This window comes from Scomber scombrus, chromosome 11, assembly GCF_963691925.1.
Source record: "Scomber scombrus chromosome 11, fScoSco1.1, whole genome shotgun sequence".
Lineage (NCBI taxonomy): Eukaryota > Metazoa > Chordata > Actinopteri > Scombriformes > Scombridae > Scomber > Scomber scombrus.
The window spans coordinates 10,410,415-10,529,737 of record NC_084980.1 but is presented as its reverse complement, the minus strand read 5'-3'; the positions used below and the strand labels follow the sequence as shown (position 1 = coordinate 10,529,737).

The window sequence follows — 119,323 nt, the reverse complement described above, 5'->3', positions numbered from 1 at the left end:
TTATAACAGAAAGTGTATAAGATGAGAGAGATAAGATAGGATGTGTCTTTATTGATTCCCCTTGGGAAAAATTCAAATTGACACAACAGTACAGTGGAGAGAAAATAATAGCAGCGTAAGGGTGAAAGTGATAAAATGAATAAAATAAAATAAAAGACTATTAAACAAATGTCTGTGTGCATATAAGCGTGCAATGTGTGCAATGTTCCTGGGATTTACACAGTAAGGACAGCACCAGTCTTTTTTGTGAGAGTGTGAGGTACTGGGTGCTGCGGTGTTGTAGCCTACAGTCTGATGACTGATGGATGTATTATAGTACAAATAAATTATTCCCTTTTTTTATTGGGGACCACCTGGAACCCCCCAAAAGACCCCTGGGGGTCCATTGAGCCACTGCTCCAGAGGTCATCAAATATCTCCAGCTCTTCATGAGCTCTGAGGAGAGGCTCTGCATGTTTTCTTTTCATAAGTATAGTTTGAGGTCCCTTTTAAAAACAGAAAAGAGGGAGCTCCATTTAGAGGCGTGGATGAGTATGAGTCTGTTAGTGTTTTTTTTATGGAGCTAGTCATGTGTGATACGGTATACCTGTGTAGGTGATGATCATCAGGCTGCCTCAGTGTGAGCAGAGGGGCCCTGCTGCTCCCTCTCTCTCTCGCCCAGTGCATTGTGGTCTGTGTGCTAAAGGAAGCCGCTGCACCGGAATCTGAAGAATTTGAGGTGTCCGCCAAGTCTGCTGTTCACCGTCAGCTTCTCTCTCTGTGCACCCCCGTCTCCATTCAACTATCTGCGGGAAGATTGTAAGGTAACAACACACATTTCACCCTCTCATCACTTATTCATCTCCCGTGTGAGTCTCGGTATCGCAGTGAAACCCGACGGCGCTAACATGAGCTACTGAAGTTAACATCCTGCTAGTTATCAGTCAAAGCTATGCTAAGGCTGCTCCTAACAGCACTGCTAGCTCGGTGAAACGCTTTCAGTGTCTACTTTCTCCTAGTTTTGCTGCTTTTTCGACATCAGCTCGTCAAGTAAAGCTTTAGGTTTCCATGTGTGATGTGAGCTTCAGCCCGTTTCACACCCACTTTCCCGTTTCACCGTTAACCGAGGAGTAGCCGTGGCTAATTAATCAGCTAATTTCCACAACAGTGTCCATTAATGTGAGAAAATCACTTCTATTCATTCTAGTTAGCGTATTATATCTACGGCTAATCTAGTTGAGTTATGCCTCTCAAACTGGATGAAATTAGCCTCTAATTTCTCTAATTAGCTGGAAAAATAAACCATGTCGAGACATACATTCAGTAGGGCTGGGCAATATATCAATATCATGAAATGAGACTAGATTTGAGTCTTAGATTTTGGATGTCTTATATCAGTATATGGTGTAGGTGTTGTCTATTCCTGGTTTTTAAAGGCTGCATTACAGTAAATTCTTCTAAAAAAAAAAAAAACACTTTACCAGACTGTTGTAGCTGTTCTATTATATGTCTTTACCCACTTAGTCATTAAATTCACATTAATGATGATTGATCAAAAATCTCATTGTGTAAATGTTTTCTGAAAGCACCAATAGTCATCCCTACAGTACCGTTAAGATATTGATATCGAGGTATTTGGTCAAAAATATTATCATATCTCATTTTGTCTATATCGGCCATCAGTCTTTGTCACTCTGACTCTCTGAGCTGTGTGGGTGTGTTTTTGACAACTTATTTCAGTTCAGTTTGAGTGTCCAGTTACACTAAAAAAAATCTGAATTGTAACAACCATCTGTCATGTAGTAAACAAATATAATACCAGCTGCTGAGACTTTGGGATTAATAGCATAAGCATAGCTTAATCATAGCTTTATCCTCAGATAATAGTGTAGTGTTGTCGGACGCAGTTGTAATGCAGCTAGCAGGAAGAGGAGATAGTCGCTTTTTTTCTTCTTTTTCTTGTGGTGAGACACAGTACTCTCACACTGAGAGCACAAACCAGACTTCCTGTCTCTCTCACAGCCGGGCCTGAAAGTATGCAGAGTTATATGAATTACTTCCATTACAGAAAAGGCCCAAATGAAGTTTCAGTGCTAGTTGTTTCCGCAAGTATCTCAGTGTGTGATACAGTCTGTCTTTCATTTCAGGTTTAAAAAGGAACCAACATGTCTCAGGCCGACAAAATGAAGGTGAGTTTTGGTGGGAAAAAACTAGATACTCCATCTAATTCAGTGACTGTCTTTCGAGATTAATAGCTTAGCAGTAATAGTGACGAGAGAGTAAGCTTGTATGTGTGATGTGCTCTTATTCTGTGAGTTCAAACATGCGCAATTCTGTTATTAATAGAAATAATAAGCCTGTTTTCTATTTTTAAACACTCCCACTTGTTTCAGTAGAACATTTTGTGCTTTTCTCACATCATTTACTGTATTTTGTTATTGTTGAGAGCATGAGTATTACTCTCTGAATGCAGGGTCACTCTGGCTTTGATGCTCAGTGTGCTGCTGACTGTACTCATGACTCACTGATTTGGCTTCAAATGTCCAAAGGCAGAGCGAGATCACGCCGCTTATCAATCATGACCTTTGTTGAAAGGACCAGGAAGGGAAGGGTGTATAAATATGACATGCCTGTGTGGCCTAAACAAAAACTAAATAAGGAACATGTGTGTTGTTGGGTTTTTTTTCCCCCTGTCAAGCATTGTCACTGTTAAATGTTGCCCTTTTGGCCTTCTGCTGGCCTTCTGAATAGTTTCTACAGTTTTCTCCTTGACTCAAGCGAAGGGCCATAAAAACTGTAACGAAGGGTGGACGGTCTTCTATAAATAGATCATAGAGAAGTCAGTTTTCCCCCCCCAACACCCCAGATTTTGCTCCTAATCCAGCACTAATAACAAGCTGTCGTGTTATTGGTATAGTGACAGCCAAAACCATGTGCAGCTGCAGATGGATTTACATAGATTTTGCAGCAAAAATTAACTTTAAGTACCATCTATGTCCTTTCATCTTAATTTATGTCACAAGGTTTTCTCGAGATAATGACTTTCTTTGTGCTTTGTTTTCTACAGCAGGGCCAGTTCACCAACCCTGAGACTCCAGGGTACGTTGGATTCGCCAACCTGCCGAATCAGGTTCATCGCAAGTCAGTAAAAAAAGGTTTTGAGTTCACCCTCATGGTGGTAGGTGAGTGTGTTATCGCTGTTTATAAGACTTTTTCTCATTTTTTCTCTTTGTCATTGTGTGACTTTGTATTTAGTTTGGAAAGTGATAGTGTATCTCAGCGTTAGCAGGGTTCAAACTGGAGATTCAATATGGACATTTAAGGAATGCGTTTTGGGGTTTTTGGCTCATGTGTTTTATGTGTTTATGGTGGGATCTGAACATGCTGTTGTTTATTTTTTATGTTATAGTTTTACAGCTTTTTAACCTCCGTAGCTCCTTGCTTTATGTGTTGAGCTTGAGCTGTTTGTCTTTGATCCTGTCTTCAGTAATGCATAGGTGCAGTGTGCACGGAGGCCAGTCGGTAGAAAATGGCAGATGTCACATCAGTGTAGTTGTTCAGCTGGAGTCAGTGGCAGTGTAAACTCTTGATGCGAGCGCTGTGACTGTGTGAACCTCCCTGCATGTTGGGAAGGGGGGGAGGGTAGAAGCCCCTCTGAACACTGCTCATCCTTTTGCTTTAAAATAAACCAGAGAGGAATGTAGCCTGTGAGCCTGCAGGGATAGATTCACACAGCGGCCGAGGCCTGCTGGTCCCTCTACTGCAAGAATACTCATTGAGTGCTTATTTAACCTTGTGCGTGACCCATGTTCTTAAATAAATCAGTGTTTTCCTGCTCACGTATATGTAGATCAGTTGCAGTTCATAGTTAGATCATAGTTATATGAATACAACAAAAAATACAATTTCTCCTCATTGTCCGTCTTTTTACTCAAAAACACTTCTCTAATGCTCTTTTCCAACATGCACCTGAACCTGTAGTCTATAGATTTCATATTTTAAGCCACTTTGGCAAATCTCCAGTTTAGGATGTATTGAAGACTTGTGTAAATCTTTTGCCACGGCTCTGGTGGGAACCACAGTAGCAGCATTCCTTGGTAAAGATCACAAGCGGTTGTTTATGTCTCTGCATTAGTAACACGACCAAGACACTGAAGAAATGTTTTCTTACATTTCTTAACACAGTATAGTATCTTAAATTGTGTTCACTGCTGATGTTTAAGCTAAGCGGCTACTGGTGTTTTCCCAGACAAAATGTGGCATAGTGGGACTCCAACAATGATCAATGGATGTGCTATATCATGAATTTAGAGACACTTTTTATACTGCTGCAACGCTAGGCTATTCATTTGTATTAAAAACATGATCACACTCTTAATCTGCGGATGTGTTATTGTCTTTGTCTAATGTTTGTGGTAGTTTAACATTTATCGTCAGTATATGAAAAACAGTTGAAATGAAATCAATATTTATTCATTTTCTAGTTTTGATGTTCACTGACGATTGTTTCATCTTCCTTTTGTTGCCAAAAGGTGAATCTGGGCTTGGAAAATCCACCCTGATCAACAGCCTGTTCCTCACTGACCTCTACCCTGAGAGAGTCATCCCTGGAGCAGCAGGTAAAACATGCACACAAACCCAAAGGCTGCGTAGAGCCGTATAGTGAAATTCAGGGACTGATTTTTGTCCTTTTCATCTTCTAACAGAAAAGATAGAAAGGACGGTTCAGATCGAGGCATCGACAGTAGAAATCGAAGAGCGAGGAGTGAAGCTGCGTCTCACTGTGGTGGACACACCCGGATACGGAGACGCCATCAACAGCCAGGATTGGTATGAAATCCCTTTGAGAGTGTGTGATGATGAAGGACATGAGGTATTTTTAGATTTGAATTACCAAGTGTCAGTCCTGTGATCTCAGAATAGTTAAAAATAAATATTTGTAGGTATGATTTACATCAAAAGGAGAATGAAGGAGAATTTCTTTCTCATCTGGGCTCTTGAATTTAGTACTTAGTGGGTGTGCCGTCAGCATGGATTACTGTTGTAAAGTGTTTTGTGATAGATACTGTATGTTTTAATGTAATTTACACCTTTTCTCACCCAGTTTCAGCACCATTATCAGCTACATCGATGACCAGTTTGAGCGCTACCTCCACGACGAGAGCGGTCTAAATCGTAGACACATTGTCGACAATAGAGTTCACTGCTGCTTTTATTTCATCTCCCCGCTTGGCCACGGGTGAGTCGTGCACACAGTTCAGTCAATAGTAACACAGTGAATCTGAGAAGCCCTCTTTCAACTCACTGCTTTTCAGAAATACTTAACTTGAATCCTTTATCTGTGCCTGTCTGTTTCCTGTCCTTCCTAGCCTGAAACCCCTGGATGTCCAGTTTATGAAGGCCATCCACAACAAGGTCAACGTGGTTCCTGTCATCGCCAAGGCGGACACGCTCACCCTCAGAGAGAGGGAGAGGCTCAAGCGCAGGGTGAGGACAACAGAGTCACCCATTGTTTCAGGCTCTTTTCCAGTTCCTGAGAGAAACTGCAGCTGTCATGCACTCGTGCTCACTGCTTTAGCCTCCCAGTGTGTCAGTATACCGGAGGTGGTGTTTAAATGAAGTGTTGAGTCAGTGCTTAATGGGTAAATACGAAAAACCAAGGGGTAAGATTCAAAAATGATCTCAATGAACAGGAATATTGAAGTCCCGACTAAACAGGAAATAAAGAGATACTTAAATACATAATAGGAAGTTACTAACCTGTGTTGTCACTGTGTTATTGTTAAGATTCTGGATGAGATTGATGAACACGGTATTAAGATCTACCACCTTCCTGATGCTGAGTCAGATGAGGATGAGGACTTCAAAGAGCAGACCAGGATCCTCAAGGTAAACCCTGTAAAGCTTTCAATCCCTGAATTACTTGTTTAGGAATTCCTACCACAGAAATGGGAATTTGTCAAAAATAAAACAAATTAACAATATATCCTTTAATCCTAAGTACAATAATTTATGTAGGGGGTTGAAACATAACATAAGACATATGAACTGCTCCTTCTCTTCAGGCTAGCATCCCATTCGCAGTGGTAGGATCCAACCAGCAGATTGAGGCCAAAGGGAAGAAGGTGAGGGGCCGCCTGTACCCCTGGGGTGTGGTCGAGGTGGAGAATCCCGAACACAATGACTTCCTCAAGCTGCGGACCATGCTGATGTGAGTGGTGGAGGAGGCTGAAACCCTCCGCTCTCCTTACTCTTTGACATTTGTGACATTTTTGTGTTACATTACAAGTGTTTATTGCCTGATGACTTTTTCCTCAACCTCCTCAGAACCCACATGCAGGATCTACAGGAAGTGACTCAGGACCTGCACTACGAGAACTTCCGTTCGGAACGCCTCAAGCGGGGCGGCAGGTTGTCCTCCCATGGTTACGTTCTACCTCTGTCTCCTGCGTACGTACCTGTCTGTCTGCTTGCCTTTCTGCACCTCCCCCACCTCAAACAGCAAACCTCTTATTCTAATAGAATCATGTTTTATGTTATTTATAGCGAATATTAGAAATACACTGAAACGCCATGTCGTTAAACTCACACACACGATAAACACACAAATTGAACTGTTACGGCTTTAAGATAAAAGGCTAGGGTTTGCATTATAAGCCGAGGACTTTATTTACATAACCTGATGATTACTAGAATGGGACCATTTTTTGTCCTTCTATTGTTGAACTAGCGTCAGTTATGTAGCTTTAACTCATCATTTTGCATGGAAACTACACCAGTTAGACCGTGGTAGTGAGGTAGACCTGGATTTCATGCTGTAGTGGGTCATGGTTTTTCATGGTTGGTTAGTAGCTAAATGGCATGTGTAGTTAAAGAGGATTACTGTGTATGTCATTTAACATAGTGTGGTCATATCATCATTAAAACCTCAATGTAGACTGAAAAGATTCTTTTAGACTTTCCTCTAAATCCAACCCCAGGAAAAAGGGACTGGTTTTACTGTCTTCACATGTCCCCGTCATCTGTCCAATGATGTGGACTGTTGGAGGTATTGTTTTTTTTTGTTTGTTTTTTTTCTTCTTCCATTCGGGGGGAGGTAACTCTGTTCCCCTGACTTTCACACTTGCTGCTTCTCTCTTGGATCTTTGCTTCTAGTTATTTGTTGTAGACGCCCACTTTTCTCATCAACTGTTTTGTCTTCCTGCAAAAGAAAAAAAAAAACTACTAACCCACTGACCCCCTTTTTTCCACTTTCTCAATGTGGCTTTTGTCATGCTTGCCTAATGTTACTTAAAATGTCACAACATGCACTCTCAGCATACAAACATACACATTTCACATTCCTGTCTGCGGACTCACAGTAAGTTTGACAAATCAGTAAACAAAGCGATTTAACTTCTCTGATCGTGCATTTGGTTAAACAGCCACACATTCTGCCCAAATGTTAAAGTTTGATTTTGTAGCTTAAAGCATCACAGTAACTAAACGTGTGTTATCGATGCAGAAAGGGACCGGAGCCGGAGGAAATGGACAAGGATATAATCCTGCAGGAGAAGGAGGCTGAGGTGGGTTATTTCAGACACTGCTTTACAGTTACATAGTCTGTGTCAAAGCTGTGAGCAATCAAACCTGTTTAAGAATGGTCTCTCTTCTTCTTCTGCATTAATCTTATTCATTGGGTATAAGCACAGTGGCTGTTAGACTATAAATCGGAATGAATACCTCCAATTTTCTGTCCAAATATCTTCATAAAGTCTGAGCTGTCTAAATGAATATCTGTCGTTTTAGTGCAGTTCTCTCCGTCTTATACATGATATTTTTTGTATCCCGCAGCTAAGACGAATGCAGGAGATGATTGCCAAGATGCAGGCCCAGATGCAGAAGCACGGAGATGGAGAGGGAGACGGCCCCCATGCGTGAAAAGCCAGTAAGAGAAAAGACACATGAATACATTTAACTCACATCCTGATTCATACTCACTGCATGTATTTGCAACTTAAATACCTAAAAAAGACTTACGTTTATACTGATGTTCTCTGATGCCTTTTCTTTTCCGCTGCAGGTATTTGAGCCACTGCTTGAGTTTGACCAGAGAGAGAAAGAGATGAACGATAGCAGCAAAGGATGTAGAAGCTACCTGGTTGTTGACTCATACTGCTAGCCACTATCTTCATTCAGTCCCCCACGGGATCTGGAGTCTTTTTTTTCTTTTCTTTTTTTTTTATACATACAGTCAAATATATTCAAACAGTGTTATGTTCATATATATATATATATACACACACGGTTCTATTTCTTACACTTTTAAAACATTTTTGTTTCATTTAAAACTTTTGCCAGTTTCGCAAATGAAGTAATGTGACCCATCTCTTTAAACGGTGGCAAATATTTTTAATACAAAACCATTGGGAGTTACTGTTACTTTTCCATTTTTTAGCTATTGACAAAACCAAATTATTGCTGCTTCAATTCACTGCTTTTAGCCCCAGAGCTGCTCTCAACACACATACTAACATTTGCTCTGTGAAAGAGCTTCAGTGGGAGAGTCAGCTGTAGCAGAAATAGCTGAAAATCTTCTTTCTGCCATCGTTATTACGCCATTGTCTCAATGTTCTTTTTGTCAAGAGAAAACTGTATTTCAGATTTCCCTCTGGTTCAGAAGTGACCATACAAACCTCCCGTTGAATAGGGTCGATCCTGCTCAGTGTTAATTTGTGTTATTCCACTCATGCATGCAGCTCTAGACCCTGTCTGGAAACATTTAAGGTGAATTTCCTCAGTGTTGTGTTGGGATTTTTGTTCAAATCTTACCCATTACTGCATCTCTAAGACCAATGTCGCCAAGTACAACGGCATTAAAGTATATTTAAGCTCCTTTTGAGTTTAATATTAGATAAACTGTGACCCTTGGCCTCTTACAGTCTTCCTGTAGACCTGACAAATGAAGGATAGTCAATGGAGGTGTGTTTGACTGACACACTTCAGTTTGGTGCTTTCAATCAACTTGACACTCCATGTTTCCTCCATAATGTAAAGTGAAGTGCCAGCGAGCATTGTTAACGTTTTTTTTTGTTTCATTGATGCTCATTCGATACGATAGAATTTTGTAAGAGGCATAGTTTTACCTGTCCCAACTGCTGAGTGCTTTGTGGTTTCCACGACCACAGAGGTTAAAGGTGACCTGACGAGGTCGGTGTAGCCAATGTTTTCCCTCACCAGCCAAGATGTGAGTTCTTGACATTCCTCTTTGTGCTGTTTTTAATCCAATATTAAAATACCAAATAATGTTCTTGATGCATATATTGTAATAAAAGTTTTATTCAACTTTAGTAACATCTTCTGTGGTCCGAGCCTTTTATACTTTTTATTTTGTGTGTTTCTTTCTATTTAGTTTCAGTAAGTATGAATCTGCCTGCGTATCATTAATTATTAACTAAACTGTCTATTCAAGCTTCATCACTGTCCTACAATACATTGTTGTTTCGTTACACCCTGCTGTTAATAAATTGTCTATCACGGGGCTGAAGTTGCTCAACAGACACATCAGCTGATGTTTTCTGCTCCCCCTGTGTGCGTTTCATTTCAGCGAGATAATTACCTCTGAGAGACAAAACCGCCATGAACCTGCCCTGACTGCAACAGTGTATCTATAATTACAGCGCAGTGTATGGATAGGTTAATTACCCAAAACCCCAAGCTTATACTTATCTAACAGCAGGAGAAACACATGATAGTTAAAGACCTACAAAGGAAATTAGCATCATTAACCATTACACATGTTGAACTTGCACAAATGGATGAACTACATAATGAATTAGATTTATGTTTAATGCACCTCAAATACTTTTTACAGGATAATGTGATCTACCTGCAGCACTAGGCTGAGGTGTAATTTAAAGGATCATTTTCACCAAATTTCACATCTGTCTTAAAGCAATGGTTAGGTGTTCATACTGGCTAAAATACTTTTTCTTAATGAGTTTTCAGTATAAATGATGGGGGACAAAGTACACATTCCTTGTCCTGTGTTATTCAGTGGCCTGGGATAGTCAAATCAAGTGAAACTTTGGAAGACATCCACTTGTTTGTCTGGTACTACTGAAGTCTTATATTAGCTTCAGATATATTTTTGCACTAAAGATTTTGGGAGGATAGTCTTTTTGATGGCCAATTTGAGTGTTTTCATGGACACCTGACTGTTTTAAAACAGCTGAAAAACCCTGTGAAAAACTGTAAACCTATCCTTTAATGTCTAAACAGTGAAATGTATGTGGACTGGACTGGTTTCAAGTCATTCACAGAGCTAACATAGATACAACCATTAACCTAACCTGTAATTAACATAATCCATGCAGGCCTATGGAGAACATTCAAACTTCACACGGAAGGGCCCCAGCTGGCCAGAAGGTTCGATGCCAGAACCCACTTACTGTGAGGAGACAGTGGTAACCACTGCAGCACCGTGCTGCCCTCATTCAGTCATGGTTGTAAATAACTCTTAACTGCTTATCCAAATAATTATTAGTTTCAACAACACTGCATTCCTGCTTGTGAGAATCTAAGTAACACCAAACAAGACACTCAAGAAAAACAGACATTTTCCATAGACTTTATTATAGTTTTTTCTTCTCAATCTAACAGGTATACACAACGCTCTAAATGTCATGGCTTTTTTTGTCTTAAATACTCTCCGCTCTTAAAGAAAAACTGTAAAAATATTTAATTATAACTAATTAAAAGATCTCTTAGGGGACAGGACTGGGGAAGGGTGTAAAGGTAGGAAGGATGAGTTGGGGGGGTGTTGGTGGTCTTCTGTGGTCCTTATCTGAGGCGTTGGGTTGGTTTGAGAGACAGAAAAGGGGGGCAGGGTTAAGTTACATCCAGCTGGGGTTTCACCGCGAAGACGGGGTGGTGTTACCATTTAAAGAAAACCTGAGAGAACGACATGAAGCAGCATGTTAGAATAAAATAGATTCAATCCTCCATTAAAATAAATATTTTCTGCTGCATCATGAACTTCCCGGCTAAAGGGTGTTACATCACCTGCACACTCTCTCCATCATGTGTGTGACGAGGCGGTCAGAGATGCCCGGACAGGACTCTTCAGCGAGGTTGAAGGCGTTCTCCAACTCCTCAATGGCTCCTACACCGCCGCCGCTCGCTCGCCGCTTCTCCTTCAACTGATGGCGGAGAAAATCAATATGATCAGAAAGAACATTTTTTTATGCTGTGCAATGGATCGTTTCAAATTTCAACCAAATAATTAGCCATATCTCAACTATACTGTTGTAGAGTACAATTTTCCTACTATTTCCTGTGTTATCCATATATATATAAGCTACATTAAAACACATAGTACACATAAAGTCACTGTATAAAATCACATTTCACATTTGCATACTCTTGTGAAAGCAGGCAAAACAATGAAGTAAGAGGTGAAGCACTAGGTCAGGTATAGTTACTGTTTTACAAAGCCATGGATTGAAATAGCTCTTGGTTTAGCCAAGTCTTGCATAACCTAAACCAATATCCTAGAGATTAGAGTTACTCTTGGACTAAATGAGGGCTTACATTAATGACAAGCACCGCCGGTCAGACAAGTACTGACAGGAGCGAGCTGCTCAATAAAATTGATAAAATTAGTGTTACTTTGTGTGAATGTTCTGAGAAAATGTGCAGATTATTGCACTGTTGCAGCTATGATCTGCATTGTGATCACAAAGAAAATCCATCGCTGCATCTTCTATTGTTGTTTTTTAACTCAGTGACTACAAAATGTTATCTTTTTGTGATTCAGTGAAGGACTAACACAGGTTTTTGGAATTAGTCCAGGGATCTTAAGTCAAGACGTAACTCATCCAAATTTAAGATGTTTCAAAAAGACAGTTTGGTGGATTAAATATTCTCTATTAAGACTCTGTGCTTGTTTCATATTTTCTTTGTCCAGAAATCATGACCTAACCTAATTCACAAAACCTGTTTAGTGAATAATGATTTTTGTTTGGGTGCATAGCAGCCCTCATTTTTATCCCTAGACTGCCCTAATGCACTGAAGTGTCAGTGAAGTGGTTTTCGGTGCTCTGATAAAATAAAGGAGAGATCATTAGAAGTACAATGAATAACATTATTTCAGATTATATAATCCCACTGCCGGACAGTTATGCCTACCTCTCTGAAGATGGGTGTTACCAAGGCCGACAAGCATTGTGACTTGGGTTGCCTTTTCACTGAATCTCCTGACTGCAAGAGAAAAAAGAAGGTATAAGGAAAAAAAAAAAATACTCAACTGTGTGTGTGTGTGTGTGTGTGTGTGTGTGCCCGTGCTCACTCTGTATATGTCTTACCTCTGAATCTGTGTGTGTGTAGCCCTTCTGTAACTTGTTCATAGAGTTGGGTCTGACTGTAGGGAAGGTCCACATGGGACACTGATCCACGTCACTATCAGCATCCCTTAAGAAAGGAAAGACAGGAGGAGGAGGAGAAGATTGAAAGAAGGAGAAACAAGACGAGAAATATGACCTGACATATAATGAATCATCGACCCAGTTTTATGGATCCAGAGGAACATTTTCTATTGAGGACTATTGCACAAGTGTATTCTCCTGTTCTTTTTAAATAGGTCCTATTAGCACAAAGAACAAAAAATGAAACACTCCATCTTGATGTTTAGCAATCCTGGAATTTGTCACAAGCTTGTATAGCTGATGGAAATTTCAAAGTAGGAAACATGAAAACGTTTATATCTAATACTAATGAATGGAAAAACAGTTTGTCTAGTAAATGTCCATAAATAATGAAATCCTGTAAAATATGTGTTTATTGGTGCCATTTTAATAAAGTGGTTGTGAAGGTTTGCGTACAAATGTGTGCTCTTGAGACTCACATATCTGAGTCGTCAGAGCTGGATTCTTCTCCGTGTCCCTCTGATTTCCAGCGGCGGTACCGGTCGATCAGCTCTGTCAGGTAGGCCGTCTTCTTGGTGTAACGCGTGATGAACTTGTGCTTCAAGAGTTCTTTGGCTGTTGGCCTCTGGGCAGATACGTTAGAAAGACAGAAGCAGCAAAAATGATTCATGTGACAATATTATAATCAGCGGCTTCTGGAGGTGGAAGAAAAAAACAGCTGGGATCAGAGTACTGCTTTCTAGTAACAACATATATACGTATCAAGAATGTGATTTAGATCCTGTTTGAATATTCGAGAAGGTACAGCACAAATTATAATAACTATTTAAGTTTGGGCATGCTAATCCAATTGCAAAAATAGCTGGTAGGATAAATGACCAATGCAGCGCCAATCTGGAATTACCTTCCAATGTTCTGACCTTAATTAGGTCAAGCAGGCATGTCTGATCCCAGTTTGGTTACACTTTGGTCCGTATGAAAGGACTTTACTCACAAAACGGGGGTCTTTATTTAGACAAGCCTCCACAAACTCTTTGAATGGCTTGCTGTAAGGGCCCTCCAGGGTGGGTGGAGTGTTTTTGGGAATGAGGAAGAGGACCCTCATGGGGTGCAAGTCAGAGTTGGGAGGTTCACCTTTGGCCAGCTCAATAGCGGTGATTCCAAGAGACCAAATATCAGCCTGAGGGGGGTGAAGAAAAGTGTAACATGTTAACTTCACATACAGGCATCAGTTCTCTGGAAACTGTTAACTCATGAAATGGAAGCAGTTATACAGGTTGTCTGCTGACCGGTCCACAGACCCTGGCCTCACCTTGAAGTCATAGGCTGACTGTTTGATAACCTCTGGAGCCATCCAGAAGGGCGTCCCGACAAAGGTGTTCCTCTTAATCTGAGTATCTGTCAGCTGTCCCGCCACCCCGAAATCTGCCAGCTTCACGTCGCCCTGCTCCGACAAGAGCACATTGGCAGCTGGGAGAAACAGACAAAAAAAAAAGGAAAGACAGTTAAAATACAAGTGCAGGCTATACAAGCAATCCATTAGAGTTTACCTCTGGGATCAGTTACTGGCAGTCTTTTTCTGTTTAACATGACATGCTAAAAGCAAGACATCAATAAAAAGGCCATTCTGCAGTTATGGGTAATGAAGTGGTTTCACTGAAGCAAAGACAAACAGCTTCAGAACAGCAGGAGACGAATAAGAGTGCCTTCAGCGGAAACAGTACAGTGTACATTGATAGCCAATTTACAAGCAATCAACCCTCTTTTCCCTTCTTATTACTGATTTTTTAATTATTCCAAAATGGTAAATGGACTGTACTTATATAGCGCCTTTCTAGTCTTTATGACCACTCAAAGCACTTTACACTACATCTCATTCACCCATTCACACACCTTCATAGACTGATGGCAGGAGCTACCACGCAGGGTAGCCAACCTGCACATCAGGAGAAGTTAGCCAAAAAGGGAGAACCATGTTTTCTTACAGAGGTAAAAAGCACATCAGCTCCTGATGTTATCTGCCTTTCTAGCAGGGCGAAACGCTATAGAATTATATATCTATGTGATGCTGAATGACAAAGAACTGTTGGCAATGCGAATGCGCCTGTTTCATCCATTTGTGGCGTTTTCTATACCGTCATCACTACATGAAGAGAGTTCTCATTACCTTTGATATCTCTGTGAATCTTCCTTTCAGAGTGCAGATACTCCAGCCCCTTTAGTATTTCCCTCAATATAGTAGCAATGTAAGTCTCTTCAAGAGGCCCTGGACGGAGCTACGACAGAGGAGGGAGATGATGAAGGTGAGGAAAATAAATCACCGAAAAGTCAAAGCCAGGAGGGAGAGCAAAAGAAAAAAGAAAAAAGAAAAAAGAAAAAAAAAAAAAAAGAAGTCAGGTTTTCCTTCTCAAGTTGCAAAAATGTCACTGTGTAAGATTTGTATAAAACTTTGTGGGCTGCATAAAAATAGAAACCTTCTTACCAGATCTAGAGCAGATCCTCCACCTAAATACTCCATGATAATCCACAGCTTGGTTCCCTGAGAGAGAGAAAAAAAGGAAAGACGTAAGATTGAAAAACCCTGCTCTTCCTTTGCCTCTATGACACTGGCTATATGTGTGTGGGTGTGTGTTTGTATCTGTACGCATCCTCATGTTGTGTGTATCGCTTCAGTATTGCTGTTATCATCTCACCTTCAGGTATGATCCATAATACTTTGTAACAAAAGGACTATCACACTGGCTCAGCACCGTGATCTCCTGCTGAATGTCTTCGATCTCATCCTCTGCCTCCTCCAGATCTATGATTTTGATCGCCACCACCTCCTTCGTGCGGTTGTTGATGCCTTTGTAGACTTCTCCAAAGGAACCCTTTCCGATCCGCTCCTGCTTTGTAAAGTACTCCTCGGGGTCCAACCGGGTATTCTAATCCAATGATAAAATAAAAAAGTACATTCAATTACTGAGTGTGTGTGCATGTGTCAACACAGTTTCACTATTCAATATTCACCACTAGTCAAATGCTGGTAAGATATCCAAGCGGCTGGTAGATTTGCTTCACTCACCACGCAGAAAACACAATGGTAATCTATTGAGTGTCGGGTAAAATTTAAATATTCGCTATCTATTTGGCCAACGGACAAAAAAGTTAATTTCACACCCTGCCATACTCTTCTATAAAGGTTTACCTCACAGTGGGAAGAACATCTATAAAGCAATAATATATAAACATATAGGTTACTATGCACTGTCCAAAGTATAAAAACATGATGGATGATTAACCCTTCTTATATGGAGGCGACACCCATCCATCCAGTCACAGCCCATACAATTGACTAGACTCTTGATTGAACTTTGTGACAGTATGTAATTTAAAAGGCGTGACACTTCTGTATCACAGCAGGAGATGGGTGATGATTTGACTGAAAAGGAGCCCCATGAAGAAACTATTAAATTCAAAATGCTAAGGATATCTCCACTACATGACAACTACACTCCTAAAATACTGCAGATTAAATATTAATAATATTGCTGTATTGTTTCTTGACATGAAGAGCTTCTATTGTCTCTGTGCTTTGAAAGCATCTTTATCCTGATGCTGACAATGGCTGTAAGATGAAAAACAAATGATTTCGTGTTATGTCATGCGTGTATATATCAGGTTTTTAGCACTCGGTGGTTGAGACCCCCCACCCACCTATTCATGAAAGCCTGACAGACAGTGGTGGGGGCTCGCCTTGTCTTGGACAAGAAGAAGGGAGGTGACAGTTGGTGAAAAGAGGATTTGTGTACCTGGTTTTGCATGTCTCGAAGGTGTGCCATCCCCTCTTGAACTGGTCAGGGACAGCCGCAGCTATCTCTTCTCGAAGTTATAAAATTGGTCCTTTTGGGGTTTTTCCTCCCCTCTTAGCTGTCTAGGAAGCTAGCTAGGTGGCTAGCCAGCAAGATAGACACCCAATCTGCTGGCTTTAACGGGGCTGTCACTCCGCGCACTGTTTTCGGCCTCCAAGTCCAACCGGGGGACCGAGCAGCCCTGCGACACAGCCAGCTACAGACCCAGAGACTCCATGTGTGTCGGCGGGGACAAACAGCAAGATGAAATGCTCCTTCCGCGTATTAATATTTAATTCATTTCAAGGAACGCTTAGCCTGTTGTTCATTTGAAGCTTCAGGAGGACAAAATAATGGCCCAAACAGACGACGCATGCGCATTGCTTTCGAAAACGGTGGACTTCTGGGATTTGTATGTCTAATCTCTGTAGTTTAGGTTTCTTGGTAGAGTTTTTTTAACATTTAGATTTCTTCATTTTAAATACTGCCACTGAAGCTTTTGACCAAAATATAGATACATAATATAGATAAACTCAGTGTGAAATGAAAAAAAAGACGTGCTTTAAAAGGTGTTCTTTATTATTAAGCGTTAAGGCTTGTAAAGGTAGAGGGTAAAATGAATACAGCAAAATATAGGGAAATCCTGGAGGACAATCTGATTCATTCTGCTTTTTTTCCCAGCAAGACACAAAGCATACAGTGAAAGCTGCACAGAAATGGTTTAAAGAAACAAGGTGAATGTTCTGGAGTGACCGAAACAAAGTCCAGACCTCAATCCAATAGAGAATTTGTGGCTGGACTTGAAAAGGGGCTGTTCATGTTTGATCCTCTTGCAATGTGACATAGCTTGAGCAGTTTTGCAAAGAAAAATGGAGTAAAATTGTAGTGACCAGATGTGCAAGCCTGATTGAGACCTATCCACACAGACTCAGTGCTGTGATTGCGGCCAAAGGTGCATCTAGATACCGAATTGAAGGTTGTGAATATTTATGCAATCACCTATTTTACATTATATATTTCTAATTAATTGACATTACTTTGTATAAATCTGTTTTCACTTTGACATTAAAGAGTTATTTTTGTAAAAAAATTTAAAAAAAAAGCCAAATATATTGACCATGATTAAATTTATTAAAGCAATGAAAGAGGAAAACACCCAAGAATACTTTTTATAGGCACTGTATGTCAGAGTTAAGTAGGCTCTTTTCAATGAACCCAGTCTGTCTTGGATGATTTTATAGGAAACTACTATCTCAGTAACTACCGACTGCAGTAAATTAGTACTTCTAAATCTCTTATTCTGTTTTACATACACATCTGCATATATACACACACAAGAGATAAAGCTTGCTGTTTGCCTCAACAAAGCCCAAACCTGGTGGTTAGAAAGGCACGTTCAGCAAAATTAACTACCAGCAGCTGCAGTCAGTCTCACTCAGGGGCGCCACCAGGGATTTTGGGCCCTATGAAAAGATATCACATTGGGCCCCACCACTACACACAGGTCACACCAACCATGCACAATTGCTGTAATCAGCTCTACCTGTGAAGGCTTGCAACTCACTTGTAGTCTAATACTAACTGTACAATATTTACTGGCATTAAGCTGTGAAAATATAACACTGTGTTGACATGCAAGTAACAGGTTTACAGTCTACTGCTGTGCAATTATACTCATTCAAATGCGCAATAATATATATTCTTTACATGTTTTTTTTGTTTAGTTTTTTAAAGTTCCCTGGTTTTATTATTAATATCAGCACTTTTAAATATTCTGTAATATTTTGAGTGATTGCTACAAAATATCGTTTGGATGTGCACTGTGTAGTGTATAATCTGAATGACAAAATCTATTTTATCTTATTTTATACAAATAAAGTGTTAGTTTAATGCTTTATTTTAATTATAAATGAAATATTCTATTATGTTTAAAAAATAATAATAATAATTATGTTCTAATATTTTTAGGGCCCCTGTCAGTCATGGGCCCTTAGAATCATCCTAGCGTTTTACCCCCTTATGGGCACCCCTGGTCTCACTGTTGCATCTTTGTCAGCTGCTGCAATGGAATTACAAAGTAAGCCAAACATGACAAAACATTAAATCTTTTATGGTAGGTTCTGCCTTTTGAATTCAAGCCCATACTCTTAGGGAAACACCACAGTATAAACAACAAAAAGGAATTAACGGTACATTAATTTGTGCCATGCCCTGACTTGATTCATTTTACTGATAGAAAAACAAACACGAATTGCGAATCATCTTTATTGCTCAAGTATGTTTAAGCACACAAGGGTTTAGTGGCTCTCAATGTATTTACACAGAACAACAACAACAACACCACAATAGTCTTCATAAATATGTTGTGTTGTGCAAGGAATGCCTAAATAAATATTTAAATGATTTAAATGACCTGCATATATTAGGAATTTATTTGGAATTGATCTGATTATTTCTGTGTTAATAGCAGAGAAAAATCCAAGTAGTAGCTTTGTATTATTTTGTAATCAGCCCAATTACATAAACATTGTATGAAAACAGATAATTTCAGAGTGTGCGCTCGTTTTTTACACCGGGTAGCGCCTCTGCTGCGGCTCGCTGGGACTGACGGTGCAGCTCATAAGCTCCGCCCCAGCGGACATACCAGGCATGTTATCAGCAGCTACACACACACACACTAGCTTCAGGCTGTGTGTCTTTCAGTTTCACTCGTTGCCTGCTCTGGTTGATGAAGTAAAAACTCCTGTAGAAGCAGCTTTTTGACACATGACACTTTAAACTCCGGTGCTGAAACCATAACGGTGAGTAGTAATTGTGAGCTGAAGCCCCGAAAAGCTTCACGTATATCTTGCGGTTATTGGAGCCAGTCATCGGCTGTAAACGCACCTCTTGCTAACATGTAGAGATAACATCAGCCAACGCGGGTCAGACATGCCATACTGGTAACATTAGCTCGATATTAGCTACGTACATGCTAGATATGGCGTCTTATGTATGGCTTTTCATTCAGTGACATTGAAACCACGTGTCAACTACAGCTATTCCTCTTGTCTGTGTTATGTAATCCAATGCAGCCCTACGTTAAATGTTATGTCTAGTACATTATTTATTAGCTTTGGCTAACAACCTCTCCGTCGAGATGGTTTGGTTCCTCAGCGGGACATGCCCGTTTTACACCGGTCAAAGTGACCGTGTTTTGGGCAGTACTCCTCGCCACTGAGCCAATTAGGATGAACTAAATCCCTACACCTAAAATGTGTGTCATTTAAAATTAGGCGTAAAGATACTGCTTTAAATTACAATCATTACATCAGGGTGGCAGTGCAGACAGGCTACTGCCAGTTATGAGGGAGATGGCAAACATCCAGTGCTCACACATATGGGCTTTGATGTAATTATTGAACATTTGACACTCATGCCTCTGTGACATTGCCATTAAACACAAACGTCTACATGTCAACCTGCATTCTAGTCTGACCTTTTATTAGCAGAGTATTTTTTAGGTGTGTTTTTTTTTCTTTTTCCATTTTCTCTCATTTAATGTGTCCACAGGCTGGATGAGTGGGCCAACCTTTGCCCCCCCCTCTGCAGAGGTGGCTCAGATCAACCGCATCCATTATGAGTTGGAGTACACAGAGGGCATCAGCCAGCGCATGCGGATCCCTGAGACCCTCAAGGTGGCCTCAGACCACCAGACAGGGTCTTTGCCATACCAGCAACACCTTCACACTCACACTCACACTCTGATGCAAGTGCCCGAGAGGATCATTGTAGCAGGTAGGCACAGACTGGTATACAGGTGTATGGCTAAAAAATGCTACAATACACAATACTAAGAAAGTAGACCCTGCAGACACATGACTGTGCTATCATCACCCATGGAAAGCTAAAATTATTTTTCTGGCCCCTCTCGTACTCACTTCCTCCACAGGGGATGATGATGACCCTCAATTCTCTCGTCCCAGAGACTTGGATCTGATTCAGTCCGTTCCGCCCATGGACCTCCTGGACATGAAGGCCCCGCCGCGTGTCCTCACCCTTACCGAACAATCACTGGACTCCCTTGAAACTGACCCAGCTGCCAATTCACAGAACAACCCCAGCCAAGTTGTAAGCAGGGTTCCTTAAAAAGTCTTTAATGCAATTTCCATAATTTAAGGCCGTGTAATATCTTAAAATGTCTTGTTTTTCGCTGTTGTCACAGTTTTTCATTGCCTCTCCTCTGCTGTGCTGTGTTTGCAGCCCACACATGGAGAACTTAGCCCTGCCCTCGCTGAAACACAGAGAGCAAATGAGAGAAACGCGAACATAAATGACGGGGTAGAGACTCTCAAACTGGGCTGAAATGAAATCAGTTCCCATAAATTAGGTAACTAACATAAACATGGTTTCAACTGCGTTTTGTCGTCATTTATGGTCGCACTACTCTTCTCTGCTCTCTGTGCGGGTGGGGATCAGCCACACAGTGTAGCAGAGGAGAGACTGTATATCAGTTGAAGTACTCGAGGTGACAACAACTACACTTGTTACGTTACTGTAAGTGGAATAAAAGCTTTGCAAGTAAAAAGCCATTAAAAGTATTTTTTTAATGTAATCCACAAAAAAGATAGACAGACTTCAAATAGCAAAATATTTTGCCATAGATGTGATTTGCATCACAGTGAAGTAAATGACAGAGCACAAAAACCATAGACATTTTCTCTAATCACACAACATATATTGTCATATCGCACAGCCTTAATATATACTAATTAAAACATACTTATGAATATTTTATTACGTTTTGGCCAACTTTGTTCCTCTAGATGCCACTAAATTCTTCACACTGCACCTTTAAATTCTGAGGCGAAGCCTAGTTGTATGAGAAATAACTCTTCACAGCAGCAGGTTTTAAATTGTAACCTGTAATGTAAGTCTGGCTTTGTTTGAAATCTGTGTATTATCCACAGGCCCATTTTCATTCACGGTCTCGAAGGGAACGCAGTATCAGTGAGAACATATCTGGTCGCCACAGCAGTCAGACCAGCAGAGTTGATCTGAGGTAAGGACACCTGTTTCGCTGCTGCTGCCTTTTCTTTCTGTCATTGTTATGTCTTATTACCTTGATCCTTGACAATTTCTTCTTTCTTTCATTTCTCCACACTTGTCTCTGCCAGTGTAACCCCTTCCCCTTCTGCCCCCCCAGTCCGGTTGTGTCCCCCTCTCTGTTCCCCTGAGGATGCAAACATCAACCTGTTCACAGCTGCAGGGTTCCTGACTTATATCCAGTCAACAACTCGCCGGGCGTACCAGCAGGTGCTTGAAGTCTTGGACGACAGCCACCGAAGGTGAGTTGTCTCTTTTGTCCCTGAATTTCTCAAAAGTCACTTTGAGCCCAGAGTTTCTCAGAATAAACAGCCGGTCCTTGTGGTAAAATAAGGAGACTTAGGACATTCTTTTAATAAGAAAAATAAGAATAAATAGGGTGAAGAATAGTTAAAAGTATAGAGGAGGATGTTTATCGAATGAAGGAGAAAGTAGCTAGTTCTTTCAAATGATGAATACCAGGAGGAAGTAAAGTGATCCACATTTGATTTTCTGTAGGGATGATGTTTGTTAACTTAATTTAAGAAGTAACCTTACAATTATATTAGTGTCGTTTCAAATCTTCAAATGATTTCAATTTTCCCCTTAGTCTGCTCCCTGTAAACCAAAAACAATGTTTCAGAGGGCCTACCTAACAGGGGTCATTTATGGGGCATGTGTTTATGTTATCAGCATTCTGCTCTGGTTCAAAAATCTTGTTTGATTTTGCAACTGTAGACTAGGGCCCAACCGATACTGGATTTTTGGGGCCGATGCCGATATTGGGGAGTAAAAAAAGTCCATATATCAATATATTGGCCGATAATCTTGTATATTCATTAGAACACATTTTTTTGCAGTGATACATAAAATGTTGTTATTTAACACTGACAAAGATATGTAATGGAGGCATGGTGATTTACAGTTTAACAATGATCTTTATTGTGTAAAATGACATCAGTGCACTGAAATGGTAAACTTGGAATTTCATCATTATAAATAACTAAAAAACACAGAATATTAAAAAAAACATGTTTATATATCTAAACAAATCTAAAAACTTTAATTAAGAAAAATACATCAAATGCTTCCTTTATAACCAAAAAATGTATATATTGGCATATACTGGACAACATAAACCTCAATACTATCATATCTGTGATAGGCTAATATCAGCTGATAATATTGGCTGACTAATATATCAATTGGGCTCTTCTGTAGACTTGCCAATACGGGGGAAAAATAATACAGCACACTTTGTCAATGGTGTTATCATTATTAAAAAATAGGAAATGTTGATCTCAACAGGGCACACCTGGACCTGGCCCTGGACATAAACCCTGATGAGTCTGGCTTAGTGGACGCCTCCTCACTTCGACGACAGGTAAACAGACCTCAAGTCCAGATAATTAAATACAAGTATGTGTCATTGATATGTGATAATAATGCTTCTCTACTACTCTGGTATGCATATTGGGACTGTGCTGTTTGTAGTTATTTTGTTCTTGTTGAATTCACTTCCCAGTTTTCTGTTTTTCTGTGAGGGCTCAGTGAAAATATGCTGAGACTTACATATCTCATAACAGGCTGCAGGCACGAGAAGCACACAGCCTCTGATCAGGGACAGCAGACTTTTTTAGATAAGCAGCTGTAAACAAAAAATTAACAAATACAGGTTCTAATCACATAGGCCAATGAGAAAGTACACAATGATTTTCTTTTTATAGTATGCATTATTATGTACTGTAAATGACAGTGGCGATTATAGTTCTGCAGACATTGTCTCACATGGTCTTGCATAGTAAAAATGTAAAAGCCACGGTGGCAGTCTTGTTGTATTCTGCAGGGCATCTTTCCCAGGCCCAGCCTGGGTGCAGTGTGATCACCTTTACAATGTTTTTTGTGTTCATGTCATCATTCAGATTGTGAAGCTGAACCGACGTCTGCAGCTGCTAGAAGAAGAAAACAAGGAACGCTCGAAGCGAGAGGTGATCCTGTATTCAGCTACTGTGGCATTCTGGCTCATCAACACCTGGATCTGGTTCCGTCGCTGAGGTGGGACAAGACGGAGTCTCCCAAAACACTGGATGCCAAAGCAATTTCTTGTTAAAGGTGCAATCACAAAAAAACATGATGCAGTTTTTACCAGCATCTAAAGGCAACCACAAAAAACTGGAATTTGTAGTGTCCTTCACCCCAACCCTCCATATTTTTATTGCAAATTCTTGAAATTTGTCAAATTTCAAGCTTACTCTTCAGAGATTAGACCTGTGGCAGGAAAACTACTGTCAACACCTACTGACTGACTCTGGTGGTGCAATACAACATCACTCAAACTGGAAGTAAAGCTAAATGGCTCTCATTCAAAGATTCATATATGTATTTAATTCCTGTATTAACTGGCAAATGACGACCAAAACAAAGCACAAAGACACTCCAGCTGTGTAACCGAAGTTTGATGCATCAGCAACAAACATTCGCCAGCTGTGGCCAATGATAACGACATCTTAGATGTCCAACAAATACATTTTGAATTCTAAACCACTGTTTAACTTTCTCAGAGGGAGATTTATATCCTCCACTTTCACATATTGCACAAATGTTCTTTTTGTGTTTGTTGAATGAAATGCTTTGTACTAAAATCCCCGGGGTTGTGAAGCATTCCCAAAAAACATTTTGTTTAGCATTGATATCAAGAGCCACTGACGGTATTAATCACACCTGCCAATAGTGCTGCGAAAATTATTCCTATCATCAATAAATCAGATGATTATTTTTTCAATTAAATTATTGATTGTTTGGTCCAAGGTAGGGCTGAAAAATGTCGGAAAAATATGTAATTGTGATTATTTTGTCTGATATTACAGTTGTGATATGATTTGCAATATTAGTGGGACTTACACATTTCACACTATTATTCTCATTTTAATTGAAAAACATTAAAATGATTATGGTGTGATCTTTGCAGGGATCAGTAACAAACAGAGGTTGTCTTAAAGGACAAGTGTATAAGATTTAGCGACATCTAGCAGTGAAGTTGCAGATTGCAACCAACTAATTAATTGTTCAGCCCTTTTTCAAGGTGACGTAGTCAAATTACATGTTTTTATATGACTTGCAGTCTGAAACCCACAGGTTCTCATTGTGCTATCACACATGACAAAGAAAAGCATCCAGTCCTCACATTTGAGGAATATTCTGGCATTCCTGCTAGAACATTTAGTTTCAGCTCTATTTGCAAACCCCCACTGATATATTATAGTTACTTTGTGAGGCAGGATTAGCCGAGACGCTGTTACTGAGTGCACCTTTAAACCTGAAGAATCCCATGCACAGTGGAAACAGATGTTACAGTAATGCTTACCATTGTATGTATTTTGAGAGTAGAGAACAAACTTTGTAAATGAGTATTTGTAGTGACAGGAGGAGAAGAATGATTAGATGGAGAAACAAGGATTTACTTTAGCACCAAATGTTTTGGGGACCTGACCCAGAGCTGGAGCTCCAGTTACAGGACCAAGCCACAGACCTGACCTGTCTCGTCTGTTTGAAGTTGAGGTTCAGCAGTTTTGTCATAAATTACCATTCTTCAAAGTGTCAAAGTATGATGACTTAATCTAGAGATGCCATAATATTTACCATAAATATCCTCTGAGTCCTGCGTTACCCCAAACATTTGTGTACAGTACTCTAATAGCCTATAGTTGAAGTGATGTAGTTTATTCCTTCATATTATTTTTTTAACCTCTTTGACAGTCATGATATGAAACTCATAAATGACACCGATTATGAGCTTGATGAAACTTGAAGTGGCAACATCTAAGGATGTTATCAAATGATGTATTCCAATGCTGTCTTTGCAGTTTGCTTTCCAGAGACTTTGACCACTCAAGTTTTTCCCCACCTTTTCCACAAGAGACGTCAGCATGGACTGTGTGGTTTTATTCATCATACAGTGTGATACACGTCTTAGAGCTATTGTGTGTATGATCATGTGTTAAAGGTGGCTATGTATATGAAATATTGATGTCATTATTTTTGGAATAATGATGTATTTCATGGAGATTTATTGATAACATATCAACAAAATGTTTATTTTTTCTCTCTGTTAAGCACTGTACCTCTCACTAAAGCTGGAGTTTTAAGTTAAGAGTTTTCCTTTCTTTGTAATACATTAATACATTTGTCGTTTGTAAATATTTTTGCTGTATTAAATGATGGTTGATGATGATGTTACTTTCTGTCAGACTCATGTCTCTGTGCAATGCTGACCCCTGCTGCTGTGTTGACTACTAAGCAACAGCAAGAGGAGTTCAGTGCCTGAACATCTCTCTGTTGTTGCAGAGAGATACTTTCTTTTTAATTAGATATCAAGGCCATTTTTAATGACACATTTTTTCCATTAACGGTAAATAATGTGGGGCCACAAGGTGCTTCCCATTTCTCTAAAATTGCATCCACGTTACCCTAACTTGTCTTCTCCTTGCATCCTAATCCCGCCCATCGTGGATGCATAGAGAGACGCAAGGAAACCACTCGAGGAGATATGATTTTAGAGAAATGAGACGTCCTTTCCTCTGAAGAGTGACGTGAAGCGACATCTGTTTGGGATGACGGCGACAGCTGATCACAGCTGGATCAGCTGTCAGTCAGTTTAAACAGCTTTAACAACTTTTGACGGAGTTTGTGTCTGCACACATGCACTGTGCCATGACTAATGGAGGTGCGCTGCTATCACAGACAGAGCAGTTTTCTCTCTGCTCTATTATATATTAGCCTTCCTATCTGACAGGCACCTGCACATGGATAAAAACCTGCATTCCTGCTCAGAGACACACGAACCACTCCTGCTGACAGAATGTGTTTATTTATTCATTATTTACGTCTGAATTTGTTGATATTCTGATTGTGAATGCATTATTTAATAACCCAAGAATATGATCAGTGTGTTTTTAAACACTGACAATTGTTTTTTAGGCTGAATGTTTCAGGAAAAATGAATATGATGTAACTCAATAAACTTAAAAGTATCAAACCCAAAGCTCAGGAATTTTCAGCCTCACATGGAAATGACGACTAATTATGTGAAATACAAATGTGTTTAAAATGTCTTGCTGACAGACAGACTCTTCATTATGTTATTTTTAATCTATAATAATATAACACCCATTATAACAGTTAATGGGGGAAATAACAGATCATGAAAACATCTTTCTAATTAATTAAGAAAGTTGTTTATGGTTCTTTTGATGATCAGATGTATAATTAACTAATTTTAGCAAGATGGTGAATCATAAAACAAAATATAGGCTAACACTTTAGAGTGACACACACCCAAAGTTTAATCGACTTTCTGCGTCGTTCGTTGTTTGGGCTTGAAGGGGCGTTCGCTTGGATTTTGCCAGTTTGGAACTAAATTTTCCGATTATTCTGACACCACATGAATGCCACAGTGCAGGCAGTACAATGGGGATCACCAAACTGGCAGATTTGATCCGTTTTGATGCTCCCGGTGCTATTTCTCACAAGGACATCAGTGACTACACAGGTAATCAATTTAGCATCTTTAAGTTTTATTAACAAGATAAACTCTTTGTGTCAAAGTGGTTGTTGCTAACCTGATGAATAACGTTAGCATACAGCTGTTAGCTACTTAGCTAACAGTGATGTCAATGCAACAATACACAAGACGTCCTTTAAAGTTACTACACTGCGATGACAATGTTTAACATAAAGTAGAAGAAGATATTCCCAGTCGCTAAAATGCATCAGTGACAGTACAAATGTTACACTATTGTACTGTATTTATACAACTTTGAGATCCTTCTACTTCACTGGAGTACTGTATTTCCATTTACTGGTACCTACCTTGTACTTTTATAGAATAGAATAGAATAGAATAGAAAGTCCTTATTATCATTGTACAAAGCACAACGAAATTGAGATTTAAAAAAAAAGCTCTGTTGAAACCGTTATTCACACTGAGTATTTTAAACTGCTGCATGGTAAATGATGGACAAGCCATTTATGACTAAATGGAAACTGTATTGTTTGATGCTGACGATGCTGGTGCTGTGTTCACTCCACAGGAAAAGTGATTGCTCTGGATACCTCGATTGTTGTGAACCAGTTCCGCGCAGCGACACCTTTACTAAGGTGAGCTTCTGTTCTGTCTGGAGAAACCGTGAGAGTTTTGTATCATATGGTTTCCTTTTTTTTTCAGATCAGCATTACTCTATGTGTTGATACATTGATCCATCCAAGTGAATCATGTGTCCGTAAAAATAGAAACACCTGTACAATGCAAGGTTGCTGAAATTCCTCTGCACAAACCTTTCTTAAGGTTTTTGTTGAGCTTTTGTTGTGACTACTGCTTTAGTTCCTGTGTTTATGCAATTTGTGTCTAATAAAATATTGATGCACCACCACAAACAACAGCCACCACAGAGTTGAGCCAAGACATCTTTGCCTCAGTGTGAGCAGTGATTCAAAATTCACACTAATTTCTCAGTATACAGAGGTTTGTATTTCTGGTCTCCCAGTGAATCTGTATGTCAGCCCTGTTCATTTAAAATGATCCTGGTTTCTTCTCTCTTGTTAGCCCCTTGTTAGGTGTCTTCTTTCGCACGCTCACCTTCCTAGAACATGACATAAAGCCGGTCTTTGTGTTTGATGGAAAGCCTCCGGGGGAGAAGACAGCTGTTGTAAGTGACACCTAGAGTCTGTATCTTTTGGCTCAACTTGAAACTAAACAAACATTCACAGGTTAGAGAGAGACTAATCTGAAATCTTCCCTCATTTGCACATAATTTTGTGAGAGCTGATCTCCTTACATGTGCTGATTGATGAAAATAGCTAAAAACAAACTACTGAAAGTAAATTTGATGGACCGGAGTGATCCTGATAGAAGCTCCTGTTTTTCCTGCAGCTTAAGAAACGAGCTGAAGCAGCAGGTTGGGGCACTCCGAGCTGCTCAGGCACAGGTACAGACACAAAGAAAACATCAATAACAACCAAGTGCACATATTTAATTAGTTTTCAAACATATTCCTGACATACAGTGTATATCCTCTCCTGTACTGCGCGCAGCATCATCCCAAACCAAAGACTGTCTCCAGCTCCTGAAGCTTCTGGGTGTACCCGTCATCCAGGTACGACCTACACATGGGATCCATACTGTATATTTGTTAATATTTCCTACATGTTCACTTATTTTTCTCTCTTTCACTCTGTCTTGTGCTCCAGGCTCCAGCGGACGCTGAGGCTCTGTGCGCCTGGCTGGTGCGAGAGGGGACTGCGGACGCTGTGGCATCAGAGGACATGGACACACTCCCATTTGGAGCCAGTATTCTTATTCGCCAGCTGAATGCCAAGAAGCAAAGGTAAGAACTGTGTAATTTATGTGTTTTGCATAAAGGATCACACTGGCTTTTTACATGTTGTAGCCCATTTATAACAAAACATCCACAATCCCCATTGTTACCAATTTTTCAAAGCATGATGTAGATTTTTAGGTTATTTTTTCCTGCTTTACAAGTAGCCACTGACTGGTGTTCCTCTCGCTCTAATGTTGATCTTCTTCATTACAGTGAAGTTGTTGAATATTCTTTATCCAAGCTTTTGGACAAACTCCAAATCACTCACAAGGAGGTGAGAATAAAACATTATTTTAAATGTCTTGTAAAGCATGCTGATGGGGGATTTGAAGGTATTCATTATACTTTGTTGCACCAGAATGATCTTTTCTTCTTTTCATTTTTCTGCCACCACTCCACCAGTTTGTTGACCTGTGTATTTTGCTGGGCTGTGACTATTGTGACAAGATAGCCGGTTTGGGTCCAAAGAGAGCTCTGACACTGATCCAGAAGCACCGTACTATTGACAATGTGGTTTTGCATATCAACAGAGAGGTACAATATTGTCAACAAGTGGTCTTTGTTTTGTTTTCAGTTAGTTTCTTTACAAAAATGTATGAGGTCCTCATAAGATACGAATATCTGCTGCCCTGTAGACCCATCCTGTGCCACATTTCTGGAAGTACAAAGAAGCACGGAAGTTATTCTTGGATGAACCACAAATCGAAGCTCCTAAACTAATCTGGACTGAGCCTGATGAAGAAGCCTTGGTTCAATTCTTCCGTTGCAACAGACGTGCCAAGTATGGACTCATGGCTGAATTTTCAGCTTTTATTTCAAGTAATTCTCTGCCTCTTTCAAAACTAGTTCTGCCTGTATTTATGTTTTATGTTGGCCTTCTTTAGGGAGGACAGGGTCCGTCGACGGATGGAGAGGTTCCGTCAGATGCGGGAATCTAAGCGAGAGGAGAGGGAAAAGGAGAAGGCAGCGGGACATAGCAGGCAGACTCGCATGGACGACTTCTTCAGAGTTACTAGAAAGAGGGAGCAGGTGAACCCACAGTATTTTTTACAAACCATTGTAGTGACGTATTGAATTGATTTTGAACCTGATTCATTTGACGGAAAGCTATAATTATTGATGTAACTTGAAATTAAAACCAACCTTGAAATATTTGGATCAATCATGTTTTGAAGTCATAAAGCAGGGAAAATTGTGTCTTTTGTATCGTGCAGAAGACCAAGAATAATACAAAATCACTTGAAATACATTAGCAGTGTTTGGTTTGTTTGAACAGTTTCTCTTGCTTTCTTTAGCCTGTGGAAGTGGCAGACTCTTCAAACAGCAACAGAAAGAGACCGAAGTCAAAATAAGCCCGCCAACATCTGCTGCTCATTGTCTCCGAGGTCAAAGTTGGATGGAAGTTGTTTTCATCTATGTCTGCCTGTACAAATATCTTGAAAAAATTATGAATCCATTTGCCAGACGGCTTTCAAATCTTAATCTAATCTTTAATCTTTAATTTTCTTTTAACCGTCATGCTTCATTCCTGTGCTGATGAGAAAGTCATTTTTTCTGTATGAACAAATTTCAACAGTTTCAGAGGCAGCAGCTTTACATGTTGGATAATAGTTTTGCATTAGCATGAAAACTGCACTCCTCTATGTGTCTTCTAGTTGCCATTTAATTTAAAAGAAGACCAAATAGGCACCATGCAAGACCCCGACTTTATGTCCTTGTCTCTGCATAGGAGCAATACCCTACTAGCAACACACTAATCTGATCTTGTCTGAACAGCAGTCTCCCCCACAATGTAAATCACAGAGCAATTCTTCAGCGCAGTTTCCTGCAAACCCACCAAGAAACGCAGAGCAGGCGGTGGACGGCTATGAATGAGAACAGTGTGATCACTGTCAGGGAGGCCTTCCCGCAAGCCAAACCGGGAGACAAGGGATGTCTCATCACAAGATATTCAATGAGCACCTGTTGTGTTAGCAGTGCCAAGGCAGGGACCAAAGACTTGAATTTTTAAACATGCAATTTAAAGTGGCATCATGTCTAAAAGAGATATTGAGATGTTTAAATCCATGTGAAGAAAGATGTGTTGTTTTATTTTTGAAAATAGTACTGTAAATATACAAGACTTTATGTCTTTTTGTTATTTGGATTTTATATGTGAAGCTGTTGGCCTTTTTAAATAAAAATAATGATTGTTTGTTTTTCCGATGTTTTTATTATATATTATAAGTGTGATTGGGTGTGGATTGGGGAAAATACTGTATATATAATAAGTGAAGTTTTTCACAGCAAAACCTTTCAAGTAACTGCACTTTATGGTGATATATTTTAAAAATACGTGCACAACTTTGCATGAAAATACGAGGCATCCCTCCAAACCAACAGATGGCGGCTGTGCGCTTGAAGTCGGTCGGTGTGCCCTTTTTTTACCTCCTCGAAGAAGAACCAGTTCGTCAGTCGCCCAGTCCCTCACCAGCCAGACCTCTCAGCAAGGTGTCTGCCTGGCTACACCGCCGTCGTACGCGGCAAGTCTGCCCTGAAGACACCCGTCCTATCCCGGGTCATTGACCAAACCCCCCCTCCCAACCCCTCAACCCGGTTATACCAGCCAGCTGTGTTTCTTTTCGGCCATGGCGACCAGTGCGAAGCGAAAGCAGGAGGAGACTCATCTGAAGATGCTCCGGGAAATGACCAGCCTGCCCGCGAATAGGAAATGCTTCGACTGCGACCAGCGCGGCCCGACATATGTCAACATGACAGTGGGATCCTTCGTTTGCACCACCTGCTCCGGGATCTTGTGAGTTTCCTTTTGGGTGAAGGTATCATCTGTATTGCTCGCATTGTCCACCAGACCATTTGTGCGGTCCTACACTGACTTTGGCGGGTCCATTAGCTCGTTAGCTAGCGTTACCGTCCGGACAGGTAACGTTATTGTACCTCATTCGGTTCCGCCCGAGGCCGCTGGGTTAGGGTTTGGTTTGTTTACGGCATTGCTTAAGTGTGATGAAATATGCGGTCATATATATATACATATTTAGTGTGAGAGGCTGTGTCAGTGGCTTATTGTCTGTGTGGTGAAGGTTAGCAGCGTTACGTTCACATACCTTACAGTCAAATATCTGGCCGACCTGTTTAAAAACAGCTCGTCACAGTCTGTTCCCCTGTTAATATGTGTTTTCTCTGACCGTAACCTCACACAACAGCATCCCTAACCATAACCAGTCATCCTCTGAGGTGCTTAACCTGACCCCAAAGTTACCTTAACCCCAGCCAGCAATCTCTGCTGCGCTTAACCATAACCTCAAATCCTAACCACAACTGGGGAGGTGTTGCCATAGGAAACACAAGTCTAGCTGGAGGGGGTCATTATGTGAGGGTGGAACAGACAACACCGGGATCTCCGTTATCTGAACTTTAAATGGACTTCTTACAAAGAATGTAGTAAAACACACACACACACACACACACACACACACACACACACACACACACACACACACACACACACACACACACACACACACCTTTAGATAAGCAGGAGCAGGGTGGGTCCCTGAACACAGCTTGAAATAGCTGAAAGATGAAGTGGGGCAGTGTGTCGCCTCTAGCTGCTGTCTGATGAAACCACTTCTTGTTCTTCAGAAACTCAAACGAAATCATTGCCAAGATTTAGGCAATGACTTAGATGTATGCAATATCCTCACTGCCTACACACATGTAGTTTCTCATATGGAGCCAGACAAACATTTTGTACTTGAATTGCTGTCAACATGTGACCCCTGTACAGGCCAGCATCTTCCTAGAGCCACTGGTGGCCTGTGGCATCCTGTGTCACTCTGTAGGCAGTTTAAAGACTGTCTGTCGACTAGGGCGGGGCTGACTTTCATAATTTGTTTTCATGACAGGTCATGAGCCATAAGTCTGTTTAAGGATAGTTGTTGAGCCACCATGTTCCACTCTTTTGCTTTTCATGCATTTTATGAAATTACTTCCCCTAAGGGGCTTATGATTTCACCTGTTTTGAAATAAAAAAAAGGAACAAAAATACACTCTTGACTAATAAGTCTTCCGCCCAGTTTTGTCAACTCATGAACTACCAGTAGCCTGAACAGTGTCCATTGATGCCTGATGCCAGAATATCAACTTAACATTACTGTAACAACTAAATATGTGAAAACAAGATGATGGATAGCAGTTAAATAAGAATACACTAAACTTGTTTACTCAATTATTTTTAAACCTGTGTTTACACAATTATGTTTACATAACCCAGTTTCGCTGTTACAATAGTTAAAGGGAGGATTTGTTTTTCATAATTGTAGCAGATTGTTATAAATTACTATAAAGTAATTATGAAAAGAGTGTATTTTTAAATTCAAAGTTAGTAAAATCATAATCTCCTTGGTGGAAGTATTTACATAAAATTAATAAAAAAACAAATATGTAGACTATGGTTGCTCAACAACCATCCTAAAACAGACCTGCTGACCTGTGGTAAAAAAAACAAGAAATTTGGCCCCGCCAACAGTGTGCCACAGGCCTCCAGTGAGGTGCCACAGGCCGCTACTGTGGTACCACAGGCCGCTACTGGGGTGTCACAGGCTGCCAGTCCCACTTGGAAGATCCCATCCGTGCAGTATTTACCTTCTACGTGTGGACAAATAGTGTGTGTATTGAGCAGGATCTAGACACATTGTATGTTGTATGCATATAACCTGTCACTATTTTTGGACAAATGGCACTAATAAGATAATGTTCTTACTAAGTTTTACTCTCTAGTTCTGTGAATCTGGGCCAGTATTAAACTATACAGGATAACCACATTGGCACATCAATTGGCTCAAAAGTTACATTTGGGTCATAACTACTTTTGAGTTTTTGAAATACAATCCATGTAAGAAGTATTCACCCTCATGAATGCTTTTCCTGTTGTGTTTGTTTTACAACATTCAGAGATAGTAGATTAGATCATTATTGATCAGCTAAATGTAGCACACTTTAATATCAAGGTTAGAAAAAAAATCTCTAACATATGATCTAAATAAAGTAAGTGCAAATATAAGGTAAGATAATTTGTTGTATAAGTGTTTGCCTTCTTGAAATCTATATTTGGTAAAGACATCTTTGGCAGCAATTACAGCCTTGAAAGTCTTTGTAGGTACATCTGTAAATCTGGACAGCGTACTTCTTCCTCATTCCTTTTGGAAGACTGCTCTGTGTCTGTGAAGTCGCAGTGAGCAGCAGTTCTCCTTCCTTGTGTACTGAAGCAGGTTTTCCTCCAGGATTTCTCTGCATTTCTTTTGTTCTCCACCTCCACAAACCCTCTGCGTGCATCAGAGAGCTATCCTCATCGCCCGGAGCTGCCACCACCAGTTTTTTCATCAGAGTATAGTGTCCCACATCCCGCTTAGCAAGCAGAGGCCTGGATGTCATATGATTTATTCTTTAAGTCGTGGTTTTGCCTTTTCCAAACTGCCATAAAAATGCAGCTGGGGAAGCAACAGTTTTTGACTGCGCTGTGTCGCCTCACTCAGCTGTAGACTCTTAACTAGGGCTGGGTGTCCAAAATGTTTGATACCGTTGCCGTCAAAGATAGAAGATTTTTCAATACCAATTTTATAAAATCCATTTTAACAAAAAGAAAATTACATTACTTTACAAAGCTTTAGTTTATTTTTCAGTTTATTGGAATTTTACACACCAAAAGCATATAAGCTATAAACCTATTAACTACAATCACATTCATACTGTTGAGCAAGCTAATTTAAACCCTTATCACCCAGCAATACTTGCTAGTTTTTTAACATTGGTTGGCTTTAAAGAGAAAGTGTATTGACTGTCTCTGTACAGCTGGCTAACATTAGCAGAAATGGTTTCATCACTTTGCTTTGACAGCTGTTTTGTGTAGTATATTGTCTGTGAATGCTAGTCAGGTTAACGGCTCAAAATGTAGAAAGTGGAGCCAGCAGCGTATACAAGGGCTTCATTGGGAACAGGAAGTTGTACCAAAACATCTAACCTGCAGTTAAGACAAGATGAAGCTTTATTCAAATGTTGAAGATAATGCTATTGACTGCTGGTGAATGGCTGCTGCTCTGTGTGACCATAACACTGAACATAACACAGCTAAAGTTAGCTGAGCCTCACAAGACGATCACCAGCCGCCAAACCTCAGCTGTTCGATATTATAATACAGCTTTGACTTGTTTTACCAGCAGGTTTCGTGTTTTGGTCCAACCTGCTGTTACTGATGAAACTGCTGTAGACACTGTTGCTGCTACAGTCTTTGATGTTTATGTTGAGAAGCTACAGCAGGATGTCCTGGACTGCTCCACTCCTGCTAGGTACTGCAATTTGGTACCAAATTACACAAATGTTTTTGTTGTACCGAAGCAATTCAGTTGGTGCCATGAAAGTATTGAAGTTTGGTATCCAGCCCTACTCCTAACCTGACGGGCTTGATGGTTTGTTAGACAGAACCAGCTGAGAAGTAGTCCGTGGAAACAGTTTGGAAAAGGGCGACCACTTTCAAAAAATACTTGGTAGGTGATCGGACGAACCATCTGTCCATCACTGTCTCATTTTGCGAGGCAGTTGGATTCGTAAGGTCACGAGATAATGCGAGAATCCTCATTGGACGCTGATTGGTTCGGGCCAATCAGCGCATAACTTGAAGTCACACAGGATGGATTCTCATCTGATCTTGTTAAGTTGTGATCTCATGAATCCAGCAGCTGAGCAAGGTAACTAGACTTAGACTTCAGAGTTGCTCCAGGTCTCTTGGTGTCCTCCACTAAGGTTATAAGGACTTTGTGGACTATGGTAAGCGAGCGCACAGCCGCCATCTGTTGGTTTGGAGGTATGCCTCGTATTTTCATGCAAAGTTGTGCATGTATTTTTAAAATATATAAAGTGCAGTTACTTGAAAAGTTTTGCTGTGAAAAACTTCACTTACAGTATTTTCCCCAATCCACACCCAATCACACTTATAATATCAGTAGTAGTTTGTAGAGTTCTCCCTCCTCTGTGTCGAGGGTCTGATGATAGGGGCTGTACAGATTGTAAGCTCCCCACCCTGCATTCTCCCTTTTGATTGGTACTCTCCAGAGACCATGTCATATATTTATTTGAAATGTTCATTTGTCTTCATGATGTAGTTTTTGCCAGCTACATCAGCTACAGATGTATTTAACCTAGAAGTAATTAAAACCTAGTATGTCACATAGGTTATCTCAGTTTAACCAATCTATGAACCCATCAGCTGTCTGTCCGATGACAATTTAGCCTCTGGGGGGGCAACAGTCAACATTTTTGGGGGTTCAGGCATAGCAAGCGGATACCCAGATAATGGATATCTGGGCCAAGACTTCCTCTTCTGTGTGCTGGTTTTTGTTTATGGTCTGATTAGCAGCTTGAGACAGTCTCTACAATCTCTGTTGATAATTTCTATAAATAGATATATGCATATGAATGAAGATAAATATAAAAAGCGAAATCATCATCAGACGATAGCTGATGATGATTCGGCTAATATTGTTCCGCCTCTTTTGCTCTCCTCATGCCCTGTTTACCTGCATGCCACAAAAGCAGGCTTAAATGTGATGGGTCCATACCACTCGGACGACAAACGGAAACCACAGTGCCTGCGTTATCAGAATCTTGATTCAGCATTCATATGCAGATATCTGTTTATAGAGATTATATAGCTATAAGTCAGCTATTAGTAAGTTGGTTCAGGTCACATTGACGCTCAAATATTTCTGAATTAACTTTTGTCTTTAGTTTGAGTTTTAAGGAATTCAATGGCAGTAAATACTGTTTCTGATGGTTTGTTTTTCATGTCATTTTACGTCACTTGAATAGCATTAGGTTGCATCCGGCTTCTCTTGTTCTTCTGCTAACAAATACCTCCTCCACCCACAGGCGAGGGCTGAATCCCCCACACAGAGTGAAGTCCATCTCTATGACCACGTTCACACAGCAGGAAATTGAGTTCCTACAGAAACACAGCAATGAGGTATCACGTTCACTTTCACAACATTTCACATGGTTAACCATATTATACTCATCTTGGCGATCTGTCTTTGATTCAAAAGTGGGATTTTGGCATTTTTCAGAGCCCTGATTAGTCAACTTTATTGGCATTCCTCTTTCCCTACTCAACACCCCCCCCCCCCCCCCCCCCATTTCTCATCATCCCCTCCCCCTCCCCTATACTTTCTCTCACCTCTCTCCCGGCTTTGCCACCACCCCCACCCCCTCCTTACCTCCCACTCTCCTCATTCCTCTGCCTCTCCCCCTTCCCTCCCCCCGTAGGTCTGTAAACACATCTGGTTGGGCCTCTATGATGACAGGACATCAGTTGTTCCAGATTTCCGAGAACCGCAGAAAGTAAAAGAGTTCCTTCAGGAAAAATACGAAAAGAAAAGATGGTAAACTTTTCTTCTTTTTTTTTTTGTTTGGATAAGAAGTGGCAAGTGTAAACCCTGTTGTTGAAAGATTGCATCCAAAGCAAAGCTCAAGGTAGTTTAGTTTTAGATCTCAAGAGTTTTGCATTATCTAACTAACATTTAAAATCTAACTTGGTGCATAACTCAATAAATCATGTAGTTGGAAAACATAGTTCAATTCTCTAGCGTGCGGAAACCTCACTGTCAAAAGTCAACTGGTAATGTTTGGCTTGTTGCTACCCATTGTGATGCAAAAGAAAAGAGTGTTGACAATCTCAATTGTTGCCTCTGCCAAACACCATTTTATAGTTGTTGACTTTGTTAACTGTGTGTTTCAATTTGATAGCAGGCTCTTCCCTGTCTGGGACTCTCATTCTTTTATTCCCATTTCACTGCAGTGGTGGTGGCAAAAGAGCACATCTTTTAAACACTTTGGTTTATGAATGAAGGTCCCATTTAATCAGGTTAAAATACTTCAGTTATAGAAATTGTCTCAATCAAATGAATGATTAACCTAAACACCATCCTTGCTTAATATAAACACTATGTTGATATTGTGCCTTTTAATAGGATCGAATGACAAAAGTTGCATCTGTTTGGACTTTTCATTATTTCTTTATAAGTTTGTGATGCCGTTTTTTTCCTGAATGTCTAGGTATGTCCCTCCAGACCAGGCAAGGGCAGTAGCAAGCGTCCAGGCCTCTGTGTCCGGCTCCTCAGCCAGCAGCACTGGCAGCACCCCAGAAGTCCAACCCCTCAAGACCCTGCAGCTCAATAGGACCCCATTGCGCCAGGTAAAAGAAATACACATTGGGCCTTTTTTTTTGCCCAGCAGATATTCAGATGTCTGAAAGAATTTGCTCTCTTTTTACCGCCCAGTCTCCGGGAATGGGTCGTTCCCATGCTCATAGCGCTTCTTCTCAGGAGAAGAAATTTGACTTGCTCTCAGACCTGGGAGGAGACATCTTTGCTGCTCCAGCCTCTCAGACTGCCAGCTCTACCAACTTTGCCAACTTTGCACATTTTCAAAGCCAGTCAGGTAAGATAGCTTCCTCCAGGAGGTCCCTAAAGCTGATACATTACAGACTAATGCAGATATATAGAAGTATGTACTCTTTGGTTTATCATCATCCCATACATTACCCTACCATTGATTTTATTTTCCACATTCATTGTTTGTGTTAATTATTCATTGTTTATGGCTGCAGCACCTCAGGGTAATACAAACACCAACTTTGCCAACTTTGATGCATTTGGAAACACTGCAATTCCATCCCATCTGAGCACGTCACCCCCCTCAAAGTCCTTTTCATCAGGTACCACCCCTCCCCACCACTGTCTTCCTTCCTTCCACCCTGTCAACATACACTCACCCTCACCTCAGTATTTTTCTCACTCATTTCCTACCCACTGTGTCCACTGGGAGTCCCTTTCCACCGTGAAAATTTTCCCACAGATTATTAAACTCGATATACAGTGATGCTCAATATCTATAGAGTGCTTACTTTGATCGTTAATGCTAGATTTTTAGTTCAGATCTTCCTTTTACTTAAGAGTCAGTGACAGCAGGCTTCAGGCTGCTGCCACCACGTTGTCCTTCGTGTATAGTGGGGCTGTGGTGCTCACAGATGTGGGGGCGAGAAAGAGGATAACTGCCCTTAAAATCAGAACTGGAGCAACATGTCTGCCATCCAGAGAGAGAAAGGCAGGCAGAGAACAGAATATTGTCTGCCAAAAACCAGCACAGAGACCCAGGAAGACATGAGAGTGGCCACTTGCTAACAGCAGAGAGCAGGAGGGAGGGCAGACGTCTCACTCCGCTACTCTGTGCTGTGACTCTGCTGCTGCTGCTGGAGACGGTCACGGAGTAAACACTTCATGTATAATCGTAGCGTCCATCGTCTGACCAAGTATTGATAACGCAAAGGAGAGCTTTTTTATTTGATGAACATGCGCGCTGATATGTGAAAATGAACTAAATGGGTTTTATTTTTATAAAAGTAAAATTACGGTATGGCGGCAGGAAAGTAATGTAATTGATGTATGCCCAAATACTGCTAACAGACTACTGCTGCAAATCTGTTCTACAAATGCTAATATATTGTTACTTAAAAAATGCGGTTCGAAATAATTAGGGGTTCTCAGTGGACATTTGGCTCTAAACCTTACATAGAGCAGATGGTTGAAAATACAGAGCTTCTCCCTTCAATCATTCTAATTTTTCTTTTGTCTTTTTTTTATCATTAAGAATGTATGTGTATGCATCTTTGAGTCTATTTAAAAATCAAAACTGTCGATAGGTGGAGGTGTGCCAATCCCATCGATGTCAAGTGCCGTCCCTGCTCAGACCCACACAGGGAGCTCGGAGGATCGCTACGCTGCTCTAGCTGAGTTGGACAATGAGCTCAGCTTCTCTGCCTCCACAGGGAGCAATGTGCAAGGGTGAGAGACTGGCAGACAGAAATATTGTAATAACACTGCCAATAAATGTTCACCAGAAATGAACAGCTCATTTCCGACATGCGTTTCCTCTGCACGCCTGTAAAAGACTGGAAAAACACTTTATGACTACTACATGAGTTTGATTTATTCAGTGTTATACTGTTTGTACTGTGCAGTGTGTTGTTTATAAGTCTATAAGAACTTCCACACCTGAACTGCTAGTTTCAAAGAAAGGCAGTGAAATGTTCACAGTACCACTGAATACATTTTAAAGACAACTAATGGTTGTCCTGCATACTGCTTGTTTTTAGCGGATGTAAAAACACTTTCTTTATGCTTATCCTTTTTCTCTACAGGAACTTATTTGGACCAGTGCTTGGTTCATCGCCAGCCCAGAATCCACCTGTTTTACCCAGCATGCCGCCTAGCTTTGGAGGTGGCCATGATAATTTCTACAACAGTGATGCATACAGAAAGAAAATACAGTGTCACATGTAGCTTGAAGTCTCATTTTCTAACATACTCCTGTGTTTCATCCAGCCGTCCCATCCACAAATCCCTTCGTTGCTGCAGCTGTTGCCCCTGAAATGGCCACCAACCCCTTCCAGACCAATGGTAGAGCTCCATCTGCAGGTGTGTGTGTGTTTTGAGTTTAGTGTCACGCATTTCCTAATTTTGATGTAACCCAGTTGCCTTGTCGAGTAAGCTTAGTGATTTGCTACCATATTTAGAACTTACTCATCCTTTTGTGTGTGTGTGTGTGTGTGTGTTTGTGTCTGTGACTATATGTATATGGTGTGTGTGTATGCGTATTCATTGTACACACACTCTGTGTGTGTCTCATAGCCTCGTTTGGTACTGGCTCCATGAGCATGCCTGCTGGCTTTGGGAATGCGTCTTCCTACTGCCTCCCGACCAGTTTCAGCGGAAACTTCCAGCAGCAATTCCCTGGCCAGGCCCCCATCCCTTACTCTCAACCTGGGGCCTACCACCCTCAGTCTAATGGTTAGTGGCCTCCCACATCCTTCTTTCCTCTTATCCTGTTCTACCTGTGCAGCACCTGTCAGTGATTTCGATCATATACTTGAATTTTTCCTGGCATGAATTGCATGTATTATTTATCTGATGGACCTCTGCATTGCAAGCTCACTTTAATTCTGGCTGCAGTAAATCAAAAGTCAGTGGCAGCTACTGCACAGTGATAAATGATTGCATTTAGGGTGCTCAGCTTTAGGCTTCTGCTGTGGACCAGAAACACAATGAACACATTTGGCATCACTCAAAAGGCTCTGTTCACACCTGAATGCAATCTGACATGCTGGGGCTTGGCTCTGTTTTAGTTCCTCCTCTGTAAGTCTTAGTACCATCGGATTTTAAGATAAATTCTCATAATTTAGCTCATTGTAAATGACTGTTTATGTTTGACTCTTTATGAGCTGGTGATATAACAGTTGCAATGAAACAATTAGTTATAATGTGATGTATCTCTATCACCTGCAGGCCCCGCCTTCCCAGTGTATGGTCAGAACAAGCCCTCCATGACGCCGTTTGGCCAGCCCATGGCTGCTCCTGGCATGTCCAATAACCCATTCATGGTGAGCACACACTCTCTTCCAACTTGTTAAAGATGGTCAAAAAAGTAAATGAATATAGGATGTGCTGTAAAAAAGTTAAGTAAAAGAAAAGGAACTGACCCTCTCTTTTATTTCAGGCGGGAGCTCCAGCGGGGTCGTTCCCTTCAGGGGGTTCCACCAACCCTTTCCTGTAGCACAGCTCCTAGTCCTCGCCACCAGAGGGCAGCATGCAGCACATATTCAACGCACCCGTTCCGTCACGCTATTAGTGACAGTACATTTCTAAAGAAAAAAGACAAAAGTTTTTGTTTGTTTGTTTTTTTTGTTTTGTTTTTTTTTCATAAAAAAAGTTTACAACACTATGAAGGAGTACAAAGGACTATACTGAAGACTAAGGGACTGTTATGGGGGGGAAATGTACCATTTGGACTATATACAATACATTATATGCTTTTTATTTTTTGTTTATGACTGTAAGCTCTGTGCATATCATCATTTGTAATCACAATTAAGTACATGAGTTGAGACTGAGTTAACAAAGGTGAGTATATACACACACCTTTATTGGGAAAAAAAACAACCACTGCAAACTATCTACTTAAGTAAGGGTATGCGATTTAAGATTATTAACAGGGTTCCATTCAAATCTATGATCTGTGGTTTGAAACACCCACAGAGATGCAGGTATTTCATTTTCAAAAGGGATTTCTTTTTGTTATTTTAGCAAAATTGGTACTATATTGGCACTAAAGCCCAAAATGTGTTTGACAACTTTCAGATTCAGAGTCAACAGTTGCCTGTATGCGAAAGCAGCCAAACCCACATCTTTTTAAATCAGTGTAACATCCTAAGAAGTTGGATAGGACACTGTAAAATGAATTATTAATTATTCTTTTAAATATTTCCAATACCTGTAAAATTGGTAAAAAATATAGTAGATTTTAGTTTGAAACCAAGGAAAGCTCATTGAATATGAGGCCAGCAGAGACTTCAGATGTTTTTAGATTTAGGTAAAGGGGACAGGTATGTCTGCTAGAGCACAAATGGAGGAAAGTCACAAGGAGTGCAAGCATCAAGATGAGTAATTTTTTTGTGCCCTAACCCAACCTAGTCTATGAAACACTGTGAAACTGTTGAAATACTTTCAGTAACCTCCAGCTGGTTGAACATGTCACAGGAGCAAACCTCAGATATTCACTATATTTTAAACGTATGGTAAAGATGTAGGCATCAGGGTTGTGGGTGTACCTCAAAGTAGCAGGTGAGGTAATCCTCTTGACAGGGAATGACAAGTTTACCAGACCCTGTCTGGACAAAAAATACAAACATACATTCGAACAAAATATCTTTGAAATGTTATATTGTATTCACCAAACTCCCTTGAAATCTGTCTTCTTGTTTGCCTTCTTATTAAAAAGCTTAAGGGGGGGGGAGAACAGGGTGAAGAGAAATGATCTCAATCCAGTTTGCTTTAAAATGGCACAGAGAAAAAGAACAGATGAGGGTTTATCTCATTACTGGATCAGACTGTGACTCGAGAACAGGGGTGCCAGTTGTGCCACCAATGACTAACAATGAATTTGACAATGTGTTTCTTTACAAGAATAGGTAAGTGAATGTGTACATATATAAATATATGTATAAATAAATTAAAAGATTTTTAACTACAGTTTTGAGTGTTATAACTCTCGTTTATTCCAATACAAAGATGACTGCTCAACTAAAACTAAAGTTTAATACAACTATGTGATATCATACCTTCATAAAACACCAAAAATAAGCGCTATAATTTTCATTAAGGTGCAATTTGTTAGAGGGTAATTGTATTAGTCTTTTTTTTAGCTTTATTTATTACTAACGAAATGGCAACTGAGTTATATGCCAATTTTAATGTTTACACTGTAGATGTATGTTTACAACTGTTTTATATGCAGTAAAAAAAAAAAAAAAAAAAGTTTAACTTATTTGCACATCAAGACCCCCTTCAGCCAAGAAAGTGTTGTTGCCATGACAACCGGCAAACTTTAACATGGCGTCGCTTTTAACAGACCCGTTGTTTGAAATCTCTGGAGGAGGTCCTTCACCAAATAAGAACTTTTATCATTTTTCTGTGACCAAGTCAGACGTAAGTATTGGTCCTTTAACTGCAATTTTCTGGTTAAAAGCACCTGTTTTTGCTATTTAATCTAAGCAGACTGCTGCTACTACCCTTAGCGTCGCTAGCTTAAATGATCTAACGATAACGGCATCACTTTAACGCATCTCATACTTTAACCATGTCTTTCTTTCTCTTCTTCTGTTTTACAAATGACAAGTGCTTTAAATATAATGAAATCAATAACCGACATACACAAAAGTACAAGAGAAAAACAACCGAAAACTGAGAACATATCAGTTCAGAACCCCAGACAGCCACAAGAAATGCATTCAAGAAGAAAGCTCTGTGTTTTCATAGCTTTCTGATGAAATGTAACACCACTAAAATCTCCAGCGGTCATTCCCAGGTGATCTGGAGATGGTGGAAGATCTCTCTGAGGACTGTAGACAGAAACTCAAAGCCAGGGGAGCTGAGAGAGTCTCACCAGGACTTCTTGGATGACAACTGGTTGCAGAGTAAGGACTTTGTATTTGTCTACAACACACCACACAGGTTCTAGCATATTACTAATAATAATGGTGATAAATAACTCCTGGTGGCAGTGAAAGCTTGGGCTCTCATGTAGTTACCATGTAGCCACTCCTAACTGGAAAGTTGAATCAACAATCTGCTGCTCTCTTATTATATATGGCTCCACAGTGAGAATTACTATTATCTCTAAATGTTGATATTTGTGTGGCCACACATTTGTATGTAGTAGGGGTACTAAAAAGCAGGGACCAGTCACCCCATTCACAACTGCTGTTGAGTATCTTCAAAAACCCTGTTGATCCTTATTGCCTCCACAGTGAGTCTGTGCCAGTAAGTACTGAGAAGTTCACAGGTGTGTTTGCTATCTAAAGTGATGTTTAAAAAAAGGACAGATGTTCTGTGAAATACAGCAAGCATGCTCTTTACACTGGGTAGGTGTTTATCACTGTATATTCAGATTACAGTATGTCTTGTGTATGTTGTTTTTAAGAGAAAAACAAATTCTTAAATCTGGATGACAGTAAAAGTAATGGGCTTCTTTCCAGGTGAGGTCAGTATGGTTTTTGGTCGTCGAATCTTGCAGTACACCAAGGGATTGTGCCAAGGCCATTATGATTATCTGGAGCATCTGTCCGACTCCTTACTTCTGCGGATAATAAATTATCTGGAGCTAGAGGATGTAGGTCAGCTTGGACGAACTTCACGCAGGTTCAGGCAGGTGAGTTCTGCAGACAAGCACACAAGATGCTGCCAAAAATAAACTGTGTCCTGCTATACAATATTTAGTGTATTATCTAACATTCAGTTTTACACATTTTGTATTTTGTTCATCTCTCATGTAAACACATTGTTAAGCATTAAGCGTAAAAATTACTTACTATATCATTAAAATCATGGGACCTAGACTACACCAGAGAGTAAAATCAGCGCTTCCGTTCATTGTAACAAAACTCTCACAAACATATATATATATGTGTTTACATACTTGTAACCTTTGCTCCTAAGCTATGTGGGTCAGAGGAGTTTTGGGAGCAGGCACTGCGGCGGCGCTGCAACACAGTTTCAGCTGAGGTTTCCTCTCTGGCACTCGAGATGGGCTGGCGCAGAATCTTCTTCACCAGCAAGCTGCAGCTGCAGAAGATGATCAGCCGCAGGAGGCTAAGGACTGAGGGGCAACAAGAAGGACAGGTCGCTGACCCAGATACAAAGGAAGAGGAATCTCCTGGTGAAAGTTCAGAGGCAGAGCAGACGTCCAGTTCTGAGGAGGAACCTCACCCTGGCATTATCCCCGATTTAAGCCTTGGCACTGACACTGGCACTGGCACTGGAATTGGCGTTGACACCAGCTCTTGCTGTGATGTTGATCCTGACCGTAACCCTGAACCAGAGGTTGGCTCTGATTCCAGCAGGCCTGAGCCTGAAAGATTGTTGGAGGAACTGAAGCATGGTGGGGTGGCAGTGCCAGCACAGAGCAGTGAATTTAGCAATGCTAGAGGAGACTGCAGTGCAGAGCCAGAAAAGACACAGAGTTAAGCTTTTTGTTGACTTGTGTCGCCCATTGTTGTTGTATCAATATGCCATTAATATGCCACACATTCCTCATCCTAAAATGAGTTGAGATTTCATTATCTGATGAATGTTATCTTTTATTTGTCAAATCTAAATATATTTTTAAATTGTTTGTTCTGTATATTGTTCAGTTCTCTACAGGATATTTTGGTAGATTTTCATTAGTTGTGCCATGACTTTTCTGAGTTAGAATATATTAATAAGACCTTAAGAAATACTACATGATTGTTGTAATATTCAAGTTTTAATTTTGTAAGTTGTGAATTTAAATATAATATACAGTTCTACTGTCTATGGATTGTTTTGGTCATTCATGAACTAATTGAGCAAAACCTCCATTGCTACTTGTCACTGGTAGGATGGGGCTCAGCTTTACCTGAGAGCACACAAAGATTGTAAGTAATGGTAATTAAGGTAATTATGAGATTGTGCATGCTTAGTAATAACCCAATGTGATGCTGCACTTTAACTTGTGGACTTTCAGTAACTGATTTATATATACTTTAACAAAGAAGTAATGATAAGTTATTGTTTTTGTTCTATTTGGCAGGCGAGTAAACCAAGAACAGGTCGTTAAAGTAGTTGGTATGCAGGTCCACAGATAAAGTATCTGGGAAATTAATCCATGAATAGTGGCTCATTAATATCTAGCAGCCTAGATATTAATGGTTTTTTGATTCCGAGTTTCTCAGGATCTGTGAGACATTAATTAGAAGTTAATTCCTGATCTGTTCTTTTCAACTTGTCAAGATTGTTTGTGCCTGATTATTAAGTTTGACTCTAACTCATCCATCTTTCCATTAACATGTCTGTTAAACAGGTCAGTGTTGTATTTTCAACAAGCAGGAGCTCCTCCAGCTCCTCCTATGAGCTGGCAAGGTGTCAGGACATGAAATCCCCCAGTTCTCCCATCAGTTAGTGCCCACATCTCTGCAGAGGAGAGGTGATGCAATCATTGTCAGGTACCCAAGCTACGTTGTCTAGCTGCTTTTAGAGTGAATGAATCTCACTTTTAGTTATACTTTTAAGTTTTTAAACATTTAAATTGAAACAGTACAATTGTAACATGGAAGGGCCATTTTGTATAAGGTGTGCTTGCACAGCTGAAAAGGAAGTTATCAATGTGAATCAGTTTGAGTATTTAGTAAAATATTAATGTAATCTGACAACTGATCACTGAAATATGGCGGATCTCTGTAATTCCTCATTGTGTTTCCAGTTTTCTAAAGTATAACTTTATATTTAAATCAGACAAGCAATTGAATGTGAGGTGTAACTGGCTTCTTTTTTCGTTAAAAATCTATTACTGTAACTTCTATTAACATGGTTATCTATTTGACCAGCTGATAATTTCCAGTTACATCATGATCTGGATTCCTAGAAGACACAGATAATGTCTGTGAGTTTTGATAGGATTATACAACTGTTGTGCACACAGGACAAAACAGTCCCCTAGGGGGCACAAGCTGCCAGTGCTTAGTGCATAGTGACATCATCGGTGCCGTTACCTTCTGCCTCCCTGTTTGTCAGGCTGTGCTCCAAGTGTCTGCAAATATGTGAAATGGAAGTAATTTTTTTTCTGTGCTTGATGTGATTTTAATTTCTGTTGGGTTGAAAATAAAATCAAAGTGGAGTATATTTATCTAAATGCTAGAAAAACTTTGATCAAAGACAAAAGAAACTGCACTCAGAGTTTCCATTTGACAGTCGACCCAGTACCATCCCAGAATCAGCCGGGGACCTGCACCTGTGTCTGAAACAAAGATGGTTTTAGACTGAACTCTAAGAGCTTGGTACAGTTTGAGCAGGGATTATCCACAAGTGAGCAGCAGCCACCTGTGCTACTGGTCTGCACTGTGTCTCCTCAGAGGGACATTTCACCACTCATCATGATTGGGTACAGAATTTCTTTGGCTCTGACTCAAAGTGCTTCTACTGCCTCAGACAAATATCCTCAACTCCGGGCAGCAGTTCCTCGTCCTATATAAAATAACTGTCACATCGTCCTGCCAAGTGGATGAATGTTTACAGAGGAAAAGAAGCAAGTTCATGATAGTAGAAATCCTTGTTAAGTCTATCCTTACTGGCTGTCTGATCCTGATCCAACTCACCGCCTGATGATAATCTTGTAGTGAACTCATTTCAGTTTATAGCATCAGATGTGATAAAACATCTATGTAATGAATCACTTATTTTTTGTATGGAGAGTAAGTAGCTGTCAGAGTCCTACAACAACCCACCATCTGTCAATCACCCTTCCAGGTGTTTCAGTCCACTTTAACTGTGGAGTCAGCAGATCAAGCTTTTCTCTGCACTTTGCTGTTATGTTTCGTGCAAACAAACAGTCAGAATTTCTTTTTTCTACGGCTGCTAACTCTCACTGTGTACTGCACCTCTTCTGAGAGGAAGAGAGGCCATCCCTAAGCTCAAATTGTTCTTAAGGCTCAAAATAGTCCCTAGGTGAGACCAAAATGTAGATGTCCTACATTGAAGTTTTTTGCTGTGCATGGTTCAGTCATGAGGGTCACTTCCAACTATTTATCTTTTCATATGGCTGTCTTGTGTTTCCATGTATGGTTATGTCCCCTCCTCCTTTACTTTATTTAAAGTGACATGGTGACCTACTTCTATTGATGCTGATTGAGAAATCTTGAAACACAGAGCCGTTTATTGTATTCTCTGTCTTTTTTTCAGTTCTCACTGCTCTACTTTGAGCGCTCTGTCCACTCCCTCTTTTTGTGGAGAGCTTGGGAGAGACCATAAGAGGATGGAGTTTGACCATGTAAATGCCATGTAGTGGACCATGTGGGAGATGATGACGAGGTCACTCTCCTCATCTTAACCTTTACTCCCTCCTCAGACCAGGCTAATCCTCCTAAGGTTAAAGTGACAGGCTGCTCAAAGTTCAAACATCTAAAACTAGCTGATTAAATGCTGGTGCCATACACATTTTTTTGATTGTTGTAATTAATAAAAACGAAACAAAAATATTTCACCCACTTCTTGACTGATTGCACCATGTGGATGTCTCACTGGCCTTTTCTAAGTCAAAGGGTCTGAGTCTGGAGCTTTTTGACGGCAAGCAAAGCCCTTGATCTTGTCCAGGGCATTGACGGCTTGAGACCATTTGAAGAAAGGATTAACTAATATTATCCGAGGTGTACTGTACTGAATTATCCTACTGTACTGTACTGAATCATCACTGTAGCTGCTATGTAGGATTACTGCCAACTGCCAACAATAGCAAACATTTATCAATTCATGACTGGTAAAAAATTCAAACCAGCTGATTGGTTTGAATAAAGTGCTGTGACAGTAAGCAGCAAATCTTGGAATAAAGTATATACACTTAAATATATACTGCATATTGTAAAATTACACTATATTAAAGATTTAGATACACTTATGTATGTTTTAGCTCAATCAGAAAAACAGTTGTGTTTCTCTTAAACGTTTTGGCTTTGGCTTGTGTTTGCAGTATCACTGTTAGGTATCAGGTGTATCAAAGGTCTTAACCTAAGCCCTGTCACATGACCGAGGTCATACTCAGGCTTTTTCTTAAATACTCAGGCAGGAGAAAGAAGCTCTGGAGTCACACTGATCTAATCCTATGAGTCTTTTTGTTGACTCTTGCTCTTACAAACTTACACCAAACAACATTGGAAGATGTGCATGAGTAGGGACTTGTGGAGTTTTTGTTTTGTTATGTTCAAATACATCACATTTTTTTGTTACATTTTGCATTGTTGCTAAATGGCCAGATCAATGCAAACAGTGTGCACTCATTGCTGCATTAGTCATTTGATCACTTGATCACTTGTGAATGTCTTGCTGCATCCCACTGACCACGCAATGTAATACAATAGGCATACCTATTTTTTTCTATTAAAAAAAAATACATGTGATTTCCACATGCCACATTTTTGTTTGGGTGGTTTTACATCATATGTCTATTAAAAAACTCAATGAAGTGTAAGATGGTATTTTAGCTTACATCAAGAACTCTCCTGACTAATTAGTAAACTAAAGCTTTCGGCTTTCAAATCAGCAATTACTCACAGCTGACACTAATAATGTTCTCTACATTGTGTGTATAGTACATAATGTATTGTTTTAACAATAAATAATAGTAATGTTAAGTAGCAATGTGTCAATGTTCCAAAAAATAGTAGAAGTCACTGATAAAAGTGGGTGAATTATGAGAATGAGAGAGCATGAGAGATAAGAAACAAGCAGAGAGATTAGAAGTAAGCTCTCTGAAGTACCTGCTGCTCTGTTGGGATGGAGAGAAGAAAAGTGAAGATGGTGTAGATACGGGGGGATAACCTGCCATCATAGTCATGTTCAAGGCTCCAAATACAATCAAAGTATCTATCCATATACTACAATTTAAGTAAATACCCAACTGAACATTACTTTGTTGTTCATTACAGTTTCTAACAACATTCACCAGAGTATCCTCCAAAAACTACAGTTTAAAAAAAAAAGATCTTTCCAGCTTTTTGTGGGAGATTTTCTGTTCTTATATAAGTCTTTTACTGTCTTTTGCCATTAAATGCATAGTCAACAGAAGCCATTGGACCACTGTTAGTGACTACTGAATACCATGAACAAATATAGAGGGCTACAAAGCCTCTTAGTACAGAGCCCGCTTACGATTCCCTTTCGGTGCACAGCATCCTTGAATAGACCACACAAAGATCCTTAAGCCCAAATCCCTCCCTGGTATTTAATTCTAAATGAGTAATTACTGGGTGTGTCAGTGTGTCTTTGGTTTGCAGGTAGGCTGGGTAAAGGAGCTCATTTGTACGCTGGCTCTGGAGCGAATTGCACTTTCACAGAGATACACATTCTGAAAGACGCTGCACCGGTTGTAAGAGGGTATCCCTGGGGAGCTGCTGAAGAACCCAGTCACTTAGGGGGGACAGACCACATACAACCGCCAAGATGTGTGACATGGGGGGATTGGATAACCTGGTGGCCAACACGGCCTACCTAAAAGCCCAGGGTGGTGATGACAAGGAAATGAAAAAGCGCCGTCGCAGCTTGTCTCTTCCCAAGCCTGAGCAATGTGCTTCAGTACGTACCTCCATTGACAAGGACTTTACATCACTTTGTGAAAGGCAGCCTGCTGGCAAAAAGTTTTTCCGAGATTTCCTGGCAAATAATGCTGAGTTTAAGCTTGCTGCCGATTTCTTGGATGAGCTTTATGATTGGGATCTTGCTGAAGGTGCACCAAAAGACAAGGCACGCACGAATATCATCAGCAAGTTTTGCAAAGCTGACTCCAAGAACTTCCTGTCCTTTCTTACTGGCGAGGCTTCTGACAAATGCAAGGCTGTGACAGATGCAACTTTTGATGAGGTGATGAAAGGCAAAGTCCAGGAAGGTGTGAGAGAATTTCTGAAAGCCAAACCCTTCTCAGATTACCAGGCCAGCCCATTCTTTGATAAATTTCTCCAGTGGAAAGAGTATGAGAAGCAGCCCATCAGTGATAAATACTTCTATGAGTTCAGAACTCTGGGAAAGGGAGGCTTCGGAGAGGTAAGCATGCAAATTCATCTACATATGATATAATAAAAGTGTTTTGATATGTGTTATGGTAAAATAATGTTTATTTTGACTCTGCTTTGAGTTGCAGAGGTCTGCTCAAACTTCCTGAATATGTTGATATCAACTTCAGAAATGTGATTACCACCATTTTGTATAATGATTTCCAAAATTGTAAGATATATTCAGCATATTTTGGAATTGTAATGGTGATATATTATAGTTCAGTGTTACAAAAGTTAGTTTGAAGCATAAGAGAGGATATTCTAGGACAGGAGATCATCGTGAGGATTTACCTTGTCTCAAGGTGACCATGAAGTTAAAAGGCATACAGGCATACCTGTGTGAGTTCAGATAATTACAAATACAAAGCCTAAATGCAGTGTTCATGCATTGACAGAAGAAAAAAAGTGCTATGATGCTTTAAATATTGATTGATAGAAACCCTTATTTAAGTCCAAATTTATTTTTCAGTACAGACCTGAGTGTGACAGTAGAATATATATTAAAATAACAAGTTAGGAACTGAATGCAACATGACTGTGAGATGACTTAGTTTTAAGGTTCTGTTTTAGAAGAAAAACTATAAATACATTTCTAGGCATTTACACATTTGAACATTACTACATTTCTTTACCAGTAATTGCAAATTGCAGGAATAGAACATGGCAAGATATTTATCTCTTGCCAGTGAAATGCTTTATTATGAGATGTGTGAAATGTCTGAAGAAAATGCACATTTTTGCCTTATCATGGTTTAGTCTGATATGATCAGATGCGTATGAAATAGTGTAATCTCAATTTAAAATTTAAAAACAACAGTACTGATATCCATTGTAAATAACACAGGACCCAGTATCGATCCTTGAGGAACACCTTTACTGATTTAAAGAGTGCTTAGCAACAAGCCTGAGCTTACAACAAAAACTACAACAACTTAATGAGGTAAATGTCAGGAGTGTAGAAATAAAAAAAATGTAAAAAAGGTATTACAGTCATGTTTTAAACAGTATAATGTCATTTTAGCGTTACTACTATGAACAGGTCTGAAGCCTGCTGTGAATTTAAAATACAATACAATACTTGACAAAATAGCTTTGTTACTGGACAGTCATGTTTTAACAGCTATGTTACTGTCATTTAGCAGTGGACAAACCTGACCCACTGTCTATAGGGCCACTAAACAATACTAACAGTTGAGATAAAGATGTGAGTGATACAGTGGACAAAGGTAAAGTTAGGTTGACTTCTTGAACCCATGTAATCAGATACTTAAAGAGTACTTAAACAGATCTCCCTCTGCTAGTTTAGAAGAAGGATTATTTGTGATAATTTCAGTAGTCAAATTATAAAGTAACTGTTGCATGCATGATATCAGTGCTCTTGGTCTACTCTATGATATTTCCATTCGAAACATGGTAGACTATGCAGTGTTTCTGTGGTAAATGTTATTTACTAGAAAAATACCTGGTGCAATATTGGTAAATAAATAAAATCCACACTGTGGTGATCTTCCTTTTTGAACAAATAATTTGTCTATTTCCAGGTGTGCGCAGTTCAGGTGAAGAACACAGGCCAGATGTATGCCTGCAAGAAGCTGTGTAAAAAGCGACTGAAGAAGAAGGGTGGTGAGAAGATGGCCCTGTTGGAGAAGAAGATCTTGGAGAAAGTTAACAGCCTGTTTCTGGTCAACTTGGCTTACGCTTATGACACCAAGACCCACCTGTGCCTTGTTATGACCCTGATGAATGGAGGAGACCTCAAGTACCACATTTACAACATTGGCTATGATGGCAAGGGTGCAGACCAGGGCATTGAGATGAAGCGCATTATCCACTACACAGCACAAATCACCACTGGCATTCTGCATCTGCATGAAATGGATATCGTATACCGTGACATGAAACCAGAGAATGTGTTGCTGGACAGCTTTGGCCAGTGCCGACTTTCAGATTTGGGTCTGGCCATAGAGGTTGTTCCAGGGAAGACTGTCACCCAGATGGTGAGTAGATCTAATCACAGCAGTGATTTACAGGTTGAATGTCTGTTATGCTGATCTGTTCACTTCTGAAACATGATAAAAACTTCTAAAAAGTATAACAAATTGCCCACTCAAAGCCATGATGGTGCTATGAATGTGATAGGATGTAGCTGGATGATTTCAGAAATGATGCTAGGAATCATAATTTTACTTTGTGATGAAAGATGTCAACCCTAAAGGGCAATTGCATCTATCATACAAAGCCTTTGATGTTCATACACCAAACAGCAGGTAAGGAATCCTCTTGTCTGGACTTATATAGTTGATCTAAGAGTGACATACTTTACGTAAAGTCTTTACATACGTAGTTGGAATAACTTCAAGTCCACAACCATGTAGATGAACACTAGTTGCAGGGTGGTGTCTCATCTCCACCTTGTCCATATTGACTTGAAAATAAGGCTGTAGCTAAAAACTGCACTCAAATTCTTGGACAGGCTGTCATTCTAGGTGGGGTTGTAACTTTTAAATCCGGACAGGGATTACTGGATTGCTTAAAGATCTGTGCAATGAGAGTCTCTGAATCCATTATATAACTCATTTAATCCTTTAGGAGTCAGATTACAGCCCAGCCATTTATAGGCCACTATTTTTTGTAGGGGCTCTCTCAGACACCTTGGAGGTCCAGCTCACGTAATACGTAATAAGTGTAAGAAGGTTTCCCTCAGCAATGATTTAGTTATTTCTGTAGTCTTTACCTTAACAGAACTGCCTTAGCTGTGGCGCACTTTGATCCCACAATGCTGTACGAAGCCTATAACTCTTCATCTTGCCTTAAGGAAGAGTAACTCAGATACCATTATTGCATCTTGTTGAGGCTCACTTGACAATATGCAAAAGAAAAGGTTAAGTGTGCGAGAACGTTATGATGGCCTGTCAGACTAAGCTCTGAGCTTTAAAAATATGTATTCTGCAGAATACTAACCCTAACCCTAACCACAAGCACAAACACATACAATTACTGATAATACTATGAGAATTTCCCAGTGAACACATTATTTTATTCAATGTTTGTCTAATAAAACCTGCAGTATGGTACATCTTACTTGTGCTAACCTATTCATGACCTAAAGAATTTTCCAACAGGGTTTCTTTAGACTTACTGGCAGAAGCAAAGAGTAAGCTTTTGGCTCTATGCAAGTTTAGTAAGCTCATTATCCAGTGCTCTGATGCTCCTCAGTCAGCCAAAGTGACTGCTAACCTCCTACAGGCAAGGCTGGCTTTGGTCTCCTAATCCTCTTAGCAGGCATTACACAAGTCTGTCCCTGATTAGATTGACAGATCCAGGTAAAAACATTTAATATGTTTAGACATGTTAGTTTGCAAACAAGGTGACTTTACCTTCAATGAAAAATGTTAAGAGTTTGATTCTTTGCATTAACTAAGATCAGTGTACACTGTCACAGTGTGTTCAAACCTTTGACTGGTACTGTAGGTGATAATTTTGTATTCTGAATGATCATGTATGGAAAAGTTGTGTTCCTTGATAAGCCACAGTGTGCAGGTTCTGTCAAGTTATACTGATGACCAACAGACACATGTCAGATGCATGGACCATAGTTACAAATAAAACACAGTGAAAAGTTCATATTAATGCAGGAATTTGTTTGGTCAGTGGGTTCCTAACATCAGTCAAACTGGTCTATCCAGGCACATCTTTAGTAGTTCTTAAAGAACGTGGATATATCAGGTGCATCTATTGATCAGAACCTGTCATACAAAAAAGTACAACTATTTTATGATTTAAATTGCAACAAAAGTTGTAAAGCACTTGCAGTGTCTGATGCCTTTACCAATGCAAAAGATTAATAGGAATTCTTTGAGCTCATATGAACTCTCTTTTTGGTTATATATATACAGATTTTACATATTAAATATAGTGTTTCTGCTGGTGAGAGAAATGGCCAGCCTTTATATAAGAGAGGAACTCCGGAGAACTCTGTCAGTGTGTAGAAACACATGACTCTTGACAGGTAGTAGGCTTACAATTAGGATTAAGCTCTTGGTCCGAGGCTGCAGGGGAGGTCATACGGGGAGAGGGAGGATGGGAGATATGGTGAGGGAGGGGACAGAGGAGCAAGAGAGAGAGGTGAAAGTTAAAGAGAGTGAAGACCAGATTAAAGCTTTGAGTAATGCATGCAATTGACCTGTTAATAACTTGTCAATGGAGATCATGAGGGTTATAAGATTGAACATTTCTCTACCAGTCCGTCACAATACCATCTTTATGTTCTCTGCTTCTTTTGAGCAGCCCTGTTTTCCCTTATCATGCCACTGTACTATCACATCAGCTTATGATTTAAACAGCAGAGGCATCGTTTTCATCCACAGCACCTGAACACAAGAGATATCTCAATGTTTGAGACAAAAACATGTCAAGCTTTCTAGAGAGTAACATTTAAAGATACCTCATATTCACCTGTTTCGCTACTCCTCTCAATCTTCCCCCCTTCCCCTCTTTCCCTCCGCCAGGCTGGTACTGGAGCGTACATGGCCCCAGAGCTCCTGACCAAAACTCCATACAGGTCATCAGTGGACTGGTGGGCCCTGGGCTGCAGTATCTATGAGATGGTAGCTGGCTATACGCCTTTCAAAGGCCCTGAGAGCAAGAAGGAGAAGGTGGAGAAGGAGGAGGTACAGCGCCGCATTCAAAATGAGGAACCCAAGTGGGAGCACAAGTGCTTTGATGCTCCCACCAAGGACATCATCCAGGGGTTCCTCAAGAAGAAAATAGAAGAGCGCCTGGGCATGAAGTAAGAGGTTCTTCTTTTATGTTCTTAATTCTTGGAAAGTTCTGCAACATGCTGTGAGATTTTATTTGAATCATTTTTCTAATTTATTTTAATTTATTTTATTAATATTTTAAATTAGTCCCTGAAATCTAACAGCAATGCAGAGTGTTATTCAGTGTTTTATATTGGTAAACAGGTAACCTGGTGCAGTGGATGTCTGGCAGCACTAACCCCTAACCTCTCTTTTGAAACTCTGATGGAGTATTTTTCTTTCCTCCACATTAGGAACGACTTGGAGGATCCAAGGAAGCATGAGTGGTTCAAGACCATCAATTTCCCCCGTCTGGAGGCTGGGTTGGTGGATCCTCCATGGGTACCCAAGCCCAACGTTGTCTATGCCAGGGACACGGGCGACATTGCAGAGTTCTCTGAGATCAAGGGCATTGAGTTTGATGCCAAGGATGATAAATTCTTCAAGGAGTTTAGCACTGGTGCTGTGTCCATTCCATGGCAACAGGAGATGATGGACACAGGACTGTTTGAAGAGCTCAATGATCCCAACAGGAAAGAGGGAGGAGGAGATCCTGATGACGACAAGAAGTCTGGCACGTGTACATTGCTGTGAGCAGCCAAATGTTAATTTCACCATTCATAACACTCAATAATTTGTTTTCTCAGTCAGATGCACACTAACATTGTTGTAAAAGATGGATCATGTTTTACAAAAGAGGTGAGCATATTTGTTGGTGACAGATTGAGAAAGATGTACCATATCTCTCTTGTAAGGATGCTCAAAGTTTAGAGATCTGCGGCTCTGGAGGCAAAGTTAAAAAAACATGGAGGATGTAATGATGTTTTTCGAGCATTATCTCTCTGTTTCGCAGCTTCTCTTGCTTTTATGTATATCTAATCATGTAGATTTGCAGCCATATTGATCAGGAATGATCTGAGTAATTTATACATCCCTCCTAAGAATACTAGTGTTAGAGGAGTAAGTCGAAGGCTTTCGTGACAGAAATATTAGTTTATGAAGAAACTATTTAAATCTGAGCTGAGAAATATTTTTCTTCTTTACAGTATAAAGTGAAATTTGAACTCAGGTTCAAGGTCTTGGAGACCTTAAATCTGTTACAGAATTGCAGAATTTTATAGCGCACTGACCCTCTCATTCCCTATATTGATGCCATCATAAGGTCACACTGTTTCTATGATGAAAAGTGCTTTTTAACCAGATGTGGCAGAGATAGTTATAGTGTTTAATATTATGTGCTGTGATCCTAAACCTCATTATTGAGGCTGTTCACTGTATTTACATCCAGGTGGTTTTCCTTTCACTCAGCATTTTAGTTTTATAAAAACTATAAAAAGCAATTGTATGTAATGTATATAATATATATATATCTATGCACAAAGAGAGAGATGTAAGTAATTTAAAATTAAGGATTAAGTTTAAGGAAAATGAAGAATACTGAAGACCTCTTTGCTGAGTCCCTCTTTTGTTGGTGCTATGAGGCTCAACTTAGTGTGATTTGGACTCAGTTTGCCCTGGGATGCTGGGAGAGAAGGAGTGCAGAATTTTGCTGTGTATGGAAGAAAGAAATTTTAGAGGAGTTGGGCAATAAATTCTTGTACCAGGAATGTGCAGGTTGCACTGTCCACAGCCCCGAAACACTGCGATAGGCCCAACAAGTCCTCCAAATTAAATGACCACATAGGTCGTTTGTACCTGCACTCCAGAGCGATCCAAGAGGGTCGATTTTTTTGGGAGAACAGGCTTGATAACTCAGGTCTCTTAGTTTGAAATGAGAGTAGAAACTTGGGTTAGTAAAAACAACAACATCTTGTTATTCTTGTCTCAGGGTAATTATATGCTTAAAGTTTTGAAATGTTCAGATCTTGAGCAACGTTGAGTTTTCACTGGTAATGCTAAAGATATAAATATATAAGATATCAATAAAGGTAATATTATATGTGCTTGTAAATATATATGAGAGGAATTGCTACACATGCTACTATAGAAATGTCAGCTGTAAAGCAGGAATTTGCTTGAATCTGTAATTATTTGAATAATGTAAAATATATGTCTTTTAAAACTTCTGTTGTCTTTCTATGATCTCTAATCCTAACCCTTTAAAGCACACTGAGAACACACCTACCATCAGCGTCTGAGAACATCCCAAACAGTGCCATGTTACGCATGTTCTCTGGGCTATATATAACCAGAGAGAAAGAACTGAGGACGCTGGAGTAAAGCCTAAAAATATCAACAGCATTAGTCCATTTTAGGATACTGAGCACATCCAAGCCGTGCTCCAGGCCACCACAAATTGGCAAGTTCAACTCTTAGCTGATAAGGCGATAACCAGTGTTATCTTTGTGCCTTCTTTGCTTAAATCAGCTTCAAATCCCCTCAGTTCTGAAGCAACTCAATGCAACTGCCAAATGACAAGCATGAGCAGAAGACAGCCGCCTCAATACTGGGCTGAGAAATTGTATTTCAGCACATTTTGTTATTTCATTTTTTTTTTTTAATCGGTGATAAATAAATTAGTATGATATATAATATCATAACAATAATAATTATAACAATAATAACGCAATTCTAAAAATCATCCAATGAGTGCTGAAGAGGGAAAACTGGACTGATGAAATTATCCATTAGATATTTTCTTTTGCCTCCAACACCACAACAACACTTGTTTCCAGTGGTCCAACTCAAGGACAGTAAGTGCTCAAGAGGCACTAAGGTAGATTCTTGCTCCGGTTAAACCCCAAGAGATTATCTCACATAGAGCAGGACTTTGGTACAGACTGCTGTTGACATTGAAGGACAGAGCTGCTGCTGCTGCTACTGCTGCTGCTGCTTCAAAGCATATTGAGAGCTGGACAGATGGAGGTGCTGTGAAATTAGAGCAGGCAGGTGTGATCTGACTCCTTTTAATATTGACTTGATATTTTTTTGACTTTTACAGTCAGTATGGGTACAGGTGCAACTATTCAAACATTGATTAGGCTATCTAGTGTTTCAAAAGACATCAAAATATTAAAAAATACAACAAGACTTACAAGCAAGTATACTGGGATCCATTCAGTTGGTTATGAAGGTAAGAGTAGCACAAGATGCAGAAATGATAAATGTAAAATGCCTGTCTAACCCTCGGTCCTTCATGCTGCACAGCTTGCTCTGCCCATCTTGTTTCTGGCTCCCTCATGTGGCAGCAGATTAGTGCTACAGTGATGGTGAGACTGAGATTGATAATGCAGTCTGTGACTGATCGAAGGTGAAAGATTACTGTACCAAAACTCAACCTCAGTAATCTCAGTCAGCCTTTCTGATTTATTTCTACTGCCATCATTATACAGCACACAAAAGTTTTCAATTTAAATTTGTGTGTATTACATAATTTCATTTCACATCTATTTATATATTTGAAGATTCTTCAGTGGGCTCAAATTAAAGCTGGTGTCTGGATGTTCATGTGACTTTCTCTAGAAACAGAGAGATAGAGCAAACTAGGCAAAACATATAACAAAGAGCAGCAGTGGAAAGTAACTAAATACATTTACTCAATTTTGAGCATTTCTTTTTCAGTTGAGTATTACCACTTTTAAACAGGTAGGTGACAAATTAAAGGAAAAACCAGTACAGATCTGAATGCTTGACCCCTACAGTGCGGGCATCTGGTGGCTCTGTTATGTCCCCTTAGAGTGAAGAGTCACTGCAAATCAATACAAATCTTTCTACCTTTATCGTATGATGAAACATTTATATCCTGATGGGAGTGGTCTCTTTCAGGATGACAAAGTCTCCATCCAAAGGGCATGTGGGGTCACTGAATGGTTTGATGAGTGGCCTTCACAGTCACCAGATCTCATCCCAGTTGAACACCTTTGGGAGATTTTGGACAACATTTTACACAGCACTCTCCAGCACCATCATTAAAGCACCAAATGAGTGAATATATTTTAGAAGAATGATGTTTATCCCTCCAGTAGAGTTCAGAGACTTTAGAATCAATGAAAAGGCGCATTGAAGCTGTTCTGGCAGCACATGATGACCCAACACCTTACTAAGACACTTTATGTTGGTTTATCCTCTAGTTTATCAACCATCTGTATTTCTATAATACCACTCAGAAGAAAACATTGTACTTTGTACTCCACAACATTTATCCGACAGCTATAGTTACCAGTTACTTAACAGATTAAGATTTTATATAAAAACTTTCTTGTACTTATATGCCAAATGTTTTGGTATTTCTACTTAAGTAAATGATTAAGAAATTAAGATAATTATTTATTTTAGGCTCTTTTGCCTTTAATAGACAGTATGTGATATAGAGGCCAATAGGAAACTGGGAACTGGGAAACAAAGGTCTCTTGCTGGAAAAAGACTTAAGTTATTTTCTTCAAAATCACTTTTATTCCACAATTTATTTCATCAGGTCTTAAGGCACCCTGAAGAGATGTTACAAGTTGTCCTTTTAAATTCGGGTTCCTTTTAAGACTGTGTAAACATAGCTTTGAATAAGATAATTTCCTGTAAATCTTTGCTTAAATTATTTCTTTACAGTGCACAGACATTGTGTTTTGTGACAAAAATACAGTGTGAATTAAGTAAATATGGTAGATAGTGTATATATATACATTGAAGAGTAATAGATTGGCAGACAATCAGATCAATAGGCTGAAGAAGAGAGAAAACTAACAAACAATCTTTGAGACCCAGATAGATATACAGTTTCACGTTAAGATATACAGTACATAGTTACAGTGAACTTTTTATTTTTGCAATGCTCTTCCAGCTCCTCTCCGCCTTCCAAGCAATATAACACTGTATCTTATGTGTGTGTGTGTGCATGTGTGCGTGTATGTATGTGTGTGTGTGTGCATGTGTGCGTGTGTGTGTGTGTGTGTGTGTGTGTGTGTGTGTGTGTGTGTGTGTGAGAGTGTGCCACCATCAATACGCAGCACCTCGCAAGGTGGAGCAACACAACTAAATCTAGTCCTGGAGGGTTCACCCACTTTGTTGGCTATTGCAGTGGAGAGGTGAGTAAACAGGAAGACAGACAGGCAGACAGACAGACATGCAGACAGACGGACAGACAGCACAAGACTTGGTTGTGGTGACACGGACCACAACACAAAGATCTATCTATAATTCCCTAAATATGGTAAGGATCACAATGTATTTATATGTAGAAAGGGACTTTGTAATTGGCATTTCATATACAGGGATACAGTGGCTATACTTGATTATCAACATACGTTCCTATGAAGTCTCTGTGATGTGACATGTGAATACTCTGGAGATGTGTTGGAAATGATTTCTACTTTTCTCAATTGTACAATACAGCAAGATAAAAATCCTCTCAGCACCGGCAATAATACAGTCGTTCATATTGTTTGGAGACATGAGAACAACACTCTCTTCCTGACAGCAGGAAGATCTAATAAAAAAGAAAACATTAAAAAGTTGTATCAGCAATAACACAACAGCTCCAAATAGCTTGCTTGCAATGGCTATAAATCACCTAATCACATCAATACTAAAACAAAACAAATCAAATGAGTGAAGAATTATCAGTGCAACAGGTGAATGGATGGATGGATGGATCAGGAGCAGAGTGCACCAGCTGAGCGTAGCCTGGGTATGACACGTCCGACTTAGAAATAATAGTTAGGACCAACTTAAGGTCATGACTTGTGCACCAGTTAGACTTGAGCCCTGTGTGTGTTGACGCCTGGTATGGAGCATATGTAAACACTGATTTATGGCAGTTCGCTCCACACACCTGGACAGTTTTGTCATCTTCTGTCGCGCAATGTGACTGGGTGATGCTAACAACGCTGTGGAGATTGTAGTTTGCGATGCACTTCCTTATTGATATCCTGCTTTGTAACTTAAGATAACTTGTAACATCCTTGAATATTTGGTCCCGGTCAGGATGACATAATGTATCTAAACAAGTCGGCTGGAGGATAGCGTCTGGAGATAATTTTCCATAGTAATAATAATGTGAAAAATAATGAGCATACAACCGTAAAATAAAAACAACGATGGCAGTGCATCTTGTTTACAGAATAAATAACAGATCTTTCCTGACCTCTTCAGCTACCATCGCATTCCTTATTGATTACACTGGTGATTGATTGCCATGCTGGCACTTTTTGTTTGTTTGTGTTGGTACTGTTACACAAGATTTAATTTCTCTACCATTAAAATGTATGCTCCCTTTCTCTTGGTTTGCATTATCCTCATCTTCCATAGCATGTTTGATGGGAGAAGTTAGGGTGCGCTTTGGATATTAAGTGTGTTATTTGGCAACAATCATCACATGGACGCGTATCATAAGAACAGGTGCAGCTTCGTGGTCAGTCAAGCTGGGTGCACACGCTGTAAATTCAAATCACAAAGTCGGACGTTCCTAAGACCAGTGTTACACTGTGTTTGGTGACTCATCAGATTCTCTGACCTGCAGTGTTGGAAGAAGTACTCAGATCCTTTACTTAAGGAAAAGTATGATACATTAAATAAAATTAACAAAGTACATCATTAATATTGATGAGTCAATGCATAAGCAGAATTTTGATATCAGTCACAGCCCAATTTTCTGCAAATGTAGTACTTTTCCTTTAAGTAAATTTAGCTGGTAATACTTCTATACTTTCACTTAAGTATGATTTATTTATTTTTTACTTGTAATGTTTTTACACTATGGCATTGATAGGCTACTTTTACTTAAGTTAAGGATCTGAGTAGCTACTCCTTCCACCCTAACTCACCCTAACCCTGCAGGTAACAAAGTCTAATGGGTCACCTAATACTGTGTAACACCAGTGTACAAGTTCAGACCTCCTTTTTCCTGCCTAGCTGGTGCACTCTGCTGCAGATCAGGAGCAGAGCCTGTGTCTCGGTCTGTTGGGATCTTTGAGGAGGTCAGCAAGGAACGTTGAAGGAAAGAAAGGTCAAAAATTATCATCAAAAGCAACATTCAACATCTATCTGGCTGTCCTACTGGAAGCCAAACTAATCTGCATTAAACTGTTTGGCCAAATCCCAAATGCTGTCTTTGTGACAGATTTGACACTTCTTTCCTCTTTTTAAATTTTTAAATATAAATCCTTAGGGAATGTGGGCAGCCGTTGCATCTTGTTCCAGCCGCTTTTTTTCCCCCATTTACTCTTTTACTCGAGCACCTTGATCCTGAAGGTGACGCGACCCAGGAACTTATCCCTTTCGTCGTTGTTGCGGAGGTCAGAGCCCTCTACCCTGCACTCCACTGGCAGCTCCTTGTTGTAGTCCTCCTTGCTGAGATGCAGCTTCACAGCCACCAGGGGCTGAACGTAATTCTCCTGCATCAGAGGGGTGACAGCGTACGTCAATAATACATCAACGCGAGGGTGTTAGCAGACACAATCCGACTGGAGATAAATACTTACATGGGCTTTTTTGCCGTAGTAGGGGAAATACATCTTATCAAAACGCCCCTCACTGGGGAAATACTGCATCTGGACTGGGTTGTCTCTCTGCGAAGAACAAGATGTTTTAATCTATGTGAATTTGAAATTAAATAAAATACATTTAATTTAGTTGAACTATAACAAAGAACCATTTTTTTTCAGATCACATGAGACAGGACGTGAAAAAAGGAAAAGCAATGACCCTCTGTTGTTAGCGAGGACATTTTAATGAAGTGGAAAACATGACGTGTTTTGCTTTAATCTGCATAAGGACATTTGTGGCCGATTAGATTAAAAAGACTTTGAAAATTGCGCTAGGATGGGTTTAGAAGCATCTGCATAATGACTTATTACATAATAAAATGTGTTAACACCCTTACTGGCCTAATCCTGATTATTTACATATCATCTTACCCTAAAGCCATCACTGACAGCATGCAGAAAGAAATCAGACACAAAACAAACAAAAAAAGGAAGGAAAAAATGAAAGCAAGATCAACAAAAAGAAAGAATTCAGACTGTTATGGTCATCAGTGCTTTTTTATGAGAGAAATAAAAAATTAAAAAATACACATACAAACAAGTAGCACATGTATAGATTAGAAATGTGTTTTTTACTTTTACTGTGCAGTTGATATAGGGATCCCCACGGGGCATCAGGCCAATAATCTGTAAGATGAGGGAAACATGAGAAGTTGAGACTATTAAGAAAAACAGATGAAGAAAGGAGGCTGCAAGTGTGGAACCAGAATTAGAACCTCAATCATTTATTTTCTGTCAGCAAATGTAGGTAGATTAGAAGCTGGCTGGGTAGGAAGAAAAGGTTGAGAGAGAGGGGGATGAGAGGATGAAATTGTGAATTTGTAAAGCTTCTTTTTGAGGTTCTACAGAAATGCACCAAGAAAAACCAAGAGAGTGAGAGTGGACTTTACCCTGTTCATTTTCAGGAGCACGCAAGGTTTTCCCTCAGAGTATCCGAAGTTGACGTCATAGAGGCCAGAGCAGAAACTCAGGAGGCTCCTCTTGAAGCGACAAGTTTTCTTCACCTGTTCCTCGCTGTTGTCCTGCATGAAATAGTCTCCTGGAGGGCAGTCCTCGTTCTTCTCCTGCTCCGTATCGTTATAACCTAGGAAAAGAAAGAGAGAAGGATGATGAGCAGAAATATATACAGGTGTAGGGCTTCACCGAATGGAGAAAAGATCTGGGTTGGAGGGGAGTGGAATTTAATTTAATGACGTCTGGCTTTCAATCCCTTTTAATACAAATTCATCAGTGCATCAGGGCAAAGTGCACTTACTTTGCAGGAAAGATTCCAGGTGTTGGACATACTGCGAGTACTTCAGCGGGTCAGATTTGTTGAATGTGATGTCCAATGAATGTGGACGGATCACCAGCCCTGCAACACAAAGCAAACATAGAGTGAAGTAGTAAAAGCAGCAGTGCAAACAATCGTAACAAAAGAAAAGTGATACACAGTCATCATCGGTGTTTGTATTGAATTACAGGGAGGCAGAAGACATCCCTGACCCAACAGACAAGCTCCACTGCTGACATCACACAGGAAAAGACTTCAAAACAGATCGATACAAAAAGCAACTAGATGGTAGCACATTATTATGACAGCATCTCATTGGTGATGTATGACTAATGCTGCCAGTTAGCTGAAAGCCTTTCAAAGCATTGGATGTTGAAAAGACACTAACCTGGAGTGGGAACACGGTCTCTGTACTTTGGCACATTGTCATCCAGAGTGAGCAGCATCACCCACATGGTCAGGGCAAACATGCCAGCCAGGAAACAGTAGAAGACAAAGTAGAACAGCAGGATGAGGGCTGAAACAGAAAAAAGAAAGGAGACATAATGAATGAAGGCGATAGAGAGGAATCATATATAATGTATGAGCTTCGACCTCGCTCGAGCTCGGACAAACGCCCTCTGTTTTCCTACATCCCTCCTCATCTCATCTGCAGCCTGAAGAAAATTGTAATTTGGGTGTACTATCCCTTTGAGAGAAACCATTTTGGATCGGGGTGGGGGGTGGTGGGGGTGGTGGTGGTGCATACTGCTAAATAAACGTGAGGCCCCCAGTTTTAAAATCACACAAGATTTAGGGATGACACTGCAGTGCTCATAGCATCTGCTGCCTCATTTATCTAATATGGGGGGAGGGGGGGGGGGGGGGGCACAGTAATGGAAACATCTGACTCAAAATGGTTCACCACCATCCAGCCTGCACAGCGCAGATGCCCTCTAAGTTGACAAAAAAACATAAGGATGGACTCCTCAGCTTCCCCCTTTTCCCCCCCACCTCACCCCCTCCTTTTCTCATTCCTCCCCAACAGTATCCCACAATGCACCTGCCTAGTGCGTGAAAGAGAGAGAAAGAGGAGAGAGGGAATCCCATTTGACCTTGACAGGCATGCTAATGTGGGCGGCCATGCAACTGCAACGGAGCATCCCACTGCACAGCAGCACAGGGGCCCAGGCAGCCCTGACAGCCAGCGCTAGCCTATAGGAGTTGGCTGCTGGAGGGAGGGTGGTGTGTTACTACCTCACTCTGGAAATAAGTGGGAAATCATTACATAAAATGTATGGCCTGATCAGCTATAGATTCAGCCCAAGAATGCTGTGGCACCCTCCTCAGATGTGATTAGGTAATGGGCTGCTTTATCAGCTGGGGTCTGCACTGTGAATGGAATTTCTTGACAATCTTATAAATGCAGATAATGAAGATTAATAATAAAATACATGTATATATATATATATATATATATATATATTTACATCTATATCTATATGCTGTTGTCATTGATCATCACTTGATTGGTTAGTTCTGCTATGCAGCAGAGAGGCTGATGCACGCCTTTTTGAAGCATCATTCATCTTGGTGAGCCCCTCTTGGTACAGGCTTCTCCTTTACACCTTCATGTAGGCCTATGATGGTTCCTCAAGCTAATCCAAAATATACATGGCTGTCATTTTGATCCACCCATACACAGAAATACACAGTAGGCTGTATTATCAGGAGGCACGCATATAGTAACGCTTTGATAATGGAAAGCAGAGGGTACCAGATTAAGCGTAAGCCCCGTGAATGTCAAATCACATCTACGAATTGACTGCTGTATAACGGGGACCCTTACCCCAGCTGCTGGCGGTGCGACCCATCACCTCCCCGGTCCTCGGGTTGTAGAACGAGTCCTTCCAGCTGGACGCGTTCTCCTTGTTGGCCGGTTTATCCTCGGTGCTCGCCATGGTGATTTCTTTTTCTTTCTCTTTTTGATCCAAAATGTGCGTGTTCTTGTTCCTTTTTTAAAAAAATGCAGAAAAGCGCAGCAGGCGATGTAATGAGGCGAAGAAGCCGGCGAGGCGGCGGTGAGTGGTCGGATCAATGGTTGGGAAGGAGTGGGCGGTGTAGAAAGAGGGAGAGAGCAGAAGGAGAGATGCTCTGGTGGAACAAAAAAAACGAGAAGGGGAAGGTGAGGAAAGGGAAGAAGAAAAAAAAAATCAGTGACGTCCACACAAGCCCCGTCGTGACAGCTGATGCAGTGCGACCAGATGGATGTACATTGGCTAATGACGGAGAGACGCACTGAGACGCACCGTTACGCGCAAAAATTATAAATTTAGCGCACACTATTTTTCTTATCACCAATTATATTATAATGGTAGACCCACCTTCATCTGCATTATATATGAAGTGTGTACAGCCTGCGGAGTCCTTCAGTAAAGGATGCCTGCGGCGCTATATAGTGAAAGCTATGGGTCTATATATGGTTCTTTTTTTTTTTTTTGTCTCACTACAGCTCCTCTGCACATAAGTCGTCTGCTTGAGTCACCAAACCAATAACCAATCCTATAGGCCGGGGTGTATTTCGACAGGAATGGACGCACTGCTTTATCAGTAGGCTCTGATGTAGTGCGCACACGCACACCTATACATAAGTAGTAGGTACATAAATGGCAGTGATCAGCATATTTGAAGCCGACGAGGATGCTATTTGTGACTGACTGGTTTTGAGCATAGATATTTGGGGCATTTGCCAATCAGTGTTGCTATGGCAATTGAGCACTATTGAAACTAGAATGTGTGTGCGTGTGTGTGTGTGTGTGAGAGAGAGAGAGAAAGAGAGAGAGAGAGAGAGAGAGAGAGCGAGAGAGAGAGAGAGAGAGAGAGAGAGAGAGAGAGAGAGAGAGAGAGAGAGAGAGAGAGAGAGAGAGAGAGAGAGAGAGAGAGAGAGAGAGGAAGAGGAAGAGGGAGGAGGGGGGCACATAGAAAGAGTGGGGGAAGTACACAGAGAGCATGATTGTAAACAGATGTGTTGAAAGTTAAGAGACAACATGTATCTGTGGAGTGGAGGCAAGGATGTCATCTAGTCCCAGCATTATCTTATATTTAACTCAACTATAAATCCAGAAAAAATACTACAATACTTACACTTGTATGTGATGCCAGTGACTGAAATTTATTGAACTGACAGAGGAGTTTGGTGCCTTCGGCAGCAGGGGGTAAGGGACTGAGGCACTGACAGCAACAAAAAAAGACGAAAGCTTAACTTCCAACCCCCTGACACACCACCAAACAATCCCAGTGTGTCACACAGAGAGAGAGAGAGAGAGAGAACAGAAGAGGGAGTTATATAATGACCCTTGATGCAGGGTTCAGCTCATATGGGGGGAGGAAGGACTGGAGTGGTGGTCACAGTGCATCCAGTTCGTGCTGTCAGATTGAATTTGTTGCAAGGCAGGGTCCACAACTCATACAATGCGGCACCAAGCACAATACTCACACACACAAATACACACACACACACAGAACCATTTTACTGATTAGTGTGAGAGCCGGCAGCACTGATTCATAGGCTAGTCCTGTCTGTCTCACTCACTCTAGCACATTTTTCTCTGTGAAGGCATCCCACTGCAAGCCAAGCCCACTGGCAAAAAAACTGCCTGCGTTTGAGGAAGCGTTTTGGGGTGGGAGGGGGCGACTCGATGCAGAAAAGCTATGATCTGCGACATACACAAAACTCACATCTCTTCTTCCTCTGAGTGAGCCAGCACACAATTCTCCCATTGTTTGGGAAAACCCCCTTTCTGTGCACTCAATTAGCACCCCCTTCACCATACCAGTGCCATGAGCAGGAATACACACCCCATTTGTTCTCAGTCATTCCATCAGCAAGATACCATAGCAACCCTCACAGCGAGGTTGGTCTCATCAATGGGAAGTAATCCCAACACTCATCTAACAGCCTGTGTTTCTGATTATTCCCCAGGCAGGAGTCCTGGTGGAGGTAAAACCCCCTTAGACAGCATCTGTTCACACATTAAGACACCTGCAATACTGTACACACCAGACACACCAAACACCACAAGCAACTGCTGGCAATTAATATTTTTAATACCTTTTACACCATAGACAGCTCTTGATATTATTATGTAATTTACTGAAAAAATGATTACACAGGTGTACGGTTATTTCCCAGCAGCTTGGGATGTCAATATTTGCCATTCAAGAACTGAATGAAGTACAAGTGTTAGAAAATTTCACATTTGATGACCAGGAATGTCATTAATGTCAGCACTATGCACAGTGTCACTTTTTACAACAAACCATCATCATATATATGAAGAACAATATTACAATATTGAAAAGGGTAGGAAAAAAGAACATTACTCAGCAAATGGATCAAGAATGAGATTCACAGGGATGGACAGGACTGACCATGTGATACATTCAAAGAAAAGAAAAACATGTAAATACTAGGATCCAGTGGGAATCCCTTAATCTGAACAAAACATGTACAATTAGTTTCTGTTCCACTCATATTATTTAAACAATATCATCACCATCAATGTGTATCATAAGTGATGATTGTATTTAGATAGACGTCACATTTAAGCATTATGTAAGACGTAGAGATGTGCCAGTATGCATTGTTGTACTGGTGTGTGAAATATTCTAGTAGTAATACCATTTCTATTACAGGCATTACTGTGATTAGAACTGTTGTCAGAGGGCACCGTGAACACAGCACAGCTCTCATGTCTTTATTAGCTGTTTTAGTTCGATACACCACAAGACATTTTTTATTTTATTTTTATCCAAGAAACACAGTGATGGAAGAAGTATTCAGAACCTATAACAACTTCATTACAAGTAAAAGTCCTGCACGAATAATTCTGCTTAAGTAAAATAACGTAAGTATTATCAGCTTGATATAGTATGCAGTATTGCAGTAAAAGTAGTGGTTTGGTCCCTCTGATTGTTATATTATTATATATGACATCATTAAATTATTTATACTGAAACATCAGTGTTTAAGTAGCATGTTACTGTTGTAGCTGCTGGAGGTGGAGCTAATTTCAACTACTCTGTATACAGTTCCAAACCTTTTCTCCAATCTTTGATTTTTGCTGAAATATTGGACAATTTGAACATTTATTGAAATGAAACCATGTTGAAAATTTTAGAGGGAAAAATCACTATTTGGTGGAGCTGCTTAAATCTCAAATCTGGTTTAATCTTTAACAATTTATTTTAAAAGCTTGTTATATTATCAATTGTGCCAAATCTTCATCTTAAAAGTATCTAAAGCTGGTAAATAATTGTAGTCAAAAGTAGAATATTTCCTTCTAAAATGTGGTGAAGTAGAAGTATAGAGTAGCACAAAATGGAAATATTCAAATAAAGTACAAGTACCTTAAAATTGTACTTAAGTACAGTACTTGAGAAAATGTACTTTCCACCACTGCACAGCACTCACAGCAGGACGAGAGAACCAGGTTCCTGCTCTGTCTACCTCTGGCCATGATTTGGTCTGTTAACATTACTTATAGTCAACCTACTGTAGTGCGGTTAGTTTATATTTGCTGAGTCGTAATGAGACATTATTCCTCCTCATAGGTCAGATTGAGCACTGCCGAAAGTCAATCCAGTTTCCATCCAATTTAAGAAAAAATGCACACTTCTAAGTTGGGGCATCAAGATGAACAGCTGGTGGTGCTAATTTTCCATTGACTGAACTGGCCATGGCCAAAAAAAACACAAAAAAACCAAAACTTAATAGCAGTAATGGTATTTCAATTGCAAGTATCGGTACACCAGCTTTTCCAAAATTTCTAGCCAAATATAAAAAACCTCCGTTAGGTATTTAGATATCTATAAAATTTTCAGCTCACCTTTTTTTTTACGCACAGAAAGTAAAATTCTAATTCCAAATTCATTAATCATACCTGATAGAAGTCTGAGGATCAATCATGTGCCGAACAATAAAACCCAACACATATTAGAGCAGACAATCCATTTAAAGCAATTTCCAGTCAACTGTCTTAATATTGACGAACCAACCTGCTTTTGTTTGTGGTTTTTTTCCATGTTCATTTGCAGGATACCGCAATATTGTTCAAATTGATTAAATCCAAGGCGATTATAATATGAAGTACGGTCATTTTATGAGTATATAGTAGCACTACACTGAGTTGTAATTTAGAAAAGTTTGAGTATTTTTGTGATAAGAATAACCGGCACATCCCACTTAGAATTCACGATTGCTAAAATGAAACCTCTCTACATTTCCAAAAGGCAACATGTATGACTTGGGTTTGTCTCTGGAGGATTCAAATATTTTAACACATGTAAAATACTACGTTAAGTCAAGCAGAAACAGACACATAAAAAAGACATTGGCAAATAAAAATATCCTGAAATTCTGTTTCCTAAATGTGGCTCGGTGAATCTCAAGGCATCATGAACAGAAGGGTCAAGTCCTGTCTATGTTCCCCCTACAGAGGATCTATCTAGTATAAATGATTTGAATCTGTGGCTCCTTATAAACATGTGACATGCGGTTGAGATGGCGAGTTCATAAATGAAAGCTTTAAAGCCAGTCATTAGCGCCCCCATGTGGGAAAAATGTACAAATATTCTTCCATCTGGATAAAATACAGTAATATGAGGAGGCACAGATGACTTGAGGTATGTACATCAATGAAATTCACCTCTGATGAGGCTGCAACACTGAGCAAGAATCAACTAAAGGTAGTAACTTCTGTTTGTGATCACCATTCACGCCTCAAGGCTGTGAACGTAGTGAAGGAAGCTGATGGCCTGGATCAGTCCCTCGCTGGACCAACTTTCAACCATAGTTATCAGTGCAGTATCATGATGTCAGTGTGTATGACCTATCAGCTGTGCTTCATTTATCAGTAGGATCAAAATGGCTATCACTTCCCCTAGAAAACCTTCATTGGCTACTGGTAAAGGTTACGCAGCATACTGAGTTACCGTCACCAAAAGCTTTGCATCTCATTTTTTTTAGCAACTGGACCAGGATTGAGTTTTGATTCACAAACATTTAAAAACAATAAAATCAGAAACACAACTGATGGTCACCATCTCTGAAAAACCGTCATTGTGTTTTAATAAATGGACCACCTGCTTTCACATGTACTCAAAAGTTATGTCCTCGTCTTTGGTGCTTGCGTCCGGTGTCAGGGCTTGTTGTACCAATTCATGGAGCGTCGCAGAGCTCTCTCCCAGCTCTGGAGGATGGGGGTGTACTCCCGAATTGGGTTACCAAAACCTTCTTTGTGTCCTACTTGAGGGCTGAACAAGTCATCAGTGATCTGCAGCTTCTTCAGCTCTTCTCTGGTTTTCCAGAAGCCTGCAGTGACGGCAGAAAACAAAGAAAGAAGAGGAATATTAACACAATTACCTTCAACCATTTTTTAACGACCTGTGTATCATACAGGATGTCCTATAAATGCAGAATATTAGGAAACTTAAGTGAGTTTAGGGAATGTAAGGAACAAATAAAGAAAATACCCCAACGAGCTAAGACACTTTATGTTGTTTAAGTCATCCGTGTACATTGCCTCATAATTTCCCCATACATTTCTGACTCAGGGACCAAAAATGAAAGTTGAGTGGCTGCAGCTGTCAGGTGTCAGTATGCTCTAGTCTATTCTAGTCTTTCACTGCTGTGGTATGACGATCTGGAAGGTCAATGATTTGAGGGACAGCCCTCCACTCACACACAAAAATACACTGCTAATCGATGGTTGAAAGGGTGACACAGTTGTAGCACGTTTTAGACTTATCACTAGGGCTGAACAATGAATCGATATTTTATCGAAATCGCAATATGGCCTACTGCTAGAGTCCTTTCTAGAACCCGTAAATATGACCACATCACCCCTATTCTTGCCTCATTGCACTGGTTACCTGTGGTGTTCAGAATTGATAACAAAATTTGTACTGCTTGTTTTTAAATCACAGTCTTACATTACTGAACTTCTCACCCCTTACGCCCTTGCTCCCACTCCCAGATCTGCGGACCAGCTATTGCTCTCGGTCCCCAGAACAAGGCTTGAGACAGAGGGTGTTAGGGCTTTAGTTGGAAATCGGACAAGCTACCTCAGTGTCCACTTTTGAAACTCTCTTAAAAACTAATTTTTATAGGTTGGTTTTCAACTAATGAGTTCTTTCAGACCTATGCTTTCATTATTGTTCATTACATTCATTTATTCATTCATTGTCTTTTATCTTTGTTTATTTCCTGTTTGCAGTCAAACTATTTTTGATGCGTAACTAAATTGTGTAATTTTGTTTTTATGTTTGTAAAGCACTTTGTAAACCTTTTTTTTTTGAAAGGTGCTACATAAATAAAGATTATTATTATTATTGTATTATTACTGTAATTTTAAATGATCTGCAATATGTTTTAAAAAGGTGAAATACATCAAAATATTTTTTTTAATAATGTATTGTGCTGCAGAAACGTCTGGGCATACAAATACATAAGAAAACATCAGATCAACATACCCCCACCTGTTTTTCAATGAGAATGAGAATAATGGTGTAAAAATGATCATTCAATTTAATATCGTAAATCATATTGCGATATCAGTCACAATTGGATATTTTTTCAAAATCGTTTAGCTCTACTTATCACCCAACATTACAAGCTCCTGTTTCATTAATAACTAACGCCTCTCAAACCAGTGATTCATATTATTATTCAGTTATCAGCAACACATGCTTCTGGCCTGTTACATGCACAATTCCATCTCCTGTGTTTGATTTGATTAAGCTAATGTATGGCAATATAATTACATTATGTGAATAATTAAATGGAAAACAGTTTACATAACAAGCAGCAGCATTTCATTTAGATTTTTTCTGCTAGTGCAGGAATAAAAATAGGTCTTTTTATCAACCTTTAATATGAAACTCAGTGCCATGACTCAGTGCAGCAATGATTTTAGAGAAAAATGAAGTGATATGAAAAGTAAAAAGTGACACTGAAACGTTTTTCTGACTGCCTGACAGATCATCATCTCATCTGCACATTACAGAGTTTGTGCTGAACAGCCTCTCTCAGTTTTACACACTTGGCTGTTTGCTGCAGCAAACCTCAAAGAACTGTCACTCTGAGGACCATCCTACCTGCCTCATTTATATTCTGTAAGTGTAGTCGGTATAAATTCATTTTCCAGTCCAACCACCAATATTTGGAAGCTGCGCTATCAATGCTTCTCTTATGTCAGATATGGATCAGGATCTAAAATGCATACAGCAGGAGCTCAGACGGGGCTTATGGGTTAAGACATCGACCATGAAACCCAACGCTCCTGATTTGCATCCGGCCATCCAACTTTGCTGCATTTCTTTCTCCATTGATTCCTGTCTTTTATTCATTATCATGATCTAAAATAATATACATTTAAAAAAAATGCAAACAGTAAATGTTCTTTAGGTTGACAAGTTTGTATGAGTGTGTGTCTCTGCTTACCCACTCCAAGTCCAGCGACAAAACCAGCCCCCAGACACGACATTTCATTGTGTTGGGGTCTGGCTACCTTCCTCCCAAACAGGTCTGCAGTCAGCTGCATGATGAAGTCATTTGAGGATACCCCACCATCCACCCTGAGAAAGAAAGTCAGAGGGAGCACTCAATTACACTGGAACTTACTTTACTGTAACAGTATCAGAGAAACATACACCCATAATTTATAGCCAATAAAAGCCGAACTACATTAGTAGAGGCACGGTGCACACAAGTCCATTTTTGTTGCACTCTGTTTGCTGGCTAAAATCCAAATCCTGCATTCAGATATTGGCCTGTAAGCTGGAATATTAAAGGGAGGTCTCTCCCAACTTGACGTGAGTTAAATGCTTACACACTGATTATTTTTGCCTGCAGAACAAACTCACAATATTATAATCAGCAACTGTTTGACCAGCATAGCACTTGAAACTAACTGTATCTTGTTAGGGAATTTTCCATAACTAATATGCACTGGGTCAAACTAGGTTTTGCGGTCATAGCAAGGCCACACCAAATATTGGGTTTAGACACTGTCTCCCCTTGAGATAGTGGTAAGCAGTGAGTCTGCTCCTTTTGGGGGAAAACAGGAGGCATTCTGATAGTGTTGCTATAGCAGCCAAGCTCAGATATGTCCTTGACTGTTTTCCCTGAATGGGGTAAAGGTAACTAGAGTCAGAGGTTTGATATAGTGATGGATGTAGGACAAAGGTCCTGAGTGAGGTCTAAGCAATGTTTTGTCTATAAACCAGTAGACTAAATTCTGTATATTGTAGATGTGTTGGATCTGCCCATATTTGGGCATGGCTCAACCTTGGGCATTATCTGTGTGGTTTAAGACTATCCCCGGAGGAGAGAAACTTCAGAATTGAAGGGAGCATCAGAACATAACATGTGCTAATCATTCATTCACTTCTCCTTGATCAAGTTAATAAACCTTTTCAATTCAAGACATCCTGGACTCCTGTCTACTCTCTCCATTGATGTATGGGCTGCATAATTAAAATCTCTATCATACCTGATCTTGGTGATAGGAATGTGAGTTTCTCTTAGCATCGTCTCATATAGCTGCTTGTTTCTGCAAAGAATAAGAAGCACAAGGAGAGAATGTCATTTAGCATGAACAAGGAGGCATATAAGAAGTTTAATGAAACTTAATAATAAATAAAATAATAATAAAATAATAAAATTACTCACCTGAAAGCGATGGACTCCAGAATGGCACGGACCAGATGACATTTGGTGGTGGAGGGTTTGAGGCCCATGAAGGAAGCACAAGCTTTAGGGTCGTTTAGAGGAGCCTTTGGATATACAGAGAATAACATGTCAACTGGCTGAAAATGAAAAACAGAGCTGTGGTTACACAGTTGAGTAATAATATCTTTGTATAAAAATAAAAAACAAACAAACATTTAAGACACACACTTACAAAGGCCAGTTCACAATGGAAGCAGAGAAAAAATAGAGACCACACAACCCATGTTACAGAAGGACAAAAATGCAAATAAAAGCATAAAAAGTCTAAAGATCAATCCATGCAATCAATATCCACCTACATGTGTTACAATTCAGTAATTTTGTTTTGCTTTCAGTGAATACACTGGGGTGCACATTGTGCCAAACTGTAAATAAAATGAAAAGAGCAGGTTTCATTCGACACAGATATGCTTACATGCATTATGTTCACATGTACCTGCAGGCCACTGAAAGAAGGGACGAAACACACTCCGTCTGAGTCACTGACACTGTAAGCCATATCCCTGGTGTCCTGCACATCAGAGAAGAGCTCTGCAAAAACACACACACACACACACATCATGTTTGAACCTGTCACTGACCGTTCAGTATAACAAAGGTTTTCAATGCATTCATTGATTTTTGGCCACCTGAAGGGCAGCTGAACAAGCTGAAAACACTGACACTGATATATAGTCAGCTTATAAAGTCGTTATGCTGAACATGTTAAAAAACAATTGATCATTTACATTTCCAGCAGCAGTGAACACTGAGCAACATTAGCATTCATTTAGGAGGTTTTTTCCTGATGTGTGGCCAACATTCAATCTCTTTCTAGTCCTATTTTTGACTCCACTAATGTCACAAAAATATCTGGCTGGTAGATGTTCCAATATATACACCAGCTAGTCACTAACTGTCTGATGTTTGTTCCACTTACGCAGGTGCCGTACAATTGGTTTGTCAGAGCTTTTTGCTGAAAACAGGTGCCTGCTGCAGCTGGAAAACCGAAACAATCAGCTAAAAGAGGCTAAAAACCTCAGTGGAGCTGAGGAGGGCTGAAGATGTGAGTGACAAGCCTTTGTAGGTTTGTCACTACGAGTGATCCCTTTCATTTTACAGTTTAAAAAAACAAAACACTTTTTAACATTAGAAATGCTGATTAATGCAGCTTTAAAGGACCAGTGTGTAGGATTTAGAGGCATCTAGTGGTGAGGTTGCAGACTGTGCAACCATCTGAATACCTTCCCCCTCCTTCCCTTTCTCCTTCCAAGTGTGAAGGAAAACATACGGTGGCCGTGAAACTGATGAAAAATGTGTAAGGCTCTCTCTGGAGTCAGTGTTTGGTTTGTCCATTCTGGGCTACTGTAGAAACATGGCAGTGCAGCATGGTGGGCTCCATGGAAGAGGACCTACTCCCTATAAAGATATATAGAACTCATTCTAAGGTAACAAAAACACAACAATTCTTATTTTCAGGTGATTATACACCAATTAAAACATACTTGAATATTATATTCCACTTCTACCACTACTTCCGCTAGATGCCACTAAATTCTACATACTGCACCTTTAAATAACTTAATGCTCGACAATGGTTAATCAGTAGATTTCAACATACATGACGTTCACTCAATCAGCAGGTTATGACACACACAGTTCATGTAACATAAATGGTGTCGTGGTCAGCAGATTATGACATAGTTACTCATTTTATCAGAGAAGATGAATAATAAGAATTCCCATTACATAACCAACCGGGATTGATTTAATGTTGTTTTAACTAACTAACCACAGAGACAACTGCTAGTCACAAAGCTTCCTGCAAAATACAAACAATGAAAAGGAAGTCATCACCAGAGATGCTGCAAACATCTCGTCACTCACCTAGCTTCTGCGCCCATTTGATAGCGGTGCCAGTATCTGCTGCATTGCCCTCAGCCAGATAAACCACCTCTGAGCCGATCTTCCAGCCCACCACAGGATACAAACCTGCAGTGAGGAAACAAAGGCATGTAATTGGCCAGTATGCAGAAGTTCAGATATAATCATCTTAATGTGCTTTTACGTTACCTTACCTGCTACAGAAGTGTGTGGTTTGCTGCCGGTGTTGATGTTCATGAAGGTACCTGTTCCCATGGTGATCTTGACATCACCTACATCAAAGCAGCACTCTCCAAACATGGCTGCCTGCTGGTCCGCCATCTACAACAGGAGGACAGAGGGAGTCATTAATATGTTCTAAAAACATCAAATCCTGTCATGTCTTCGTTTAACTGTTACCTCAACTGGTAAAACTGGTAACTGATCATTGACAGGCACAATTTCACATGTGGAGACTAATTTATTTTGTCATTTCCGAATGAACTGGAACCGAACATTAAGCAGCGACCAGTTGTTTCCTGCTGCTGATTAAATAAATAACTCTAATAAGTAACGTTCCTTTTTACAACATAATAGCTTTGACACACTGCCATGAGTCGGAGGGTCAAATAAACCTTTCTTTCATGATCACACAAATATCAGAGCGAGTGAAGCCTTGACAACTCACCACTGACATGATGGGAATGGATACTCCGAAGATAGACGAGTCTGTGGAACCAAAGTCATGACTGGTGGATCATGAAGGAGAAACGAGACATCAGAGACAATGACATAATCTCACACTCTCCATTAGTCCTCTACAGGCCAACTGCAGCCGAGGATAGTGAATCACAACAACATCCATGCTGAGGTGCATTGATATTAAAACAGTGTAGAGGTGTTGACATGATTGAAAGGTTTAATCAAAACCAATTTCTAATAATTACAAAGATGATTAATAATAGTCATGATTTGCCAAAAAAAGCAAAACATACAATAAATAAAGTTAAAGATGAACTTGACTGAAAGCATTTAAAAAAAAATCTTCTGTAGAAATCACAATAATATTATAAATATATGTAATATTGTGACAGCCCTATTGCAGATTAAAAGACTGTGACTAAGTTGGGCAATGTTGAAAGTGAAACTTTGAAGGAAAAGGATGACTCACCCTGTATTTTCTACTTTGGGGAAAATAGAGAAAGGCAGAGAAACAAGAGAGCAGAGAAACCCACTCCAACACATCTGTGAACAAAGTAACAACACAGAGACATGAAATGAAAAACACCCACAGAATAAAACTAATAGACATACAATAAACATGACCCCACCAGACCTGATAAGAGTCAAAAATCCCTGTTGCACTGGCATTGGAGTAGTCTGTTGCAAAGACGCGTCCTGAAAGAGATTAGATAACAAACAGATGTTTCAAAAATCCCTTTTACAGAGGGATACAAAATGTGTCGGAACTCCTGGTCATTTTTTCAAATCCCCTCTCACAGGAATTAGCTAAAATATTTCTGAGGAATGTCAATTTCATCTGTTGTGCAATCAGATTGGGGAAACAAAGAACATTTTGTCTGACTCTTAATATTGTGTTGTTTGAAATGCAATCCAGTGGACATATTATATATGACTGGACTGCTTTCAAAAGGGACTGTGCACATACTAGGAAGCTGGTATTCACATGAGCTTAACATAAGGAAAAAAGCAAACACACCTTTTGTGAGTTTGAACAGGAGCCAGGTGTCTATTGTTCCAAAGCAGCAGTTGCCTTCAGCTACTGCTTTACAAACCTGAGAGGAAAAAAACAAACACGATGATGTTGAAGTGAAATAGTGAGGGCTGCGCTCTTATGGGGCATGTGATAACACAGCCTCAGTTTGATATAGGAATCTGCTTTTTTTAATCCAAAAATGTAATCTATTGACACGTGTGATTCTGCTTTTCTCTGTTTTGTTTTGAAGACATTAAATAGAGCTTTATTAAATTGTGATGAGCATTTATTTTCTGACATTTTATAGAGCAGAGAAGTGATTGAGAATGAAAATAATTAATAAAGAGTTGCAGCCCTAGTAAAAAGTTAATTGTGAAGTCTTGAAATGAAACTGTGTAACTTCTGCAATCAGATTAGACAACTTTACTTGTACTTTTTTGCTTTTCAGTGCTCACTATTTCTGTTTTCATTGTTTTACTTTGTTTTATTTTTTCCTTGTAAAAATTCTTTTGGAACAGTAGTTCAGTAACAGTTTGTTTACCGAGTAGGTCAAAGTGCATCACTGCTGTTCTAGGTCACTAGTTTAAACGTCAAGCCTACGCGCACACACACACACACACACACACACACACACACACACACACACACACACACACACACACACACACACACACACACACACACACACACACACACACACACACACACACACACACACACACACACACACACACACACACACACACACACACACCTGCTTGTAGTGTGTAAGAGCCCAGACTAGGCGAAAGGTCACATGTTGGGTGGAGAAGACAATAAGGCTCGCTGCAAGGGACCGTTTCTGCCTGGTCAGGAAGTAAAGCACCTTCATCACACCATGGATTGCCTATGGTTGTCGCCAAAACAGACAAACAAACAAACAAACAAACACTTAATGTTTGAAGTAAGTCCTGTTCAGGGCTGATTTAAAGTACTTTATAAGTTCCACTATTTAGTCCCTCTTCTCTTAAGTACATTACCAATTCATTAAAGAAGATGCATTGAAAGTAGTTATTTTGGGCAGCAACAGACTCACTTTCATGGTCCATGACCTGTTCCAGGACTTCACCAGGTCTGCAGCTCTCTGGTCCTGCCAGCTGATGAAGTTATGGAAAGGCTCCCCAGTTTTCCTGTCAAAGGGAAAGAGAGGAAGCTAAATGAAGCAAGGATGGAACCAGACTAGAAAGGAAATAAAGAAAAAAAAGAAGATCATTTAGAGCTAAGTAAAGGTAATTTCATTACCTGTCCCATGTTGTGAAGGTGCCTCGCTGAGTAGAGATACCAAGAGCCTCTATTTGACGCATTTGTACTCCTGTATCTATATCACAAGTAAAGCAGAAAAAGCACACACACATTAAAATGGTGAGAAACAAGAGGAGACTGCCTTATATAAATGAATGTCCAATGTTGTGCTTCTAGTGGGGATATAATCGCCAGTCCTGCTCAAATTGTCATGCAATTAATAGTTTTTATGACAGGACTACACAAAAAGTGTTTCTAGTGTATTAAGGACAAAACATTAAAACTGTTCACCCATCAGTATATTCTAGTCTAATAAAATAACACAGCATCCAATGCCCCAAAATGAGCAAAGCGCTCAATCGCCACCTCTGAAACAAAGTCTGCGTAAAAACTGAATACGATACACTTATTAAAAAGATGTAATTTATGATAGGGGTGCTGGACTGGATATCAATGAATGTAGGAGTGTCCAAACTGACATCTCAGTGTATGATAAGTTTTTGATGAGTGACTTTGCTCTAACTGAAACAAGGAGCACAGTGGAAATGATAAAAAAAAATGCATTGACACATTGTATTCCATTAAATGAGCATTTGACACAGGGCGTGCCTACTACAACGTGTAAAGTTAATCATCTCCACTTGTTGTGGCATAGCTGGCGTGTACCTTGAACAGCTCCCTTGACCACGGTAATAAACCCTTTCCATAATGCATCTGGGTCCATTTCCACCTGTCCTACCTCTGGATACAGGGGAACAACCTAAATCAAGCATCAACAGAAACACAAACACAGACATGAAGACGGTAGTTGAAACAAAACCAATTGCAATAATTACTAAATCATTAATAATTATTGAATGGGAATTTCAGTAAATATGATTTCAATGACATTAAGATAAGATAAAATAAGATTAGATAACATAAGATAATCCTTTATTAGTCCCACGATGGGGAAATTTAAAGTATGACAGCAGCAAGTGGATAGCAAAAATAGAAATAAGAACACAATCAATCAAAACAATAGTAGTAAAACAAATAATAGTAACATTATATGCAAGAGGAATATTGGTGTTGTCAGAATGATAATATACCTGACTCTATATTGATATAACACAGATTTAAGTCGGACGTCCAATCAGACAGCAGAGCAGTGATTAATAATATTTTATTGCTTGTGACCCCTTCATGAAAAGCAATAACAATTTTCTTTGGCACAGGGTGTATGCAGAGTGGTGGACAGTTTAACAAGAGAATGATTTTTCATTCACAGAATAAGTTTTAAAGGCCTGGAGAGTTTAAGGTTTTTCCCAAAAGGGACTGTTGTAAGTGGGAATGTGTGAATAATATCAAATCAAAAGGGCAGACGAATACCTTGGTAGTGCATGATCCTCTGATTTTTGCCTCCTTGTCATAAACGTGACACTTGATAGATGTTGTACCGACGTCCACTGACAGGATGAAGCTCTCCTTTCTGAATCCGTTCCTCTGACTCCCCATTGCAGACACGTTTGTCCAAGTATGTGGGTTGGCCTACAGCATGTAGGTCTTCTCATATTGGTCTTGTTTACAGCCTGAATGGTTTGTGTGAGCGTATATTGCTTAATGTGTGTACCGGCTGGAGCTTTTACTCGACCTTCGTACCTTATTTTCGTCAAACCCAGTTCCAGTCCAACCTGTTTTGAATCCAAAACGATACACGAATAATGATAATTAAGTCCAACATACACACTAGTGGAAAAATGCAACAAGGTTCAGACATTATTTGAACCTGAATTACAGGCTAATTTGTTCAGTCAGTTTCTCTGCATTTGAGTCTTGGTGGAGACTGAAATATTGGTTCCAGATGAAGTAACATTAAGTAAGAGTTCACCAACTCAAAAGTTAAGCTAACAGGCTATTAGATTAGCACACGTTAGTTATCACAAATAAACATTTAAGCTTGGGAAAATAAAACAACACATAAATTTTCGCTCTATAAATATTTAATAGTACAATCCAATAATTTACCCAATATGTGCTCCAAACAGTGACGCTGACAGAGTGAAGGACGGACAATCCGAAAGTAGATGTTGTTGAATCGCGTTAACGTAGCTGACTGTTTCTTTCCATGTCGGCACCCGTAGTAGAGTTGACACATGCGCACTGGGTAGCAAAATAGCATGTGGATGTTTTTAGCTGGTCACACGTGTTACCAGCCGTAGCTAGACACCAAGCCTGTGGTTCTGTGCTGCTGTAATAGTAAATATGTCAAAGACAGACGTAAGACTTGTGTTACATTACATTAACATAGAGCAGGTTTCAACGTGCACCGATTAGATTGTTTAAAACTACTGTTGTGTTACTCTTGTAAGCTATCAGTTGGTTACCTCTAATACCTACAAGCACCGTTTAAAGTGCTTCATTACGACTGTACAGCCTGTTGTGTAATGATTATTTAGTCGTCATTTTGCATCTAACTTAAGCAGGACAGAAGATTCTGATAACTGATGGTAGTAGTTGAAGTCATTCAACACTGACAAATGCTAACCTTTACACTGTTAAAGCTTTTCCACCAAATGATTTGCTAATTTAAATTAAACTGAACAAGTGGAAGATACAACTCTATTCCTAATAGCATACTTTTGTACAGAGTCATAATGTTTTGAATATGTGTTTGTTTCAGGCTACAAAGCGTAGAAAAAGACAAAGCAAAGTTGTCATCAGTGAGGTTGGAGAAGAAGAGGACAACACCAGCACTAGTAAGTCATTGCCTTTTAAATACATAGAAATGTACAATCAACATGACAGTTCAGGCTGAATATGACAATAACTATACTGCTTTATTTCAATGACTGTTTCTTCAGCCAAAGAAATAGTTGGGACAGAGAGCAAAGATGTGGAGATGGAGGAAGCAGGAGAAGGTACTGCAAACACATCACATGTTATGACTGAGTGAAAGTCTGAACTGTCACTTACAAAGCTGCCTCTTTAGATTCCAAGATGGACACGGTCATTGAGGTAAAAGGAAGCACAACTACAGTAACTGTGTCATGGGATGAGAAGAATGAGGAACAACAGGGTGATGATGCTGAAAAGAGAACAAATACCAGTGAACAGATGACTGACAAAGAGGTGACTGATGGTAAGAAAGTGTACAAGTTATTATTGCATAACATGCAGGGTGTTTTCTCCCACTGAGCTGTGTTTTATGAAACCAAAAATGTGACTCAATGTTAAATAAGATAAGATATAGCAGTAAGATCTTGAAGACATACCTAGCAAATAAAATAACTGAAGTTGGCTACCGGTTTGGTTCCAGCAGCTTCTAATTCAGAGGTTAAAGGGAAAAGTTAAAGGAGAGGTTGACATTGCTCAAGTCTGTCTTAATAAAACACTCAGAGGCCTAAATTAACATTGAAACAGTTTTTTTTTGACATAATCACTCCTCCTGTTTATACTGACCATTAGAAGATCCCTTTATAAATCACGTACAGTGTAAGTGATGGGGCCAAAATCGGCGGCCCTCCTACTGTGCAAAAATGTATTTAAAAGTTTATCTGAAGGTTATATGAAGCTTCTGTTGTCCACGAGTCAAGTCAGGTAGATTTCTTTGAATGTTACAGTCTTTTTAGTGCCAAAGTCCCTCTTTTTGTTACTACACTTTCACCACAGCTCAACATAGGAAACACAAAGAGGGAAATTTGATGCTAAAAAAGACTGTAAATGTAACTGCTGAAGCCTGAACTTTTAAATGCGTTTTTGCACAAAATGACTGTGGACACACAGTGGATTTTGGCACCCATCACTTTCATTTAAAAACACATTTGAATGTGATCTTTTAATAGTTAGAATGAATGATTTAAGATATGCTTGAAAAATTGTCAATATATCCTTTAAGTGTAACATAGATTTAGCAACTGTAGGCTGTATTCATGAAGCCTCTCCGATTCACTCCGAAGATTCATGCTGAAATTTTATCATAGGACAAAAAATACTCCTACATCAGAGTCCTACACTGACAGTGTGACGTCGCTCAGTTGACAGTCTCTGTTTGTAATATTAAACCAAGAGTGTAAAATAGCACCGGTTTTATTTGTATAGATAAATAACAAAGGTACCGCCCAAGGTTATTTATGCTGAGATCGTAAAATGATTTTCACATTTAGCCGAGAATGCAGACTATTAAAAGCCACTTAATGGAAAGAGAGGCTATATAGTCATTTGACTCAACTGCAATCAGTGTCATCCAACCACTTATAATTGCACTACAGCGTTTCTTAACTTATGTTCCCTACATGAGAGGAAAATAGTAATTTCTGCCACAAGTCTTGGGGAATGAACGATAACAATATTAACACAGCTCTAAAACATTACAGCCTACACTATTATTAAAAAAAGATAAAGATATAAAAGACCATATAAAAGTGTTTCTCCTGTTGTAATAAAGTTGAGATATCCTTGATCATGCAGCTGACATCCAGCTAGGACAATATGATTGTATCCATAAATGTCAGTCTGCTCTCACTGAAGAACCTCAGCATTCACATTATTTTTTATAACAAATATAAACGCAATCAAAAGTTTGATTTATGATTGCAGATATTGTTGGTTCTGACAGAATCATTACTGTTGCATGTTCCCTCTGACAATAAAATGTTTTTCAATAAGCCATAAAGTGTTGTGAAAACATCCCTCCACTCATTGAATAATTCAGCCGTAACGCCATCTCCTGGTGACTCCCAGCAGGTTAAGACTCGTCTGGAGATTCAAGATATTGAATATAGAATAGATAAATATATAGAAGTTATTTCCTAAGTTAAGAAAGTCAATAAAATGTTTTTACTCATTTTCCTAAAAATCTGAATTATCTGAATCAATTTAGAGTTTGGTTTATTGATTTCATGTTAAGATTTTGTCATTCTTACCTTCAAACTCTGCCTTGCATTTAAATAGCCCCTGCTTGTGCTTAGAATTGATGTTTCTGCTCAAACTGTATGCTGGCACTCAGATAAATTGCTGGTTCAGCTCCTCTCCTCACACTCCGGCTGCTTCAGCTCTCAGATTTCTGCTCTGCTCTCAGATTTTTTGTGCAACAACTGTCAAAATCCTTGCTTCCTTGTGGGCCTCGCTTTTAGTCTTAGAACGTCCCATACGGTCGGTTCATAAGCACACTTCAATATATCTTTACAACACGCAGCCTCATCAATTGTGTTTTAAAAATGTAGTATCTCAATGAAGTTACTTTTCATTTCATTGGTCAACACTACACCTGTTATTTTACTGGTTAGGAGATTTTGACAAGGTTATTCATGGTTATTGCACAACAAATCTGAGAGCAGAAGCAGCCTGAGTGTGAGGAGAACAGCTGGAGTTGGACCAATAAATCTGTGCAAGCAGCAATATATTTGAGTGCAAGCAAACAATTTGAGCAGAAGCAGAGCAAATCTGTGTGCAAGGAGCTATTTTAGTGCGGCAGCAGGGTTTGAGGGAAAGAATGACAAAATCTGAACGTGAAATCAATAAATCATGCTTTCTAATGGAAAGACCACGCTTTTGAATAAAAATAGGAAAAAAGCCCCATATCCGACCGATAATGCGTCACTGTGGGAATTCTTGGCAACTTAGGAGTGAATTCTTACTCTGAGAAACTTGATAATACAGAAATTAGGGGTTTTTTTGTGGTAAAATAAAGTTTAAAAAACCCCTACTATGTTTAATTCTAAACCTCATTTATATTTCCCTCAACTTTCCCCTTTAGCCTTCAAATCTGAACACTTCATGACGTCAGCCTTACACCGAAATATCTGTTAAGGCAGAATGACAACACTGTCTTTAAATCATGACAGGGTTCCTTAATTGGTTTCTAATGTCATTGAAGTTTCAGATGTAATATTATATTTGGTGTGGGAACCAAAAAGAGCCACTCATTGTTCAGTTTTATGGTGATATTTCACACAAAAATCCCATCTTTTCAACATGAAACAGTTGCTCTTTGTAGACTTCAACAGAGACCAACAAAAAAGTTGCATTTAGGGTTACAATAGTTTCCAACAGTCACATATTTACTCTGCTTTTAAATCATGTAATATTATTTTAATTATTTTCTTCAGGAAAAGCGGCTCAGACAGTCCGTGTAAGTGACGAAGTGTGTGCTGAGACAAAGGCAGAGGACGTCCAAGATAAACTAGGTGCTGCAAATATTAACACAACACAATTTCTGAGTGAAAAACTGAGCTGTGTCAGTAATGAAGCTTCTTCTCCAGAATCTCAGATGAACACTGTCACTGAAGAAAGTGAAAGTACGACTACAGTAAACGTAACCTGGGAGAAGAAGAACAAGGAAGGAGTGAGCAGCGATATTGAGAAGAAAAATAAGCAGATGAATGACAAAGAGACGGCAGGTGAGGATGCGTCTAAAAGTCAGTTGTGTTTTACTACTTCCTGTCTTTTGTTCTCTCTCTCCTTCTTTCTTTATAAATTTGCCTTCTCCTGAATATAAACGGCTGAATTTGTACAGACCGACATGGCATACAGTATACCCACAATGTGTTTAATTCATCTGACTGCGGAACTGCAACAACACATCTGAAACTCAAAGCCTTTACATTTATTTAAATTCATTCTTGTGTACACCTCAACCGCTGGAAACTATTAAAGGTGCATTGTGTAGAATTTAGTGACATCTAGCAGAACAGACTTGACAGAAATGGATAATGGATGATAAGTTCTTCATATCTATCTTGTGATGGAGAAAGATTGATTGATGATTGTATTATTATTATTAATGATGCTTTTATTGAATGTGCCCCTGTTTGCTTACTATATATATGTGTGTGTGTATATATATAAAAAGTGAGAGAGAGGGATCAGAAAGAGACCTGTCACGTCAGTCATGTTGCTGTCTCTGTGTATCTGCTGCAGTAAAAGGGAAACGGAAAGCAGAATCCACGGCACAGACGTCCCCTTCAAAGAAAACTAAACTCATCAATGATGGTACGAATTCAAAATAAGACAGAATTCTTCTGTTAAAGTGTTTGTTTTATTTTTCCTAGAAAGGTATCCTGACACATTTGCTTTATTTTCGTTGTAGGTTTTTGTCTTTTTGTTGGCAATCTGAACCACTCCATAAAGTTTGAAGAAATCAAAATTTCATTAGCAAATTACTTCAACACACAAAGTCTCCTGTTTCAAGACATCAGATTAGACCGTTCCAAGTAAGTGTGTGCTGTTGTTGTTTTTTAACATAACTTTTTCATTCTTTTTTTCATTCATTCGTGTCTCGCAGGCAACCTGTATTAGTAGATGGTAGATTTGACATTGATTGTCTGATCTACTTAAAATGAAAACTGCTGCTACTTATGATACTAAATCAAAGTTTTGCTGTTGTAGAAAACATGCCTTTGTGGATTTGGCCTCAGAGATGGACTTGACTAAAGCCTTGACATTGGATGGACAGATGATTCTTGATAAGCCGCTGAAGATCGCCAAAGCAAAGGTTAAAAGCGAGGACCAGGTGAAGGTGAAAGCTTCACCAGAGGAGAAAAAAAGTAAAAAAAATAAATTAAATTCTTTGTTTCCTGCTATTTTAGAAACGGGTTTCAGTAAATGTGTTTCTGCATTAAAACCACAAGAGGGCTTTCATCGTTTAGTTTTAGATACAAATACGCTTTTTCATCATCGCCTGCTTTAATAATAATTTATGATGTGATGACATCAGGAGGAGATTTTTAAAGACATTTTCATTTGACCTGGAGACTGTCTTGTTTGCAGCGACCCACGATGCTAAATGTGTGTTTCTGAAGAACGTCCCGTACAGTGCAACAGAGAAAGACATCCTTAAAATTTTCCCAAAAGCGATCGCTGTCAGGTTTCCTGGTGGAACTGAGGGACCAACCAAAGGGTGAGAGTTTTAAAAAACTCAATTTCTATGTTGTCATATGTGCAGAAAAATGCATCATTGGTTATATTTAGTGTTGTGAAGATTGTATGAAAATAGATTAATAAGATGTCTTTATTCTTTGACAGTATTGCCTTTTTGGAGTTTCAAAATGAAGCCATTGCTAATAGAGTGAGACAGCGCAAACAAGGGGCCAAGATCCAAGGCCGGGTTTTGATTGTGGACCATGTAGGAAAAGCAAATACGTCTAAAGTCGGCAAAGCTGCTAAAGAAGACAACAACACAAAAGGTAAAATACTGGACATTCAGAAAGATGAGAGCAGCCTTGGTTTACTGTCTGTAGCTGATGTGGAGCTGTAGCCTGACGCTGTATCAACCAATCAGCCAATTAAATCTGCCTAAATTGAATCTGAGCTTGGAAGTTGAACATTTGAAAGATGTTCTTGTTTTTTTCTCACAGCTGCAGCTCCTCCAAACAACACACTATTTGTGAGCAACCTGTCCCCTACCGTGAATGAAAAAAACCTGAGGAAAGTCTTTCAGGCAGCTGTCACTATCACCATACCTCAAAGGAATGGCAAATCCAGAGGGTACGTACACCGGCCTACTCCGTCTTTGAAGGAAGTATTTAAATATTTTCATGAAACATGTCACGTTTTAACTCCCTGCAGATTCGCCTTTGTCGAGTTTACAACCGTGGACGACGCTGAAAAAGCCCTGCAGTCATCCCAAAACATTCAGATCAGAAAAAGGGAGGTCAAAATACAGTTCTGTGAGGTGAAAGAAAAGCTGCAGGCAGCAAAAGGTATATGGGATTGATCGTGTTGTATTATTCATGGAGGTGTCACCTGTTGTCTTGCAGGCAGCTTGATTAGGCCAAATTGTTAACTGATAGCAAATTATTAATATGAAGCATTTCTAAATGAAGAGCAATGAAAACGGGGATAATACATTGGTGTTTCTTTCTTCCTCAGTCCTGTTAAAAACACTGATTGTGATGGGCCTTGCTAAGGAGACGACGGCAGAGACTCTTAAAAGTGCCTTTGATGGAGCTCTCAGTGCAAGAGTCGCTGTAGACAAAGAGACAGGAGTTTCAAAAGGGTGCATAAAGTTTTCTTTTAATTGTCATTATTTGTTTTAGAAATGGTAATCATTGTTTTTCGCTTATTCTAAAAGTCTCATTTCCCTCAGGTTTGGTTTTGTGGACTTTGAAAGTGAAGAAAACTGTAAAGCCACCAAAGAAGCCATGGAGGACTGTGAGATAGACGGAAGCAAAGTAAAGGTGGCTTACGCCAAACAAAAGGGTGGACCAGCCCACCCAGTTGCCAGCGGAGGCTCAGCAGGGCGTCCTGGTGGACAGCCTGCAGGTGGACAGCCTGCAGGGCAGCGTGCAGGTGGAGGCAAAGGTGGAAAAGGCAAAAAAGGAGGTAATAGACTGTCGGTATATTAAAGGCTCATTGTAGTGTTTTTAAATTCAGTAACGGTGTTACATAATTAGGATACAATAAAAAGGTAATTGTATTCTGCTACAGTTACAGGTACATTTTGTAAAAATGGGGATTATTTAGTATAATAACAATTTTAAAACACATTTTACAATAAAGAACTTTATATTACCATGCACTGTAAAAGTCCCAAATGTGAGCAGAGCAAAAGCGAGAAGGAAAATTATCTCTGTGATCCACAATGGTCTGAGTAGAGGATGATACCGCATTATGCGTGCAGCGGGCACACGTACACACACTTCACACACACATTAAACTTAAAAGTTGGCAGGGATGTTTGTTACACACTCCCAAAGACTCGTAGTTAAAAGAGAGCTTGAGTTGATGACAGCTTGTAGCACACATTACTGCGCTCCACTGATATGACTGTGTGTGCGTAACATGTTGACCTGACAGTGGGTCACTGGTCAGCGAACACTTGCAATACTGAATGAGTCAAAGAAAACTCGGACTCAGACTTCATACAGCCAGTAGGCCAGGTACTGTTTCATCAGAGGTTTTACCTGAGAATGTTACAGCACTGTGAATTGTGCAGTATTTGCACCTAATCTGCTCCGTTTGATTTCTACCTAATCTGCGCTAATCTGCAGCTGAGAGCAAATTAGATGTTTTAATGGCCAATTTCGTACTGAATGTGCCCTTATTGTATATTTGGTATTGCAATAATCCTAAAGTAACGGAAAGTAATCAAGTTATATTACTTCAATATTGTGGTACTTGGATTACGTTACTGACTACGTTTTTTAACTAGTAACTGTATCGGAATACAATTTTAAAGTAACCCTCCCAACCCTGGTTATACAGTGATATGCAAATATTGTGTTTTTTTGTGCTTTCAGTTTGTTCCTCTGGCCCTTCAAGCAGGATTTGTGACATCATAACTAGTTCAGAGCAAATTCAGACTTTAGAGTGACGCACGAGACATCTTGTGTCCAGCAGTTAAACTTCTGAAATGAATTTACAATGGAGAAGGAGGAGATGTAATTTGTAATGTAACTTTTTAACATTGCAATTTGAACTTTTCAGATGCACATTTATGTTCCAAGCAAACTATTTAACATGTTGGGAAATCTTTAACATTTATTTTAAAATGACCTCACCTTTTAAATTAGAGCTTTATGGGGTAAAGTCTTGAATATTGTCATCAGAGGGCTAGTTTGATGAAGATATTCTTTTTATTTAAATTTTATATTTGGAGGGGGATTGTCTGTAGACTATACTTTCTTCCCATTGCTTTTAACTGCTTGTGTTTGACGCAGATTTTTGAGTAATTAATCAAACTTTATTCTTTCAGGAAAAGGACGTGGAGCTGGCAAGTCTAAGGATGGTGTTAAAGAAGTGAAAAATAAAGGCTAACTTGAAAAGCTGTCATATATGGAGTTTTTTTTTTTTTAAACCTGAAAACATCTAGAACTCTTCAGTTTTTACAGTTTGAGTGTACAGGTTGTGAAAATGTATTGATTATTTCTATGGATTGTTCCATCTTGTAATTCTAGCTTGTATTTTTTTTGTACTTTAACCCATTCATTTCACAAGTGTATGAAAATAATCCTTGGCTTGTATTCACATCATGAATTTTTGTAATGTGAAAGGTTGGATGAGATTGAATCAGACAATATATCTTTAATGTGAAGATAAATTTGTTTTAAAAATCAAACCGGATGCCTTGTTGTGTTTTATTATTAGTGATTCAAGATCCAAAAGTTTATTCCAGGACTTCTTGAAATTTCAGTCAAGAAACAAACTATTTCTTCTCCTGAAAGAAGTTCTTCTTTTGACCTGAAATAACACCAGAGTCTCATCTTAAACGTGACATTTTCTGCAACATCTGGACAGAGCAACACTGGAAGGGCCCCCTCCTCCTCCTCCCTCTCCTCTTCAGTCCTCGCCGTTGCCTGCACATGTCGCTTCATTTCCCCCCGATTTGTTCCAAGTTGTAGAAATTCAGCCCAGAGTCAGCCTAGTGTCCTCCAGTGACCTCACATCCTGTTTTCCCCACTTCCTTTTGAATGGACCGGTTTGGGACGGTCCTGCCGCAGCAGCAGCAGCAGCGCAGCGTGGATCTGTGTTGTGTCGGCGCGTTTCTGCAGACACATGCTGTTAGATCCTCGCTGTTCAGCAGGCTGCAGAGGGCAGCAAGCAGGCTGTGACCGCACACACACTTTTCCAACCATTTACTCAGCCAACGATGAAACGAATGACGTGTTGATCAAGAAGTGGAGAAGAGACATCGGTAAGCTAAGTTTGTGAAAGTTTACACGGTGTTTGTGCTGGTTTGACGGGCAGGTTAAGTAAAGACGCTCCACCTCAGTTCAACAGGAACTTGTGAGTCGATGATATGAGAGTATGAACAACTTTGGACTTGACTCACGTGTACTGAGCGCAAGTTTGAGGGGTTCTTAAAAGTAAGGAAATACAGGGTTATAACCAGTGGTGGAAAGTAACAGTACATTTAATCAAACACTGTACTGTACTGTACTACTACTGTATCATTTCGAGGTACCTGTTCCTCGCTTGTATTTTCTACTCCATTACATTTATTTGACAGCTTGAGTTACTTCTCAGATGAGATTTGACACAACTGATAATATAACAAGCTTTTAAAATACATTGTTAAAGATGAAACCAGTGGTTTCCAACCTTTTTGGCTTTTGACTTCTTACAAAAAGCAGTATGTAGTTGGGGTCACATTTCAGATGTCTATGAGTTGTTAACAGCTCCACCAAATAGTGTTTTTTCCCTCCAAACTTCTCACATGCTCTCATTTCAGTAAATGTTCAAATGATCCAATATTTCAGCAACTAAAACAGATGTGTGTATCAGAACTTTGTTTTTTCTTCTTTCCTCTCCCATTAATCATCTCACCACCCCTCAGATTTATCTGGTGGCCCTTTGGAGGGGCCTGACCCCTAGGTTGGAAACCACTGGACTAAACCAACTAACTGTATATGAAGAAGTAGCTCCTCCAGCAGCTACATCAGTAACATGCTACTTAGACACTGATGCTTCGCTATTAATAATCTATTGATGTCATCTATAATTGCATCAGGCTGATAATATATTGTGTACTTTTACTTAAGTAGGATTTTTCATGCAGAAGTTGTAATGGAATGTATTTTTAATTCAATTTTGAATTATTATGAAATTAATACTGACAGAAATTACTTGGATAATATCATTGCTAATAATGATATAAAAGTTTAAATGAATACACAAACATAAAATTGCAGTATTTGCATCCTTTAATTCAATATTTAGTTAGAAGCACATTTCCCAGCTTGAATAGCCTGGAGTCTGTGGATATACTGTAGGGTCTGTGTCCGCTTTGCAATTTGCTGTAAATTTGCTTTTCTTCTTCAAAACTGTCTGTGTAAACATCTGTAAGGCTGTGTGGCCACTCGGCTTAAACAACATTTCTGAAGTCCAGTCTGGACTCACATTTGGACACTCCAAGATTTAAACATTGATGTGTGGTAGTTATTCCTTTGTAGCTTTAGCTTTATGTTTGAGATCTTTGTTGGAAAAATAAATCTTATCCCAAGTTGTAATTTTCCTACAGACCGCAGCACATTTTCCTCTTTCCTCTGTATCTTGTATTCATGTTACTCTCTAACATCACCAGCCTTTATTGATTCAATGCTGCATCCACCTGGGTTCATGGTGGGAATGGTGTGTCTAGAGGTGTTGAACCTAAATTAAACATAGTATAATGGATAAAAGTTTCGTGTTTGGTCTCATCAGGCTATAAAATCATTTTATTTTAGGTGTGTCATTGTAAATTGGGGTGAGTGCTTATGTGTTGTATGATTTTAATTAGTTCTGATCCATTTGTTTTCACTTTGGTGCCGTTAAAGTTGTGTTTTCTCTTTTAACTGATTCAATTGTAATACAGAACATGAGACTCAGAGGTGGTTAAACACTTCTTAAAATGTAGAGTGCTTTACTTTCCAGATCTACTTTGTCAGATCTTGCAGCATTGTCTCATACACGACGCTACTTATTGAGAGGTGAGATCAGACTGTCAGTCAAACATTAGTGTGGGTGTGACTGTTATTGGACATGTTCCTGTGTGCATGGTGCAAAGGTTCTTACATATTACAGCCGACACTGTGCTAGGTCATTGCTTAACACCAAAACACAATGGTCACATTTATTGTGAGATGTTGCGCAACAATCAAAGTCGTCAATAAAGTTAGTAGAGTTGACACCAAGTTTGAACTGGGTTTATATGTGTGTTAGAGGTTCAGGTTGAGATTTTGCGGATCAGATGTTCAGGAGTGAAAGTAATGGTTTTAGGAGTGAATATGACTTAAGATTTGATAAGCAGCTTTTTTTTTATACAATGTAAAAAAAACCCAACTGTAATCAAGTGAAAGTGAGGCTGATTCAGTTGTATTTGTGGAGCTTTATATGAAATATGGGGCGTTTTGAACCTGTCCTGACAAAAACTGACCTAGACTGCATTAATATTTGCAGTGACCAAATGATACACTGATAACCTGGCATTTTAGTATTTCACTACTACTATGAGTCAACAATATTAAGAATGATGAGGAATAACATAAGTGAAAGTTAGTCAGCAGAGGCTTTGAACTCTGTCTGTTTATGTGGCTTCCATGAAGTAGGTAGCGGCTGCACCTCAGGCAGGTTCTTACATGCCAGAAAGATCTTTCTTCCTTATAGGCAGCTCAATATTTACAAAGTAGGTTACCCTAAGGTAAGGATTGTCACTGTGATACTCAAGTGCATCTTATTATAAAATTAACTCTGTAAAAACTTTCCTCTTCTCATGAATATTAACTTGTATGATAGAAAAGTAAATGAATCACAAACTGCCTTTTGTTGTTTGGGCAGTTTTGGTTTCAGAAGCCATAAAACTAAATCCTGTCAATCACTTGACCGAGATTGAAGTTGGGACACCAGACAGAGTTGTTCTTCTGTGATAAGAAAGATTCCACGAGTAAAACACCTGTTGGAAACATAGTGCATCATGTGTTCTGTCTTTTTTTTTCTTTGTAGTTGTTGCACGTCAGACAGTATGACGACCAGAGAGGTGAAGATGATCAACCAGGGCCTGGAGGATGAAATGGTAAATATCACTTCTCATTTCAGCGCTACCCTTCCTTCTGCTGGAGAATTTATCATCACTTTTTTTTTTCTTCTTCTCTTTAGTCAATCACCAACACAAGTTGTTTTGTATTGAGATAATTTGAGAAAAATCAGTTTGGGCTGATTTGATTTGGCTTGGAAAGAGGTCGGCCGCATGCAAGCGTAATGAAGTTGTTTGGAGGGAAATGGGAGATGAGATGTTGATTAACTATATTATTATGTATTATTATGCAATGTGAGCACAGAAGAAGAGCATAGACACTGAAAATAACACATCCTTTCAATTATATGTGATGGTTCAGTATTCAACTTACACAAGTATGATGTGGAAACTTGAATTATTTTTGCATATTGATTGAATTGTGAATTTTTCCATTCCAACAACGGCATACATATACATTTGAAGTTTCTTAATGAGGTAATTGTACTTTTTTTTAAAGGAAAATAAAATACTATTATTTCAAGCAGTTTAAAAAAAAATACATCTTACAAAATTTATGGAGTGGATCTTTAATTGTTCTTTCTGTTCTGTTTTTGGAATAGTAGATAATCAAATTTAAAAAGTAGCATTAAAGTTTAGACTTACTGGAATGGTGCTGATGTAAGAGAAAAAACATTGTCACAATGACATTCCGTTTTGTTTTTTTTACTACCTTCAGTATCGCATCACTCAGCTGTGTGTTCGTCTCATCCTCCAGTCTCTTCATGTGTGTGTATCTATGCAGGAGGTGTGGGGGTACCGGCCCTGCCTGTGGAAGATGATCCTGGTGGGTATCGGCTCTGTTTGCTCCTGTGGTCTCCTGCTACTGCTACTGTACTGGCTGCCCGAGTGGGGCGTCAAAGGCACCTGTACACACACCTCGCTGAGAGAAGCACACACACTTCTGCTCAGGACAACGGTAGAGAAACAGCTGTACACTCAATTGCTGCACACAAATCATCCTGATACTTGTTACATTCTTTGGCACGCCCACACAGTAATATTACATAATAAATGATAAATTCTGTCCAGGGGGGAAAAAAATAAAAATCTTTATGTTGTTCTCGCAGGATGAGTTCAAGCAGTGGTTTCGGGCCAAAGTACACATGATGTCTGCTCCAGGGAAGACACCCTTTGACAGTTTGGATCTGCAGTCTACGACTCAGTTACCAAATGGAGATGGAGACCACAGCGTCAGTGCTGTAGATGAAGAGCACCATGGGAAATTTGCATATACACAGCCTGTTGAGGTATGTTAGTGGCTAACTGGTTTTTTATCCTCATGTCAAGTCCAGATGAATTTTCTGATCTGAGTTAAGCCATGCAATTTAAGTTTAAAGTCTAGATCAGTGATGGGCTTATTTTGAATCACTCTGTATTCAGTCAGCACCTGACTTACTCGTCTCCTCTCCTCTTCTATAGATCAACTACTTCAACCACCACAGCACTATATACTACTGGAATGATGTTATTCACAACTTTGAACTGTATAAGTAAGAGTTCCGCTTGGAAAACGCTGTGCTTTTAACTGTCTGTTATTCAAAAATGTATTCATCATTTGTATCATTTCTGTTAATGTGACCAGAATGTGTGGTACAGTTTGCATCTGTCTGTTGCTCAGAGTAGAAATAAATGTGTGTGAACTTTCTAGAGGCTTGGAGGATGTGAAGGTGAGCTGTGCTAACATCCACTCTGACCACAGCATAGGACTTTCTAAAACACTGGAGGACTACAGGTGCGCACGTGCTATTGTTTCCTTATTTCACTCACTTATTTACGAAACTAAGCTTTTCAAATTAATGACGGAGGGAGTGCCAGGTCATGCAAGCTGCAGTAAGGTGTTGAGTCTCGTGATGCTTCAAATTCATTTCCAACAGGAGGTTGTTTTTTGGGGAGAATGAGATCGCAGTAAGGGTGCCATCTTTATTCAAGCTTCTCATAAAGGAGGTGAGTGTTGAACTCTTCTTGCGATATCAGTTTTGACACCATTTCTCTTAGCATGTCAATAATATCATCATTGCTCTCTTTTAAGCATTCAACACTATGTTTCTTTCTCTTCCTCCATCAGGTGTTGAATCCTTTCTACATCTTCCAGCTCTTCAGTGTGATCTTGTGGAGTGTGGAGGACTACTACTATTATGCTACAGCCATAGTTTTCATGTCTGTCATTTCAATAGCTACCTCACTGTATACGATTAAAAAGGTGAGTCATTTGTGATCCCAGAAAAAAAAAGTGAAGTGAAGAGAGATGTAGTTGGCATGGCAAGAGGAGATGCAAAAAACCTAATGGCAGCTTTTGGTGTAATTCTCTTCCCCTGATTGTCTTTATTCCACCTGTTGAAATGAAAATGGCCATTTTGTGCTGTCCTGTGATATTTTGGCGTGTGTTTCCAGGTGTATTTTTCTCACTTTTTGTGTTTTTACATTCCAGCAATATGTGATGCTACATGACATGGTGGCAGCACACAGCGTGGTTCGTGTTTCAGTGTGCAGAGGCGATAAAGGCATGTTTTCGCTTTTGATCATAATGCAGAAGACTGTATTCTATATTATTAAGTTATGACATGTGTGTAGAGAAAATAGTATTAGAATAGAATAGATGCTTTATTGATATTGACCTGGTTACATTTGCATATTGTTTTTGCTTAGAGCTTCAGAAGGCAGTCATATTATTAAACTGTCCCTCTATATTTCAGTCAGTATGAGATGAATTGGATTATTGATTGCTGCAGTGATGGTTTGTATGATATTGTTGTCAGCGTCCTCTTTCTTGGTCTTGAAAACAGATGTTGAACAGGCCATGTCGACCGAGCTTGTGCCTGGTGATGTCATTGTTATTCCAGGAAATGGGATGATCATGCCCTGCGACGCTGTGCTCGTCCGCGGAACCTGCATCGTCAACGAGAGCATGTTGACAGGTTGTATTTCCACCTTAAACTTTACAGCAAGCAGTTTGAGTTCTCTGACAGACACGTTTTTTGTCAAACTTCTACTGGATCAATAATGAATTTTCATGCTTAACTGTTTTTATTGTTGTTTTTTAAAATCTAAATAACAGTTTGGATTTTTATTATAGCAACATTACAGACTGAATAACATAATTTACTGAATCCCTGTCAATGAAGATATTTTATGAGAAGTGTTAATGGAGTGTTGAGTTGAGATGAATTAGTCACAGTAAAGTTAGATAGGTCAAGCTGTTCCAAATGCAGACTGATCATACTATGTCGTCCAATCCTCAGAAGTTTGTACTCCAAAGTCAAACTTACCAAATCCAAACTAGAAAGTATGCAAGTCCAAAATGTGTGTACTTGGTGTTGAGAAAGACCCTGTGCTGTGTTGGCTTCAGTCAAAGCCCTCCAGCGTTTCATACAGGGTCTAGCCATATACTAGGTTTTGACCCAGTCTCGTTTATTCTTCCTTTATGTTCAGGGGAGAGCGTGCCAGTTACTAAGACCAGTCTGCCCAGTTCAGGTGAGGAGGGGACCATGACCTACAATATGGAGGAGCATAAGAGACACACCCTGTTCTGTGGTACACACGTTATTCAGACCCGATTCTACGCTGGTGAACTGGTGAAGGCTGTCGTGGTCAGAACAGGTGAGGGAGTGGGAATGACACCTGGTTGTGTTGTTACTGAAAATAATATTGACTGTTAAGCTGTAGCGTACAGACTCGTCACCCACTGGGTTCCACATATTCAGCCACTACATAGGCTTCACAGGCTCCATGACCAGGGTCCCCGCAGATCCTTAAATAGTCTTAAAATATCTTAAATTTAGTTTTTGATATTCAAGGTCTAAAAATGTCTGGAATTGTATGATTTAAGGCATTACATTTGCAAAATAATCAGCAGTTGGAACTACAATGAATCTAACTATTAATTGCAGTCCTATATAAATGACTTCAAAATGAGCTCCATTTCAACCCACTACAATAGTAAAATCCTGCTTTTGCATTATTATATGTCTTATAATATATTATGTTTGAGTGCAACAGTCACATGTGACACTTTAATGCATTGAGTGCTTACTTGAAAAACTTGAAAAGAGGTATTAAAAAGGTCTTAAAAGTCCATGACACCATCGGATCATCAGGCTCCATTTTATACTGGTTCTCCTACTGTACCTCAGACACAGAAGCTTCTTTGTGGCCATTCACAGTTTTCAATCTCAAGAGTTCCAAATTCTCTCTGGAGTCCCACAGGGGTCAATCCCTGGCCCACTACTTTTTAATCCATACATGATCCCATTTTGTAATATCATTATGAATCGTAACCTATCCTATCATTCATACGCAGACAACACACTCTATATCTCTCTTTCTCCCAGTAACTTTAGCCCAATTGACATCCTGATCAAATGCATTTACAGACCTAGATTATTGGATGGCATTATTACTATAGGAAAAGAATGCAGTTAGAAAAGTAATTGGGTAATATTGAACTTGAAGAAATCTGTGATAAACACTGCTCACACAGCGGAACAGCAGCTGTGGGGAATAGTGGGTAGCACTGAGTGAGAAAAAAACAGAACTCAAGGCCGAGAATGATGTAATCCAAAAGGCTCCTAGAGACCAAAACACCTGCATGCATAGAGTGAATGGGGAGAATGGAGCAGGCGCAAAAAGTGGCTGGGGGCATCTTCAGGACAGGTGCCAAGAAAATGAGATCATGTTGGGTTGGAAGAAGCTGATTGGTTGAAACTCACTCCACAGTGGGAGGGGGGTTGAAACGTTTTGCAAGGGTCAGCAATATAGACAGCATAAAAGGGGACCCAGATTTTTAGTTCTTTGTGTCATTTATACATAGATTCTGTCTGTGTATGTTGGCTCCGGGTTTTGCTGTCGACAATAAAACTCTAACTGCATTCAGTTGGACGACTCCTGGTGATTTTTGATTGAATTTTTTTGGAACTTCAACATTTTTTGAACAAAGATAGCTTTTTAAATGTTAATGTTGAGTTTCTTTGCAATGAAATGTGCTCTACAAATAAAGCTGCCATGCCTTGCTTTATGTGAAACATTCAATATTTCCATGTTCCCACAGGCTTTAGTACAGAGAAAGGCCAGCTTGTGCGCTCCATCCTCTACCCCAAACCCACAGACTTCAAACTGTACCGTGATGCTTATCTGTTCCTCCTGTGTCTGGTTGGGGTGGCAGGGATTGGATTTATTTACACTATCGTCCTCAGCATCATGAACAAGGTATCATTTCTCAAAGCAAGACCATTTTAAATCTTATTTTAGAAGGATTTCTTTTGGCTGTTTCTCTCAGATATTTAGTGTCTAACTTATTCTTCTCAATCCCATCCAGGTTCCAGCTCAAACCATCATCATTGAATCTCTGGACATCATCACCATCACCGTGCCCCCAGCCTTACCAGCAGCCATGACAGCTGGTATTGTGTATGCGCAGCGGCGTCTGAAGAGAGTCGGCATCTTTTGCATCAGTCCTCAGAGGATCAACATGTGTGGTCAACTTAACATGGTTTGCTTTGACAAGGTATTGTAATTCACAGCTGTGAGTTCATAACATTTGTTTTTGCTACTTAGGAATTTAAGAAATACAATTTATAAAGTGGAATTTCAGGGTGTGTATTCTTCAAGCGTCATTTCACAGAACTATGCTTGACTTGGACTAAATAAAATCCTGACTCAGAATGTGTGAAAATTAGTTATGAAGCATCCAAACCCACTTCCAGATCAAGAACAAGTTCTTGTTTGACTTAATTTCATGGTTTTACCACAGTCAAAACCATTAAATGAAGCAGTTCTGTGAATCTCTTCCCATGTGTTAAAAATATGTAAAAGCTATAGTACTGGTTTACTTGGAAAACATCCAAATCTATAGTTCCAGCAATGATACACTTAAGTTATCCATGACTCCGAAATATCAGAGGAAGCTGCCCAAAGCATTAAATGTTCTTTTCATTATATCATGTTTTAGTGAGCAGGGAGTTAAGTTGGATTTTGTTACAGCAATAAGAGCAAAATGTTGAAATGTTTGGCTGACATAAAAACATCAAAAATTAAGTTGTAACAATTTCTATTTAGTTAATAATTTAAATAAATTTTAGCCATAATGTCGGTTGGTTGGTTGGTCCACCATTTTGGTCCAGACTGAAATATGTCAACAACTATTGGATGGATAGCCATTCATGTTCCACGGCAGATGAAGTTTACTGATCTAGGTGATTCCCTGACTTGTGCTCAGCGCCAATACTATACCTTTAAAACAATTCCCATCAGCCTCAACTGGACTTTGTGTTAAGTGCTAATTACCTAATGCTAACATGCTAACATGTTAAAACAAAGCAAACTCAAAATTCTTGAGAAATCCTGAAATTTAGATAATGTCGCAGTAAACATTTAAATGTTTTCACTCATATGAGCAGCTGACACACGTGTTTTATAATAATTGGAAAAGGAAAAAAAGTTTCTGAACTGACATGTTTGGTTGTCAGGCAATCTGAGCTTTCACAGTCCAATGCTTGGAATTATTCTGATATGACATGAACGCAACATCAACCTCATGAACTCAGTGCACTGTCAGTGTCAGTTTATTTGGATCACAGGAGGGGCTGATTTTTTGTAATAGAGACTAAGTTTCGTTGGTGGAAAACGCTCCAAATGGTACAAAAAGTAGCCAAAATGATCAGATAGATAGATGATAGATGATAGATGATAGATGTAAACTTTATTCATCCTCTTGGGGAAATTTAGGAAATGCTAGAGAAATTTCTACCCACCACGTTAAATATAAAGTAGTCCAGCCAACACTGCTGGAAACGTGTGATAGGCATTCTTCATTATTTTATGACATTTTGTAGAGCCAATGGTTAACAGAGAATGTAATCTGAAGATTAATTTGTAATGAAATGAATCATTAATCTCAGCCCTAAATCAAAGTTTAGGTGTGTAATTGTTCAGATTATTGGCTGTGTGGGATCTGAATCCAAACACATCTCCAAAGTCTTTACAGCCTGAATGTGTTGTCTTAACTTGTCTATAAATTGCTGACACAGTTGATTTATTTTATTGTCAGGCTATAAATACAGTATGTGTGCATGCTGTAGCATTAACATGTCAGAACTGAACCCTCTTTGTTTCCTGGTATAGATTAATAAAAGATGTCTAACAAGTTCATTAAATCCTTTTAGCTTTATGGTTTAAAAATAGGAGAACTTCGCTCCCTTTAATAGTTTCGGGCTATTAGAGTTGCTTTCCTGCTCTGAGGTGTAATTAATACGACCAGAGTCTTCATGTGCATTGTTAATGGTCTGTATTTTTCCTTCAGACTGGTACTCTCACAGAGGATGGTTTGGATCTATGGGGTATTCAGAGAGCAGAAAATGGCAGGTAGGCACTCCCTAAACATTTGTATTTCAGATCATTTCTATAAAAAGCTCATTTTTAGCCACATGGACCTTTTATTTTTTTCAGGACATCTAATAGTCTTTTAATAAAAGTGATGTGTCGCAGTGAAGAGACATGACAACTACAAATACACAAAAAAACTGCAACAACTGGAGAGAAAATTATAATCACCAAGGTTTAAATTTCCAAGGGGTTTGTTTCCGTAAAGGAATATAAAAGCACTGTCATGTTGTCTGGAGGTGCATTCATCATATATCCCCAGTGGATGTTTTGATTCTTGGAAAATTGATTATTTTTTGTCTGATTTCATTAGTAACCACATAGGCACTTATACAACTATATATTTAAAGCAGGATCATAATTATTGTTGGCAATTTGCTCCTCTCATACTCAGACAGTCCACTTGTTGAGTTAGTTCCTCCCTCTTCATTATAGCTTTTGTCCTCCGGAGTCTGAGGCAACTAAAGAGAGTCTGGTGAACACTGCATTTGTGGCATGCATGGCCGCCTGCCACTCACTGACCAAGATAGAGGGCGAACTCTCCGGAGATCCTTTAGACCTCAAGATGTTCAGCGCCACCGGCTGGGTAAGGAACAGTGATCACTGTCTACATCCAACATGATTAGACACAGGCACCTTAAGCCAGCATGGATACCAGTCTGTACATGAATTATGCAGCACCATGCTTGTCGCCTTGGCAGAGCAAGCTCCCCCTTGGCTAATATGGTCAAAGTGTGGTATCGTGGAGACTCTTAAAAGGCAGAAAATGCCTCTGGGACTGAAGCTCAGTTTCTGTTGCACCAGACACAGTGTACTAAAGCAAATAAACTCAATATATTTTTAAGATGTTACAATATATCTTTTTGATATTTATTCAGATCCTGGAGGAGCCCACAGAAGAAGAGACTGCACTCCACAATCCGATAATGCCAACTGTTGTGCGACCTCCGAAGCAAGTCAACCCTGAAGCCAATCAGAACAATCCTCTAACTCAGAATCTGGTACAGAGGCTCTCCATGTCACTATTTACTGATCAGTGCATTTGATTATGCTTGTGAATTTGTATATTTTCAAGAATTAAGTTATTAAGTTATTTAATCCTTCTTCTTTGTGCAGGAGCTGTCTGAATTATCTGTAAGTTGTCTCTTTTTTTTTTTCTTTTGCATTTCTCTTCCGAAAAAACATAATTCTTCAGGTCAAAATGTGAAAGAAAAACTGATTTGAAAGTTGAGTTGACTTTTGCTCCCCAGTCCTGTGAGATTGGGATTGTACGCCAGTTCCCGTTCTCCTCAGCGCTGCAGAGAATGAGTGTGGTGGTCAGGAAGCTGGGGGAAAAACACATGGATGCCTACCTGAAAGGGGCACCAGAGATTGTGGCCAGCCTCTGCAAACAGCACACAGGTCAGACGCTCTTTACCTGCATGTTAACGGGTTGGGAAGGATATTTCCTGCCTATAAAATAAAGGATGCATTCGGCTGATAAAGGCCAGACCGGCTAACCTAACAGCTGACCTCTGTTGTGTTTGATTCCCGTCAGTCCCGCAGAGTTTTACAGAAACCCTGGAGACCTACACCAGGCAGGGATTCAGGGTTATTGCCCTGGCACATCGACAACTGGAGTCCAAACTCTCTTGGCACAAAGTCCAGAGCCTTAGCAGGTACGCCTCCCTCCGCAGATAAAACTGTTGCACTGTTGCACTATTACACGTCATGTCAGTACGCGTGAGAATAAAAACATCTTGTCCTGGAATGTGGTGAATCCTTAAAAGAATGTAATTGCTCATGTAACTTGTGTTTTCCCATTTTAAAGTTTGGAGGACTTAGTTCTGCTGATAACAGGACAAACATAGATCATATGACATAAAGTTCAAATATTTGCAGTCCTGCTACAACACAGTGTGAGAGCAGAAAATGTTCCAGCTTTGTAAATCATGAGCAAATATCATGTTTTGGTGTCAGGCCCTCAGAATGAACCTGTAAGCTAGTTGCTAGACAACAACATAAAACAGGGTGAAATCCATCAACAAAAGAGACACTAAACTCATAGCCTACATTTTTCCACCCACAGTATCTTCTGTGTCATAAAGCAACGCAGCCACACTATACTTTATATAGTGCAGCACCCACAGAAGATACACTGAAAAGGTCAAAAGTTTGGGTTTGGGAGGATCTCCCCAACAAAAAAAAAAACCTTTCTCTTTCAGCTGCTCCCATTAGGGGTCGCCACAGCAGGGCTTCCTGTCCTCTGCAACTTCCTCTATCATATCAACCACCTGCATGTCTTCCCTCACCATATCCATACACCTCCTTTTTTGCCTTCCTCTTTCCCTCTTGCCTAGCAGCTCCATGTTCAGCATCCTTCTCCCAACATAACCAGAATCTCTCCTCCCCACACATCCGAACCATCTCAATCTAGCCTCTCTCACTTTGGCGCCAAACCGTCCAAACTGAGCTGTCACTCTAATATATGTATTCTTTCTTCTTTTCAACCTTTTCAGTCCCAAATAAAATCTTAGCATCTTCAATTTTGTCACCTCTAGCGCCACCTCCTATCAACAACAAAAATTCATCAACAATTATCTTATAGCATTTAGAATGCTTCAGTGAATGATCAGCTTTTTGAAATAAATAGAATAAAAAATACAAAGATCTGAAACCAGTGTAGTTGAAACACTGGGTCCAATTTGGGTTAAGAGGGGTGACTGTGATTATAGACCCACTCAACACTACTTTGGCTAGATTTACAAACCCACATGATCACTGGATTGAAATCAACAAATTCCTGTCGGCCTCTGGATGTTTGTCTGATAAATGTAGGAAATCATTTACTAAAGAGGACCAGGCAGATTAGAATGAAGGCAGGATGTCAAAAAAAGTGAAATACAACCAATGAGCATTACACATTTACGATGTCTTATAGGCAGAAATTGTGCTTGTCATTGTTTCACCCTCTGAACTCAAGTGACTTGAAACATATTTGAGTATTTGTGATGAGCGAATGGTGGTGAAACGCTGAGATGTAGGTTGTGATCTGTGTCTTTCAGGGACCTGATAGAGACCAACGTGGAGTTCCTCGGCTTGATCATCATGCAGAACAAAATAAAAGAAGAGACTGCTGGGGTTTTAAGTGACTTGCGACAAGCTAACATTCGCACTTTAATGGTTACAGGTAACCCAGTATAGTGAATTCTCTCACTTACTTCACTCGTTTTCTCTGTCCTTATAGCAATAAAGTCTTCTGTTAATGACTAAAATCATGTTTTTTTGTGTAGACGCAGCGCATTCCTCCTTCCTCTTCACTCTGTCTTGATTTATTTATGTTTTTGTTAGGTGACAACATGCTGACGGCGATATCGGTGGCTCGAGACTGCGGGATGGTCCGTCCAGATGAAAAAGTCATTATAGCAGATGCTGTCCCGCCAAAGGATTTCAACCCTGCTTGCATCACGTGGCATTATGCTGAAAACCCTGATCAGAACGTCAAAGACACTCAGGTAAGACAGAAAAATCACAGGTTGTGTCTTCATTGGACAGACCTTTTGTAACCCACCATCAATCAGGGATAGAGACTTTGTTGGCTTTGTTGTTTGTTGGAAATGTAGTCTATGCTCTTTCCCATAATCTACTCTCTTGGTACAGACACTGTGTATCTGGTACACTGTGGTTCGATTTCTTCAGTTCTGCTCTCTGAACATCTGCAGATACTCATATGATGTCATCATCCGTCTTATCGGACCTTGTATTTGGGTCTGTTTCCTGCCTGTTGCTGTTTTAGAGAGTGTTATCACTCCTTCTAAACTGCTCTGCATTTTGTTGCACAGAAGACCTGCATGTTCAGGCGTTTCGCAGTTGTTTCTGACACTCAAGTTCAGTTTGAAATGTTTTCAAATGTCTGAAGGAAGAAAAACTGCAGTGTTAAAAGAAACAGTTCACAGGAAGGTGTCTGAAACTTTAAAGTTTAGCGTTCTAGTTAAATCTGTTTAATTGTTTTACTCGTATGTCTGTCCTGTCATGTTCAGACTGTGGAGATCAGTCTGGAGGAAGGGGTGTATGTCGATCAGCTGCCTCAGCCAGACCAAGACTATCACTTTGCTGTGACTGGCCGAGCCTTTACCGTTATCACTGAGCACTTCCCTCAACTAGTCCAGAAGGTAAAAAGATAAACAGGTGAAGCTTAAGATGATTTCTGTGTGGCTTCATGTTGACTAGATGTTCCTGTAATCCTTTGTCTCTCCACATGGGGGCACTGCAGCTCGCACTTCGAGGCACCGTGTTCGCTCGCATGGCTCCTGACCAGAAGACACAGCTGGTGGAAGTCCTGCAGAGCATAGAGTGAGCATCCCATCTAGTTGTTGACTTAAGTTTTAGTTTACTTGATGAGCTGTGATTCATTTCACAATGATTTCATAACATCTGCAGCATTTGTTTCATTCGCCCAATTTGTTTGCCTTTCAGTTACATTGTTGGGATGTGTGGTGATGGTGCTAATGACTGTGGAGTAAGTATTGACAAAGATTTATTTACATGTGCAGATCACAGTAGTTTCTATGTGATCTGTGCCAGATTTTAGCGAGAGAGATCAGCTCATTCTGTGCCAAGTGGAAACAAATCATACCACAAATAAATACCTGTGTGTCTGTTCATAGTGGCAATTATGTCTGTTTGGGTGGGACATGTACTGAAATCCTTAATTCAAGTTTCTAAAGCCATCTATGTTGTGAGTAATAATACTGTTAAAGCTTTATAGTAATGAAGCTCTCTCTCTCTTTCTCTCTCTCTCTCTCTCTCTCTCTCTCTCTCTCTCTCTCTCTCTCTCTCTCTCTCTCTCTCTCTCTCTCTCTCTCTCTCTCTCTCTCTCTCTCTCTCTCTCCCTCTCTCTCTCTCTCTCTATCAGGCTCTGAAGAGAGCTCACAGTGGGATCTCTCTGTCTGAGCTGGAGGCCTCTGTAGCTTCTCCCTTCACCTCCTCCACCTCAAACATCTCCTGTGTCCCAAATCTCATCAGGTAGCCGCTCAGTGTGATACTTAAACTCTATGTAACATGATATCCGTGGTGGTTGTGGGAGTTTCGGAAGTTTTGAAAAGTGTGCTCCAGAGAGGAAAATCAAGACGTGTGCATTGATGAGTCACTGAAGAACAGATCATTTTACATGGCAGAAATAATCCATAAATACTCAACTTGTTTTTAATGATTATTTGCCTGATTCTCCAGTAGGTAGTTCCATTTGTAACCAGTAGAGGGGTAAACATACACAGTGCAGGATTCACAATTTGATGCACTAACCCTAACTCACTCGAAATTTTGACTGAAAACTAATTTTGACAGTTCAAAAAAATATTTTCTCTGGAAATAAATATGCGTTCTCAGTTCATCCTTTTCAAATTTTTGCTACCAACTGAGTGAACAAACAGATGTTTCTGAGTTGCAAATAGTGAAATATTGTTTCCATATATTTACATTGTGATCACAGAAGTTAAATTTCAGCACGCTCTGGTTTGTTTCTGATTGTTTTTGACCTTCCACAGGGAGGGTCGAGCTGCCCTCATTACTTCATTCTGCGTGTTCAAGTTCATGGCTCTCTACAGCATCATCCAGTACCTCAGTGTCACCCTGCTCTACTCAGTAAACACACTTTGCTCTTTCTTGCTTGTACACTTAATATTATTCGAGTGGCTACGGATAAATTGGGATTTGAAGTGTATATGAAAAAGATTGAGAATTAGATGTTTGCATCTTTTATGTTTGATGACAACCAGCAGCCAAAGCAACATGAGCTCATCCTGTTATTGTCGTTGCTGATACGGTTCCCACATGATGTAAGGAGGGTTCATGAGCAGCGTAGACGTGAGAAGCAAGTAGAAGCAGGGCTGATTTTAAAAAGATGTAGGAGTTTTCCATTCAGTGAAACAAAGGCAGCGACCACAAAGTGACATGTCAGATGTCCATTGTTTTTTCTTCCTGGGAAAAGTGTGAGTGTAGGCTATCAGTTAGAAATAATGATATGACATATACAGAAATGAATGAGTTATCTGTCTATTTTAGATCAAAATTGAGTCGCCTGCTGCTGTGTGACTGTCGTGAATAGGTGTTGAATTTCTCATTAATCTCTTCTGTAGATTCTCAGCAACTTGGGAGACTTCCAGTTCCTCTTTATTGACATTGTCATCATTCTTATCATTGCCTTTACAAGTGAGTATCATGGAGACAAGCACTGCAAAGCTTTGATTGAAGTAAAAGCCAGGCTCATGATTTACAGAACTGACATACTGTAGATTGTTTGGAGATCAACTCACTGCCTGGTTTGTGTGTGTTTGTATCTTTAGTGAGTCTGAACCCGGCGTGGAAGGAGCTGGTGAACCAACGTCCCCCGTCCAGTCTGATCTCTGGCCCGCTTCTCTGCTCGGTTTTGACCCAGATCCTCACCTGCATGGTCTTCCAGGTCCTGGCTTTCCTCTTAGTACGACAGCAGAGCTGGTATGAGATATGGACGCCCCTCTCAGAGTGAGTAACATCTATTATTACCACAAAAAAAAGCTAAATGATTAAAACACTGATTTATCACTAATATGTCAAGGCAAGTTGTAAATGCTGTAGTCATGTACAGTCTTTTTTCTTTCCCTGTTCTCCAGTTTTGGCTTTTGCAGACTTCTGTGTTCTATTTTTAACACTGAGAAAATTTGAGCAAAATAATGGGTCAGCCAGGTGCACATGGCACTCTTGTCAAGCTGTGTGCTGATTGGCTGTACAATATGCTTGCTGGTTAGATGAATCCAGCAAAAAATAAATAATGTTGATAAGGATAAAAAATAGTGAATTTTAAACAAAATCTCTGAATTTTCTTTTGTTTTTAATTTTCTTCTTCTTGACAAAACACAACTTTGAAATGGGGATCAACCAGCCAGCCAGTCAAATGTTATTCTCACACTTTTTATAGAACATAGAAAATTATTTTTCTCCACATTGCTCATGTATTAAAATAGAAATGTCTATTTCCTCTCTTTATCTACTCTCCTCTCTTCTCCCACAGCGCCTGTAATGTTTCCAGCTCCGGTCCCCCTCACAGGCTCAATGTAACAACACCTCACGACCACAAAAACATCAAGAACTACGAAAACACCACCCTCTTCTACGTCTCCTCCTTCCAGTACTTGGCCGTGGCCATCATCTTCTCAAAGGGAAAACCCTTCAGACAACCGAGCTACAAAAACTGTAGGATTTATTTTGTTGAGTGATTGACGTGATGTGTGTGGAAAGAGATTAATGTCTTGATTAAGAGTTTGAATTTGTTGGGCACATTTTGAACTGCTGTGTTTTTTTTAAAAGTGCTAAAAAAAAAAAAAACATTTTACATACTCAAATTTAGAAGACATATTTTTTAGTCAGCTCATAAAAAAGTGAACATTATTACATTACAACATTATTTTTTTTATTTTATTTTTACAATTTTACACTAAATTTTCCAACTTAGTGAGGCAACACTAATCCCTTACCATACTTGTGTATGTGTGTGATGTGTTTCCACTAAATTTCAGTGTTTTTGTGTCATCAGGGCCGTTCATGCTGTCCGCCATCGCTCTGTATATTTTCCTCTTCCTCATCATGCTGAACCCTATTCCTGCCATTGACAGCTTCCTGGAGGTAAAACTTGTTTTTTCTGGATGATTTTGCACAGGTTGTTCTGAGTTATTGCAGTGCTTAACATGCTGACTTTAGACGTGAACAAAAGTAACATCAGAAAAGATCAAGAAAAGATGCTGTTTGGGAGAAGCAGTCGACATGTTGCATGAAACGATGGGAACCGTGTGTGTGGTTTATTCAGTGTGCATCCTGTTGCTCTGCCTCCCCTCAGATTGTGTGTGTTCCTCATGACTGGCGCATTACACTGGTCATCATTATCATAATGAATGCGGCCGTGTCTTTCATGCTGGAGGTACGCTTTAAAGACATCACACCCTACAAGCTCTCTGCTCTCTTTTAGTACATTTTAACAGATTTTTCTGATCTTTTTCATTTTAAAAAGCTGTGATTTGCATGCAGTGATTGTTACTACTGACTCGCAATAAATAACTTCCTAATGAATGAAATCCAAAAAAATCCAATGATTATTTCTGTGTTTTTGCTGCATTTCTGTGGCTGTAACTCAATCGTCATGATCAGCTGATTCTCAAGTTACCACTGAAATCTCTCGTAGATTTTGATCCTTGACATCATCTTGTGGAAGCTAGTTTTCAGAGACAATCGGGGGGTAAATCAGCTCACCAAGTCCCCCCCGGCTGACACACTTCAGGTTGGCAAGCTTTTCACTTCACTCACTTTTTTTTATTTTTGTATGATGTCACTGTCTAGATAGTGAAGCTTTTTCATTCTCTTGCTTCCTTGCTTAGTATTTTCCTCTGATGACATTTTACATGCTGTAAATGTATAAATGAATAATAAGTGTTACTATAAGCTACTTAATCTTAAACTTTACTCAACAGATCATCTTTCATTTGACTACATTTGTCAGATTGTTAGAGTTGAAAGTGTATTAAACACTGATGAATCCATAAACAGTCTTGCAAACCTGCAAGTTGCTGCACATTTGTCTTAAAACACTTGTAATGCTTAAAAATGTAAAATCAATGTTGCAGAAATTGGACGAATATTTATGCAATAATCGGTAGAATTTTAAACAATCACTTTCAAACAACCACATCATTAGAACTTCAAATTCTGTCCTCTTCAACTAACAATAGTCAATACAAAGAAAACGGTGTGATTCAGTTTGCAATTTGACAAAAGAATCAAAATAATTCAGATGTATTCACATAATTAGACTCATGTGTTTAGCAGATAGTGTGAAAATGTCTATATTGTCATTAACTAACTCTTTCTGTGTCCTACATTCACACTGAACGTATACTTTCTCAGATGGCCAATGACCGCTGGGCCTCGGCCTGCCTGTCCCGGTTGTTCTGTAGGAAAAACAAGCCCCCAAGTGTCCTCTACAAGCTTCTGGCCCTGGAGCTGCAGGACGATGCTGACTGGCCCCCCAGACCCTCCACTGTCACCTATGCCAGCGCTCCTCAGTCCCCCATTTCTGCCCCACTTTGACACCAGCGTAACCATCAACTGAACTGCACAGACTAAACCTTAAAACCCCCAACAAACATGTGTGCTGACTTAACTTGATCGAGCTCACAGAGGTGACGGATGGCGAGGCCTCGAACTACAACAACTGACTAACACTGTGAGCTGCTCAGACATGAAGTTCTCTTACATTTCATTCATTTCATCAAAATGGACAAATACTCTACGCCTGGATTTCACCTGTACTGCCACACCAACCTGCTGATACTTGAGCGAGAGGCCTCTGATAAGATGACTGGATGTCTTAGTAAGCACACTGTTGATGGAATTGGCATAGTTGAATTGGAATAATTTTTACTATATGACTTAATATGTTGAATGATTGACTCACTGAGGTGCGGACTGAACGACTGAACAAAAGGTCAGATACATTATACAGCTACAGTATTCAGTCAATGTGTGTATCTGCTGTTTTGCTCTGTTGGGGTCTAAAAGCACTGGATGAAAGTAAAAACACAGTCTTCCACTAACATTAGCTGCTGCTAAAATTTAAAAGTTTAAAGAACAATAATGGATGGTGGATTCAAAGAGAGTCTGTTTGCAAGTTTAGGAATGTGACTGGTACTGTTGTATTTCTAAGACAGAAAATGGTTTGCTATCTGATTCTTCCTGTGGAAGAGAGACAGAAATTTCTGTGGCCTTTAAAAAAAAAAAAAAAAAACATCAGTCCCCCCTGTGTGTGTGTGTGTGTGTGTGTGTGTGTGTGTGTGTGTGTGTGTGTGTGTGTGTGTGTGTGTGTGTGTGTGTGTGTGTGTGTGTGTGTGTGTGTGTGTGTGAGTGAGACCAACACAGAGGTTAATGAATAAGAGGCTCCAATTATAATTTCAGTTTCTCTCAGATGGATTGAAAAATGTTCTTTTACTCAAATTATTGCAAGGAATTAATCAGAAACACTAATTGCATCAGTTAAAATCACTAAGGTACTGTACATAACTGATCATTTTTGAATTAATCGATTGAAGCATTTACAATAATCGAAATTACTGAGACACTTGCTGCTGTGATAATTTTATAATAGTTGATTTTAACGTATGATTTTTATATATAATATTTTATGTAACTTTGTTTACAGCTGTTGCTATGTATATTTTTCTAGATTCAAAATGAAATAAATGTGAAAATATGTAAATTAGTCACCAAAATTTCCCCTTTATTGCAATTTTAAAAAATAGCTGTTTTTAAAGGGAATGTGTTCTTGAAAGTTGTAAAACAGCGTTTCTTTTTATTTTGTTATTTCTTCAAAGTGATAAAAAATGTTTCAGTGTGTGTCAACAAATATCTCTGTTGTTTGCTCTGCAGAACTCCCATTACATTTCCTAATAAATCTGTATATCAAGCCACTCTTGCGTGCTTCGTGGGGGGCTGACCTTGGTCACACTTTTTCAGCCAAGACTTACTGATCAATTATGGGCTTTCCCAGCCTCCTCGCTGCCTGGCATATGGGTGCTTAAAGGCGCGAGAGTGGAGGAGAAAGAGGGGTATCATTTCATGTGGAGATCAGGGCCTATAGGCAGTGAATGGGTGGATTTAGGGGGGACTGTGAATGAGGGATAGGGGGTCCTCGGTTGTACCAAAAAGAAAAGAATCTCCCACAGATCAGGGAAGAGCCTTTTTGGGAATATTCATGATGAGGATGAGGAGGCATCATGAATTCATGTGTGTCTCCAACTTGCACGGATCATCTTTTCGGTAAACACTGATGTGTACAGAGCCGGGATGTCTTGCTTTCGATCCGTGTTTGCGATGTAGTTTCGTGGATAGTGTTGCCTCTCCACAAAGCAATATGGGTTTTTGTGTACACTCTGCTGTATTCCTTTTGTATCGGTGGAGCAACAGATGGAGACTGGTGGAAAGACATAAAGAAGCTAAAACACACAGCCTTTCTTCCTCACAGCTAGCTACTCGGTGAAAAAGATTTTCTCAAGCTTGCGCTCAGACGTGTGCTATTTCAAACATTTTGGACTTCATCTCCTTTCTCTTTTGCCCATACGTTTTTTGTCTGAACTGTGTACTTTCAAGATTTGGGACTATGCACACAGTCTTTGTTTACTGTTTCTTTACTGACAATGGTTCCCACAGAGCAATCAGCCCCGCTCAGAATATGTTGTGAGTGGTGGCCACTGTAGCACACTTTTCTGCACCAGAGTTGTTATTTTAGGCAGTTATTCAAGGTAACATTTACACTTTAACTATAGATAAACACACATGCTTTAGCATATCTGTAGTTTGCAGGCAGACGCCAATCTGCTGCAGCTTCTCTAAAGGTTGCTGGATGCTCATACGGCCCTCGTCTTGATTAATAGTCAGGACACAAGGCCAACCTGATGCTCACTTACGGTTCGCTTCGTTTTACAGATGACACAAAAGCACCCACGTCTGGTAAAAGGTCTGTGACCCACCAGACGGTCACAAAGACCTTCTCCTCCCTCCTGTCCTCTAAGCATGGGCTCCTTCCCTGGGCCTTCATGGCATCCCTGTCCCTTTCCTTTATCAGTGCCTCCAGGCCTGAATGGGCTCTGTGGTTGGTCAATAAATTCAGTGATTCAGGGGGTGGACAGTTGCAGCCGTGTTAACGTTTGTTCACAGGCTTGTCGGAGGGACGGGCCCCGCCCCACGGCTCTTTGTCTCCCATGGTCCCTCAACAGGTTAGAAGTCAATGGAGGGCCTTGTGCGGAGGTGGCAGGGGCATGGATGGAGCCGCCTCTCACATGGCGTTCACACAGGGGGAGGACCAGCTCGGATCACTGTGACACTTGTTAGTGTGGGGCCACACAACATTGCTGGGCTGCTTCTCTCGCTCTCCCCGAGGGCCCGTGCGATATCCAGCACTTTAAACAAACTAATGGTTGAGGCTGCGGGGTTGCATTGGGGTAAGATGATCTGCTCTCAGAGGCCTGCGGAGCCCACACTGAAAAGAAGTTCACAAGTGTATCTTACAATCTCAGTTTACAGATTAGACCCACAATAAAATGAGGTCAGGCCTTCATTTGGTCTACTATCTGCAGTGAGGGTGAATCCAGTCTTTAAATTTGGCATAAGAATAGCACTGATGTATTTTTGCGGCTCCTGAAGGTGTTGCTGAGTTATAGCCGCTTTCTCGGGCTCAGCTGGGCTAAAGCATGGGAACAGCCACACTGGGAGAAAAGAGACACAGAGAGCCATAGATAGAGCAATGCACAAACAGAGGAGGGCTTTAGGAGACAGAAAGCAGGGGACAGAAAAAGACGCACAGAGACTGAAGAGGGACTTAGAGCCATGACTGAAGTCTAACTGTCATGAGAAGATGAGAGTTGCCATGGCCACCCAGGAGCCACCCAGCAAGCATGTGAGCAGGGGAGGCTCGGGGCCAGGGGCTCGGGCCCAGGCTGGTGGATCACATGCACTAACCAGGGATTATGTGCATAAGTGATGAGCGCTAAGCCGGCAGGTGAAGAAGGGAGGCCCTGGGACAAGGAGCACGCCATCCCTCTGGACAGCTCCCCGTAAAGAGCAGGGACATTTTCCCAAGTGAGGCTGATCTCCCATGTGAAGGGGACTCAGCCAGAGGTCCTCGAGTGCTGAAAGGGCATCCCCCAGGCTGCTTTCACTGCGTAAGTGGCCAAAACGCTGGTCTTGTGAGTCATCTTGAGTGGCAAGAATGGGCCATCTTCACATTCATAAATCCCAACGTAAACACACTTGTGGATATGGACTAAGCTGAATAAGGATAAGCACCACATGGCGCTGCATCAGCAGGACTCTTTAGGCTTGACATTTATATAAAAGAACCAATTCTATGATCTTTATTCATCAGACAGTAACAGATCTAACTTCAAAACTTAACTTTATACAGTATATTTGTGGACAGCAGCCTGCATTTAAAGGCTGGATCAACAGGTTCATAGGTTGTTTTGCTGCAGGGAATCAATGCTCATAATATCCATGGCTTTACAGGAATGTGTTTGAACCTTGATGGCACAAAGAAAATCACATTCCCATGGTGCAAAGAGAGAAAATACACAGTTAACCAACCTCCCCCAACACCTTTTCAAGACGATAGTATCCCTGAACATATTAACATGTAAATACACTTAGATACTTTGACAATGCACTGAAATGCATATAATCTACATGCTAACTAGTCCTTTAAAGAGTTTCCACTGCTGAATGTGCTTTAAGAACACTTTCATGTCTGGGTTTTAAAAATTAAATGTGAGGCCTCTCTTAGAATCTTTAAAAAAAGCGTTTTTCAATTTGATGAGGGATAAGGCGATGACTGGGCTCCCTTTTCAAAGACGGAGACCCAGAGTTCAATAAGACTTCAGTCTCATTGCCTTTGCCTCCAAGTTGAAGATCTAAATGCTGGCTTTTTAAGAAAGAGCCCACGTTAGGTGACAGATGGCAGGTTTTTATGCTGCTAGGAACGGAGAAATACCAGTTGCTATGGTCCCCCTTTCCCTCCGCAGCCTCACTTGCCATAGCTAAGCATCCCCTCCGAGGCTGGTGTACTGACTTGGAATAAGCTGACTTGAAACTGCTCAGGTTGTTGTTGACAAACATGAGCCTAGATGAGTCTCCTAATCTCTTGCTTCTTTATCCACTCTTTATTGCCGTATAAACAGGGCTGAATAAACCAAAAAAACTAAACCTCTGTTTTCAGCCTTCTCTTATCTCACGCAGGGTTTAATCTAATGCCCTCTACCCTTTTTACATCTCTGCCTCCACTAAATTCGACCATATTTTTGATTCAGCGTGTCACCATGACAACCAGTTATTTCCCATCCTTGAGCCCCCCCTCCAGCTCCTCTTCTCCATTGATACGGCTACCTCCCCCTACCCCTTCTTTTTTTTGTCCAAATAAAACAAAGCGTGGAGTGAATGCACTCTGAGGTAGGTAAATGTATTCAGTGACATCAGCCAGGACGATTCTATTCTGCCGGATTCCTGTACCACTTGTTTCCAGCCTTGTCTGGGGGCCGGACACTCTGTTGGGCCCATTGTCCCACGTGTATTCCACACAGGCCCGCAATTAATGGAGGCCTTGTCTAAGGCTTCTGGAGCAGAAACTGCTGTTGGGGAGGGGGACAAAAGGCGGGCAGAGCCAGGGGCTGGGAGTTGCTATGGGAGGGCCCCCCTTCCCTCTTTAAGGGGGGAATTCAAAGGGAGAAGGGGGGTTGGGGGGGGGGGGGCGGAGAGCGAGCAGAGCGCTGGATGAGATGTTTAAGTGATCCCCTCTGTCTGTGCCCACCCTTCCTGGCCTGAGATGTTTTCATACCAGCAGTTGAAAGGGAACCTTCGCAGTATTTGATGATGAGGATGGCCATTTCACTGCCAACGTTGGTGGTGACTGGAGGAGAAAGCAGGGGCTTCAGCTTTCAGACCAGGTGAAGATGGAAAAGAGTGGCGACTGGCAAATGGCTGTTCTCACTGCAAAGAGACTGATCCTAACTTCCTTACAGTTTTTTGTCAATTCTACCTTGCAATCTGTCATGTATCTCCATAACATGAGCAGAAGTCCTTTTCATCCACAACAATTGATGTCCTCCAGCCCTCATTTCCACTCAACTTGTGGTTATCAGTCACATGTTGGACCTTGATAGCGTTGTAACCCTTCCTCAGCTGGTGCCTCCCATCCCTGGGTTCCCACACTGATACAGATCAGGATTGTGCTGTAAACCTCATGTCTACATCACCACCCGCACAATAAAGGGTCGTTTGTAAGGGAGCAGCAGGATCCCTGAAAACAGAACTGATAGGACGTAATTTATTGTTGCATGGCCCCCTTGTCTGTTGTGAGAGGGACCTCAGGTTATCTTAAAGAAGCATCTTGTTAAATCATCCAGTGAAAAGATAAACTGAGCGCTTAATGTGATCCCAGGCGAGCGGTCGCACAGTCTGAGGTGTTGTCTGTATGTGAGTTAAGTGCATTAGTGGGTTACAGCAAGGGTTTTTCATTTTAGAGCAATTAAGAGGCACATTTTAATATGTGCTTAATCCGAACAAAAAAAAAATCTAGCCCTTCTTACAGGCTAAAATCTTGACTTGATAAAACTTAAAAAGCCTCTTTTTTGTCTTGCCCTGACTCTAGACATTTATAGGAATGTCTTGATTGCCAATGAAAATAACACACTGAGTCATCATATCACAACACGAAACCCCTCTAAGATCACACTGAGAAAAATATCTCACTTGTCACTCCGACTGATGCTACAATTAGTTACATAACTGGTCCAACTCATTTTGACTTGATTTAATTTGACTTAACTTAATATAGACTTGGGTCAAGAAGCCAGTGGTGCTTGAAGTTGTCTTGATTACACAGAGAGGATACAAACACTGACCTGGCTTTTGGGGTCATTTCACCTCTGAGGGTTTAGGAGCTTTACAGAGTGTTTGAAGTCTATCGGGGAGGACAGAGGAGTCTGAAGATAAACCAGACAGAGAGGTCTGGTTTACATATATCATTGAAGCTGTGTTACAAGCTGCATAATATGCTCTAACGCTGGGATTTTAATGGTTCAATTCAATAATGTTAAGCACGGTTATTATGGGATCAGAAGAGGTTTCTTGTATTTTTGAGAACGTTTTAATATTTTCTTGTATGGCATTTAATTGTCACACTACTGTTATGACTATTAATAATCAGAATCAGAATTGCTTTAGAGCTTAAGTATGAGAAACAATTAAACTAGCCTTACAGCTAAATAACATTGTTTTTAAATTAGAGAGTCTGAAGAGAAAATACAATTTAAATTAAATGAACAAAACAAACTCATGAAGATGATTGACATAAGCTTTGTTATGTATTAAATCAGGGCCAAGAAGATTTAAAAGAATCCACAGCGTTAGAGAAAATGAATAGACTCAGAGGAGTTATTCTGTTTCATTCTATCTCAACAAATTTATTGTCATTAAAATATTTTTTTTAGTGTTGTATCCTGATTAATCCCTGACAAAACAACCACACCAACTATTCTAATGTTCTGTGCAACTGTGATCGTAGTCAAGCAAACACAAGCAGTAAGATAAGATGAATCTGCATGAAAAATTAAATAAATTCTGTGCTTTTGTTACGCTGTACTATGTTCATACAGGGTTTTCTACACTTTCTGTCATGAAACAATATTATGTTGTTCTGTAGCACCTGTGACTCACATGTGGCTGATTCTGTATTTCAATCTCATGTACATTTTGGGTAGCTATAAAAGTATCAAATTAGAGATGAAATGATGCCACAGCTTCCTGAAGACAAAACTAATTATTCGATAAATTATATTCAAGATCCATATGCTGAACTCTTGTCTGCAGAATTTGCTCTGTAAATGTGTCTTTGTTTAGAGTTTATTGCTCAATTATCTTAAATTCTTTTTATGAAAATATATATTTTTTTTTTTTACAAAAGACGATGACAGTTTAGTCATTGGTAGATAAATGACAAAAAACAAATTGATAGATAGCAGTCACCTGAAACATTTTGTAGATGTCACTAATCCCATGTTATTATAGTCGATCTTCACAGGGTTTGAAGTAACTCTTCAGCTTTGTTTGCTGTTCTCAGTTCTCTGATAACAGACAAGAGATGTCAGAGTTCACAGCAGTGAGTGGACAACTGAGTGTGTCAGAGATTTTCTTCTTCACTGGACATCAGGCCTGGAGTGTGTCAGAAGATGAGGTCTGCACCGAAACTCTGAAGCACTCATCGACCCTTTGAAAAAGTGTGTGTGCGTTTGTGTGTGCAGAAAAGGGAGAGACACACTAAGAGAAGCACTCTGTGCTAACAGATAAACACTGAAGCTATTTCTCTAAACAACTTGTAAAATATTGTATTTCAACATGATGTGGGAAAAAAATGTTGCAGACAATGGAGCACAGTTTTAAATTGAACTGAACTATGTGGGTGTAAAAATAAAAAATGATGTGAGTGTTAATTAACCTCCAAACCCATCAGTTTTAACTTTTAGACAAACAGCCCTAACTTTATCGCTGTGGAACTCAAAATCATGTCAGCTTTTGTGGAAGTGAAAACCAATAAAATAAGTTGACATCTACATCTGTTTTTTAAAAAAGAAAAAAAAAATGTTTAAACTACAAAACACCCCCCCCCCCCCCCCCCCCCCCCAAAACAAAAACAAAAACAAAAAAAACCCTATTTTTTGTGATGGTTCATTTTTGAGAAAAACAATGTTTGGTCTGTCTTGCCTCCTTTACACCGCTGTAGACTAATCTGTGAAGCATCTGCTTCAAGTGCTGTAAAATGAATGAATGAAATGTTTGCAATACTGACTACAACTTGGTTTAAAATAGTAGCTAAAGCTATTAATTATTGCACATTATTGCAACG

General features: G+C 39.8%; 11 protein-coding genes across 13 annotated transcripts; 8 read left to right on the top strand and 3 right to left on the bottom strand.

The window, feature by feature from the left end:
- Positions 1-667: 667 nt before the first annotated feature.
- On the top strand, positions 668-9,306 carry septin2 (septin 2). Of its 2 annotated transcripts, none has more exons than XM_062429745.1 (13): positions 668-803; positions 2,127-2,168; positions 3,050-3,161; positions 4,512-4,598; positions 4,686-4,809; positions 5,084-5,218; positions 5,349-5,466; positions 5,767-5,868; positions 6,045-6,190; positions 6,307-6,390; positions 7,484-7,544; positions 7,813-7,906; positions 8,042-9,306. In XM_062429745.1, exons 2-12 carry the CDS (start codon positions 2,145-2,147, stop codon positions 7,897-7,899), a joined length of 1,080 nt encoding a protein of 359 aa, XP_062285729.1. In that variant the 5' UTR covers positions 668-803; positions 2,127-2,144; the 3' UTR covers positions 7,900-7,906; positions 8,042-9,306. The 2 variants fall into 2 exon arrangements, with proteins under 2 accessions (XP_062285729.1, XP_062285727.1); XM_062429743.1 differs by having other exon boundaries at positions 3,047-3,161.
- Positions 9,307-10,572: 1,266 nt separating this feature from the next.
- stk25b (serine/threonine kinase 25b) lies at positions 10,573-16,580 on the bottom strand. The gene is made up of 11 exons (XM_062429742.1): positions 16,175-16,580; positions 15,077-15,307; positions 14,866-14,922; positions 14,551-14,659; positions 13,696-13,853; positions 13,378-13,563; positions 12,863-13,008; positions 12,324-12,429; positions 12,148-12,219; positions 11,023-11,159; positions 10,573-10,911 (listed from the first exon to the last, which is right to left on the bottom strand). The coding sequence occupies exons 1-11, from the start codon at positions 16,202-16,204 to the stop codon at positions 10,872-10,874; spliced, it is 1,272 nt and encodes a 423-aa protein (XP_062285726.1). The 5' UTR covers positions 16,205-16,580; the 3' UTR covers positions 10,573-10,871.
- A 2,299-nt stretch (positions 16,581-18,879) lies between these two features.
- On the top strand, positions 18,880-25,476 carry mffb (mitochondrial fission factor b). The gene is made up of 7 exons (XM_062428840.1): positions 18,880-19,014; positions 19,766-19,990; positions 20,145-20,323; positions 21,163-21,254; positions 21,370-21,540; positions 22,586-22,661; positions 23,200-25,476. Exons 2-7 carry the CDS (start codon positions 19,771-19,773, stop codon positions 23,329-23,331), a joined length of 870 nt encoding a protein of 289 aa, XP_062284824.1. The 5' UTR covers positions 18,880-19,014; positions 19,766-19,770; the 3' UTR covers positions 23,332-25,476.
- Positions 25,477-26,743: 1,267 nt separating this feature from the next.
- Positions 26,744-30,084, top strand: zgc:110269 (probable flap endonuclease 1 homolog). The gene is made up of 11 exons (XM_062429331.1): positions 26,744-26,825; positions 27,367-27,433; positions 27,879-27,981; positions 28,206-28,260; positions 28,367-28,428; positions 28,523-28,659; positions 28,867-28,927; positions 29,056-29,187; positions 29,289-29,434; positions 29,538-29,682; positions 29,949-30,084. Exons 1-11 carry the CDS (start codon positions 26,744-26,746, stop codon positions 30,003-30,005), a joined length of 1,047 nt encoding a protein of 348 aa, XP_062285315.1. The 3' UTR covers positions 30,006-30,084.
- Positions 30,085-31,144: 1,060 nt separating this feature from the next.
- On the top strand, positions 31,145-42,785 carry agfg1b (ArfGAP with FG repeats 1b). Its single transcript, XM_062429513.1, has 12 exons — positions 31,145-31,447; positions 36,574-36,667; positions 36,967-37,082; positions 37,756-37,894; positions 37,980-38,139; positions 38,309-38,416; positions 39,401-39,542; positions 39,899-39,978; positions 40,083-40,175; positions 40,389-40,547; positions 41,043-41,137; positions 41,254-42,785. The coding sequence occupies exons 1-12, from the start codon at positions 31,281-31,283 to the stop codon at positions 41,308-41,310; spliced, it is 1,410 nt and encodes a 469-aa protein (XP_062285497.1). The 5' UTR covers positions 31,145-31,280; the 3' UTR covers positions 41,311-42,785.
- Positions 42,786-43,145: 360 nt separating this feature from the next.
- Positions 43,146-44,914, top strand: fbxo36b (F-box protein 36b). The gene is given in 5 exon segments (XM_062429463.1): positions 43,146-43,241; positions 43,621-43,729; positions 44,291-44,463; positions 44,751-44,874; positions 44,877-44,914. Coding segments are annotated over 5 exon segments (540 nt in total).
- Positions 44,915-50,261: 5,347 nt separating this feature from the next.
- On the top strand, positions 50,262-56,262 carry grk7a (G protein-coupled receptor kinase 7a). The gene is made up of 4 exons (XM_062428865.1): positions 50,262-50,858; positions 52,411-52,866; positions 55,378-55,658; positions 55,923-56,262. The coding sequence occupies exons 1-4, from the start codon at positions 50,262-50,264 to the stop codon at positions 56,260-56,262; spliced, it is 1,674 nt and encodes a 557-aa protein (XP_062284849.1).
- A 5,963-nt stretch (positions 56,263-62,225) lies between these two features.
- On the bottom strand, positions 62,226-66,417 carry atp1b3a (ATPase Na+/K+ transporting subunit beta 3a). The gene is made up of 7 exons (XM_062428927.1): positions 66,245-66,417; positions 64,805-64,933; positions 64,399-64,497; positions 64,034-64,227; positions 63,720-63,770; positions 63,081-63,167; positions 62,226-62,993 (listed from the first exon to the last, which is right to left on the bottom strand). Exons 1-7 carry the CDS (start codon positions 66,354-66,356, stop codon positions 62,826-62,828), a joined length of 840 nt encoding a protein of 279 aa, XP_062284911.1. The 5' UTR covers positions 66,357-66,417; the 3' UTR covers positions 62,226-62,825.
- A 2,067-nt stretch (positions 66,418-68,484) lies between these two features.
- On the bottom strand, positions 68,485-82,128 carry gk5 (glycerol kinase 5). Its single transcript, XM_062429265.1, has 17 exons — positions 82,035-82,128; positions 81,399-81,700; positions 80,694-80,787; positions 80,028-80,103; positions 79,822-79,915; positions 79,501-79,632; positions 78,750-78,825; positions 78,366-78,427; positions 78,201-78,274; positions 77,718-77,778; positions 77,245-77,371; positions 77,054-77,158; positions 75,624-75,718; positions 75,128-75,231; positions 74,949-75,008; positions 73,898-74,031; positions 68,485-71,767 (listed from the first exon to the last, which is right to left on the bottom strand). Exons 2-17 carry the CDS (start codon positions 81,522-81,524, stop codon positions 71,595-71,597), a joined length of 1,593 nt encoding a protein of 530 aa, XP_062285249.1. The 5' UTR covers positions 81,525-81,700; positions 82,035-82,128; the 3' UTR covers positions 68,485-71,594.
- A 46-nt stretch (positions 82,129-82,174) lies between these two features.
- On the top strand, positions 82,175-91,053 carry LOC133990855 (nucleolin-like). Of its 2 annotated transcripts, none has more exons than XM_062429264.1 (16): positions 82,175-82,286; positions 82,690-82,765; positions 82,871-82,927; positions 82,999-83,148; positions 86,117-86,194; positions 86,270-86,407; positions 86,928-86,999; positions 87,097-87,220; positions 87,396-87,553; positions 87,777-87,906; positions 88,032-88,192; positions 88,364-88,493; positions 88,575-88,708; positions 88,878-89,004; positions 89,095-89,330; positions 90,703-91,053. In XM_062429264.1, the coding sequence occupies exons 1-16, from the start codon at positions 82,272-82,274 to the stop codon at positions 90,762-90,764; spliced, it is 1,848 nt and encodes a 615-aa protein (XP_062285248.1). In that variant the 5' UTR covers positions 82,175-82,271; the 3' UTR covers positions 90,765-91,053. The 2 variants fall into 2 exon arrangements, with proteins under 2 accessions (XP_062285248.1, XP_062285246.1); XM_062429262.1 differs by having other exon boundaries at positions 86,925-86,999.
- A 3,344-nt stretch (positions 91,054-94,397) lies between these two features.
- Positions 94,398-112,339, top strand: LOC133990854 (polyamine-transporting ATPase 13A3-like). Its single transcript, XM_062429261.1, has 32 exons — positions 94,398-94,497; positions 95,243-95,416; positions 95,568-95,747; positions 95,920-95,990; positions 96,149-96,232; positions 96,375-96,444; positions 96,566-96,700; positions 96,929-97,001; positions 97,284-97,415; positions 97,930-98,097; positions 99,545-99,702; positions 99,812-100,000; positions 101,795-101,856; positions 102,310-102,460; positions 102,753-102,875; positions 102,991-103,008; positions 103,125-103,275; positions 103,412-103,532; positions 104,919-105,043; positions 105,205-105,368; positions 105,894-106,025; positions 106,127-106,206; positions 106,330-106,372; positions 106,769-106,878; positions 107,400-107,496; positions 107,991-108,063; positions 108,198-108,375; positions 108,902-109,083; positions 109,424-109,512; positions 109,724-109,804; positions 110,066-110,161; positions 110,785-112,339. Exons 1-32 carry the CDS (start codon positions 94,399-94,401, stop codon positions 110,965-110,967), a joined length of 3,792 nt encoding a protein of 1,263 aa, XP_062285245.1. The 5' UTR covers position 94,398; the 3' UTR covers positions 110,968-112,339.
- Positions 112,340-119,323: the final 6,984 nt, after the last annotated feature.

Bases quoted from the DNA above. Each gene is read 5' to 3' on its own strand.
- septin2 (XM_062429743.1), top strand. From the start codon at position 2,145: ATGTCTCAGGCCGACAAAATGAAG. The intron at 2,169-3,046 runs GTGAGTTTTGGT...TGTTTTCTACAG, and splicing joins CTCAGGCCGACAAAATGAAG to CAGGGCCAGTTCACCAACCC. The intron at 5,869-6,044 runs GTAAACCCTGTA...CCTTCTCTTCAG, and splicing joins AGCAGACCAGGATCCTCAAG to GCTAGCATCCCATTCGCAGT.
- stk25b (XM_062429742.1), bottom strand. From the start codon at position 16,204: ATGGCACACCTTCGAGACATGCAAAACCAG. The intron at 13,854-14,550 runs GTAATGAGAACT...TGTTTCTCCCAG, and splicing joins GATTCACAGAGATATCAAAG to CTGCCAATGTGCTCTTGTCG. The intron at 10,912-11,022 runs GTGATGTAACAC...TCGTTCTCTCAG, and splicing joins ATGATGGAGAGAGTGTGCAG to GTTTTCTTTAAATGGTAACA.
- mffb (XM_062428840.1), top strand. From the start codon at position 19,771: ATGAGTGGGCCAACCTTTGCCCCCCCCTCTGCAGAGGTGGCTCAGATC. The intron at 19,991-20,144 runs GTAGGCACAGAC...CTTCCTCCACAG, and splicing joins CGAGAGGATCATTGTAGCAG to GGGATGATGATGACCCTCAA. The intron at 20,324-21,162 runs GTAAGCAGGGTT...TATTATCCACAG, and splicing joins AGAACAACCCCAGCCAAGTT to GCCCATTTTCATTCACGGTC.
- zgc:110269 (XM_062429331.1), top strand. From the start codon at position 26,744: ATGGGGATCACCAAACTGGCAGATTTGATCCGTTTTGATGCTCCCGGT. The intron at 28,429-28,522 runs GTACGACCTACA...CTTGTGCTCCAG, and splicing joins TGGGTGTACCCGTCATCCAG to GCTCCAGCGGACGCTGAGGC. The intron at 29,435-29,537 runs GTATGGACTCAT...GGCCTTCTTTAG, and splicing joins CGTTGCAACAGACGTGCCAA to GGAGGACAGGGTCCGTCGAC.
- agfg1b (XM_062429513.1), top strand. From the start codon at position 31,281: ATGGCGACCAGTGCGAAGCGAAAGCAGGAGGAGACTCATCTGAAGATG. The intron at 40,176-40,388 runs GTGTGTGTGTGT...TGTGTCTCATAG, and splicing joins TGGTAGAGCTCCATCTGCAG to CCTCGTTTGGTACTGGCTCC. The intron at 41,138-41,253 runs GTGAGCACACAC...CTTTTATTTCAG, and splicing joins TGTCCAATAACCCATTCATG to GCGGGAGCTCCAGCGGGGTC.
- grk7a (XM_062428865.1), top strand. From the start codon at position 50,262: ATGTGTGACATGGGGGGATTGGATAACCTGGTGGCCAACACGGCCTAC. The intron at 50,859-52,410 runs GTAAGCATGCAA...GTCTATTTCCAG, and splicing joins GAAAGGGAGGCTTCGGAGAG to GTGTGCGCAGTTCAGGTGAA. The intron at 52,867-55,377 runs GTGAGTAGATCT...TCCCTCCGCCAG, and splicing joins GGAAGACTGTCACCCAGATG to GCTGGTACTGGAGCGTACAT.
- atp1b3a (XM_062428927.1), bottom strand. From the start codon at position 66,356: ATGGCGAGCACCGAGGATAAACCGGCCAACAAGGAGAACGCGTCCAGC. The intron at 64,498-64,804 runs GTTAGTGTCTTT...TTTGTGTTGCAG, and splicing joins AGACCGTGTTCCCACTCCAG to GGCTGGTGATCCGTCCACAT. The intron at 63,771-64,033 runs GTAAAGTCCACT...CTCATCTTACAG, and splicing joins TGCTCCTGAAAATGAACAGG to ATTATTGGCCTGATGCCCCG.
- gk5 (XM_062429265.1), bottom strand. From the start codon at position 81,524: ATGGGGAGTCAGAGGAACGGATTCAGAAAGGAGAGCTTCATCCTGTCA. The intron at 77,159-77,244 runs GTAAGGTAACGT...TCCTCACTGCAG, and splicing joins ACCACACACTTCTGTAGCAG to GTTTGTATCCTGTGGTGGGC. The intron at 74,032-74,948 runs GTATGATAGAGA...TTTCTTTCTCAG, and splicing joins ATTCCTATCACCAAGATCAG to GGTGGATGGTGGGGTATCCT.
- LOC133990855 (XM_062429262.1), top strand. The intron at 82,766-82,870 runs GTAAGTCATTGC...CTGTTTCTTCAG, and splicing joins AGAGGACAACACCAGCACTA to CCAAAGAAATAGTTGGGACA. The intron at 88,494-88,574 runs GTACGTACACCG...AACTCCCTGCAG, and splicing joins AGGAATGGCAAATCCAGAGG to ATTCGCCTTTGTCGAGTTTA.
- LOC133990854 (XM_062429261.1), top strand. From the start codon at position 94,399: ATGTGTTCTGTCTTTTTTTTTCTTTGTAGTTGTTGCACGTCAGACAGT. The intron at 96,701-96,928 runs GTGAGTCATTTG...TTTACATTCCAG, and splicing joins CACTGTATACGATTAAAAAG to CAATATGTGATGCTACATGA. The intron at 97,002-97,283 runs GCATGTTTTCGC...TCTTGAAAACAG, and splicing joins AGTGTGCAGAGGCGATAAAG to ATGTTGAACAGGCCATGTCG.